At 41.2% G+C, this 121,896-nt stretch overlaps 2 protein-coding genes and 1 long non-coding RNA gene across 7 annotated transcripts in view; 1 reads left to right on the forward strand and 2 right to left on the reverse strand.

Moving 5' to 3' along the window:
* The window catches only part of ARSB (arylsulfatase B), a 168,000-nt gene extending 154,755 nt beyond the window's left edge, over positions 1–13,245 (reverse strand). Inside the window, exon 1 of the mRNA XM_059418124.1 lies at positions 12,517–13,245. Within this exon, the coding sequence (XP_059274107.1) occupies positions 12,517–12,834 (318 nt within the window). The 5' untranslated portion in view covers positions 12,835–13,245. The remainder of the gene's footprint in view (positions 1–12,516) is intronic.
* A 14,608-nt stretch (positions 13,246–27,853) lies between these two features.
* On the reverse strand, positions 27,854–93,956 carry DMGDH (dimethylglycine dehydrogenase). 2 transcript variants are annotated; one of them, XM_059418126.1, is made up of 16 exons: positions 93,850–93,956; positions 92,059–92,233; positions 84,101–84,199; positions 81,745–81,909; positions 78,239–78,443; positions 71,369–71,617; positions 69,390–69,588; positions 62,365–62,534; positions 61,384–61,537; positions 59,323–59,488; positions 58,710–58,840; positions 57,014–57,231; positions 54,985–55,142; positions 52,141–52,200; positions 36,061–36,195; positions 27,854–28,568 (listed from the first exon to the last, which is right to left on the reverse strand). In XM_059418126.1, the coding sequence occupies exons 2-16, from the start codon at positions 92,116–92,118 to the stop codon at positions 28,353–28,355; spliced, it is 2,385 nt and encodes a 794-aa protein (XP_059274109.1). In that variant the 5' UTR covers positions 92,119–92,233; positions 93,850–93,956; the 3' UTR covers positions 27,854–28,352. The 2 variants fall into 2 exon arrangements, with proteins under 2 accessions (XP_059274109.1, XP_059274108.1); XM_059418125.1 differs by lacking the exon at positions 93,850–93,956 and adding an exon at positions 93,141–93,245.
* Positions 93,370–118,381, forward strand: LOC132028759 (uncharacterized). 4 transcript variants are annotated; one of them, XR_009407536.1, is made up of 4 exons: positions 93,370–93,458; positions 98,837–98,962; positions 100,180–100,398; positions 101,209–102,190. It is a non-coding gene; the product is annotated as an uncharacterized LOC132028759 (long non-coding RNA). The 4 variants fall into 4 exon arrangements; XR_009407534.1 differs by having other exon boundaries at positions 101,986–102,188; XR_009407535.1 differs by having other exon boundaries at positions 100,201–100,398; positions 101,986–102,188.
* Positions 118,382–121,896: the final 3,515 nt, after the last annotated feature.

Raw genomic sequence — 121,896 nt, forward strand, 5'->3', positions numbered from 1 at the left:
CCTAGATTCAAAAGCTTTATAACATATACTAATTGGCAACGGTGCAGGATAAGGAAAGATAATATTGTAGGGAACCCAAGACCCAGTGGAGATAAATGCTATGCCCAGATTTCTTTAAACAGAAAGCTCATCCATCACACATACAGAATTAACTCTGATAGCTATAAAGCCCTGCCAAGGGATGCTGTGTGATTCGGTTTTCCTAGCCCATGGGCACCAAGCCAGGTGGTCAGCTGAAGCCTGTTTCTATTATCTACAATCATATGGAGCAGAGAATTTGTTCTTTTCAATTCCCGAGAATTTATGTGACAGAGCGTTTTTATGGCATTACTGGGGAAGCGGAAGCCAAACTCTGGATGGCAGCCAAAGACATGTTTTTAGTCTGTTCAAACACTATTTGAAGCAAGGAAGCTGTAATGTGTAGAGAAGCAGTAAACAGGCAAATGCTGAGCTGGTTCCAACCGAGCACTTTAGTTTAGCACAGAATTATAGATCCACACCACGCTTCGTGGGGCAGGATGATGACAGGGCACCAAGAGGAACCAATGAAAAAACAAGTGCCCTTTTGCAAACACAGCAGCCTCTATGACAATTCCATTCGAAACCCCCTCTTCAATGTTCAGAGAGCAGGTATGAATGGAGAAGATTATACAGCTAATAGTTCAGAGGAGCTGCTCTATACCGATCATGTGTGACCATCTCTTCTTCATTAAACCAAAGCCTCTTTCCAGAAATAGCTTCCTCTCTAAGATTTTACTGAACCGTCCAGGCTTTCCTGCACAAACGCATAAGGTCCACAGAGTCCGTGAAGGACCTGGCTTGTCTCTAGGTTCTTTCCATGAGATAACTGATGAGCACTCCTGTGTGTGTGGTTTTTTGCATATAAAATTTATCTGATCCTGTGAGTTATTCCAGCCTGTGTAAACATGGAAAATCCGATCACTGTCATCTCATGAACTGAAAAAGGAGAAAGCTCTTTCTCCTGGAGGGAGAAGGAAGGAGGGGGGCTCCCACCCTCAGAACCTCTTCCTATCCCCCCCTTAAGCAGTCCAGGCGGTCTGTTGATTGGCTATCTGCAGGATTTGGAAGCTCACAGCACCCACGTTGTTGCATCCCTCCTGCTACGGTCCTTTAAAATTCAGAAAAACAGGCAGCCCCACCCTCCGCTGTATACCCCAGGGGGCTGAGAGGGAAGCTTGGTGACCGAACACAATGGCAGATCGAGCTGGCGGCTGGCCAGGAGCATCAGAATCTCCAGCCTGCTTCTGAGTCGGTACACTACAGGTTTTAACCACGGTCAAGTACCACTCATGCCTGCAGCGTTTGGGGTTTGGGCCTGCAGCTGCCCCACAGAACAAATGGATAGTGGAGAGTCTGCACCCTCCCCCGCTTAAGCCTTCTGAAAAGCAGTCAGCTGCCCACGCTGTCGAAGCCAAGAGCTACAGAACACACATTATGTGTGTCGGGGGCCTGACTCTGCCATCTGGCCTGGTCCTCCAGAACCCCGGCTGCAGAGCTGGCTGGTGTCACTGACAGTTTTAAGGGTCTATTTATTTTGGTGTTGATTAGCAAAGAGTGTAGATCTCTGGTTAAACCCACAAAGGGATGCTGTTTGTAGAAAGAATAAACAAGGCAAGAACTGAATCGGTGCCTTCCTCTGTTTAAATTATAAATCCAACCCAAAGCCCGAAAGGCAAAGCTAGGAAAACAGGGAGGAAAAAAAATTTTTAGTAAAGTGATAGGACTAAAGAAACACAAACAAAGAGAGTTACCAGACAGTGACAGCTTATGTTCAGGGTGATTCTTGAAATAACAAACCCCAAAAATCAATTCGCAAGAAAACCCCATAAGTCAGTGGGTCCCACTCCACTCGGCCCCAAACTTATTTCTTTATTTCCGCATTTCCAATTATGCGGGAAGTAAGATATGTAAAACATGGAATTGTTTCTTTAAAATACTTTCAATGTTTGCCAAATATGGCTTCCAGATGCCCCTTGCCTTCTGGGAAAATGCTTCTTGGCTCTGGCCAGGCTTAAGAAAGATACAGTCTTCAGCAAAACAAAAGACCCATCAAAACAAGTCATCTTCGGGGCTCCCTGCATTAAAGCCCCCGTGTGTTTTAGGAGGGGGCTGTCTTAGTTGTCACTGTGGAGCTAATGCATCCTCTGTCCCTCCCTTATCAAAGCACAGGAACAGAAGCTAACAAATGCTTCTCTTCAGAGGTACCCATGGTACCCCGACTGTAGGCTCTTATTTCTGACTCCTTGGATGCCATTGGCAGACGGCCCCACGAACACTCCCAGTCTGTGACCTACCTCTCTCCCCAGTCACCCTGCCCACTTCTAGATCTTCACTCCTCTTTGCTCCACTTCTCGTCATAGAGCCCAGGGATAGACGACCAGGGACAGGAGTCCACGGTCCCCAGGAGAGGCAAACAGGTGGAGGGTTGATAAAGGATGGGCAGGCAGGCGCTGAGGACGCTAAAGAAAAGAAGCAGGGAGGTAAGAGCATCCTCGGGCAGAACCCATTCCTCTTTCTGTGCCAGTAGGCAATGCCCTATTCTGCCTGGAGCCATGGGTCTCAGCTGCTCACATTCTTAAAGCAAACTTGAAGCCGAAGTCAACAATTACTGACAATGCTGCTGACAGTCCCCTTCCTATATTTCCTGTCCAAGGTTCTATGTTAGGCGTGAGTGAAAAGCCCTGAAACGTCCTGTCCATTTATCAATGTGATTAAGAAAAATGTGACTTGGGTCCCTTAAGAATGAAACCTTGGAGTCATCTTTCATTGCTTCTATTCCCTGCGAAGGTTACAGAGTCTGGTGGAGCGGCCTCCTCCGTTCCCAAGGTGAGAATGTTCCCAGTTGAGGATCAAAGTTACTTTCCTTACTTTTTTCCTAGAAGGAAACGTTCCCACTAAGACCTACTGCTATTTTACCCTTTAATCTTTTTTGTTTCTTAAAAAGAACGCGGGGGCCCTAGAAATGGCATATCACCACACGCGGTGAAGACAGTGAGCTTGAACTCTCTCAGGAAATTCTCAGCTGTTAAAGTATTTAGCACATTCATTCATTTAGCTGTTCAGCACTGAGTGCTTCTCCAGGCCAGGGACAAGAAAGGCCGTCTACTGGACAAGTCAGACGTGAGAACAAACAACCATACTTACAATATGTACTAAGAATACAGAGCTATAATGAATATTAGGATTGATTAAGGTTAATTTGTAAGAATATAGAAATTTAGTATTTTCAAGTCTTCTTTTGAACTAAAAGCACTATACAAATTCTACTAAAAGCTGACGGATTTTTATTTATCTGACCACTCTGACAAACATCTTTATTACATACTTTTATTGGAATATATCTGACATATAACGTGGTGTAAATTTAAGGTGTACCACATTTACACATTCTGACATCATTGCCCTGTAGCAATATTTAGCTCATCTATCATGTTACATAATTATCCTTTCTTTTTAGTGGTTGGAATCATTTAGTTCTAGTTTCTTAGCAAACGTGATGATTGTAGTACAGTATTCTTGTCTGTAGTTGTTGACTATACTGTACATTAGATCTCTAGGTTTTATTTACTGCTTATTTCACATCTGTACCCTTAAACAACATCTGGCCTTTCCTCCCTCCCCGTGAAGGACTTTTAAATTAATACTTCAATCCTGAAATTTCAAACAAGGGGAAAGTGAACATAAAACCTATTTCATTATAGGCACAACATGCCTCCAAATGATACCAAGAGAGTAATAAACAGGGGCTCTGTACAGGAAGGAGGACTGAGGGCCAAGATGAAAAGATTTTTTTTTTAACGCATACCTCTATTTAAATCTCTTAAACGTAAAACTTTGAAAATATTTCCTAAAGACAATTTCAAAAATAAGCTTACTTAAAAAAAATAATAAATAAAGGTGGAGGGGGGTTAAAAAACTGAATTTTATTACATGAATAACATGTATCCAAGGAATGCCACATGGCAGTCATTGTGGTTTCTTAATGTGTATTTACTCAGAACACTGTTAGATGAGAAACGTTCTTAGAGTAGCCTTCAATGTAACATTACTATGAAAACCCAAACAAGTAAGCTGAAGTTTAATATCTTATCATGAGCAGGCAGTATGAGGACAGGGAGACCCTGCCTTCACCTCTGAGCTCCCAGCGTGCTTTTCATACCCTTCCCTGCTCAGTTCCAGCCAGAGACCTTATCCCCGTTCTCAGAGCTCACTGCTGCCACTGGGTCTGCACTGGGCTGTCCCTCCCACGGGTCTAAATTCTCTTTCCCTGGATCTCTGCACTTGATCTTAGCCAAAAGTTGGCTGACTCTTCATTCAGGCCTCTGCCCCTATCTTCTTGGAGATAATTCCCTGAGCCACTTAGCACTTTACCTACTTTATTTTCTTCTCTACATTTATCGCCAGGCCCTTTAAATCCACTTAGCTAACTCATTTGTTTATGTGTTTACTTCATCCCCCTCACCCCCTCTAGGTCTCTCCTTCCCCTCAGACTGCAAGCAACAGGAGATCCCCAGAGTACAGCACAATGCCCGGCAATAAAGAGCTGCTCAATAAATATTTGTTGAATGAAAGAATGAATGAATGCATTATACTTAGTGGTGACAGACTGAAAATCTTTCCTCCAAGATCAGAATAAGAAAAGGATGTCTACTCCTGCCACTTCTAATGAAGAGTGTACTGTAGGTTCTAGTTAGGGCAATTAGGTAATAAGCATCCAGAATGGAAAGCATCCAGATTGGAAAGGAAAAAACAAAACTATTTCTATTTGCAGATGACAGGGTCTTGTATATAGGAAATCCTAAAGCTATCTCTCTCTCTCTCTCACACACACACACACACACACACACACACACACTTTCAGAACTAGTAAGTTCAGCAAGGTTGCAGGATACAGATCAAATGTCAGGTACATTTCCATACACTAGCAATGAACAACTGAAAATGAAATTAAAAAAACAATTCCATTTATGACAATATCCAAAAGAGTAAAAACTTAGAACTAAACATAACCAAAGAATTGTAAGACTTGCATGCTGAAAACAACAAAACATTATTGGCAAGAAAGTAAAGAAGACCTAAATAAGTAGAAACATATCCCTTGCTCATAAATTAGAAGACTTACATTGTTAAGGTGGTAATATTCCCCCAAATGGATTTATAGATCAATGCAGTCCCTATCAAAATTTCACTGCATTTTTTACAGAAATGGACAAGGTGATCCAAAAATTCATATGGAAAAGAGAGGGGCCCAGAAGAGCCAAGTCAATCTTGAAAAAGAACAAAATTGGAGGACTCAGATTTTCTGATTCTGAGACCTACTACAAAGCTAGAGTAATCAGGATGGTGTCGTGGTGCCATAAGAATGAACATATAGATTGAGATAATAAAACTGTTAAGTCCAGAAATAAACCCACAGACCTATGGTCAACTGATTTGTGACAAGAGTGGGAAAAGCATTCAGTAGGGAAACAATTATCTTTTTAACATATGTCGCTGGGACAACTGGGCATCCACATGTATCCACATACCTCAAAAAAATACAAAAATTAACTAAAAACGCTTCAGAGACCTAAATGTAAGAGCTGAAACTACAAAACTTTTAGAAGAAAACATAGAGGTAAATCTTCATCATTTTAGTGGTTTCTTAGATATGCCACCAAGACCACAAACAGCCAAAGAAATTAAGTTGAACTATATCAAAATTTAAAACTGTTATACATAAAAGGACACGATCAAGAAAGTAAAAGAAAACCCACAGAGAAAATGTTTGCAAACCATGTATATGAAAAGAGTTTAATATCCAGAATACACAAAGAACTCCTACAACTTAACAATAAAAAGACAACCCAATTTAAAAATGACAAACAGATTTTCTCCCAAGAAATATACAAATGACAAATAAGACAAGAAAAGATGCTCAAGGCCATTAGGGAAATCCAAATCAAAGGCACAGGGAGATACCATTCCACAGCCACCACCATAACTAGAAAGCTATGATCAAAAAGATAGGAATGAGGGCTGGCAAAGATACGGAAAACCCGGAACCCACATACATTATTGTGGTGTGAATGGTGTACCTCCTTTGCAAACAGTTTGGCAGCTCCTCAAAAAATTAAACAGAGAGCTGCCATATGATCTAGCGCTCCACTCCTAGGTATATTCCATGGGAGGTGACCAAAAAAGAAATATGTTCACACAAAAACTTGTGCATGGACATTCGTAACAGCATTATTCACAACAGCCAAAAGACAATGTCCATCAACGTATAGATGGGTAAATAAAATGTTGGCATATCCATACAATAGAATATTATGTGGCCATAAAAAGGAATGGTACATGTCTTAATATGGATGAAAAGAGATCCACCTTATGATTCCATTTATATGAGGTCCAAAATAGGCATATCTATAAAGGCAGAAAGTGGATTAGTGATTACTGGAGGCTGGGGGAAGCGGGGAATGGGGGGTTGACTGCTAGCAGTTACGGGGTTTCTTTTTTGGAGTAATGGCAAGTTTTAGAATTAGTCAATGTTGATGACAGCACAACCTTGCAGATATGTGAAAAACTGATAGATTAGACACTTAAAATGGTGCATTTGATGGTATGTGAAATACAACTTAAAAAAAAAAAGTCGAGTATAAGAGGGGTGCCTGGCTGGCTCAGTCAGGGGAGCATATGACTCTTGACCTTAGGGTTGTGAGTTTGAACTCCATGCTGAGTATAGAGATTGCTTAAAAATATAATCTTTTTTAAAAATAGAGTAAAGGAAAATGGGCAATATCTTATGTTGCAGGTGGGAATGCCAATTCATAAAACCTATTGAAGAACAATTTTTTAGGATTTCTCAAAATTACAAATGCATCTACCCTTAAACCCAGAAAAAGTCCTTTTCTAACCTTTCTAAGAATTTATCCTACCGATATATTTAACCATGTATAAAAAGATATATAGTGAAGGCACTGACTTCAGCTTGGACATATCAAAAGACTGGAAACAATCTACACCTCCATCATGATGTGACTGGTTAAGCAAATTATAATATATCCATTTAACAAAACAGTATGCAGATCCATGTAACAAAACACTATACAGTCGTAAAAATCGAGACTGCTCTTTTATAACAACGTGGAATTATTTCAAATGTAAAATAAAACAAACACGTGAAGAGTGTGCTACCATCCACATAAAAAGAAAGGGAATGTTCACATATGTATTTGCTTGTATATACATAAAATACCTTTCGAAAGATATACACATACAATTCAGATAACACTGTTTGCCTCCAAAGATGGGGAACAGGATGCCTAAGGAACAAATCAGTGTGTGTATGTGCACATGCGTGTGCATAGGTGACGATTTCCAGTAATCTTTGAGTTTTCAAACCACTGTACTTTCTACTCAAAAAGATGAACAAAATATACATTTAAAGTATTTTTAAAATAAGTAATGAAGGAGTCATTAGGTTGTAGAGAGACCTGAATTCTAGTCCTGAATTTATCAATAACCATTTACTTCCTCTTCTGATCAGTCTCCCTCTTCCTCATTCCATCAAACTCTATGCATTTTTCACCAAAGTATGCAGGTTTAAAAAGGTTCATACATGAGGATTCTGAACTATTATATGTCTCAGTATAAAAGGCTGGGTTCAAGTTCCTATAGAAGCAAGTTCCAGCAGAACAAGCAGCACAACCTTGCAAGGCGCTTAGCTCTGAGCAGGAGTAATCTCTCTTCCCGCCAGTAGATGGGGTCAGTAGCTATGATCAGGTTCATTTGCCAAATTGGAAACCTGCTCTAAGGGACACAAGGACTTAGCCTCGAAGAACTGTTGAGCTAGAACGAGCCTGAGAGTTCAGCCCAGCTCCCGTATTTTACAGATGTGGAAAATGATGTCCACCTGGTCAGAGTGTGAAGACTGACATGGTGAATACTGGAATCCACATCTCATTATTCCCACCCAGTCCTCTTCATTAAATACTTTAATAAGCCAAAAGACTAAAACTCAGAATTTGGGAAAACTCAGTTCAATCAGGCTAGGCTTAGTTACCACTTTACACTTTTCTAAAGTTACAAGAAGGGGTGCCTGAGTGGCTCAGTTGTTAAGTATCTGCCTTCTGCTCAGGTCATGACTCTGGGGTCCTGGAACTGAGCCCCACATCAGGCTCCCTGCTTGGTGGGGAGCCTGCATCTCCCTCTCCCACTCTCCTGCCTGTGTTCCCTGTCTTGTTGTATTTCTCGCTGTCAAATAAATAAATAAAATATTTTAAAAAATAAAAAATAAAGTTACATGACTATGGAAGGATTGGTCTTTAAATATTCTATTAAAAGATGGTTAAGTTCACAGAACTATTACATAATTCTTTCAAGTACCTAATTTTGAAATAGTCAACAAATTTCCTCATTTTAGTGTCTAAATTTTGGCACAACCTGTGACTCATTCAGAAATAAAACCTCTCCCCCTATTTTCATTTTCCATTTAACATAGGTAACTCCTAACTTGAAACATGATGGATTAATTTTTTGTTGTTGAGATGTTTGGAAATGACCTAAACACCCCCAAATAATGGATTATTTAGTAAATCTGAAGCAGCTCTTGTGATATTTTTAATAATTCTGAGTGGGCAACACAGTGTGGTGGTTACAGAGCCACACGGCCTGGCTATGTCCTGGTCTACCACTTATTAGCCCTGTGACCTTGGGCAAACTTCTTGCCCTCTTCCAGCCTTGGTTTCCTTGTTATCAAATAGGGATAAAAGTAGTACCTATCTCATTGGGTTGCTGAGAAAAGTCAGTGAACTGAAGTGTAAAATGCTCAGAATGGTATCAGTCTATAGTGTCTGAGGACAATGAAGCCCCTTAGTTCTACCTGAAATGTTGGGTCCTTTAAAAAAGAATGCTTGCTTGCTAGCCTGAGGTAATTTGTAATTGGGTCTTCTGAACTCAGAATAAAACAGGGGGAAAAAGTCAAGTAAAATGTTCGGGGAGGCTAGCTTGCTACACTGAGCGGTCTCGGAGCTGTTTCAGAATACTTGGCTTCTATCCTTTCTTGGCTCCTTAACTACAGGATACTCTATGCTCATTTCTTCTCCAAGATGGAATGGTGGTGACTGGTGGAGAAGGACGTTAGGGGACAAAAGCAGCCAATTATAAGAACAAGTTTTATAAAGTCTGGTACTTCCCTGTTCTAGTCTGTAAGAAGGGAGGAAGTTAGAGAAATGAAAGGCTCTCCCATTCTTCTACAATTTGAGTTCAGTTCTCTTATTTCAGGGCATTGCAGAACTATTTGGAGTACACCCTGCTATTCTCTCCTTTCTTCTTTACTCAAATGCTCCTTTACTCCTACTAAGTGTCCAGGGTGAGATCTGCCTTTGAGCAGGGATTTCTGATTATACCTTGCAGTCAAGGCTAGACCTGGGGAAAGTACTTAGGTCTGCTGGTGAAGCCAGTCATCCTTTACCTCCATGGAAACCTGGGCAAGAGCTACTTCTCAGAGTCGTAGTAAAACTCTATCTTTTCTGTTTCTACAAGTCTTCAGATCAGTGTGGAAATTTTATCACAAATAAACCCTCCCTTCTCTTGATTTCTGGACAATGAGGCTAAGATTGATCGAGCGGCTACATGAACACAGATTGAGGAGGGCAAGGTTCAAGCATATCCTGTGACTTGCAGAGTAAGGGCTCAAAATATAATTGTTGAATAAACAATACGTGTATAAGAAGGTATGCTTGTGTTCTCAAACAGTCTCCTTTCATTGTATTTAATATAATAGCCATAATCACATCAGGGTCTTAAAATCATCAATCATACTCAGATTAAGCAAAAAGTACACAATTTTATAGGCCTGAGATGACTACTGGATACAGGAGGGGAACAAGACCCAATTTTACCATTTTCTAGCTATGTGATTCCTAACTTGTAATCAAACCTCTACAAGTTCATTTCCTCATCTATAAAAGGGGATTAAAAGTTACAACTACCTCATGGGCTATTTCAAGAATTCACTTTAAAAACAGTAAAGCACTGTGCAAATGTTCTCAATCTTCTTATTCATCTAACATATGTGCACGCTCTCTGTAAGTACATGTATCTCTGTTAACTAAAGAGACGTTTTTATTTTTATTTTTTTTAAAGATTTATTTATTTATTTATTTGACAGACAGAGATCACAAGTAGGCAGAGAAACAGGCAGAGAGAGAGGAAGGAGGAAGCAGACTCCCCATTGAGCAGAGAGCCCGATGTGGGGGGCTCGATCCCAGGACCCTGGGATCACAACCTGAGCCGAAGGCAGAGGCTTCAACCCACTGAGCCACCCAGGCGCCCCTAAAGAGATGTTTTTAAAGAAAAGCTTTTAGAGATAACGTGAGCTTTCACTTCTCATCTGTCCTATTGGCTAGTATCAAAAGAACAAGAAATAATAAGTGTTGGTGAGGATGTGGAGAAAAGGGAGCCCTCCTGCCCTGTTGATAGAAATATAAGTTGTACAGCCACTAGGGAAAACAGTACAGACATTCCTCAAAAAATTAAAAATAGAGCTATCGCATGACCTAGCAGTACCACTTCTGCATAGTTATCAGAAGAAAGGGGCAAACCAATCTGAGGAGATCTATACATCCCTATGTTCTCTGCAGAGCTTTTTTTTTTTTTTTACGATTTTTTTTTTCATTCGACACAGAGAGAGAGATAGCAAAACACGGAATACAAGCAGGGGGAGTGGGAGAGGGAGAAGCAGGCTTCCCGCTGAGCAGAAGCGCAATGCAACCCTCGATCCTAGGACCGTGGGATCATGGCCTGAATCAAAGGCAGATGCTCAAGGACTGAGCAACCCAGGCGCCCCTGCAGTACTCTTTATAATAGCCAAGACATGAAAGCAACCTAAGTGCCCATCCACAGATAAAAGATAAATTAGATATAATATACAGTAATACAAATTATATATAAATATATAAATGCAATATTATTCAGCCATAAAAAAGAATAAAACCCTACCATTGTCACAACACGGATGGAACCCAGAGTGTATAATGCAAAGTGAAGTCCGAGAAAGACAAATACCATATGATTTCACTTGTGTGTGGAATCTAAAAACCAAAGCAATGAACAAACAAAACAAGATTTTAGACACAGGCAACAGTTGGCTTCCAGAAGAGAGAGGGGTTGGGGGGCAGGTGAAAAGGGTGAAGAGGATTCAGAGGTACAAACTTCTAAATAAAAAAAAATAATAAGTCATGAAGATATAATATACAGCACTGGGAATATAGCCAATAATATTGTCCTAATTTTGTATGGTGATAATGACAGCTAGACTTAGTGTGGGGATCACTTCATAAAGTATAAAAATAGAAAATCACTATGATGCACACCAGAAGCCGACAGGATATTCTACACCAAATATACTTGAACCATAAGTAGGTAAGAAAGGTGCTCAGAAGCATCCAACGCAAGGTTAAATCAAAATCTCAGCAGCCCGGGGCGCCTGGGTGGCTCAGTGGGTTAAGCCGCTGCCTTCGGCTCAGGTCATGATCTCAGGGTCCTGGGATCGAGTCCCGCATCTGGCTCTCTGCTCAGCAGGAAGCCCGCTTCCTCCTCCTCTCTCTCTCTGCCTGTCTCTCTGCCTACCTGTGATCTCTCTCTGTCAAATAAATAAATAAAATCTTTAAAAAAAAAAAAAAATCTCAGCAGCCCAAGAAAAATCAGCCTCCTTAGGTGCACTGTGCCGAGGACTGGAAAAATGAATCTTTGGTTGGACAGCCCTAACCTAGGACCGCTGGGTTCGCAGGAGAGCAGAGTTCCACCCTCGGTGGGCATTCTCCCCCCCCCCTTTTTCTTAATTGATTTTATTTATTTATTTGACAGAGATCACAAGTAGGCAGAGAGGCAGGCAGAGAGAGAGAGGAAGGAAGCCGACTCCCTGCTGAGCAGAGAGCCGATGCGGGGCTAGATCTGGGATCATGACCTGAGCTGAAGGCTGAGGCTTTAACCCGCTAAACCACCCAGGCGCCCCCACTCTTCTCCCTTTATTCGATTCCCCCTCCCTCCGCTCCACTCCGGGTGCCGAGCCCCCTCCCTGTCCTCGGTGCGTAATCTAGACTCTCCGCAGAGGCCGCTCAGACCCTTCGGCCTACAACTTGCAGGCCCAGCAACTACCACTCCTCCTCGAAACCCTTTCACCCCGACCTTTAGAAAACGAAAGACAGAAAAAGCGCCGGAGGAGGTGGGGCTCGGGGGACTGCGGTCGCCTCCGGGCGAACATGCGCAGAGGCCGCGGCGGCCTGCGGGCCGGGGTGGGGCGGGGGGGAGCGGGGACCGCGCGGCCAGGGAAGGGGAGCAGCCGCCTGGGCTGACCCAGCTCGGGGAGCTGACCGCGCTAGCCGGCGCCCGCCCCGGCCTCCCGGCCCCACCTCCCAGAGGCTCGCGGGCCGCCGGGTCGAGCTGCGGCCGCGGGAGGGGCGGAGCGCGGCGCCGGCGGCGGGCTGGCGGGCCGCCGGGGGCGCTGCGTACCTGGTAGCGACCCGTGAGCAGCTGGCTCCGCGAAGGCGTGCACAGCGGCTGCGTGTAGTAGTTGTCCAGGAGCACCCCGCCGGCCGCCAGCGCGTCCAGGTGCGGCGTGCGGATGTTGGAGCCGTGGAAGCCCACGTCGTTCCAGCCCAGGTCGTCCGCCAGCACGAAGACGAGGTGCGGCGGCCGGCCGGCCCCGGCGCCTGCGCCCGGCGGGGCCGCCAGCTGGAGCAGCCACAGCAGCAACGGGAGGACGCCGGGGAAGAGCGGCCGCCGCGGGCTGGGGCCTCGGGGCAGGCTCGCCGCGCCGCGCCGGCCCATTCTTTGCCGCGTACGGTCCCCGCGCCTGTGGCTCCGGCAGCCCCCGGCGCCGCTTGCAGAATCAGGAACTGGGCGGCCGGGCCTGCCCCGCCCCCGCACGGGATCTCACCCCCGGCGGGCGGCGGGCTGTAGAGGCCTGGCCCCGGGGCCCCCGCCGCCTCTGACCGGGGCCCGGGCGCGTGTGGCGGGGGAGGAGCCAGTGGAGAAGCGCCCGGGGGCTCCCGCTCCCAGGCTCGGTGGAAGCTCGGCTGATGCTTATGAGAGCCAAGATTTCTTCTCTTTCCGGAGACGAACTTTGCAATGTAGCATCCTCAGAGGAGCAGATGTAGCCTTTTTAGTAACTCTTCTCCATTTACAAAGCATTTTCTTTAAATTTCGCCAACAAACTCGGCAGCTAGGAACTAGCTGTACCCTATCCCCCCCCCCCCCCCCCCCCCCCGCACCCCGGAGCCTAACTCAAACTCAAACTCACATCCTGAGCCGGGATATTTTAAAGGTCGTGGAGGAATCATTTCTGGCCAAAGAATTCATAGACTTGTGCAAGTGGGAGGTCGTTGGGGAGGCAGAACGCTAGGTGATGTTTGAGATGCATTTATGAATAGCATACGACCGTGAAGCCACTTCCTCCTCACTACCCAAAAGAGGGCCCAGTACACACGCCGATGGCCCAGTGCCCTTTTGAAGGTGCAGTTTCACTTAGACTGCCCTGAGGATTGGGGCGGGGGTGGGGGGAGGCTGTTGTGTGACCATTGAGTGGCTCATTAGAATGTTCAGGTATGAGCCTCTTCATGGCTGACTCCTCGACATTCAAGTAGTGAGCCAAAGAAGTATAGTATGTAATTTGCCTGAAATCATCTGAGGATGGAAGGGAAAGTCTCTTAACCGCATGCTCATTGAAGTGGCAAGTTAGCCTTATGACCAGTACATTCCCACCACCATCCAAAACTGTCTGCCTCTTCTGTGTCTTGAGATAGACTATAACTATTTACACTTATGGGAGCTGGTGGGTTAGGCACTCTATCCTTTCAGGTTATCTGAGTCTGATGCCATGGGAATTATTTCACAGCTTTATAAGTTGTGGGTAACTGGTACCGAGGGAAACTAATTCTTTTTTTTTTTAACATGTTTTCTTTAAATTTAATTAATTAACATATAATGTACTATTGGTTTCAGAGGTACAGGCCTGTGATTCATCAGTCTTATATATAATACCCAGTGCTTATTACATCACATTTCTTCCTTAATGTCCACCCAGTTACCCCATCCCTCCCTACTGCCCCCCCCCCCACCAGCAACCCTCAACTTGTTTCCTATGGTTGAGTCTCTTACGGTCTGTCTCCCTCTCTGGTTTTGTCTTATTTTTTCCTCTCTTCCCTTATGATCTTCTGTTTTGTTGCCCAAATTTCTCACATCAGGGAGATCATATGATAATTGTCTTTCTCTGATTGACTTACTTCACTTAGCATAATACCTTCTAGTTCCATCTACCTCATTGCAAATGGCAAAATTTCATATTTTTGATGGCTGCATAATATTCCTATGTGTGTATCTGTACCCCATCTTCTTTATCCATTCATCTGTCGATGGACATCTGGGCTCTTTCCATAGTTTGGCTATTGTGGACTTTGCTGCTATAAACATTGGGGTACCCGTGCCCCTTACATTTGTATCCTTGGGGTAAGCACCCAGTAGTGCAATATCTGGGTCATAGGGTAGCTCTATTTTCAACTTTTTGAGGAACCTCCATACTGTTTTCCAGAGTGGCTGCACCAGCTTGCATTCCCACCAATAGTACAGGAGGGTTCCCTTTTCTCCACATCCTTGCCAAAATCCTGTTGTTTCTTGATTTGTTAATTTTAGCCATTCTGACTGGTTTGAGGTGGTATCTTGTAGTTTTGACTTGTATTTCCCTGATGATGAGTGATGTTGAGCACTTTTTCATGTGTCTGCCTGCCATTTGGATATCTTTTTTGTAGAAATGTCTGTTCATGCCTTCTGGCCATTTCTTGATTGGATTCTTTGTTCTTTGGGTGTTGAGTTTAAGAAGTTCTTTGTAGATTTTGGATACTAGCCCTTTATCTTATATGTCATTTGCATATATCTTCTCCTATTCTGTCAATTGTGTTTTAGCTTTGTCAACTGTAGAAACTAATTCTTGTTTATACATACGCATCTGAATTCTCTCCAGTGGAGTGACAATCCCCAAGGCCAAGGAAACAAGTTTTGCCTTCACTTGCACATTTGTTTTAATATTCATGGTTTGATTCTTGGGTTGTCCTTTGAACTAGTTTTAACACCTTACCAGCTACCTCATTAACTGAATCAAATAAAATCTTTAACACATATTTGTTTTTATATTTGTACAAGGGTCATTTTATCTTTTTTAAAAAAATTATCCTTTAACATATAGAGTATTTTCCTTGTACATATAATTACTTTTCTTTTCATAAAGTGGATTAGTTAATGACATATCCAAGTTTAATCTCTAGTGGAATCAGTGGAATTTAGCAGGAAAAAAATGTAAAGTTAGCATTACTCTCAAAAGAATAATTTTGAAGAGCTGTTTGATTCTAATTAAGGCTTGAAAATTTCATTTGAAGACACCGTAAGAGAATGGATAAGGAAGATGTGGTCCACATATACTATGGGGTATTATGCCTCCATCAGAAAGGATGAATACCCAACTTTTGTATCAACATGGACAGGACTGGAAGAGATTATGCCGAGTGAAATAAGTCAAGCAGAGAGAATAAATTATCATATGGTTTCACTTATTTGTGGAGCATAACAAATAACATGGAGGACAAGGGGAGATGGAGAGGAGAAGGGAGTTGAGGGAAATTGGAAGGGGAGGTGAACCATGAGAGACTATGGACTCTGAAAAACAATCTGAGGGTTTTGAAGGGGTGGGGGGTGGGCGGTTGGGGGAGCCAGGTGGTGGGTATTAAGGAGGACACGTATTGCATGGAGCACTGGGTGTGGTGCAAAAACAGTGAATACTGTTAGGCTGAAAAGAAATTTAAAAAAAAAAAATAGAGTTCAAAGCAGAAAAATAAATAAATAAATAAATAAAGACATCATAAGAGATAATAAAAGCTTGAGAATTTTCTACTATGCCATTGCATGTCCTTTCTCTCCGTAACTGTTTCTCTCTACCCTTCCTGATAGAAATCAAATTGCCCAAACATGGCTGTTGATCTGCAGAAACAGTTCCTTCTTTGACCACCTCCTCCAAAACTAGCTATACTTACACTGAGACTTCCCATATTCTGCATTTTCAAACAAAAACCTATGCTAATTGTGCTCTGGAAATGTGCAAATGAATTAATTTAAAAGTTAATTTTATTTTTATGTCTCGAACACATGATATGCGGTACAGGCTAGTTATTATGAAGTCTCTCAGTTAGACTTTGATATTTCCTGAAGACTAGACTCAGGTAATGGGTTTGTGCAGAAGTATCATAAAAGTGATAGATCTACTTGAGGCTTCATATTAAGAAGGACATGATTTTGATTTATTATATGATCATTTTGTTAAAGCAGCCATTTCTTCACTATAAAGTTACTATTTTCCCCTTGTAACCAATCATATTTTATGGGGAGATAATTTGAAAATACGTTTATATTCTATTTTTCTAACACTTTTTAGCACTCACTGATGCTTCTTGCTTTGATCTATTATTACTAGATGGTTGCTGAATGGTGATTTTCTAATTCTATCACTCCTTCTATATTAATTAGTTGTCAAGTAGGAAAGAAGTTTGCCTTCTCTCCCATTAATTTGTTCACTTAAATTACTCTAAACTCATGGATTCTTGTTTTAATCAATGTGCTTTACTATAATTATTTTGATCCTCAAATTTCATTTGACCAGTGGGAGCCCCTTCAGTCTGGCTCTCTGTACCCGTTTGGCATATCCTTTTTTAAACTTTGAGCATTCCCCTACTTTTTGATACAACAAGGTATTCTAGGTTCATCTTGTAATTTTCCTCCCCCAACCCTGGAATTAACCATTTCTACAAGGAACCCTCCCTGATTGCTTTTTTTTTTTTTTTAAGATTTTATTTATTTATTTATTTGACAGATAGAGATCACAAGTAGGCAGAGAGGCAGGAAGAGAGAGTCAGAGGAGGAAGCAGGCTCCCCGATGAGCAGAGAGCCCGTGATGCGGGGCTCGATCCCAGGACCCTGAGATCACGATATGAGCCGAAGGCAGAGGCCTTAACCCACTGAGCCACCCAAGTGCCCTCCCTGATTGCTTTTAATGGAGGATGGCATCTAGAAATCAATATCTGTGCTATAGGTGTGCTCGTTGCTACTGGGCTGTCATTACTTCCAGGATCTCTCATCAGACAAAGATAGGAACTAGATGTATACATTCACGCAGACATAAGTATGTATATATAGTATATTGATGCATACAAATAGGTACAAAACCATAAGTTCATAGTGAATATCTCCAATTCTACTTTCCCCCTTTCCATACTATATGGGTAGTACCAATTTTCATTGTTACCAGCCATTAAAATTTCATACTTTTTAATTTTTGCCAATCTGATATGAGAAATGGTATCTCAGGATAGTTTTTGGTTTTGCCTTTTTTTTTTTTTTTTTAAGATTTTATGTATTTATTTGGCAGAGAGATAGAAAGTGCACAGATAGGCAGAGAGGCAGGCAGAGAGAGAGGGGGGAAGGGAAGCAGGCTCTCTGCTGAGCAGGGAGCTCGATGTGGGGCTGGATCCCAGGACCATGGGATCATGACCTGAGCCAAAGGCAGCTGCCTAACCGACTGAGCCACCCAAGAGCTCCTGGTTTTCCATTTCTCTTGTGAGTAAGGTTAAACATCTTTTGAGATGTGGAAGGGCCATTTTTATATCATCTTTGTGAATTGTGTCATACCAGTTGAAAATGACTGGTTTGAGTCTCTTCCCCCTCATTAAAAGTTCTTTATGGACTAGAGAAGTTATCTCTTTAACTGTGATATGTATCAGAAGTATTTTCTCCCAGTTTGTAAACTGTCAAATATTTTGTTATGGTGTTTTTTGATAAGCAAAGGTGATTTTTTTAACGTGCTCAAATCTATCAATTTTTTTCTTGCATCTGGATTTTTTGAGTCATGATTTGACTTTCCTTATGCCAAATTTAAAGTAAAATTCACCCACACTTTCTTCTAGTATGACTTCAGTTTTCATATTTAGGTCCTTGACTCATTGGCATTTATTTTTGTGGATGCTGTGGGATTTGAATCCAATTTTACCTTTTTCCAAATGGTTACCCAGTTCCTAACACCATTTGTAAAGAAAATAAAGAGGTCTACGCCCCACTGTTATGAGATACCATATTTATCATATGCTTAATTTTCTCATATACTTGAGTCTATTCTGGGGCTTTCAGTTCTATTCCACTGGCATGTCTATTGACTCAGGCACTGTAACTATTTCAGTTACAGAGGCTTTATAATATGTTTTAATGTATGATAGGAATAATGACCCCTCATAATTTAATATTTAGTGCTTTCCTGGTTATTCCTGCATGCTTATTTTGTCATATGAATTTTAACATCAACATGTCCAGTTCCATAAAAAAAAAAAAAAAAATTTGTTGGTGGGCTGCCTGGGTGGATCAGTCAGTTAAGTGTCTGCGTTCATGATCTCAGGGTCCTGGGACTGAATCCCACGTCAGGCTCCCTGCTCAGTGGGGAGCCTGCTTCTCCTTCTCCCTCTGCCTGCCACACCCCCTGCTTGTGCTCTCTCTCTCTTTCTCTCTGTGTGTCAAATAAATTAATAAAAATCCTGATTAAAAAAATGTTTTAAGGGGTGCCTGTGTGGCTTGGTGGTTTAAGCCTCTGCCTTCAGCTTGGGTCATGGTCTCGGGATCCTGGGATCGAGCCCCACATTGGGCTCTCTGCTCAGCGGGGAGCTTGCTTTCCTCTCTCTCTCTGCCTGCCTCTCTGCCTACCTGTGATCTCTCTCTCAAATAAATAAAATATTTTTTAAAAATGTTTTAAAAATTTTTGTTGGTATTTTTATTGGGCTTGCATTAAATGTATAAACTAATTTAGAGACAACTAAAGTCTTTGTAGTATTAAGTTGTCCTATCTAAAAACAAAGGTTATCTTCCATTTATTAAGTCTACTTTTGTGTCTTTAAGAAGTTTTAAAAATTTTCCTCAGATCAGTTTTGTGCTTGTCTTGTTAACTTTATTCCTAAATATTTTATCTTCTCTGTTGCTACTGGAAGGGGGCTTTCTTTATATCCTTTAACTGGTTATTATTTGTGGACATGAAGTTTACTGATTTCTGCATTATAATTTATATTTTGCCAAATACTGAATTATCTCACTCTTTGAGTTTGTTTAATTATTGATTTTTAAACGTTTTTCCCAGTACATAATCATATCGATAAAAACCATTTCAGTCAGTTAGGAGATGCAAATATTAGGACTGAAATAAAGTCAGCTCCCAACTCACTAGTGGGTATAAAAGTTAATTTGGGAGTAGGTAGAGTACTGGGAACGTGGGATATATTTTTTATATAGAAAGGATATTTTATAGGGATGCTTGAGTGGTTTAGTCAGTTAAGTATGGGCCTTTAGCTCAGGTCATGTTACTGGGGTGTTGGGATTGATCCCCACATCCAGCTCCCTGCTCAGTGGGGAAATCTGCTTCTCCCTCCCCTTCTCCCCCCTGCTCGTGCTCTTGTTCTGTCTCCCTCAAATTAATAAATTAAAAAATCTTTAAAAAAAGAAAGTATATCATACATAGCACTTGGTTTGCATCTAACCCATACAAAACCTATTTAACTCATAGTTAAAATCTCTTAACTCCTGAAGTCAAGAAGAAAAAGACCAACAATCCATTTTTAAATGGGCAAAATATTGGAACATAATAATAGTTTACAGGAAAGGAGATATAAGTTGTTATTAAATAAATGAATAGATGTTCAACCTCACCCAAGAGGAAAAATACAAATTGAACCTTCAATGATATACCACCGATACTAGTGATAACGCACTGCTTTTGGTATGGCATAAAGAAACAAACCATCTCACACATTAATTGCAGAGGTGAAATTTGGCATAATCTCTAAGGGAAACAATTTTGCTTATCTCTCAGAATGCACATAGGGGTGCCTGGGTGGCTCAGTGGGTTAAAGCCTCTGCCTTCGGCTCAGGCATGATCTCAGGGTCCTGGAATCGAGCCCCGCATCGGGCTCTCTGCTCAGCAGGGAGCCTGCTTCCCCCTCTCTCTCTGCCTGCCTCTCTGACTACTTGTGATCTCTGTCAAATAAATAAATAAAACCTTAAAAAAAAAAGAATGCACATACTCTTTAATCCAGCAATTCCCATTGTAGGAATTTATCCTTCAGATATATTCATTGGGAGAAACAGCATGTGCATGAAGATAATCATTTTAGTTTTAGTTTTATTAGAAAAAGGCAAATAATAGGGTCTGGCCAAATTAATTATGGAATACTAAGTAATCATTCAGAAGGATGATATGGAATAATCTCCAAAACATGGCATTACTTTTTAAAAGCTAGGCAAAAAACATTATGCTTGGTATACCTTAATTTGTTTAAAAATATATGTATGTATATATATATATATATATATATATATATTCATATATTTTCATGTTTTAAGAGAGAGACTCTAGTGCATTTATAGAGTATCTCAGGATACAGAAGGATACAGAAGAAATAATAATATTGATCGTCTCTGGGCAGATAGGTTGCAGACAAAAATAGGAGAGATACTGACTTTTCACCATATATCCTTTATGCATTGTAAATTTTTAACTTTATACATATATTATCTATTTCTAATAAAATTAATAATGGTAATACTGTTATTTACATTTAAACAAAAATTAAATTGCATTATGAGAATAGAGTGCTAAGACAAATATTCCCCAATGAACATGTTTGGAAAGCCCCAAGGCCATGCACTAAGATAATCACATTGATGCTCTTGCTGTGCCTCCTCATTTCTCCAGTTTGCAGACCCCCTGGTTCTTGGCACAGTGCTAACCAGCTAGAAGCTATGCTTAGAAGTTAGGATACCTGTGTTTCAATGCTTCTCCCAACCCATTTGGTTTTAGTGTCCTTGAATATGATAAATATTGCATACAAAGTCCAAAACACTATCTCTAAATGTTTAACCGTTGGGGTAGAGATAAGAATGACAAGAAGTCTTTCTTCAGATAGAGAACCTGAAATTCACTAACTAAATGTGGTAAATTATCGTTGGTGTTACTCATTGCCCCATTACCGCCCTGCATAGTGCAGAAGGAGATAGACTTGAACATCAGAAAGACTATCCCAACTTTGTTAATTTAGATGTCAGCTATTAAATTATTTTCACACACACACAAAAATTACTTTCACAATACATTTAATTTTGGAAACTGACCTAGGATGGATTTGTTTCTACCATATCTAACCGAGGTATAGAGTGTCTTCTGGAAAGTCTATGAGGTCATATACCAGACTTACAGGAGACCGTTCTTTTTTTTAAGATTGTATTTATTCATTCGACAGAGAAAGAGAGAGAGAGGGAGCACAAACAGGGGAGGGGCAGAGGGAGAGATAGAAGCAGGCTCCCCACTGACTAGGGAGCCAGATGTGGGGCTCAATCTCAGGACCCTGGGATCATGACCTGAGCCAAAGGCAGACGCTTAACCAACTGAGCCACCCAGGTGCCCCCAAATGATTGTTCTTAATGTTCTTTTACCTTCTTCTAGTCACCAATACTTAAATGCACAAGTTGTATTAACTATTACCAGTTCTATTATCACTGCATTAAGAATCATTAAGCACGTGGGAAGGTAACTATAAGAAGCATCTTGAGTTTATTGTTGGTTTTGTTTGGTGTGTTAATGCATGTGCATGTCTTGAGAGAAAAAGGGTCAGTTTTTAAAAATCTTTCTTTTAGCTCTAATATACTCCAGATTTCTGAAATTGATAGTCTAGATAAGAACAGTGATGGCCAACTCACAATGAAACTTCCTTGACCCCCTCTTCTTGTCCTCAAAACTGACTAGAGAGAGTAGAGAGTGGAAAACAGCACCATTCATTAAAAAAAAAAAAAAGATTTTGGCATAGCATTCTTTTGTGCATAAGTCAATGCACTAGGGGTGCTAGGCTGGCTCAGTCAGTAGAGCCTACAATTCTTGATCTCAGGATGTAGGTTTGAGCCCCATGTACAGAAATTACTTTATAGTAATTACATAGAAATTACTTTAAAATTTTTTAATCTTTTTAAAAAAAGTAAGATAGTGCACTGAGCATATATAGGTCAATGAATTCTCACAGAGTGAACACACCCATGTAATCACCACCAAGATCAAGAAACAGGATGTTGGTATTGCATTTTGTCTCATTTCTTCTTTCCTTTCCTTTACCTTTCACACAGTCCGAGCCTTAGTCTTTGCACAATATTTACTATATACAACTGAATTGCATTCACTTTTTCTGTACTGAACATTTTACACTGTATACCCATTTCTGAAGCAGTTCTAGACCAATACCTCGCAACCCCTTTGGCCAGGCCTGCACGAGCTATGATGGTGTTGTATGCCATTCATTGTCTATTGCTATGTGATCCATTTCATGATCTTCCTCTACTCTGTTCTGAATACAAGCTACATGTCGCAGACTCCCTTATCTGCTTGCTCCCACATAGGTTCAGCGAAAGGGGGCACTGGTGAGAGATTGGAATGTGGGAGGAAGAGAGAAGCCAGGGTGTGTCTTCCCTCCTTTAGGCTTTGGGTAGCATCGTCAACACCATGGTTCAGTCTCCTCTGTGGTTTCCAGTTCCTTCTGGCAGCCCCTTCCCAAATGGTCCTAGTGTTGGCTTGGCAGCCCCCATCCAGGCATTCCTTACTAGTTCTCCATGTTAAGTTCCCTCCTAGGAACTACCTGGCAAGTTGATCACATGGAGAGGCCACATGGAGGGAGACCAGCCCCAGCTGTTACAAGTCATCCTGTGGACCTGTCTGACAGGGGAGTGTAGAAGCCCTCTTGAATGACCAACCATTTTTTTTTTTTTTAAACCCGCCTCTTTTTATAGGACATAATTATTTTTGGGTAATAATCATGCGATAAAACAAATAATAACCAGAAAAGAAACACAAAGAATGAACACTTTATATTAAACTTTGCATCATGCCAGTAAAGGTAATAAGAAAAATAGAAATTAAGTAAATAGCATGGAAAAGGGACTAATGTTTTTAAGTTATATTATGTTTTTTTGAAAAAGGAAAGTATATCTACATATTGGCCTGTTGTAATAAAACAGTCTGTTGTCTGTAATAATAAAGTCACCTTTTCTGTTTTAAAGCTTTGCAGTGACTTCACTAAAATTAATCTTCTTCACATATTAATGTTAAATCAATAGTGTAGAGGATTTGTCCAGTTATTTTTGCACGTAGTTGACCGAAGAACATATTTTAAGCTTAATTTTCAAAAGTTAGTTTTTACATGAGCAACACATGTATAAAAAATTAGGAAAAAACTTTAACATAATAAATTTGGCAGAGATTCCTAGAAATCCTCTTTCACAACCAACTGTAGAAATTCCCGTATGGTCTTTGTTTCTTTGGGGACAAGTATAGTGGCTTTCAAATATCTCTGTAGTTGAAAATTTCCCACTAAAATATCTTCCTCAGAAAATGCGTCAGGGGCCCCTGGGTGGCTCAATTGGTCAAGTGTCTGCCTTCAGCTTCAGCTTCCATGGTCCTGGGATGGAGCCCATTTGTCACACTCCCTGCTGCTTGGTGGGGAGACTGCTTTCCCTCTCCCTCTACCCCTGCTCATGTTCTCTCTCTCTCTCTTTCAAATAAATAAAATGTTTTTTTTTTTAAATTTGTCATACAGGGGTGCCTGGGTGGCTCAGTGAGTTAAAGCCTCTGCCTTCGGCTCAGGTCACGATCTCAGGGTCCTGGGATCAAGCCCCACATCGGGCTCTCTGCTCGGCAGGGAGCTTGCTTCCTCCTCTCTCTCTCTCTCTCTCTCTCTCTCTGCCTGCCTCTCTGCCTATTTGTGATCTCTGTCAAATAAATAAATAAAATCTTAAAAAAAAAAAAGAAAGAAAGAAAGGCAAATTTACTTTAAAAAAACAAAAAGAACTTACTCTTGAAATGAATGCATACAGCTGAGTCTGTCAGTGGTTAAGTACTTACGGTATAACCAGAACTTCTCTAAAAATTTCTTAAAGATGTTTATTGACCTATTTGAGAGCAAGAAAGAGAGAGAGGGGGAGAACCAGTTGTGGGGGGGGCAGAGGGAGAAGCAGACTCCCTGCAGAGCAGGTAGTCCGACGTGGACTTGATCCCAGCACCCTGGGATCATGACCTGAGTCTAAGGCAGACGCTTAACTTACTGAGCCACCCAGGTGCCCAGGGCTTCTCTAAGTTAATTTCCATGTGGAACCCAATATTCAATAAGAGAAGCAATAAAGATGTGCTAATTTGAGGTAGATAGACGATCAAAACATCAACAATTGACAACAGAGGATTTAGACCAAAAAAGTGTTTTACAGGGAGGAGGATTTGACATAATGAAATAAAGAGAACTGAGATAATTAATGGCATCATTGAGCCTACCTCCAGACTTCTTACTATGTTATTTAATGAAATAAATAATTGCTTCAGCTGCTGTTAATAGGATGTTTTCTTATTTGCAGCCGAAAGCTTCCTGACTGCTACCCTCTGTTCCTTAGTAGGAGCTGCTCCGGGATGCTAAGAGTCTATGTTCACTGCCTCCAACGCTTTACCTCCTAGTCCTTTTTCAATACGGTCTACCTTCTTCCCTCACCAGTCCCCCAGAAAGAGCTCATGCCAGCAGCACCAATGACACTGTAGTCTAACCTCAGAGGCACTTATCAGCCTTTAATCTTACCTTTGGACGCAGTAGGCCTTCCTCTTCTCAAAATGTTTTCTCCCCTTGGCTTTCGTGACACCTCAGTTTGTAACGAAATACACACCTGTTTTTTCCCTTCAATGCTTGACCTCTCTGGTCTATAAATTCCACAAAGGCAGGGACCATGTCTGTTCACTGCTTTTCCAGTGCTTGGCCTGTTGGAAATACTCAATGAACACCTGTAGACTAACAAATATTTCAGTGAGGAAAGCAATCCCCCAGAGAACTTTGAATACAAGAAAGGCTTTAGCAGATGATCATGTAGTCTGTTCTTGGCTGGTGAAAGACCTTTTTTTTTTTTTTAACCACCTACTCCTGTGTTTCATAGCATGCGAATATTTCCAAAGTGTATACCTGGAGAAAATATAATTGTCATGTGTTTGCCTTTTACAATTCATAAAGTAGCTTCTATAAACTGAACTATTCTGGAGATTCATTAATGGCAACAAATAAGGTCTGATCATTTATACTTACATTTCATTTGTCAGTTCATTAGGAGAAGAGTTTGATTTGATTTTGGGCTCTTGGCTTTTATGAGACTTGGGCTAAAGGATGCTATTTGTACAGCTGAAACTTTCTTCCTCTCCCAGATGCTTTGTTTCCTTCTAATGCCAACCTTTTTGTGCAGTTCAAACATGCACAAAGTCCTCTCAGTAATATTCCAGAATCTGTTATTTAATGGGCCATATGGCATACTTAAATATGGGTTTCTCTGCCAGCTTCTCCATCAGTAGAAAAGGAGAAAAACATAGATTAACGGTGAACACCAGCAACCTAACAGCATCCATCCATGTTCTGGTGCTGTGCTGACTAGACAGTGGTTTTGCAGTTCTAAGAAGCTTTCCTAGCTCAAGGGAAGAAAGCACCCATCATTCACTATCACATTTTCGAGAACATTCTTTCCTAAGCCGTAGACACGGGCTTCTGCATATCAGTAAAAAGTACTTTCAAGCGTGCTGGTTGTTTGCTCTTCATGGCTGACCCTGATCCTGGGCCTGTTCCTGTGAGGCCTCTCTCGGGGCCTGGGCCACCCTCCAGCAGCTAACGGTTTTAGGGAGGCTCTTTTGGGTCGAGGTGTTGACTTAACAGCCAGCGGATAAGCCATTGGGAACTGAAAGCTTGAGAAACTGGTCTTTCTCTTGGGGCCTCTCCCCTTGTCAAGTGTTCTTGCTATACCAAAACTTCTCTTACACCTTTACTTCATCTTCTCAGCTTCAGCTTTCAGGGCTCATCAGTTTATTTTCCGATGTTTCACAATGTGACTTCCCATGGAAAGTCTGGCTATCTGGTCTCGTAGGTCGCTGGTCAGCCGATGCATTGGCTGAGGCCAAGCCTTGCAGCCAGGCCAGGTGCACCAGCTGGGAGGGCCCGGGATGCCAGGGTGACTTAACAGCACCAACCAACCATGAAAGGAGGAATGGGCACAACTTCTTAGGGAAATTAGGAAGCACATGTCTTTTACACTATGGGTAGGACTTCTTTAATATTCATCTAAATGTTCTAGGGTCTTTATTGATCTGTACTACTGCTATATTAACTGGAAGGCGTGAATGCAATGTTGTCCTTTCGTTATTGATTCCTGCACCAAAAAACTTGGAGTGTCTATGGTGCAGAAAAGGAATCCAGAGACGGTAAGTAGGTATCTTAATGGTTAAAGGACTACATAGAGGCAGAGAATAAGAAGTGGGATTTCCCAGGCAAAGGCTTTAAACAGCACCTAACACCAGAACTGAGATCATGGATATGGAGGGTTGTTTTTTTTAAAATTGGGTCTAACTAAAATTTAACATTAGTTTCAGGTGTACAAATAAATATTTGATATTCATATACACTATGAAATGATCCCACTAGTCTAGTTAACACCCATCACGATACAAAGTTACATTTTTTTCTTATGATGAGAACTCTTAAGATTTATTCTCTTAGCAACTTTGAAATATTCTGTACTATATTAACTATATTCACCATGATACATAGTATATCCCCAAAGCGTATTTATACCCAGAAGTTTGTACCTTCTGACCCCCTTCATCCATTCTGCCACCTACCAACAACCCTCCACTTTGGCAACTGCCAATTTGTGTTCTGTATCTGAGTTTTGTAATGTCTGTTCATTTTGTTTCTTAGATTCTGCACATATAAGTGAAATCATATGATATTTGTCTTTCTCTAATTTCACCTAGTAGAAGGCCCTCTAGTTCCACTCACATTATCACAAACGGCAAGATTTGTGAATTCGTGGTTTGTTTGTTTGTTTGTTTTCAGATAAATACCCAGAAATAGAATTGCTGGATCAAATGACAATTCTCTTTTTACTTCTTTGAAGAACTTTCATACTATTTTCCATAGTGACTGCACCAAGATAATATTCTTGACAATAGGAAATTATCAAGATTATTAAATTTTGTTACCAAGATTTCCCTCTTTTCTCATACAAAAAGCTATACTAATGAGAAATGAATGGCATATTGGAGTTCTAATATATGATTGCTTTGATCAAACATTTTAAAGGTATACTTGGCATCTTGGTAAAACTTATGAGAAATTTTAAAATTCTGTAGTTAGAATACATTTTATGTTTTACATTCAACTTTTATATCTAGGGAAGATTCCGTAAATGTTTAACAAATATTTATATAACAAATTATAAGTGATAAGTCACCTTTTACAAAAAAATTTTGATTTTTTCAGTCAACTAAATTCAATTCTGAAAAATTTATCAGAGAATTATTTCTAAATACATCCTTTTTCTTGCTGTACACAGTGCTAAGGGCAATCCTGTCAGCTCTTAAGCTCTTGTTTGACCTGCTTTGTCAAATGCTTTGTGAAAGGATATTCAGAAGGGTACATGTGATGTCAACTTTCATTAATTCTTTCCCAAAGAGAGGTGTTCAGTATTCAAACTGTGTTCTCCTGGCACAATCTATGTTTCAGCTTCATTTCAGAAGGTCTACAAGCACTGCTTCCTTTGGAAGACTGTTCTTTTTTGCAATTACTCTTCTAAAACAACCTTTGAAAGGACAATAATGATGTCCCATAATACTGTTTGCAGGGAACTCATTAAGAAAATAAGTATTTCTGAGAGTTGAATAAAAATGTATGTATCAATATTAAATTTTACTATTTTCATTGTAGATGTACAATAAAAAATTAAAACTATCCCTTGTTCAACCACTGTTTCCCAATGAAACAAATCCATCCAGAGTACCGCTTTTGCTTTTACGTAAAACAATTTGTTTTCAGGTACAAGAACCATAAGCATATATTCCCAAAATTATACAACATCCTCTAATTCAATTGTAAGAGTGATTGTATATTAGCGGACACTTAAATGTTTTGTTGAGTTTTACAAACAGCATAGGTTAATGAAAAAACACTCATTTCAAATGTTTTCATTTGAAAGAACAACATAAATCACTAATCCATTATTCTCTCTTGCTGAGGAAAAAATTGAGAAAGATTTTATTGAGATCATAAATCTAGATTTTGAAGATTTTGAAATGAATTCTTGGTTTCTTGTATTCCCCCAACAATCAGTTATGATGTTTGGCATAGTCATAGAGCTAACATAATTCAGTTGCCTGCCAAAGGTCTTTTTCAAATTTTGTCCTTTCCACCTTTCTTCTGAAGCCGGTTTCTGGTTGGTTCTGTCAATACCAAGGGTTCCTGTATGACACTTGCTGGGTAATTTTTGCCCAACAGTTCAACTTCCACCTGTTGTCCTACTTTACTTAGCTCTATAGGGACATAGGCAAATGCCAGACTCTTCTGGATGCTGTAACTGTAGCTTCCAGATGTCGTGTTGCCAACCACCTGAAAAACAAGACCCAGCAATCCTTACTTAGCACCTTGACCACAGCTTTGTGCTCCCTCCTCCAGATTAAACATTCAAAAATAGGTTCAACTAACAACCTAAAAGTCTTGAGGATTATTCTCTTTGGGGCTAACACGAGGAAGCAAACTTGACTTCTGAGAAGAGTAGGCTTGCAAATTGTGAAAAATAATTCTCAAAATACTTATCAACAGCCTCGAACTTCTCAGGTTTAAATCACACCTAGTTTTGTTTTTTTTTTTTTAAGATTTTATTTATTTATTTGACAGAGAGAGATCACAAGCAGGCAGAGAGGCAGACAGAGAGAGAGAGAGGAGGAAGCAAGCTCCCTGGTGAGCAGAGAGCCTGATGCGGGACTCCATCCCAGGACCCTGAGATCATGACCTGAGCCGAAGGCAGCGGCTTAACCCACTGAGCCACCCAGGTGCCCACACCTAGTTTTTTTTTTTAATAGTTGGCACTATTTTCCTCAGTTTCATGCCAAGAGATATGATAGGCGAAGACTTGAATGTTTCCATTTTAAACTTCAAAAAAATTCTCTTCCACCATCCAACTAGCATGGCAAAAGACACAAGGGAAGAACAATTCTAAAACTCCTAATGTAAATGTAGTCAACTGTTCCTCTTGGGACTGAGGAAATGGCTTGCCGAATGAAACTACTGATAAATCGATAGTTAATGTAAAGTGAACATTCTTTGAGTACATAGCATTTAGCAATTCTTGGTAATGCTAAGCACTTAATGTTAACTTTACCCTCTCTAGACCCACCACGTCCAAAACATTTTGGGGGACATTCTAGAGCATGAATGAGGTTTGGTTCCCACCCTCAGAATCTTCCAGCCTTGTTGAGGAATTAACACAGAGATAGAAGAAAACAGAACCGAGAAGCCAGGAAATAAACATCATCAAGCCAGGATTTGTTCTCCATTTGGAAGCTGGGTGGAATGAGGCTGGTGGAAAAGGGGGATGGAACTTTCCAGGATGAGCGGAGACAGGGAGTCAGGCGTGAGCAATTAGCCTTGCGGAGGATGAAATGGAATCACAGAGGACGGCAAACCAGGGAAAAACACTGAGCAAAGAAAAAAACCTAGGAGGTGAAAACAAAGGTGAAAACTCAGGCCTGTTTTAAAGATAAGAGGATAAGTCAAAACGAGATCTAAAGGAAAAGATGAAAGAGAAACAGTAAACTTAAAGAAAGAAAGGAAGAAAGAGGAAAGGGAAAAAAGGTGATAGAAAATGTCAGGTTAAAACACCACATTTAAAAATTGTAAAAGGAAGACAACAAAAGCAAAATATGATATATAGCCCCACTCAAAATGGCTTCTCCTGGCTACACAACATTGCACTAATCCGTACAGCCTGACTGTTTTGCATAGCAAGCCGCGTGTAGCTGGCGCTCAAAAATTCATGGGTGGGAATCAGCCTGGTGATCCTCCAGCTGCCTCAGCAAAGAGCCCACTACAATCAACAGTCTTATTACAGCATTTCTCATCTCTTAGATGCCAACACATTTATGACGTTAAATACAGACTCCTGGCTCTATAGCCCTAGTCTGTAATTATCTCACTGAAACCCCAAATCAGAAGCTCTCCATATCATTTCTGAGCTTATTATGGGGAGAATTGGTGGATTTTAAAGAAAATAAATGTATTCATTAGTAAAAGCTTCTCTGGCAAATTATTAACTGCTGAGGTACTGCTGAGAGAATGCATATGCTTTAAAATGGTTTTTCCTTTTCTCTTTAAGATTTTATTTGAGAAAGAGAAAGAGCAAGTACGTGTGCACATCAGCACTAGCAGGGGGAGGGGCAGAAGGAGAAGCAAGACTCCCTGCTGAGCAGGGAGCCCCACACCCAGCTCAATCCTGGGACTCCAAGTTCATGACCTGAACCAAAGGCAGACACTCAACGAACTGAGTGGTTCAGGTGCCCCTAAAATGATTTTTTTTTTCCTTTAAATCATTGTGAGTAATATAAGGCAGGGATTTGGGTCAGGAAGGTTGGAGTTTTAATCACAGCTTTTGGAAGACTTTCTTGGTAACCTTGGTTTCACTCCCCAGTCTGTAAACCTGAGGTCTGTGTTTAGAATCCTGGAGAGGTAACCGGATTTGCTTCGGCAAGTATCTTAAGAAAACAAGAAGAGGCCAAAGCAAGGCTCTTGGCTAAATCCCCTAATTCACTGGGTCAAAAAACCTTCCATCCCTTTTCAGAGATTGTGTGAACCACTTCCCCAGGCCTTCCCATCTCTTAAAATCCCAGCAGTGATTCATCTTACAGTTATCACTGCATGAGTAATGTAAAGAAATAGCATATTTATTGTACAAGTGCTATTTTTTTAAAAGATTTTATTTATTTGACCCAGAAAGAGATCACAGGTAGGCAGAGAGGCAGGCAGAAAGAGAGGAGGAAGCAGGCTCCCTGCTGAGCAGAGAGACTGATGCGGGGCTCAATCCCAGGACCTGGGGACCATGACTCGAGCAGAAGGCAGAGGCTTCAACCCACTGAGCTACCCAGGCGCCCACAAGTGCTATTTTTAATGTATTTATTGAATGTGTTGCTTTGTCCTAGATTACTTTCATGTTTCCTTTAATTTCTCTCTAATCCAATGCTGAGTAGCCTAGTATTTTAGAAGTCCAGCCTTTCCTTTTTATCTAAATTTCTAAGGGAAGGTTTCCCCTAGCAACAATTTTATTTCATTCTACCTTAAAATCTTCCAGATTCAATTAAATCCATTCTTCCTTTTTGCTCTGTGAATCACAAAAACAACCTGTACCCACCCTCTGCCTAGCAGGTTTTCATATTCTTTGCTAAACACTGGCTTTCCTTTTACCAAAGAAGCAGTCCTCATTCAGGTTTAGCCTTTTCTCATTCCTTTCTGTGAAAACTCAAGACCCTTCTGACTTAGGGGAGCTAACAGGGTAGACGGCCTTTGAAGGAGAGACTGTAATTTAAGTCGGAGGATGCATTCTATTTCTCTGTGTGTCCCTATGTGCTTTTGTTTTTAAATAATAAAAAAGACCACTTTTTCAACTCTCCAAACTTCATATCTACAAAATACCTTTTTTTTAATAACTATAAAATATTTTTAATCAAGCTTGATGAACAAAGTACATACAGCTATAGTCAAGATTCTTGTCAAAGTGAACCTGTGACTGGGGTGCCTGGCTGGCTCAGTGGGTAGAACATGCAACTCTTTCTTTTTTTTTTTTTTAAGATTTTATTTATTTATTTGACAGAGATCACAAGTAGGCAGAGAAGCAGGCAGAGAGAGGGGAAAGCAGGTTTCCTGCTGAGCAGAGAGCCTGACTTGGGGCTCCATCCCAGGACCCTGGGATCATGGCTTGAACCAAGGGCAGAGACTTTAACCCACTGAGTCACCCAGGCGCCCCAGAACATGCAACTCTTGATCTGGGGGTTGTAAGTTCAAGCTCCTTGCTGACTGCAGAGATTACTTAAGAATAAAATCTTTAAAAAATTTTTAATAAAAAAATTGCATGAACAAAATGAAACGAAAAAAATTGTCACTCACAAAAATGAGTGACAAGACTAATTCTTTTGGATGCCTTACAAATGGACTCTTCTAACGATTTTCAGAAAAATATTTAGTAATGGCAACAAAATTGGGAAGAAAAAAAAAAAACAGGATTACTTACTCGGAAGGACAACATTCATCCTAATGCATAAAGAATCTCATTTCTATACAAGTCTGTAGTTGCTGAAGAGGCAATTGCTTTAACCAGTTGCTAAGATTAGTGAAGTTACCTACATTAGTTGCCTACATCGTTTATAGAAAACACCTTCTTTATAACTCCCCAATGGGGCATCTGAGTGGTACAGTCAGTTAAGTATCTGACTCTTGATTTCTACTCAGTCAAGGTCATGGGGTCAGCCTCAGCATGGAGTCTGCTTGAGATTCTCTCTCTCCCTCTCCCTCTGCCCCTCCTGCTCATGCTGTCTCTCTCTCTCTCAAATAAATAAAATCTTGTAAAGAAAAGAAAGAAAGAAAACTTCCTGACAAACCTGCTTTTATAACAGAAGCCTTTTCATACCCACACTAATGCCTCAATTTTTAAAAATTAAGCCTTATTTAAAATCATAATCCCTCCCGGCATCACCGCCCATCTCTCAGCCGGACTCTCCTTTTCCTCCGGGCACTCAGCACCCCGGATGTGCCATTTAGTGAATATGTTCACCATCTAGCTCTCTCTGCCCTGGAATGTCAGATCGATGGAGGCCCAGAAGCTTGTCTGTTTTGTTCACTGCTGTATCTCTGGTGCCTAGCATTTGTTGAATAACAAATTTTTACCTTGTAAGTTTGCACCTTATCCCTGGCAGTAAAATATTTGCAAGAATAGAATACCAAATACCAAAGGTAGTACAAGTCCCCACAAAGTCAGGAAATAGAGCAAAGAGTATTTCCTATGTTTCCAGAGTATAAAGAGGATCCAGAAGATTCGTTGGCAAGGTGAGAAGACGACCCTACTGAATATCAAAGAGCAGACAAGCAGGTATCAGGAAATTCAAGGGCTATTTGTAAAGGCAACTACAGGGGCACCTGGGTGGCTCAGTTAATTAAGCCGCTGCCTTTGGCTCAGGTCATGATCCCAGGGTCCTGGGATTGAGTTCCACATCAGGCTCCTTGCTCAGTGGGGAGCCTGCTTCTCTCTCTGCCTCTGCCTGCTGCTCTGCCTGCTTGTGCTCTCTCTCTGACAAAGAAATAAATAAAATCTTTAAAAAAAGGCAACTACAACTGGGTTAACAGCTCCATAAGCAGATGGCATATAGGAGGAAAGATGAAAGATACATCAGGGAAACAGCACACTGATACAGAAAAGGAGATGAAATTCAATAATGGAACTCGGGTTTTCAGCTCGACCCTTCCCAGCTTTGAGCTATAGTTGATGTGTAATATTGTGTATGTTTAAAATACAAGTTTCCAGCCTTTTTAACTTGAATGTGGGTGTCAGGTTTATACTGTGTTCATCAGGGTGGTGTTGTGTGGTCGCACAGAACATGACAGCATAGGGGTGCCTGGGAGGCTCAGGCGGTTAAGTGTCAGACTCTTGATTTCAGCTCAGGTTGTGACTCGGGGTCTCAAGATTGAGCCCTGTGTCAGGCTCCACACTCAGTGGAAGTCTGCTTAGGAATTCTCTTTCCATCTGATCCTGCTGCCCCTCTGTCCCTTGGCTTGCACACACTCATTTACACTCACTCACTCTCTCTCTTAAAAAAAAAAAAAAAAAAAAAAAAAAAAAGGAACAAAACAGCATCATCTGTCATTCCACGGCCAAAACAGAAAGTCTGTGCAGGGGTTGGTGTGGACTGTATTAGAAAGCTGGCAAAGACCAGAGTGAAAAAACAAGAAACAGAAGAAAGAAGAAGTGGGGGGAAATTTGATGACTAGGGAAAAAATTAATTAGAGGCACGAAGAATCTAAGACATGAGAAAATGGAGGCCCAGAGAGGCTAAGATCAGGTCAAACGAAGTAGCTAGTTAATGGCAGAGGTGATTATCAGTGGCAATCCTGGGCAAAAGTGAAGTATGAGGAAAAGCTTATTATGAAAAGAGGTCTGAACCGGAAATTTAGAACAGAAAGGTGGAGGAGACAGTGAGGTAAGAGGCTCAAAGAGAACGAACTCAGCACAATTAAGGGTAAGATGTTTAAGAAACAGTTTGAGGGGGGCGCCTGGGTGGCTCAGTGGGTTAAGCCACTGCCTTCGGCTCAGGTCATGATCTCGGGGTCCTGGGATCGAGTCCCGCATCGGGCTCTATGCTCAGCAGGGAGCCTGCTTCCCTCTCTCTCTCTCTCTGCCTGCCTCTCCGACTACTTGTGATCTCTCTCTGTCAAATGGATGAATGGAATCTTTAAAAAAAAAAAAAAAAAGAAACAGTTTGAGGGCACCTGGGTGGTTCAGTGGGTTAAGCCTCTGCCTTCAGCTCAGGTCATCATCTCAGGGTCCTAGGATCGAGTCCCACATCAGGCCCTCTCTCTGCCTACTTGTGATCCCTCTCTCTGTCAAATAAATAAATATATTAAAAAAAAAAAAAAAAGAAACAGTTTGAAATCTGAAAAGAGTCTGCTGGCTTCAAAGGGTCTAACAACATGCCCTGCTTCTGGGATGTAGGACAACTGTGGCGCTCTGATCAAGTGCTGAAGAGAATTCAGTGAGACATGAGCAGAGACAGAGAGGAGAGCAAATCAGAGTATTCAGCATGGCTTAGAAGGAAGGATAAGGAATGCAAAGTCTAACTATACCCGGGTCAGAAATCAGTTCTGTCAATAACTAGCGGTGTAACCTCAAGCAAGTTACTTCACTTCTCTGAGCCCCAAAGCCTCATCTCTAAGATGGGGTGACCATACCTATCTGGGAGGCGTGTTCTAAAGATAAGTGAGTACGTAAAAAATATCCAGCACATAGTAGAAACTGTGTAGATGTTTGTTGTACATCAAACAATCCATGCCTCAGCCCATGTGACAAATTCTTTAGTAATCCAAAGACTGAGATTGGATGCCACTGGCTTTCTCCCACTCTGGTGCTCTTTTTGTCACTGAAGAGAAAAGGGAAATGAAAACAAGGATCAAGGAGGCTGCCATGCATGAGAAAAAACCCATGGAGCCAGATCTCTGAGTCTTTGGGTATTGGTCAAGCAGACCTTGGTCAATATGTAACAGCTGTTCTGATGAGCCTCAATGAACAAGTGCTCATCCCCTGGTCTAAGGGGAGAGTACCCCCCTGCCTGATCACCCCAGCCAAAACACAGCAAAATCATAAAACAAACGTGGCCTTACAAAGAGTTGCAAAAAGTCAAAGATATCAAGTTCTACTGGAAAATTATCTGGTCTTACTGAATACCAACAGACAGAATAAAATAACATTCCCAAACAGGAAGGCACATTTACTCTTTCTGAAGAGCTAACTGGTTCCTACCTTTCACTTTACTTTCTAGGGCTCTACCCTCTGTTGTCATGGAGATTTTCATTTGGTACTTTTTTTTCCCCTGCAAATGTGCTAAGGTTAGAATTACTTCCTTCTCCAAGACCCCAGAGAAGCTAATCCAGAATGCCAACATTTTTTTTTAAATAAAATCCATCTCTTGCATTCACAGATATGGACTTGGGGAGCAAGTAGATCATTGGAGCCTCTCAATTATACCTTCCTCCTTGTCCGTTGTATTTTAAGTGCTTTGTTTTATTTTCTTTAATCAAAGCAGAGAGAAGTTGATGTTTTTGAAAATGAGCCTTTTGTTTTTCTTTCAGTTAACAGACTTCTATTTCTTGAATGTCAGCTCAGAAATCAAAGTGTGTTACCCAACCAATAGACAAATAAATAACAACCCCCCCCCCAAAAAAAAACATACACAAAAACCCCACAAAAAACAACAACAAAAAAGCAACAAAACTCTAAAAGGAAACAGAGGCAAGGAGGGTTTCTGGTGTGAAAAACTGCAGTGGCCCCTGGCCACTCAGCACTCACCTTGCCATCATACCAGATGCTTTCATTTCCCTCCGGATCAACATCGTCCGTTGCCAAGGTGAGGCAGACCAGTCTCCGTTTCAGCCCCTTGGCTTTAATCTGTTTCAGTGCTTGCTTTCCTATGAAGTCTGCTGGCTGCAGGAATCCAAGATAATGATGATGAATGAGTGCTCAGACACTGTGACAAGGTTAGAGATGCAAGCATTTAAATTTGCCTTTGCGATTTTCTCGCCAATTACACATCAAATAAAAATACAGATTGGATCAAACGTCTAGACAAATATTTCTTAGTCGTCAAATGACAGTATCAGCCACATTCGCCTTCAGAATAGGTTAGACTTAAGGGTAATCACTTGTGATAACAATTTTACCAGAACCACCTAGGCAGAAAAACATAAGGCATGATATGGCGATGGTGGATTATGAAGGCGACCCTTGGATCTAATGGCTCTGGACAGCATTACTGGATGGGAGTGAGCAAAGAACCACTCAATTTCTACCCACAGTAAGCCTTTTTCAAGAAGGAAATTCGTCCATAAGAGACTCTTAATCTCACAAAACAAACTGAGGGTTGCCGGCAGGGAGAGGGGTAGGGAGAGGGTGGTTGGGTGATAGACACTGGGGAGGGTATGTGCTATGGTGAGTGCTGTGAAATGTGTAAGCCTGATGATTCACAGACCCCTGGGGCAGATAATACATTATATGTTAATAAAAATAATTTTAAAATAAATAAATTTTTTTAAATTAAGGGAAAAAAAAAAAGGAGGAAATTTGTGTTTTTGAAATGTGATGTCAAAACACCCCTGAATGTTGCACATTTTTTTTTCCTTCTTCAGAATAGAGGTCCAAGAAATGTGTCTACTGTTGCACTTCACTCAGTTCATTCAAGAGTGTACTGATTGCCCTACTGTGTGTGAGACATCATGCTAGGCCCTGTGTGGGTTACAAAGTTACATGTGGACACTTTGATCAAAGAGCTTATTCTCTAACACTACACTCGTCAACCTTGCTTTTCCTCCTTCTAGCCAACACTTGATGGATGATGTTCCTATTCCTCACATGTTCCCCCTGGGCACACTCAGGGTTACTGCGAATGCAACACAAGTGAGAGTGACATTGCTCTAGGGATAACCTTGAGTCCATGCTTATGTGTTAAAAAAAAAAAAAAGCAGGCCTCCTGCAAACTTCAGGACTTCTACATTTATTAGTCAGACACCTACAACAAACAGTTGAGTGAGGACTCCTCATGGAGACACTTTGCTAATGAAGGAGCAGTTCTACCTAACCAGCACGCCAAGGACATGGGGTAAGTGTGAGAAAGTAGTCAGAGGCCAAGAGCAGTCAGAGTGGAAGGAGGGAAGGCTGACCCCCCAGAGGGGCGTAGGCTAACGCTTCTCCATAAGGAAGCCAAACAAGCCTCTCTGATCTTACCCAGGGAATGGGGGATCTGTGATGTACAAATCACATCTCTATGAAGGAGATTTAATTAGAGGTTACAATGTGAGGGGGAAAATTCTCAAGAGTTCTCCTGAAAGAAGAAAGGAAATAACTTTAATTTCCCCATTGGCAGAAGAAGAAAGGAAACAGTATCTCGTGCCAAAAATGTCCTCTGTCACCAACATTTAGGGTTTATACAGCTCTTTCTGCACACAAAACATTTTGGGTTGGGCGCAGTAAGTGCCCTTAACCTCTCAGTGAAAGGGTAGGAGGGGGCCTCACATACCCTCTGCCTGACACCTCCCTGTTCACTCTTTTATGGTTCAGACCTTCTAGGCAAAGCCCACAATGAAATATGATTTCTACAGATATTGCTACTTTAAATTGCTGACCTTCACAGGAAACTGAAAGTTTCCATTGACTGAGGTTAAAATTATTGCAAAATCAAAGTCCGATGACCTCCCCCAGGGTAATCCAGATGGCGAGAACCAACTATAAGGTTGAATGAAGCCAGATAAAAATTCAAAGAGAGCTGGATGTGATGTATTTAAGACAGGACTTCTGGAGAAAAAACCAAAACCACCAGCCCACAGAAAAAGCCTGATTCATTTGAATTCATATCTAAGAAAAATTCATGATAACAGAGGTAACGAACTGTAACAGCATTCCAACAGGTCTCAAAGGTCAACTGGCTTCAAGCTTATGGTCCGTGCTTGCCGACTTAAGTCCCTTAGTCTGTAGCCAAATTAACTACTTTCTTGAGATCTGAAGAGCACTGGCCTTGAGAAGGGAAGGACCAAACTTCTCCAGAAGATAAGGCCCGACCACATCCATCAACAGCTGCCACTGAGGCCAACAAGTCTGTTCGGGGTCATGTCAATGTACAACTAACCTCCTGGGTACCAGCTTCCCATGTGGGTAGCCACTCACCCCCATCTACATTCCCCCTTTAAACCCTCAGCCTTCCCCTAGACAGGGAAGATGGTATTTGGGATATTAGTCTGCCATCTTCTCAGGTTGCCAGCTTCCTGAATAAAGTAGGCACCTTCCTTTCCCACCACCTCTTCTCTCTCCAGTGTTGACTTTCCAGTGGCAAGCAGCCAACTGAGTTTGGAACCAGTTCTAATAACAAAACCAAAATGCATTATAGTAAAAACGCTTCTAAATACAGAAAGAACTTCAAGAATAACAAATTTTTGCTATCTTTTTAAAAGACAACTTGCTATTGTGGATAAATGGTGATAAGTGGAGCTCTTTAGAATTCTTTTCTACCCAGGAATCAATGAAAAATGAAAAAAAAAAATTCTCACTCTTTGTGTGGAAAAGCATTTTACAACAATACTGAGTGGCCAGCGGGCTAGTTTCTGTGATTTGTGGAGTTCCAGGAGATCCTAAGTAGTTTCCTTATCTCCTGTAATGGAATCTGGATCTTTCCTGTTATAGAGTCATTCAGATCTTGAAGGTTTTAGGTCTTCCTGAGTCCCTATTAGAGAATTTTCTTTCAGTTATTTACTCAATTGTTGTTATATCCCTGCTGTATTCAGAAACTTGTTAGGCAGAAGGCATTGAGAGATAAATAGACTATGTTCTTATGCATAAGCTTCTAGGAGGCCCCTAAGGAGATGTGACTCCTTCCCTCCACATCACAACGTGCCCAGTCCTAAACCACTTAGGCCAATGTCTGCTACACCTGTGTCAAAAGTTGGCCACAACCAAAGCTTTCAGAAATGGGTCCCTTCATGGGGCACCGGATGGCACAGTTGGTTGAGTGTCCAACTCTTGACTTTGGCTTGGGTCATGATCTTGGGGTCATGAGATCAAACACCATGTTGGATTCCATGCTCTTCTCAGAGTCAGTCTGGGATTCTCTTTCTCTCTCTCTCTCTCTTTGCCCCTCCCCTCACCATACATGCACACTTGCTCGCTTGCTCTCTAATAAATAAACACATCTTAAAAAAAAAAAAAAAAGAAATAGATTCCTCCACAGGAACAAGCTTGACCACAATGGCATCATCAAACTCCCCCTGCCCATGAGTTAGCCATGAAGAAAACAGAAGACAACACACTTGTGTTTACTGAAGATGTCTAGAACAACAAGCGCCAGATTAAACAGGCTGTGAAGAAGTTCTAGGTCACTAATGTGACCAAGGTCAACATCTTGATCAGGTCTGATGGAGAAAAGAAGGCATATGTTCAACTGGCTCCTGACTATGATGCTTTGGATGTTGCCAACAAAATTAGGATCATCTAAACTGAGTCCAGCTAGCTAAATCCAAGTTTTTTCACCTTATTAAAAAAAAGGAAAGAAAGAAAGAAAGAAAAGAAATGGGTCCCTTTGGGATGCTAGACAAGAGCTACCTGGGCATGTGCGGTGGAGTGAGAGGAACCAGATATGCTAGAAGGGAGAGACAGCTAACTCCACCTTTGCCAAAAGCACAATTTAACCCAAGTCTAAGGTCAGTGAATCACAAGAAATAGGAAAAGTGGGGGAGGACCTCAGAGAACTTCCTTTAGAAGAGAGCAATTAATAAATTCAGGGAAAATAAATATTAAGTACTATTACAACCTTTATTAGGTACCTGCTGTGTGCCGGACATTCTGCTGAGGGAATGATGTTCACTGCACAGTACTTTTATACTACGAAAGAAGATTTGAAAACATTCTGAAGGTGACTATTGATGAAATCTGACATCTAGCTCTGCATATCTCTGAATTAGAAAGTCATCTGGTCAGCAATATTGCCCTCAGACATGAACAAAAACACACTTTAAATCTAATTAAAAGTAAGAAACACATACTTAAAACATCCCAGCTGCCCCTGGAGACCATTCTCCCTTCCCAAGCTAACCTTGCACCTGATCTGGAAAGACTTGAAGTGGGGCAATGCCATTTCATTCTCCTTTACTTGGTTTTTCTTCCAAGACTGTAGATTTTACTCTATTACATAGCTTTTAATTATGAACAAGAGAAAAAAATATGTCTGAAGTTAAATGCTGTGATTAAAATTGGTGCTATCAGGACGACCTGGGAATGGAAATATATTTAATGAGTCACTGTCAAATTAACTGTATAAATAGCTGTTAATATATTTGAGAAACATACATTTCTGGGGCACTGAGACTATAGCTCAAAAATAGTCTTGGCTCAAGTTTTTTAATTTATTGATTTTATAAAAGCAGTTAAGAGCCACTAAAATAGCCATCTGTAATATATTCTAAATATAATATCCACAAAGATGATAAATTAAGATTTTACATGAAATATAATTACTCAGCTTATTGGCTCTATTAAAAGCACTCATGGGGCACCTGGGTGGCTCAGTTGGTTGAGTCTCCAACTCTTGGCTTCAGCTCAGGTCATGATCTTGGCGTTGTGGGGTCGAGCCCCATGTTGGGCTCCCTGCTCATTGTGGGGGTCTGCCTGGGATTCTCCCTCTCTCTCTGCCCCTCCTCTTCCCCTCCCTCCCTCTCCCTCGCTCTTTAAATAAACAGAGAAATCTTGAGGGGAAAAAGGTACTCCTATTACCCCAAAGCACATGGAAATGAAACAAATTAAACCAGTATATTTGTGGTTGCGATTCTTAGGCCCATGGAGAGTTTCCCATGAATTTAACAGGAGTAGTGGTAAGAAGGTTCTGATATGGAGAGTCGTTTAGTGGGTTTTCACAGACCAGGAAAACTTAGTTCAGAACCTTTTCTATACCATATATTTGGAATCAAAACCTACCAGAAAATTCAAGGAAATTATCAGTTTCATTTAATTGTCCAAAATCCTTTTAACCTAAATACCAGAAGTTTCCAAAGAATAAATAAGACAATCAATGGAACATTCTGGATCCCAACAAGGCTCCCCTTAGAAACCAGGTATAGCACGAGTGGGAGAATCACGCTCCTGTGCTGACAGACAGGTATGGGGAGAGCTTGTTCCTGTAATACTTTACTGAAACATTTCTTATTTTTCATTTTTTCCTAAGATTTATTTTAGAGAGAGAGTGAGCCTGTGGGGTGGGGGCTAGTGGCAGAGGAAGAATGAAGATAGAATTTCAAGCAGACTCCCCACTGAGTGCAGAGCCTGACACGGGGCTCTGATCTAACAACCATGATCTAACAACCATGAGATCATGATCTGAGCCCAAATCAAGAGTCAGATGCTTAACTGACCGAGTCAACCAGGCGCCCTAAAACATTTCTTATTTTAAATGGGTTTCAGGGCTCATCATTTAAAAGCAGGCCTGATAGGAATGCTTCTGTAAAGCATGTGGCCATTACTAAGCTGCAGTCTATGTAAATCTTAACTTTCTTTAGTCAGTTGATGAACAACAGGTACATCCATGCTTATCCCACACTCACACTGATAAAGCCATACATGGGTTCATTCATTCAGGGGGTGAATCAAGTGACCCATCACCCCATCAAGATACAGCAAATTATCATTCATTTCATCTTTACGTCATTAGAATCACAGCTTTTAAGCAGGCAGGAAGCTCAATGGTCTTGCCTGGGGTGATGAAGTGAGTTCAGCACCAAACCTGGAACCCAGGCTTCTCAACTCTCCATTCGTTTTCCACTCTGCAGAGCTTAGTAACATTCCACATATGTTCATAATGACCACAATTTCAATATCTCTTTATTAGCAAAATGTTAGATTATTAGCATAGCAACTTAATTCTGTTATCGTTGGCTGAAAAACAATACTACCACCTACAGAGTGTTCATTCTCTGTTCTCGGCAATGTACAAGGAACAATTCATCTCCATTTTCTAACCAAAATTACTCAGCAGTTAAGCATTCTTTTTATTTCTTTTTAAAGATTTTATTTATTTGACAGACAGAGGTCACAAGTAGGCAGAGAGAGAGGAGGAAGCAGGCTCCCTGCTGAGCAGAGAGCCCAATGTGGGGCTCAATCCCAGGACCCTGGGATCATGACCTGAGCCAAAGGCAGAGGCTTAACCCACTGAGCCACTCAGAGGCCCTTAAGCATTCTTTAAAAAAAAAAAAAAAAAAAAGTCCTTAATGTAACTAGAAAAGCGACCCTCTTAACTAAAAGCATGTGACTCTTAATCTTGGGGTCATGGGTTCCAGACCCACACTAGGTATAGAGCTTGCTTACAAAAAAAATGTTTTAAATAAATAAATAAACATGGAATAGGGAAGGAAAGCAGTGAGAACAAAGTGAAATAAAAATTGAGCATTGGGCACCTGGGTGGCTCAGTGGGTTAAAGCCTCTGCCTTCAGCTCAGGTCATGATCCCAGGGTCTTGGGATCGAGCCCTACATCGGGCCCTCAGCTTGGCAGGGAGCCTGTTTCTCTTCCTCTCTCTCTGCTTGCCTCTCTGCCTACTTGTGATCTCTCTGTCAAATAAATAAATAAATAATCTTTAACAAACAAACAAAAAATAATGAAAGACTCAAGCCTTTCTACCAAAGACCAGGAACAATAACAATTCTATTTAACAGTTCAAAGTTCAACCAGAAGTACTAGTCAGTGAGATAACACAAGAAATAAAAAGGGCGTCTAAATTAGCAAAGACAAAGAAAAACTATTTGTATACAACATGACTATCCATGTAGAAAATATAATGGGATCAGGTGCCTGGGTGGCTCAGTGGGTTAAGCCTCTGCCTTTGGCTCAGGTCATGATCTCAGGGTCCTGGAATCAAGCCCCACATCAGGCTCTCTGCTCAGCAGGGAGCCTTCTTTCCCCCTTTCTCTGCCTGCCTCTCTGCCGAATTGTGATCTCTCTGTCAAACAAATAAATAAAATCTTTAAAAATACATATATAATGGGATCTACAAAAAATACAAAGAAGTACTAGAACCACTATCGAGTTTAGTGAAGTTGCAAAGTACAAGATCAATATACAAAATCCAATTGTTTTCTTTATACTCGCAGTAAGTTGAAAATTAAAATTACCATATAAAGAGTTACCAATATGAAATACTTAAGGATCAACCTATAAAAAGACATGCAACATCTGTAAACTACAAAATATTTTTGAAATTAAAAATTACTGAAGTAAATGGAGAGAGAGATCTTGTTCGTGAGTTGAAAGACTTGAATTGACCTACAGATGCAAAGCAATTCCAGGATTTTTTTTTATAAACTGACAAGCTGATTCTAAAATTCGTGGAAATTCAAAGGATCTCAGATAACAAAAACAACCTAAAAAGAACACAATTACAAGGCTATCAAAACCTGATTCCAGCTACAGTAATCAATACAAACATGTTGCTGGAAACAAGAAAAACCTATAATCTAATGAAAGAGTCCAGAAATAGTCCTCAACACATAGGGACAACTTTATATTTAACAACTTTATATTTGTGCCAAGTGAAAGAAGAAATTGTGCTGTATGCACACACTGGAAACTTACTTAGTATTAAAAGGAATTATTCATACATAAAATACCACAGATGAGTCTCAAACCAATTGTGCCGAGTGAAAGAAAGAAAGAAGGAAGGAAGTATATATTGTAGAATTCCATTTATATAAGACTCTAGAAAATGCGGGATGCCTGGGTGGCGCAGTTGGTTAAGCCGCTGCCTTCGGCTCGGGTCATGATCCCAGCGTCCTGGGATTGAGTCCTGCATCAGGCTCCTTACTCGGCAAGGAGCCTGCTTCCCTCTCCTCCTTCGCCTGTCTGCCACTCTGCCTGTTTGTGTGCTTTCTCTCTCTCTGACAAATAAATAAATAAATAAATAAAACTTAAAAAAAAAAAAAAAAAAAAGAAGACTCTAGAAAATGCAAAGTGGTGTGTTGTGACAAAAAGTTCCTTGGGGAGTAGGTGGGGTGTAGGGAGGGTTAGGAGGGAGGGACTGCAAAAAGGCCTGAAACAACTTCTGGGGATGAAGGATGGGTTCACCGCCCTCATCATGGTCAGGGTTTCACACGTGTGTACTTGTATTAAAACTTAGCAAATGGTGCTCTTTCAATACATCCATTGATTGCACTTTTAGTTAAGCTGTTAAAGTAAAAAAATAATTGAAATATAATAAAAGCAACCTAAAGAATTACTTGAATTTATTCCTAGATGTGGGTTTCCATAGATTTGCAGATTTTAAAGCAGGCAGCTGAACAGCGCATTTAAGCTTTTAGGATGGAAACAGAATATTATTTCCTACCAGAAGTTGGATGTATATAAGGATGCTGATTCAATGGCTGTTTGTTTAATATACTCTGACATGTTTCATGAATGATAAACTCCCTCTCAGCCTAGGTTTTATTTTCTTTTTTCTTTCCTTTGGTTTTTCCTTTATCATTTAGCTATGGAAATGGGTAGGAGAATAAGGATGGCTTAATTGAAATGTCACAATTCATATGGATATTGTACGGGGGTCTTCAACTACTCTTCTAGGTGGTACTTCATAGGTTTTTAGACTTATAAGGGAGCCCTCATTTTACAGACTAGCAGTCTCAGGAGCAAAATGAAATTAAGTGGCTTTCCCAAGGCCACACAGCTAGAATTTGGTGACTTTTTAAAAAAAACATTCATTTAGGGGCACCTGGGTGGCTCAGTGGGTTAAGCCTCTGCCTTCAGCTCAGGTCATGATCTCAGGGACCTGGGATCCAAGCCCCACATCAGGCTCTCTGCTTGGCAGGGAGCCTGCCTCCTCCCTCTCTCTCTCCTTGTCTTTCTGCCTACTGTAATTTCTGCCTGTCAAATAAATAAATAAAATCTTTAAAAAACAACAACAACAACAAAAAATTCATTTACTGCCCAATTAAAAAAACAAAACAAAACCAAACCACACATGCACAAGAAAAGAGAGCTAAATAGATTTGGGGCAGAATATATATGTGTGTGTGTTTGTGTGTGTATTTTTTTTTTGACAGAGAGAGAGAGATCACAAGTACGCAGAGACAGGCAGTGGAGGGAGGTGGGGAAGCAGGCTCCCTGCTGAGCAGAGAGTCTGAGGCGGGGCTTGATCCCAGGACCCTGAGATCATGACCTGAGCTGAAGGCAGAGGCTTAACCCACTGAGCCACCCAGGTGCCCCAGGGGCAGAATATATCACCCACACCCTAGCCAGAGCAGGTCACAGATTCACTAACTTCCAATTCAATCCAGATTCTACAGCCCCTTCCTCACCAATCCACTTGTCTTTCCGTTCTCCTTCTTACTGACAGGAGCACAGCAGGCATAAGGCTAAAGACCTAAGAGAGTGCTTGTCAATCTTTGTTGTGTAATAAAACCAAGAAACCCAGACCCTACCCCCAGAGTTAATCCAACTCGTTTGGGGTAGGTCAGTGTTCTCAACCTTGAGTGGGCATCAGAACCACTTGGAGGGCTTCTCAAAACAGGTTATTGGGCCCCAACCCCAGAGTTTCTGATTTGGGGATGGTACTCAAGAACCTGCATTTCTAACAAATCCCTAGGTAACACGGGTGCTGCCAGTCTGTGAACCACACTTGAGAACCACTGAAGGTAGAGCCATTTTTAAGAAGTTCTCCATGATGGTAATATACAGCCCTTTGAAAAGCATCAGTCTAACACAATCACTCTCAACCTTCTTTAAAATCACCTGGGGAATTAAAAACACAACCCAAAAAAAAACAAGAGACTTTTAAATTGATCTGGGTTGCAGCATGAAGCTCAGATTTTTTAAGCATTATATGATTAAAAAGACATACACCAAATGATTCTAAAGTACAGCCAAGGTGGAGAGTCCCTGAAAATTTTCTTTCTTTACTATGATACCTAAAAATTCCCCAAGGGACACCTGGGTGGCTCAGTTGTTTAAGCCACTGCCTTTGGCTCAGGTCATGATCCCGAAGTCTGGGTATCAAGTCTCACATTGGGCTTCCCCTGCTCTGCAGGGAGCCTGCTTCTCCCTCTCCCTCTGCCTGCCACTCCCCCTGCTTGTGCTCTCTGTCAAATAAGTAAAATCTTTAAAAACAAACAAAAACAAAAACAAGCAAAAAATTTCCCTAGAGGTACGTACTTAATACCATGCATGAGACATCCCTTTCTAACTTGTTTGTGAACAATGATTTATTTTCACTTTGATGTTTTAATAATGTTAACACTTATTGAATAGATAGAATGTAGTAAGCCTGGTGATGCTTTGCCTCTTTTTGTTTTGTTTTGTTTACCAGTTATGCTTTAAATAACTTTTTCCTCAAAGAGAAACCCTGTATTTTCTATGAACACTGTTTTCTATCTTGTGGTTATTGATGGAGGAAAAGATTCAAAGATTCATAGGTTCAAACCTATGAACCTATGAAAAGATTCATAGGTTCAAAGCCAATGTCCAGGAAAGAATTCTTGAGACGTCTTTGGTGCAAAAAGGTGGTTTTATGAAAGCACAGGGACAGGACCCATGGGCAGAAAGAGTGCACTGGGGTCATGAGGAGTGGCCCATTACTTACTTTCAAGTTGGGAGGGGGTTAGGGATAGCCTAAGTCTCTGAGGGATTTTGGAAGCAAGGTTTCCAGGACCTTGAAGAGGCAAGCTATTGTTGGGAAAAGGTCATTTATCACTGTTTAGTAAAAAGTCAGTCATGAGGGGTCCCGGGTGGCTCTGTGTGTTAGGCGTCTGCCTTTCTCTCAGGTCATGATCCCGGGGTCCTGGGATTGAGCCCTGAATCAAGCTCCTTGTTCATCTGGGAGCCTGTTTCTCCCTCTGCCTCTACCTGCCACTCCCCCTCCTTGTGCTCTTCTCTCTCTGTCAAATGAATAAATCAAATCTAAAAAAACAAAAAACAAAAACCCTCAGTCATAAGACTCTTCAGATGTGTATCAGTGGGTCATATGCTTGGGGATGATTGCCAACATGTATCTTGGTGGGTAGAGATAAAGGAAGCTTCCAAAGGAATTTTTATGTTAAAGTAGACTTACAGGGTCCCAAAGGAGGCTAAGATTGCCCTTTTGCCCTTAGCAAAAAATTAACTTTGAGGCAGCTGTGTCCCTAGAGAGAGGTCACTCTGCCTGTTTCAAGCACTTGTCAATGGGTCATGGGTGGTAAGGGAATTTAATAGTATTTCTTTTGCCTTTGTTTCCCACATCAGTTATCATCACTTTATTCCATTTCTACTGGTTAGAAGCCTATGATACGGTAAATGAGAAAAAGAAAGAAATTGGGGGTGGAGGAGATCTTTAAAAAATTCTAATCTTAAACGTGATATTTGTACTTCAATCTCAAGATTCTTCAGTCTGAATCTTGCCTGGGGTTCTCTCTAAATGAACAAAGATTCGGCACTTCCAAGAGGAAAATTCCAATACTACATATCATTCCATCCTAAGGCAGATGATTTTTGCTCATGGTTAATGCACTTTATTTCTAATTAAAAAAAAAAAACAAAAAAACACAAGAAAACAGAACCACTAATTTTTCCCAAGAAGTAGCTTCATTTGGAATTATAATACCAATAATAACGATGAGATAAGTTGTTTCAGGTAAAGGGATTTTAGTTGAGGAGATTTCAAAGTATCTATTTAATTCTTGCCTGTATCACCACCCGGGTGAACGGCTCCTTTTCAGGCTCTATGCTCACTGTCCACAAGATGGCACTGTTGCGTACCGCTACACGCCCTCGCTGGAGCCCAAAGATGGTTTCAGAATATTAACAATGCGTCCTACAGCTTTAGTTCCTGAAATACCATTTATTTAAAGCCTTGTGAGATCGGAGAGCCATCAGGAAGGAGTTAGGTCCTCAACCGTTAGACCTGCAGCCTCGCCAACTGTTAATAAATAGTACTTACTCATTGTTGACCAGGAAGGAGAGCACTGTGGGCTTGGCTGTGCAGGTCACACAACCCCACACCACTGGAAGGCTAGGGCCCAAACCACTCTCAAGAGTAAGGCTGGCAAGTACCATGCACTATCTTCCTTTGCCATCTAAGATTGCACAACACTCCATTTTTCTTTTCCTTACTCTCCTACCGGTTTTGACAAGAACACAGTTCTCTCTTAAGAGGCCTGGCAATGGCCCATTCCCTCAGCCACCTGTTTTCCTTCTGAGTGTGGTTAAAGGGGCTACTCTGATCCTACCATACAAAATCAGTTACAACAAACACATGATTGTGGGAGGCATCAATCAATAAAATGTAGAGCATGCATATTTTAGGATGATGTTGCCAGAAAAACATGGTTGGGCAATTATTCAAGGCTGATTGGCCCATGATGCGAAGGGACCTTGCTGGGGAAAGTGGTGGGTGAGAAAGCCTCACAGTGAGATCGGAGGTCACCTCACCTCTCTGTGCTTCTGTTTCCTCTCCCTCAAACCAGGTGGTACGCAGCCATCTCCCTGGGCCCTCCTAGCTCCCACAGCCTGCATCCTATGGTAATTTTCTTCCTATTATGGCTTATCAATTGTTGTGTAAATACCTAAGAGCCAAGCAAGGAACTCTACATGTTTGCTTCAAAGGGAAAGAAAAAGAGGTGCCTGGGTGACTCAGTCCATTAGGCGTCTTTGGCTCAGGTCTTGATCCTAGAGTCCTGGGACCAAATCCCAAGTCAGGCTCCCAACTCAGTGGGGAGTCTGTTTCTCCCTCTCTCTCTCTCTCTTCTGCTCTCTCTCTCTCTCACTCACTCTATCAAATAAATAAATATCTTTTTAAAAAAGGGTTTTAGGGGTGCCTGGGTGGCTTAATGGGTTAAGCCTCTGCCTTTGGCTCAGGTCATGATCTCGAGGTCCTGGGATTGAACCCCTCATCAGGCTCCCTGCTTAGCCGGGAGACTGCTTCCCCCTCTCTCTCTGCCTGCCTCTCTACCTACTTGTGATCTCTGTCTATCAAATAAATAAATAAAATCTTCTAAATAAAAATTTTTAAAAGGGTTTTAAACAATTATAAAATGCTGCTAAATTTTATTTTTATTGGTATATTATGGAAATATCAACATTCCTCTGTCTCAGCTACTGCTTCAGTTTTCATAAACCACCAAGTTTCCAAAGCAATTTGAATGGACATTATATATTCTTTATAATGTAGTATGAAGCCAGATTGGTAACATTTTTTAATTTACTTTCACATTTTTGTTTTTAGGCACAGAACATGAATTATGAAATTACAGTTTCGCTTACAATGTTAGTTTTCTAGAAACCTGCTTCATCTTAATGATTGCTGCAAAACAAAGATGAAGTTGTTGTGAAACCACCATATTGGATCTGGGCAACATGGATTCAAAGTAGTCATCAGTCCTGAAAATAGGCTAGCGTCGCTGAGACATCCACTCACTACCAGAGTCCACAAAACTGAAAGAGACTAGCTCAGTTAGGTCCAGGTCCTTGGGCTCCGTGGACCTGCACCCACTGAAAGCCTTAACAATGAACTCTGTGACACCAAAATGCAAAACCACAATTCAGAAATCATAAAAAGCATACCATAAACCAAAATCATTCTCTGTTAAACAGCTTAGTTGTGAGCTGGGCTTTGCTTATTGAAACAATTTAAAGGAACTAATAAATATACAATCCACACCTGCTTATAATCATAAAGGGGGTTTCAAAGACCCAATTTCAACACGAAGAGCTCATTTATCTGTGTCTTCTCCCCAAACAATAATACCCAAACACTGTGAAGCAAGAGGGTCAGTTATCTATTTACCTATCGGTGACCAACAACGGAACTTTAGTGCTTTCAAGAGTCGGGCCATTTTTATCCTTATTTTAAACTGCTAAACCAAGACTTCTGTTATCAGAAGGAGCAATCTGCTGCAAGGGCCCGCCCAAATTCCAAGCACCTGCTTTCTCTGGTCTGGAGGCAGATGGTACCTCATAAAAATAAAAGTCACAGGGAAAACGTACAGAAAGCTATTCCCTTTAAAACCCTTAAGGAGGTTCTCTTTCCTACAATCTAATACTATAAATATACATGTTTATGTTAATATCTTAGCTTAGAATTTGGGAACTTGAGGCAGGGGCATTAAAAAAAGTTTCCTTAGCCTGATTCATATGCATGTGTTCACATAGTTCCTTAGAATGGGAAAATGGCCTTTACGTTAGCTTATTAGCACCTCAACAGGACGGTTTATTTCTGGAATTTTAACAAGTATCCTACACAGCAGCAGCTGTTGTCCTCTCCTTCAATATTTGCACTAACTGCATCGCTGTTAAGTTCTTTTCCAGTAACTAAGCCACTACTCCGTGGGTGTCTGAGTCGGCTGGGGCTGCTATAACCAAGTATCACAAACGCGGCATCTTTAACTACAGGGAGTTATTTCTCACTGCTCTGGAGGCTAGGAAGTCAAAGATGGAGGCAGTTCAGCTCCCCTGTGAGTGTTCTCTTTCTGGTTTGCAGACAGCTGCCTTCTCCCCATGTCCTCACAATGTAGACGGAAAGCGAGCTCTGGTATCTTCTCATGAGAACCCTCATTCCATTGTGGAGACCCCACTCTCATGATCTCACCAGCACCTGATTACTTCCCAAAGGTCCCACCTCCAGACACAGTCACATGGGGATTAGGACTTCTTCCCATGAGTTTCGGAGGGACAGAACCATTCAGTTTGTAACAAAGTGATCACTTCCTTTATTAGCTTTGGACTTGTGTAGATGATCTAGGCGGTAATAAATCTGCTTTTCCACAATAATTATGTAAGATGGTGCTTCTCAAACCAGAATCCCCTGCAGGGAATCAAAACACGGGTTTCTTGGCCTGATCCCCAAAGATTCTGACATAGCAGGTCTGGGGTGAGATCTGAGAATCTGTATTTCTCACAAGCTCCCAGGTGATGCTGATGTTCTGTCTGAGGCCCACACTTGGAAAACTACTAATGTAAGGGTGTCTGGGTGGCCCAGTCCTTAAACGCCTGCCTTCTGCTCTGGTCATGAACCCAGGGTCCTGGGATCAAGCCTCACCTCCTCGGATTCCTGCTCAGCAGCGAGCCCGCTTCTCCCTCTGCCTTCCCCCTGCTTGTATTCTGTCTCTCTGTCAGATCAATAAATAAAATCTTTAAAAAAAAATACTAATGTAGGGATTCCCACCAGACCGTTAATATCAGTTATCATACTTGTATTGGCTTCTCGATAAATACCCATTTTCCACTGAACATATTTGAAATGTCGCACTTACATACAAAAGTGTCTAATAAGCAGATGGACAGATCTGCTAAGGGAGACTACTTTCTGCTGTGAGCACCCAGGGAGAGTGCATTAATGCTGTATGTTCGATGAGCTAACATGTGACTCCACAGATCACCGGGATTGACAAGAACGTCTCCTGACATCTTCTCCTTAGTAATTGTTATCCCAGAATTTAGAGTTGCTCTTTAAAGTTGCTGGATTCTGCTATCCTACATCTACGAGCACACTGTAATAGTTTGGACCGATCCGTAATTTTGACAAAAGCATAATTACAGGGGCACCTGGGTGGCTCAGCGGGTTAAAACCTCTGCCTTCGGCTCAGGCCATGATCCCAGGATCCTAGGATTGGCATCGGGCTTTCTGCTCAGCAGGGAGCCTGCTTTCTCCTCTCTCTCTCTCTGCCTGCCTCTCTGCCCACTTGTGATTTCTGTCTGTCAAATAAATAAATTAAAATCTTAAAAAAAAAAAAAGTGTAATACAAAGCCCTTGAGCAATGCTTAGTATTTATGCTCAAGCCATTTGTCCTATAACCACCCTTGCTTAAATTTTAAAGCATGGCTCTGTCACAAAACAGCCTCATAACTTTAAGATTTACTTCAAGAACACTTTGGAATGTAAACATACCTTGTTTAACTTTATAAAATATTCCAGTCCAGCTTCCAAGGGATTTGTATCACAGTTCATCTAAAAGAGAAGCACACATCTTTTTAAAAGATATTATTTTCAAGTAATCTCTACACCCAATGTGGGGCTTGAACTCACAACCCTGAGATCCAGAGTCACGTGTTTTACCAACCGAGCCAGCCAGGTGCCCCTGGAAACATGAATTTTCAATCTTAGATGAGTGAAAATCATTTCAGTAATATCACCTTCGTATGTCAGGTTTTTTTCAGTGAAGAGAAACGCTTTTGGATTTTGAACACAGATTCTGAAAGGAAAGTTATAGACTGGTCTTTAAAGTAATTTTTAATCTAAAGTTGAAATGTAGCTTGTCAGGAAATATTATCATTGGAATAGCATATTAGACCTTAAAATTCAGTTTGTTCCTGTGGCTCTTCTACTGATAAAAAATATCTGAGGGATATCACAACATGCTGGTCCTCCCCGAAATAAGACACTAATATGTTTTTATATAATAGTTATATATAGTTAGGTCTTGAAAAGCTATCAGGTAATTTACTTATCTTGCAATCAGCCAGGAATCAGGACACGCGGAGGAGAAAGCAGATGGTAGGAAAATGGCTTTGACAGAGTTCAAGAAAGAAAAAAGGAAACAAAGATTGAATATCTACCTTTTCATTTATGGTTGAATACCTGAATAATTACAATACAATACACTTTATTTTTTCAAAGGTTTTATGTATTTGAGAGAGAGTGAGTGAGAGAGAAAGAGAGAGCATGGGGGGGGAGGGGCAGAAGGTGAAGCAGACGGAGCAGAGAGCCCCTATGTGTGGCTCCATCCTGGGACTCCAGGATCATGACCTGAGCCTAAGGCAGACACTTAACCAAGTGAGCCACTGAGACATCCCTATAATACACTTTAAGTTGAAACTAAAGCCACTCTTTGAGACTAGACCTGAAGTTGTTGGATTTTGTTCGTTTTCTTATTGTTCTCTTTTGTACTAAGAAAACTGGTCGAAACTCCATAAAAAGTAGCCAAACTTTTTAAACAAGACAACACTGCACTCATATAAACAAGATGAGTAATATAAACTTGTTTTATATGATATAAAATTTGGTCTCTCATACATGCTAATCAATTTGAGCCACTCTAAACTTATTTTTCTGTCTGTTCAAAGTTTCAGAATTTCTCCAGAAAAAAATGAAAACAAAGCACAGAAGATTGCTGTGGTACCACCAGAGGGCGTACTGGCACTGCTGGGAAATCCGAGGGCTGTGGGAGGAAGAAACACTTGTCTCTGAGGGCTGGGGAAGAGCAAGGAGAGTGGAGAAATGGCTAATTCCAAAGATGGCATCTGCTGCTTCATTCCTTGAGGAATGTGGGGACAGAGCTGTCTCTGTCCCCTATGTCTCTCCCTGCAGCAACCTCATCGAAAGCCCCTGCTGTAGGCTGAGAATCCCCTAGTACAGTGCCTCTGCTGAAAGAAAGAAAGAAAGAAAGAAAGAAAGAAAGAAAGAAAGAAAAAAAAAAAAAAAAAAAGCAACTTGCCCCAAAGCCCTGGTTCTTTCAGTGGCTCCTGGAAGCTTCCTCTCCACCTCGAAGCCCACTTGCTTCTGCCCACAGTCTGGATGTCCCAAGGGCCCAGCTATGCCTTCCTTCAAACCTACCTTGTGCTCTTGTTAAATTCATCGTGTGCTAGGAACAGGAACTTTATCTAATAACTCTGATAACTTTATAGGATAAAGATAAGCTTCACTTTAGGGGTGTCTCAGTGGCTCAGTCGGCTAAGCGTCTGCCTTTGGCTCAGGTCATGATTTTGGGGGTCCTGGGATCAAGTCCCACACCAGGCTCCCTGCTCAGTGAGGAGTCTGCTTCTCACTCGTCCTCTGCCCCTCCTCATCCCCTGCTTGTGCTCTCTTTTTCTCTCTCAAGTAAATAAATAAAATCTTTTTTTAAAAAATAAGATAATCTTCATTTTACAGAGAAATAAACAGAGGCTCTGGAGGGTTAAGTCCACATAGCTAATACGTGACGGAGGATAAATTCAAACCCAAGAGACTGCACTCTGAAGTATATCCTTTACTACTATCCTTTATGTCACTTGTCAGGCCTCAAACTCAAGGAAACAACTTCTAAGGAGATATGAAAAAATTAAGAGGTCCCGAGATAGCCTACCATTGGAGATAAAACAGAACAGACTCCGAACCACAGTTGGGCTATTTCTGTGTAATCAGAACTAAGTCGTTTACTGTTTCTCAGTGTGATTGTGTATAGAATAGGATCATTTAGATACCCCCCAACTCCAAACCCCTTGCCCAAGAATCAACACTAAAAACTTCTTCGGGGAGAGTTGAGAAAGTAAAATAAATCATGCCCATGAAAACCCCACAGAAACCCTTAGTTCCCATTACCAACAGTGGAAGTAGATCACCAATTCTCTTCCTCAGAAACGCACCTTTTGGTGTCATTTCCCCAAAGGCACATAAGAAGAAAATGAGGGTGGGCAATGCAACAGAAGAAGAGGAAGAAAAGCACCCCTCAGGCACTGTGGGGGCAAGCAGGCCCCCTAGAGAAGCCGCAGCTCCACACGCAGTCAGAGATGGATGTTTAGGGCTCGCGGCCAAATGGGAGGAGGTAAAGCAGAATAAACAGTGTGTCATAATTCCACCAAACTTTCAGCTGGGAAATGAAGGAGAAAAACATCTTCCCTTAATTAAATAAAGTTATCTAGTAGCACATCGTTTCTGACATAACAGCCAGAGCCAGTGTTGATGCAATTAAAACTAGCCCTTACATCAAAGTCAGATACAATAAACAAAACTGTAACGAAGACCAGCATCTCAAACCTCTGACCCCCAGGCTCTGAAAGCCTTCTCCAGTCTTAAGACATTCATGGCGTATGTTCCGAAGTTATCGATTCCCTCCTCCTGGCCTGCGTTCATGATAACGTCATAAAGGGCTGCAGAGTCTTCTCGTCTGTGGTACAGCTCCCAACCCAGCTCACCTGAAACAAACCCACAAGTACCACACTCGAGTGAGGTCAATGATCACTCGGTCTGACGTGCATTAGCAAAAACACATAAATAAATGGAGTGTGTCCACTTATGTAATATAGATATGCTGGAGTTTTAAAAGATCAGCTCACCACAAAGTTGCAACAAACTCCCCCCTGCAAAAGCAGATGCCATATCACAGATGCATTTATGCCCCAGCCTGTCTCCCAGATAGACAGAGATATCAAGGACACCTCTTCTCATGACACAGAAAGCCGGTACTACAGGACTTAATCTGGACCCTTGACCTCAGCTTCATAATGTTAAGTGAGTAATTAGCACAGCAGAGTTTATCAAGATAAAGGGTTTGAGGTTTAGAAACCTCAACCCCCAGGGCGTGTGGGTGGCTCAGTCGGTTAAAGCGGCCGACTGTTGATTTCAGCTCAGGTCATGATCTCCCCGTCCTGGGATTGAGCCCCAGGTCAGGGTCTGTGCTCAAGGGGGAGTGGGAGTCTGCTTGTGGATTCTCTCTCCTTCTCCCTCTGCCCCTCCCCCTGCTTCTGCTCTCACGTGCTCTCTCTCAAATGAACCAATAAATTTTTATTGAAAGAAAGAGAGAGAGAAAAAGAGAAAGAAAAAGAAAGAAAGAAAGAAAAGGAAGGAACCTCAACCCCCAGCAGCTTGTCCCCAAATCACAAGGCTTTAAAATATAGGCAATCGACAATTATTCAAATGGTCTTCACTGTGGGAGAGCCATGAACCCTAGTGCCCCCCACACTCCTCTTCTTCCCACGTGGTCCGTTCATTTACCATGAGAGCTGGGCAAAACCCAAAGGAAATGAAACCCAACCCAAACAGTCAGTCTATTTTTTATTCTGCTTATGTCTGATGCTAGTCACTACTTTGCGAAGGTCAAGTGAAAGAAGGATGGGGAAAGTGGACCGTGGAAGCCCAGAGAAGAACTACATATAGCCTTTACACGTCCTGTATGTTCTGCTTGTTCCCCGGTGTTGAGGGCTGACGCTAATGTGTTTTTCCAGGATACCACCGGAACATGAGTAACGTGTAACTGAATGAAGGCCTGGGCACCAAGTACTGTGTGGTAGAACAGGGAGGGCCAGAGGAAGTTGAAAGTGAGCCCACAGCACCAATGGGGAACCGAAGAGCAATCATTCATTTCTATTTCAAAGACACACTATGCACAAGGTTAGGTGCTATAAGAAAACTTCCCTAAAAGAGCCTTAATGGTAATACTTGAGAGGTACTTGATACATTTAAGGTCTCTATAAGAGATTTTGTCTATGGGAAACCATCTGTTTTTTTTTTTTTTTTTTTAAGATTTTTAAGGTTTATTTATTTGACAGAGAGCGAGCACAAGCAGGAGGAGAGGGAGAAGCAAACTCACTGCTGAGCAGGGAGCCCAATGTGGGGCTCGATCCCAGGACCCTGGGATCATGACCTGACCCAAAGGCAGGTGCTGAACCTACAGAGCCCTCCAGATGCCCCACGGGAGACCATCTTGAATGTTCCTAGAAAGAGTCAGGTGACCTGAATATGCTGTCAACCCTTCCAATGATACTAACAGCTATCCTCTTCCAACTTTTTTATCTACCCTTCCAAATAATAAGATGTCATGGGATTGGAACAATGATTGGAAATCGGGGAAATGGCTCTCCCAGACTAGGAGTGAAAAGACTTATTATTTTAAGAGCTGGACAGGAGGAATCTTCCTCCACAGTCATACTGACAAAAGTCCGTGTGTGCGTGCCTGCCAGGGCATGTGTGTATGTGTAACGCACAGGCACATGTTCATTTGTGCTCACTTCTTTTACATTTTAGAGGCCTCCTCTGAAATTTTAGAGAATTATTTTCCAATTCTTACCAGTATAAGATATCCTAATAGCAGTGACAGGAATGTTTGAAACCTTTAAAGACTTGGTTTGAAGAAACTTGAAAACATCGTCACTAAGATCCTCAGCGGTCAGTTTCTGAAGAACCTTTCTTGCATGGGGCCCTGCAACACCAAGGACCCCAAGCTCATCGGTTATGTTTTTAATTTCAACATCATATCCACCGTTGACAGCCTCTTCTTCAATCCATCTGCATTTGAGTCACAAACTTTGTGTTAAATCTTGCTTGAATAATGCATCTTGGGAACATATTAATTCTCTGAAGACATGTTCTGTGTCTAGAATTACCAGGAAGTCCCCAGAGTGTCATTTCGTATAACAACCTAATTTTTTAAGTTGAGGAAACTGAGTCCCAGAGATGTTAAGTGACTCTCTTTAAACTACCCACTTATAAACTTGGGGATAATTTTTCACAGTACAGAAGGAGCCTTCAATTTAAGTAAGTTCTGCCACATAATTCTTTTAAATAGTGACAGCTCTATTGCATTTAAACTAATGATTCAATCTTCAAAGATTAATTTGAACCCCAATTTTCTCTAATACCTATACACAGAAGGCCCATTTGTGCTGCTAAAGGTTAATACTGTGCCTGCCACCAGACACATAATTGCTTTGACGATCAGAAGGAAACAATAAAAACTCCAAAGACTGGTTTCAATTTCTACGTCTTGATGAATTATTGGAACCCAGTTTTAGGGTTTGTTTATAATTTATTGAGAGTCCCTGGAGCTACATAAAATGATCATCTGGGTTTACACAAAGCTATGCTACTAAGATACATCTTGGGTTGGAGGGTATACTTTGCATCATTTTACAACCATAGTGAGAATCTCAGAATAAGACATCTATTAAACAATAGCATTTGAAATATTTTTGGAATACTAAAGACTAAGGTTTGATAGTAGACTAAATCATAGACCAAAGACTCACGTGAAGGATTGACGTGGCAAGTCAATGATTTAAATCTAGCTGTGGGCCAGAGAGCAGCAAGCATGAAGAAGGAGGAAGATAACCCAGGGAAGCCGCTTACTGAAGTGGACTGAACACGGGCATCAGGATCCAAAGGAACTGGTTTACACAAGTTACTCTAAGTCAGAATTCAGTTTTCTCATATGAAAATGGGAATAATATAGACCTTGCAGATATATCTATTAAGAGGATTAACTGAGATAATGTCTAAAGAGAGTTTTGACACTTGATGATGTCTAATAATTAGGAGTTAATATTTTTAGAACCAGCAAACCCTATGAAAGGATTCCCTTTTGGGGGGAAGAGTAGGGACAGGGTCCCTCACTTTGAATAGTTTCCTATAAAAGACATGAAATTTATTTGAAACAAAAAGGTTTAAGAATTAAAGTTGTACTTTCAGCTACCGGTAAAAGAAAAGCTCACTGCAAGGTTGAGTCAGTACACAATCCACATAAAATTTTCTTTTTATTTATTTATTTATTTATTTATTTATTTATTTATTTATTTGACAGAGATCACAAGTAGGCAGAGAGGCAGGCAGAGAGAGAGGAGGAAGCAGGTTCCCCGCCGAGCAGAGAGCCCGATGCGGGGCTCAATCCCAGGACTCTGAGATCATGACCCGAGCCGAAGGCAGCAGCTCAACCCACTGAGCCACCCAGGTGCCCCGACATAAAATTTTCTTATCAGGTGCGTACTTACCGAAGATCATGAAGTTCAGATCCAGAACCAGTTATTAGTAAAAACTCCCCAGGAGTTTGGTGAGAAACAGTCAACTCAGCATATACTCGACCTTTTGGTGTCAACATGTGACTTATATTCGTAAAACCCACCTACACAGAAAATTTAAAATTACCTCAGGATGCAAATGAAATCTTACATATCCTTTTAATACAACATGGAAATAAAAATGCAATTGTCAACAATGAAAAACATCTGAATCTTACCATTTATATCAATTGTGTGAACTATCTTTAAACCTAAACCCAAGATTAATTTTGAAGTTCTTAATTTCAATGATAATTATAACTATTTGTCATAAAAATTACACTGGAGTCAATTTTGCAATTCCCTGCTGACACAATTTAGCAAAGTCATAAGGTCCTTGGATGATAATTCATTCAACAAAATTTAAATTAGAAAATTAGCTAGAATATTCATGGTCGGTTGAAGAGCTCTAGCATTCATACAGAAATCATTAGGTGTTCTAAAATAACATACTAACTGGAAAAAAAAGAGAGAGAGAGAGAGAGAGAACAGAGAATTAAGAAGGCTAGAATCCTGACCCTCGAACCCATATAATAAGGTTATTTACCTTTGGGATGACATTTGCAAAGAGATGGTCCAACAATCGAACAGAGTCTTGGCCTTTGATGTTAAACTTGCCAAATGGTGACAGGTCAATAACCCCTACTTTTTGCATAACCTGTTTATACTCAAATCCCACAGGCTCAAACCAGTTTGTGCGACGAAAACTGGGCCTGAAACACAATGTTTGTCATAAAACAACTGTCATTCATTTAAAAAAATACAGAATATTTACTAAATGTATTAATCTAGAAAATCCCCTTCAGGGAAAAAAGTAAAACCTAACGTTCTGTTCCATGAATCATACATATATGGTAGAAACTGATATTTTTAAAGGTACTCTTCTATTCCTTTGACCCATTTTGGAGTGAATGACGTAGTATTAATTAAGTAGAGATTATGATAGGACATGCGGGCTCTCAGATCTGGAAGGAGGCACAGAAGTCTACCAGTCCTGTGGTTTTCGATCTTGGTTGCATATTAGAATCACGTGGGGAGCATGTAAAGAAAAATAACCTTTTTTTGGATATAATTAAATCAGAATAGGAGGGGGTAGAGCTATCGTCTCCAGTGCTTCTCAAACACTGACACTACTACAAATCACTTATACTTGTTAAAATGCAAATTCTAATGCAGCAGGTCTGGGGCAGGGTCCCACACTCTGCATTCTTAGTGGTGATGCTCATGCTGTTGGTCCACACCCAGAATAAGGACTTGGTTCAACATCTTCATTTTTTAGAGAAAAGGCATAAGGTGATTTCCAAGGCTTTTGCCTTAGTAAATGACAGAGCTTGTCTACTGACTGACGCAGGGTCCTTTCTACTTGACAGAGGTGACTTCTAATGTGGTATTTTAACCGCAGAACAAACAACTGTCTGCTAAATGAGTTTTCAGTCGTTTAATTATTAAAATAATAGAAAAAAACAGTCAGATCCAAAGAGCAAAGGTGAAGAATAGATCTGGCATTTACCTGAGTCATTTAGGAAAAACAGAACCAGTATTTTGCCCCCAGACATTCTAGACTGATTGTCAGCTGAGCCCAAACTCATTAATCAACACTGGGACTCTGCTATTCTTTATACCATTTAGATCTTGTCTTAAAGTAGACATTAAAATCTGCTTAAACACACAAAATGGAAAGTCCAAAAGAGAGAGAGAGAAATAACAATTTCTAGATTTGCTATTTGTTTTCTCTTGGTTTATGGATTCTTATGAGAAAAAATATATAATCACTACTAATCCCAAATGACAATGGCATGTAATCCAAGTGCAACTATGGCAACAACTTTAGAGGAATTCAGAGAATTGTTTTAGTAATGTGCTCTATACTTTATCTTAATGTAAAATGCTAAGTAAATGATCTTTCCCCCTAATTTATCAATGGTACACATAATTTGCATGACTCACTGCGCACACACTAGAAAGTTGTTGCTATGAGCTCTTCCTTGATCAACAGAAAATCCATATTGACATACTATTTCCATTCAACGGGATTTGACCAGGCCTCCTAAACCAGGACACATCTTTAGGAGCCAACTAAAGCCAGGTGGGGATGTGGAGGGGATGGGGAAGTTTCCTCTGAGCTTCTGGAAATGCCAAGTAGACACTTCACTTCAGCTGGCTGCAGGACTCTGGAGGCCACAGGGGTCCTAGATGCAAGCCAGTGTCACATGGCATAGACTAATGCCTTCACTGCCGAAAATAACTTTTTTTTTTTAAAAAGATTTTATTTATTTATTTATTTTGACAGATGGAGATCACAAGTAGGCAGAGAGGCAGGCAGAGAGAGAGAGGAGGAAGCAGGCCCCCCGCTGAGCAGAGAGCCCGATGTGGGGCTCGATCCCAAGACCCTGGGATCATGACCTGAGCCGAAGGCAGAGGCTTAACCCACTGAGCCACCCAGGTGCCCACAGAAAATAACTTTTGTAGGAAAAGGCTCCATGCTCTTGGGAATGGGGTGAAGTGACTTGGAGTGGGGGGCGGGGGTGTTTTTCTTATGTCCCTCCATTCCATATCCAAAATTCCATTCTACATTCAGAGCCTCAGTCAGGTTACATCATTCACTTACCTGTACTGAGTGTCCTGACCCGGTCTGTAGAACCAATGTGGCTGCTCCCAGCCTGCATGGAAACCCATGGAACACTTAGACTCCAGGGTTTTATAAAGCCCGTTGACTCGATGAGTTGGCCTCCCAGCAAATCGTTCTTCTTTAGGATAACCAACTGAAAAAGGAAAACTAGTACCTAAATAGCATATAACCAAAATTATAAACAACTTTGAAGGCATTCAAAAAATAGAAAACACAGTTCTTAACTCCCAGAAGTATATATATATATAGATATAGATATAGATATAGATATCTAGATATAGATAGAGGTATCTATATCTATAGATATAGATATAGATATAGATAGAGGTATCTATCTATATCTATATCATCTTATGTAAAAGATAGTAATTTCACTTCTTGTGGTGACCATTTCACAATGTATACAAATGTTAAAATGCTGTTGTACGCCTTAAACTAACATAATATTGTATGTCAACTATACTGTAATTTTAAGAAATTATGTTAAAGGGTACCTGGGTGGCTCGGTCAGCTAAGCGACTGACTCTTGGTTTCAGCTCAGGTCGTAATCTCAGGGTCCTGAGATAGAGCCCCAGTTCGGGCTCTGGGCTCAACACAGAGTCTGTTTGGGACTCTCTCTCTCCATCTCCCTCTCCCCTGTCCCCTGACTCACTTGTTCTCTCTCTCTCAAATAAATAAATAAATCTTTTTAAAAATCTTGTGTAAAAAAAGCCAAACTATCATTTATATAACTATCCAAGGATAGTGTAAAAGGAGACTTAGACCTTAAAATCACTGATACACTCTGATGTTAAAGATACACGTTCTCATAGATTCCTTGTTGTGTTTTAAAGGCACAGTGCTTATTAGAATCCTTACCTACTCCTACCACAGTGCACAAAATAGCAAGCAGCTCAAATCAGAGGCACTGCAAGTCAATTCGGAATACACTTTGTAGATAACTGTGAATTTGCACTTTACCAATATTGTTGAATCCATATGACTCTCTTGCTTTGGCCTCAGTGTACTGAGTTGTCGTCCATTTGCCATAGCGATTAGGATCCAATTCTATCAGATCAAACGGCGGTTCTCCGTGCAGGATCCAGTCACTGAGATACTTCCCCACCCCGCCAGCATGGATTATGCCATATCTTTCAAAATACAGAGATAAATACACCGTTACTAAAATATGTCATCTTCAAATAATGAAACATGTCCAATTATTTTACAGATCCCACAAGTTGGAGTGTTTTGTGCTATTCAGAACACTCGACAACATAATGAAATCTTTTTTCTCAAAAAAAAAAAAAATGTTTAGGCATTTAAATTAAAGGGACCTGACTGTATAGCTCGTTTGTTTCCATAGTTTCAAGAGATGCATACATGCAAAATACCCTACAGCTCTAGGGAAGAGGCTCACTTTAGGAAAATGGGGGAAAGGAAACAAAGAGGAAGACTCAGTTATGATCTCCTCAGCGCCCATCCCCACCCCTGCCAGGAGCTAGGAGTATCTTGGAATGTTAGGAAGCTTGCTGGAGAAACTGTACACTGCAGAGGGGCACAAGCATCTCTTCTCAGACTCAATTTACCTCTGTGCAGATACCTGAACCTTGATCTCAGAAACATTCACAGGAAGACGCACTCACCCAGGGGCTTGTGGGGAGGGGAGGGAAAGGACCACTGTCCCTTGTGTTTTGCAACAAATGGGTCACTTGGTGGCAAAGGTTGGCTTGTTTGCTATTTCTATATGATGATGCTTTAAAACCAAGAACTTGACTGTGGTGGATAATTTGATCTCAGATGAAGGAATCACAGTTTCACACTGGCTGCATGTAGTTCTACCAACTCATGCTAGTCATGAAGGACTTTCCTGTAGGTCTGTCTGTGGTTTAGGTCAGGAGAAGCATCTGAGTAACTGGATGAGCAGAAAGTCATTGGGGATGGGGTGTGGACCAAGAAAAGGAGCTACAGGGGCAGACCTCAAAATACCAGAAATTCCAGCATCCCAAATGGATTCTGACAGCCAGAATCACTCTGAGAGTTTGGGAGGACCTTAGCAAAAGACTATAAATGTTAACTAACTTTTCCCACAAGATACCAGTTTGGTTATTTTATTAAAAAATGAATGACTGGAGTGCCTGGGTGGCTCAGTTGGTTTAAGCATCTGCCTTCGTCTCAGGTCATGATCCCAGGGTCCTGGGATCAAGCCCCACATCGGGCTCTCTGCTCAATGGGCGGCCTGCTTCTCCCTCTTCACGGCTTGTGTTCTTTTATGCTCGCTCTCTCTCTCTCTCAAATAAATAAAACCTTTAAAAAACAAAAAAGAAGAAAAAAAAAAAGAAAAAAACCCCCCAAAACAAAAAAGAATGACTAAAGTTGTTACAAGGATATTCCTCAGAGAGAATGAAGAGGCAACGATTTATACTTCTTTGAATCATTTTAAAAAGTGACATGGGTCATCACAATCATCCATAAAAATTTTCACTAAGTTTCAAGAAGGTAATAAAAATGTTTAAACATGCTTAAAATTCACCCATCCAGGTGCATGGACGATATACAAAAGCCGTCATTTTTGAGAGCTAGAGATATCGTTTATAGGGCCTGAAATTGTGTAGTTTTATTAACATTCATTGAGTGACTGCTCTTTGCCAGGCATTGCTTCCATCTAACATGTACAAGCTGATTTATTCTTTAACACTTTTATTTCACCAACAGGAAGACCAGCCCCCACACAGGGGTTCAGTAAGGTCAACCTTTCATAAAGAGCAGATTCAGGATCCACACTCACTCATCTGACCCCAGTGTACACTCTCTATTACTGGACTTTACTCCTTCGATTGTTCTCAATTTTTTTTTTCCATCCAAGACACACGTGACAGACAGTATTCACATTCTTGACAGACACTTTGGGCCAAGCCAGGGCTGTGTCATGGTTTCCTTTGGTCTCACTTCTACACCATTATGTTCCCTCTCTTTTAACAATGTCTATGAGCTAACAAGTAGTGCAGAGTGCTGTTCACTGGGGATAATCCCGAATCAAGTCTAATTCGTTTTCAGAAAGTAAACCCTTGACAAACTTCAGCTCTCCAACCATTAACAAGTTATATGTAAAATGCCACACAACTGAGTGTTCCAAAACGATTATTGGGAGCCCCTGGCTTAGTAGCTAAACATAAGCATGGAGTAAGAGAGACCTGGGTATGGTTTTTCTTCTGCCAGTATTAGCTGTGTGATCTCGGGCAAATTCCGTAACTATCCTGAGCTTTAGTCTTCTTTTGCACATGCTTTCTTTATGGTGCTGGTGTTCACAGACATGGCGTTGAAAAGCACATAACAGGCAAGCAATACATGATGGCTGTTAGGTCCTTGTATAACCAACAACTGATTATGCCTGTGCCCAGCTGGTAAGATTTTCATGAGGAACTAATGTGTGAAGGGGATGTGGAAGGGAACTTGATGGGGAAAGGAGAGGTGGGTTCTTCCATTGCTGGCATTAAGCTGTGGCGCCTGCTTCTTCTAGATGGCCCAGCTCCTGTGCTTTTTGAGTGTTTGTGTCTGCTCTGTGCAATAGCTCTGTTACACTGTCACATGTAACATCGTATAGCACTCCCCCCTCCTTTAATTTGCTGTTTGTAATCTGTGCTATGCCAAGAAAACTGGATTCAACTCAATATAATCCATTCAACATTTGGGGGGGCATGGCATCAGTCACCTTGAAACAGAAAACCTTGTTAGAATTGTGACAAAACAAAAGTAAAACAGCCTTGACTGAGGGTGATCTGTGAATAAGGTTAAAAAAAAAACAACAACTGGCATATATGTAGACAGTTTGCAAATTCTCCAAATTCTCTGGAATCGTTGTATGAGAATAACAGACAACACTGAAATGTGGATCCATGAGCCCCTCTCCAGACCATGGAGTCAGAATCTATAGGAGTAATGTCTGGGAATCTGTTTGCTTTCATTGGTTTTCTGATTTCAACACAACTTCATGGGTTCTCCTGACAAACAGGAATTTCACAGATAGGATGTAAAGGAGGATGAATTATGTGCCAGAGACTAATCACAAGGTAGAGATTCTATTTTAACATGCCAGTCGGATGATTCTGTGGCTCAGCCAGGTTCTGGCCTCCAGAACCATGGAATGATCAAAAGATGTAAGCCAGAAGGGACAGCCAAGGTGAGCATTCTATGTTACATGAGAAATATCTTAGCAATCTCAACTTGTAGATAACAAGAAGTCCTTTTGGTTTAGACTAAATCTGTCAAAGAGAGTGAGGTACTTTGCCTGTCCCCCATCTATCATCTTCCCTATCCACCTCCCAATGTCTACAATCTGGGAAAATTACCCAGAACAATCAGAGCAGGAATGCAACATCAGCCCCATGCAATTAGATACAACTTCTAGATAATCAGTAACTGGTGTTCTAAAGAAAGCAACTTCCTAATTTCCTTGGCAAGTAGTAATAGATGCTCCATTAAAGTACAAATATAATAAGGCCAGGGATACTGTCTGCTTGCTCAGAGCATGGCTTATGGCCAATGATCCACAAGTAGTTGTTGACTAAATCAATAATTTTATGAGTCAATTGCAGGATTAAAAAGAATAAAGATTTAGGAATAAATTTAGCAAGAGAAGTATAAAACTTATACTCTGAAAACCATAAAGCATTGCTGAAAGAAATTTTAAAAGACCTAAATAAATGGAAAGGCACCTCATGTCCATGAATTGGACTTAATATTGTTATGGCAATACTCCCCAAGTTGATCTACAGATTCAGTGCAATACCTAAGAAAATCCTAGGTGGCTTCTTTGCAAAAATTGACACACTGATCCTAAAAATTATATAAAAATTTAAGGGACCCAGAACAGCCAACACAATCTTGAAAAACAACAATGATTCACACTTCCCAACTTCAGAACTTACTACAAAGCTACAGTAACTAAAACAGTGTGGTACTGGCAGAACCTATAGATGGACAAGAATTGGGAGTCCAGAAATGAACCCATATATATATGTGAATTGACTTTTGACAAGGATGTCATGGTATCATAGAAAATAAATATTTGGGTCGCCTGGGTGGCTCAGTTGGTTAAGCAGCTGCCTTCGGCTCAGGTCATGATCCCAGCATCCTGGGATCGAGTCCCACATCGGGCTCCTTGCTCCGCAGGGAGCCTGCTTCTCCCTCTGACTCTGCCTTCCACTCTGTCTGCCTGTGCTCGCTCTCGCTCGCTCTCTCTATGACAAATAAATAAATAAAATCTTTGAAGAATGTGAGTTTCCTTATAAAAAAAAAGAAAATAAATATTTGATTTTTGTCCCTATTTCCTGGCACAGAACTTCTAATAACCTCTGGAATTCATAGTATGCTAAGGAGATGGCTCAATATGAGGTGAGAGGTACTTGAGGGACTAAATAGCTTTAGGATAGGGCCTAGTCACAAGAAGTCAATCATCAAAGAAAAAAAAAGTCAATCATCAATGGTCAATGATTTAATCAATTACTCTTATGTAATGAAACCTCCATAAAAACCCCTAAATGACAGAGTTCAAAGAGTTTTCAGGTTGGTGAACCTACTAATGTGCTCCAAAGGTGGTATGCCAGAGAGGGCATGAAAACTCTGTGCCATATCCCCCCACCCTGACCTCACCCCATGTATCTCTTCTACTGGCTGTTACTGAGTTGTATCCTTTATAACAAATGGGTGAAAGAAAGTATTTTCCTGATTTCTGTGAGTCATTCCAGTGAGTTATCAAACCTGAAAAGGGACTTGTAGGAAATCCCACATTATGGTCAGTCATTCAGAAGAATAGACGATCCCTGGAACTTGCAACTGGTGTCTAAAGTGGAGACAGTTTTGTGGGACTGAGTCCTTAACCAGTGGGATCTGCACTAACCCTGGAAGTTAGTATCAGAATTGAATTGAATTGCTGGATACTCAGTTGGTGTAAGAGACTTAGAAAATTGGATGTCGGTGTCAGAGTGGTGTTAGGAAAAAAGATATCACAGAAGCCAATGCAATTGAACACGGAAAGAACAGTCTTTTCAATAAATGGTGCTGGGATAACTGGCTATGCACAAAAGAATGAGGTTGGACCCCTACCTCACACCACATACAAAAATTAACTCAAAATTGTTCAAATATTTAAGAGTAGAAGTTAAAACTATAAAACTCTTAGAAGAAAACATAGGTATGAATCTTTATGAACTTGGATTAGAAAATGGTTTCTTATAAATGACACCAGAACTACATGCTAAAAAAGAAAAAAAATACACAATCTAGACTTCAACAAAATTTAAAACTTTCGTGCTTCAGTGGACACCATCAAGAAAGTGAAAAGACAACTCAAAGAATGAGAAAAAAACTTGCAAATCATGTATCTGATAAAGGTCTTGTATCTAGAATATGTAAAGAACTCCCACAACTTAACAATAAAAAGACAAATAATATTTTAAAAGATTTGCTTATTCATTTGAGAGAGCATGTGCATGAGGGTAGGGAGAGGGAGGGGGAGAGAGAGCCCCATGAAGGCTCAGTCTCATGACCCTGAGATAATGACCCCCAAAACCAAGAGCCAGATGCTTAACAGACTGCACCATGCAGGCACTCCGACAAACAATGTTTTTTTAAAATGGGCAAAGGATATGAACAGGCATTCCTCCAAAGAAGATATGAAAGTAACATACTTGAGAAACAGTCCTACATGCACATGCCTGCATATGGATGCTATAGGTGATCACCTAAACCCTCAGTTAGTTTATGCCCTCTAGCCCTATACCTTCAACTGGTTTTTGCCCTCTAGATGTCCCACAGATGTAAACTTAGCACTTCAAACCCAAACTCTCAAAAATGAAACTCATTATTTTTCTGGTTTCTCTCTCCCCATGGCTCTAGCATCCAACCAGGGGTAAAGGTCGAGTTAGATAGTTTGCCATCATTCGCTATTTTTTTTCTCTTCCTCAAGACCTACTGCAATCAATCATCAAATCCAAGTAAGTTTGTCTCCCATTTCTCTCTTCAGACCACAGTTTCTCTACTGTACTGGCAGGACCACATGCTGACCAGCCCTATGCCTCTGGATGGACCTCACTGCCTTGCTTTCAGCTGTAACCCATTGCCTACCATGAGGCCTGGGACAGAGCTACCAATCATTAATATTAGCTGAATAAATGGCCAAATAAAATAGGGAAGAAAAATAGAATATTAGAAGCTCCAATATCATGGTAAAGTGGGTTTGACATTAATATTCACCAGATTAATGGGACAAATATTAAAGATGAAACATCAAATGGGTAATGGAATTGTAAGTAGTAAGCAACCTGAGGAATCATAAAGAAGTAAATTATGTTGAACACATATGAATTATGGTGAAAAATGCATCAGATACATTATTCATTTGATATTGTGAATTATGTTTGTCACATTGTGTTATGAAAACATCCTTGTAAAATTGGGGTAAATTGACCAATCTGAACATATACAGCATGAAAAGAGACATGAATCATGGAAATGGCAGGAAATATGCAAAGAGAAGTTTACAGGAAATAATTGCCCTTCTGTATGATAAGCTTTAAAACCTATACCAGTGATTAAACCATTAATAATCCATAGTAATTATTTTAAAATTCAAATATTTTATTCTTCAGGGCGCCTGGGAGGCTCAATCAGTTAAGCATCTGCCTTTGGCTCAGGTCATGAGCTCAGGGTCCTAGGATCAAGCCCTGCATCAGGCTCGCTGCTCAGAGGGGAGTCTGCTTCTCCTTCTCTCTCTGCCCTTCCCCCATTTGTGCTCTCTCTCTCTCTCAAATAAATAAATAAAATCTTAAAAAAAAATTTGTTCCTCATACCTCAATGGTCATGAAAGGAAAACTCTCTGCCCCACCGCTACTTTCCATTTTAGCCTGAGATTAGGTGACAAGACTTATCTAAAATACTTGACTCCATTTAAAAAAGAAAAAAAAATTGACTCTGTAATAAATGTTGAATCAAATGGAGATACTCACCCAAAGCCTATAGCCACCCAGTAGTTTCTGAGCCCCTGATGGGGCCCCACCATAGGCAGAATGTCAGGAGAATAGGTGATAGGGCCATTGACGATATTGATGATGTCAGCCTTTTTCAAGACTGGAACCATTTCCATGGCAGCTTCAACGTGTTCCATGATTCGGTCAAGATCAGACTCAAAAAGCTCCTTTCCAAACCCTGCAAGAGACATACCATTGTGGTCAGGATGCCACAGCTGCCCTGATATGTACTCTAAAGTGACCTAAATCTGAATCAGCTAACATGTAAAGATGGTCTTTAGGAAGGTAATTCCTTTTTTTTTTTTAAGTCTAAACTTAATATTCACTATCAACAGACAGGTACCCAGCACAATACCAAGAACAATAATGTTATTTTTGTTGAAACAATAAAAATCATGAAAGTCAACCTTTTTCATTAATAATACATTTAACTCTAGGTATATTAACAATTTTCAACATTTAATCCAACCATAATTTAAAAAAAAAAAAAACAATTACTGGTTTCTCAAGACAGAGCTTTTATTCTTCAATTAGCCTATGTCTATTCTATCCTCCCAGGAAAGGGCAAATGCAAGCTTACAAAGTCATGTCAGGACATGGGGGATAAACAGAAAACTACTCCAGGATCGAGGATAAAGGATTCCAGATGCCTTTCAGGTCTCAGCAGAGAAGGAAGGGCAGGGAGGCCTCCTTCCTCAAGCCTGCTCCCCCAAGTATCCCAGAGCTAGAATTCCGAGAAAAGAGTTAGGGTCTTGGAACACAATTTTTTTCTCAGTCCTCAAAGGTACTGTGATTGAAGGCAGGGCCGCACATGAGCTGGGGACTGGTGACTTTCCCATACAGCAGCCAGCCAGCTTGTTCCTCCCGCTACCTACGCACTGGGTCGGCTGCATGGAGGGCCGCAGACCACTAGGCTGGGACCAGGATGTGCATGCACCCAGGGCCAGCTGACACCCTGGCTCTCCCTCCAGGTGGATTTGTTCAACATTTATCTGGAAGTGAGGCTGCCAGCATGAGGGAAGAGCAGAAAGGAAGGCTCTCAAGTAGCGATCAGCCCTCCCTCTGCGATCAGGAGCTATTCCACACAGGCCCAAACATGCAGAGGCCACACAACAAGACAAAAGCCTTCAGCTAGCTGGAGCTGGCCGAACTTCTGTAGAAGGCAACTAAGTGACCATCTGTTGTAACATGGGCATAGGCGTACTGAGAAGTAGAAGAGAGGTTCATCCCCTATCCCAAGGCAATTATAATTCTAGAAGTACAATTTCCTCCATTTCTTTATACTCCTTATTTCAGTGTCCCAGTGACATTTTAGCACTTTCTATAGATTGTTTTAATTGCTTACATCCTTACGTAACCTCCATCTTTAATCTAGCTCTGTAGACACGTTTCATGAAAACACAAACAGGTCCACCTCCCTTACAGAACTTGAGAGAGAAACTACAGTTCCTCCTTCGGTGGCATAGGGCTCTTTTAAGCCATTTATGCAGTAGGGGAAGGCTTCAGTTTGCAGGCCAGTCTATCCCGCTCTGTGACGCACTCTGAGGCTTTCATTCTTAGCAGCGTGGAAATCCTGTCTCTGATACCCACCATGTTTCCAGCAGTCAAAACATGACCATTTGGAAACTCGACCAAATAGGTAGGGGATTGAGGAAAAAGGGGAAGACAGGAGGCCGACGTAGGCAGGCAAAAATGACCTGAAGACTTCCAAACCATGGGGAGATATGTTTCTTCAGTTTCTCCATCACCAACAGCCTCTTTTCTCTTTCCTTACTTCCTGCTGTGATAGTTCCAAGGGACGTGAGAACAGAGCTTACCACAAACCATGCACCTCCAAAGTCCCAGGTATCTGGTAGTCTCATATCATGATGTCATCTGATTCTCCAGCCAGCCCCCAGCCACAGAGAAGACAAAACCTATATCCCTGACCTGCACCCGCTTGCGTTTATGGAACCCACCTGGAGGGACTCCATTGGTGACCCACGCATCCTGCACTTTCATTTTCTCCTGACTCTCGTATGGACCAAACAGAAGCCCATCCCTTTCCTGTCGGAGATAATAGGAGCCTTCCAGGTCACGGAGCACCGGCAGTTCTCGTTTCAAAGCTTTCACTTCTGGTATGGTCGATGTAACAACATATTGATGCTGGACCGGAATGAGAGGATGTTCTAGTCCCACCATCTTACCTACTTCACGAGCCCAAAATCCTTAAAGAAAAAATATCATTTAAAAATGTTAACCCATATGTAAGCATACCACCTCTGACATTAATATGGCAATTTATTTTTAAATAAAATATTTAGAAGACTTTAGTACGCATGACAAAGTCAAAGGAATGTCATAACGATTTCAAATGTTTTGTCATTGCAAAACTAAGTGGGGGAAGAGAAGACAGTATTCTACCCTGCCCCAGTGTTTTAAAGTTATCTATCATCTAAGAGTTTACTCAAAAGAAAAAAAAAAAAAGATTTTGCCCATAAGCAGAGGCAGTCAGGCAAACAGCAACAAAAACGAATTTATTTGAAGGGGAACATAAACAACCCAATTATATAAAATGTACAAATGTTGATCAGAAAGACAGTAATGGACTGACCCTGTTCCTGAAAGAGCGCTGATTAGGTGATAAGGGGCCCAGTGTGATCAACATAATAATTATGCATAAGAAAGCCCTGAAAGTCAGTCCCCCCCCCATCCTCCAGGCCCTCCTCTCCCCAAGTTACTGATACCTAAGGTTCTACAAATACAGAATTGTGGTCTTAACTTAAAATTTGAAAACGTATATACTTTGGGAGAGAGCGCACAGTAAGTTTTATCTGTTATTGTACAAGTTTAGTTAGAATACATTTGTAAGATCCTTTCCTGCAAAGGGCATGAAGGAACCAGGAGTCCAGAGTAGGGAGGGATGAGGAGCCACAGAAAAACAGAAAGGGCTCCTAGGTGGGCAGGACTTCCCGTATGAGAGTGTACCTCACTTTCCAGTGTGTGTTGGATTGTCTTACCCATGGGGATGAATGGTATTTTTACTTTGTAAAAGAAGGAATGAAATTGTGGCTCAAAGTACCCTTGATTCTGTATACAGATATGGAACTAAAGTCCAGAGAAGGAAAGAGACATGCCCAAGGTCCCACCGGGAGACTCTGGAATTGTCGCACTTTACTGGTTTTCTTGCAATGAAAAGACTTTATTTTAAAAATCTAAGACAAAAAAAAAAAAAAAAATCGAAGACAGCTTTATTTACGTAAAGGTATTTCAGAATCTAGAATGATTCTAGAGCAGGGAAGTGGTGTCACCTGACCCATTAGTGGATTATTTGGGCAGAAGAGGTTCTAGTTGCTTGTTCACTTCATAATAATTTTGAGTAATTGTTCAAATGATCATAAGAGAATCTTATTCAGGTTATTTCTTTAGAGGATGCACTCTTAATTTTTAACCATTTCTGCTTCTGTTTTTTTTTTTTTAGGCATCTAATAATGAGTTCTGGAGGCTCTATCATTATGAGATTCAGGGCTAGATACAGAATTATCAATTATGAATCAGTCTGGGAACCCAGACTATGTACTCTCTGTGTCCAAACTTATTTCTTTTTTTTTAATTTTTTAAAAATGATTTTATTTATTTATTTGAGAGAGAGAGAGAGAGCAAGCACGAGAGGAGAGAGATCAGCCGGAGAAGCAGACTCCCTGCTGAGCAGGGAGTCTGATATGGGACTTGATCCCAGGACTCCAGGATCATGACCTGAGCCGAAGGCAGTCGCTTTAACCAACTGAGCCATCCAGGTGCCCCTCCAAACTTATTTCTATTTAACTATCTAAACATCATCCTTGTGTCCTGTTGTTTTGTTCTGGCCTAATGGCTAAATTGGCCTTACTTGTTTAATAGCCCCATAAATGGATGCCTATTTGCAAACCAAAAATCATACCTGTGGGCATTAGAGTCTCTTATTGGTCTTTGAATAATTTACAGATTTAATTTATTTTTATCAGAGGGAAGATGTGAATTTCCAATGTCAGGACTTTGCAGGAAAATACAGGAAAGCCATATATCCTAGTTATATGCAACTCTAGCAGATTTAAAATATGAAAAAAACCTAAAATATTTAGCCTGGCAATTAAAACTACTACAGTATCCTCAATACACTTGTTTCAATTAAAAACATAAATTGAAGAAAATAAATTCTGTCCTAGTCAAACATATTTATGAACTTCTGAGTCTAATTGCTTGCTTATTAATGCACTTGATCATTAAAATACAGTGAAACAAACACATAGGTATTCTAGAGTTCTATGATTTTGAACTCTATCACAAGCTCTATGCTGTTTTACCCTATAGTGGTGCTGTTTGTTGGTATTTTCTTCCTCTCTTTGTCATGAAAATTAACCTAAACCTGGCAGGATTACACTTCAACTCTTGCTACATCATCCACCCACCAAGTTCAGAGGTAAGAGAGACAAATAAGGAAGAATCACTAAAATCGACCATTTCAACCTGAGAAACAATTGAAGGGTCAATAACAATGTTATTGGAAATCTCTTCCATTTTTTTAAAAAAATGCAATGATTAATAGAAATGGACTTCAAACAAAGAGCGAAGTTTCACAGACAAGTTTACTTTTGTAAGATCGTTTATGCAGTGATGATAATGGTTTATACAGTGACATTCTTTGATGCAAGAGTATCAGGCAAAATTAAGCAATTCTTTTTTGACTGAACCCTGGGCTTCATGTTGGCATGATCCAATCATATTTCTGATTTACCATGTTAGGAAAATTCTTAAGTAAAGCTTACAAGTTATCTCAGGCTTAATGAGTCCATTAGAAATGAAGTAAAGAGAAACATTCTTCACCACACAGAGGAAAGGCTTACATCATAACAAATTGTTTCTGTTCATGCCCCTGAGCTACACATTAGGTAGGTAGAATGAAGCAAGTTTTAAAAGCTTCAGGTAGCAAAGACAGGATAATCGACTTCATCCCGAGATGCTAGGAATGTGTGAAACTGTTTTTCAGCTCTGCTTGCTCAAGAATAATGTTACTACATTCTCTTTCCTGTAGGAACATCTACGTAGTAGTGTTTCTCTAAAGTTTTGTTGTTGTTTGTTTGTTTGTTTGTTTTTTAGACCGTCTGAAGCAGAACCCACAGCACCTGGAGCATTTATTTAAAATACAGCTCTGAATCCCCACTCAGACCACTTCAGTTAGATTTCTTCTCAAGTCTGGGAAATGGCCTCTGGTGATTCTTACACCTGTTATCTTGAGAACCAAATGTACCGGCATAACGGGTGCTGTATGACCACACAGCAAGTGAAAGGAGGTGGGTAATCTTAAAGCCTGTACCTAGAGGTCATAGTAACTGATGCTAGTCTTCCCGGAATGGGGGGCGGGTTGGGAGGGAGGTGGCACGGATAAGGCTTTCAAAGAAATACCTAGAATCATAATTATTACACTTAATTTTTTTTATTGCTTACTATGTGGTATTGATTCTGTTCTGTAAGCTCTACGTTATTAGTTCATTTACTGATCATAACAACTTTTTGAGATGGGCACTATTATCTCCATTTTACAAAGGAGCAATCTGCTCAGTCACAGGGTTGGGAATACATGTGTTTCTGGGCCAGAGAATCCCACTGCCCTAGACTGTCGTGGAGACACATCAGCAAACAGACCTATTTTTTACTTTTAGACTTCCCTTTTCATGAATATCCTGAAGATTCAGCTGCCTTCTGTTATGACTTCATATAAAGAAACGCCTAGCAGACTATGGTTCAATTGAGTAGATAATAGTGGTATTTATATCTTTTCCAAGTCTATATCCTGGTTACTCTAATTAGATTTCAGAGCTGGCCTGAAGGCCTTGCTTGAATTTGTGAAACATCCTGGTCTCACTGAGTAACTCTGGGATACATTTCATCAGCCATGCCTTCTCAAATCATGTTAGCACAATGCCTTCCGTGGATGGTTGTTTTATTCATAAAATTGAATCTCCTTTAGCTTCAATTGTAGAAGCAGGCATGCCCAAACTTCTGCCCTCAGTTACTGAGACTTACCTTTTGGGGAGATTTTATACTTTAAATAAACTTTTTTTTGAAAACAGACCTCAAATAATTAAATACACACCTTTCTATACCTTCCATGGATGACAAATATGCAATCAGTTAGATTTCCTCCAGTAACTCCTACCCAGTGGAAGAGAAGAGATGGAGGAAGAAACGAAAAAAACAAGATTATGGGCCAGAGATATGATCTGAATGAAATAAAGAATTGAAAATGGAGACAGCATGGTTCTTCACACAGTTTTCAAGAAGGAGCTGCCTATAGGATGCCTGGGTGGCTCAGTGGGTTAAGCCTCTACCTTTGGCTCAGTTCATGGTCCCAGGGTCCTGGGATTGAGTCCCACTGAGTCTCTGCTCAGTGGGGAGCCTGCTTCCCCCTCTCCCTATGCACCTCCTCCAGCTTGTACTCTGTCACTCAGTTTCTGTCTCTCAAATAAATAAAATCCTTTTTTTTTTTTTTTTTTTTAAAAGAAGGAGCTGCCTGGATTACCAAGAACAGAGGATGGGAAAGGACATAGATGTGGCTGGATAAAAAGTTTCAGGAGCAAAAGACAAAGAAGGACATCCGGGAGAACAATCCCAGGAATTCGGTTTCGTGTAGTGGTAAACACAGGGCTATACCGTCAACCTAATCTCCAGGGTTTGTTTTCCTCCTGCCATTGCCTCCCCTCCCCCAATCACACCACCAGATTTCACAGCTGCATGGAAAACTTCATCTGGACACTCACTGTTTAGGTGAGATCTCCTTGAGAATTTTTCTGTCTTTACCTTCAGTGATTCCTTATTCCTCACAGTAAAGAAAAAATTTATTACAGCAGTAATGAATTACGTAAACCTAAGCTTACTATTTTCAGAAAATGATAAATAAATGAGTTAAATAACTTCTTCTATGTGATTTTTCAAAGTATCAGTTGGGAGTGGTTGCCTGACGCACTATGGTGACAGAAATGGGGGCACATGCCCAAGTGCATCTCAAATGAGTGCAGTGATCAATTTGTGATGTCTGCCCTGGTGTGGGTATGGAGGTCAGAGTGTGTTTGTTTAGTTTGCTTAGTTTGCTATCACTCTAGAAAAGGTCCAGTGTTTTTAGGGACTAAATCTGTGAGACCATAAAGTTGCAAGATTAGAAAGAGTCCTTACTAAATGGGGAAAAAAAAGATGAATTATATCATTATCTTAGATCTTCTAACAGAATTTAGATCAATGGTCCCTAAGGAAGGTAGTGGGGGGGAGTCTCAGGGATTGGGGGTGAGGGGTGAGGCTCAAAAACAAAGCAATGTTTTATGCCTTTGCTGTTATTTTTTAGTCAAGTCCTTTAACATTATTTTGAATTTCAAATGATATTGAAAAAAACCTGAGATTTCTATGCTTTTCGAATGGGGGGCATGGATTAGGATAATTCAGAAATACTATTTTAAACTCTTAAATATTGAAGACATGACTTTTCTGGAACCACTAAATGTTTTGTTAAAAAAAATTACATCAATCAAAAATCACTAATTTAGAGGAAAGAACTTAAGGGTCCATGTTTCTGACCTGTCTTCATGGACATATCATTTCACTTGATAAATAATGATTGTTTTCATTTTATAATTTAAACAATGACTCAAAGAGCAGACCACAAGAAAATCAGTTATTGCCCCCTGCTTACTTTGGGTTTTAAATTAACCACTCTGAACTACAGGTAAATACAAATTATTAGCCCAGTTTAGACTGCATAAGCATTTTCATTTGCACAAGAACTCACTTTTATATGTGTGACAGTTGGAAATGACATCACAGGTAAATGACCTGTTAGAAAGTGTATTAACTCAGGAGTCAAAAACCCAGGTCCAAGTCCTGGCTCCAACATTAACTATGTCACTTTGCCAAGTAACATGACCTTTCTGGACCTTGGTCTCCACAGTGGAAAATGAGTGACTTGTTATCTCAAATATCCCTTTTGACTATACTACTCTGAGCCTAAGTTGTAACAAAGAAAAAAAAATATATATATATACACACACACATACATATTTGTATATATATACACACACTCATATGTACATATATATATACGTGTGTGTATATATATATATGAGAAATATATTTAATAATGTTCTGAAAGGAAAAAGGTTAAATATTTTTTAAAGACTTATTTATTTATTTATTTGAGAGAGAGAGCACACATGGATGAGAGAGAGCATGAGTAGTGTGAGGGGCAGAGGGAGAAGCAGATTCCCTACTAAGCAGAGAGCCTGATGCAGGGCTTGATCCCAGGGCCCTGAGATCATGACCCGAACCAGAGGCAGCTGCTTAACCAACTGAGCCACCCAGGCACCCTGATTAACATTTCTAATTAGGTTGACTGGAGTCAACCTAATCAGAAATGGGTGAGAGAGAACACAAATGATTAACTCTGCCCCCAAAAGCAAACTGAGAACAAAAAGGATGTTCACAAATTTCCACACTAGACTTTGATTATTAGTGTAAATAAAGAGCGAACACAGAAGAGAAAAAGCAGTATAATTAACAAAACATGATCTGCAGTAGAAGAAAACAGGGTGACGAGAACACCAACTTTCCATGCGTTACCAAGGGCAGAGTGGTATCACACGCCAAAAGCAAAGTGATGGAGGCAGGGCTTTGTAGCTTAGAAACAGACAAAATGTCCATCTCGGGAACATTACAGTATTGCCCAACAATGTGCATAGTGTAAAACTTTACTCTGGTCACATGTCTGGCCACTTGAAAGAACCCATTAATTTAAGATATATATATATATTATATATGACGCTTACCTGCAGCATTCACAACTCTATTCGCTCTCATAGATCCCTGTGGCGTTTCAACATCCCATGTTCCATCAGACCTGGGTTTCAGAGAAGTCACCGGGGCGGGATATTTTAGAAGGGCACCATATTTCCTAGCCCCAGCAGCTAGGGCCATAGTTAGAGAGTAAGGATCAATATGACCATCTCCAGGATTATACAGTCCAGCTAAAACCTAAATTAATCATAAAAGAGTCAATACTGAACAAAAACTTACCCATTATTCAGTGTAACTGTATCCTGCCAGGAAATGTTTAGTAAAACTGGACTTTAAAAGGGCATCATGGCATCAGATTGATCAGTCTGTCCTTCCTTTTCCTTTATCAAAGCTCAGGCAGGGGCAAGACTCACACTGAGTGTTAAGTAGACACGCTCTTTGAGAGAGGCTTGCAACTGTCTCCAACATCCATTCTCTCCCCTGCCCCCCACAGTAATGGAAATTGAATGTTTATTTAGAAACACAGCCACCGAGAACAATTTCCAATAGTTGGCAGTTACTAGTTCCAGCTGGTAGCTAGAAGTATTACTAAGTTTTGGTCAGTGAAATACAAATGAAAGTGTCATGTGGCAGCTTTCATGAATCATTTTTTTAGAAAACACTGGCATGGGGCACCTAGGTGGCTCAGTCAGTTAATTGTCTGACTCTTGATCTCAACTGAGGTGTTGATCTCAGTAAGGGTCTTGAGTTCAAGCCACGAGTTGGACTCCACAATGGGCATGAAGCCTACTTAAACAAACAAACAAACAAACAAAAAAAACCAAAACCACTACCATATGCCCTTTGTCCCTTCTTTGTCCTTCCTCCTTCCTATTGTCTGGAATGCAGAACATGATGGCTAAAGCTCTAGCTGATGCCATCTTGGACTAAAAACAGAAGAGACACACCCTAGGAATGACAGAGCAATGATCTAGAAGACAACTGGGCTCCTGAAATCTTCATGGAAAATAGCCACCGTTCAAATCCTGGACTGCCTAAATGAAAGAGAAACTTCTGTCGTGTTTAAGCATTACCATTTTAGTTTCTGACATTTGCAATCAGTCTGATACTAATTGGTCAATTATTTATATTTCATTGTTCAATACTATTAACAACTTCACATGTTAAATGCATATAGGTGTCAGGAAAATGTATACTTGACTTAGTCATTCAACAACTAATGCTTGAATATCTATGTTGCGGTAGGCCATCAGGCTAGGTACCATGGGGAAACAAAGAAGAATGACAGTCTGATGAACCAAGTTGATAGAGGAACACTGTACAGTATTATATTTAGGTCTCATTCATTTCAGTAGAAATCTACTAAGTACCCAATACGATCAAAGAGCTTTTGTCAACTGTCTTCTGCATCTATTGAAATGATCATGTGTTTTTGTGCTGTATTCTATTAATGTGACACATTACACTGATTGATTTTCAAGTGTTACTTTTTAAAGATTTTATTTATTTATCAGAGACAGAGAGACAGAGAGAGCACAAGCTGGGGGAGGGGCAGGCAGAGAGAGAAGCAGACTCTATGCTGAGCAGGGAGCCGATGTAGGACTCGATCCCAGGACCCTGGGATCATGACCTGAGTGGAAGCCAGATGCTTCACCCACTGAGTCACCCAGGTGTCCCAGATTTTCAGAAGTTAAATCAACCCTGAATCCCTGGCACAAATTCCACCTGATCATACTGCATTATTCTTTTTATATATTGCTAAATTCGGTTTGCTAGTTAAGGATTTTTGCACCAATATTCACATAATTCACCTGCCTTTCTTTTCTTGTGATGTCTTTGTCTGGTTTTGGTATCAGGGCAATACTGGCCTCTTAGAATCAGTTGGGGAAATGTTCTCTTCTATTTTTGGAAAAGTTTATGAAGGATTAGTATTAATTCTTCTTTAAATGTCTGGTAGAATTTACCACTGAAGCCGTCTGGGCCCAGTCTTTTCTTTGTAGGCAGCTTTTGATTACTAATCCAATCTCTTTTTAGAGTTTTAGTCCAAGAGACTTATTTTGATTTTAATGGAATTCATATTACTGTAGACTTCCAAATGTCACGTTGGTGTTTTATAATGGATATGTCTCACTGCAGTAATCCCATTATCTATTTGATTTGGCACCCTGCCCCCAGATGCAGAGAATACTCTTCCCACATGTTTCCATTGCCTAATACCTTTGAGAAAACTCTGTGAGGGTGGGGACTTCCAGTAAAGCATTCCAACAGTAACATATAAACAGATAATATGCATAACCTTACAGTGATGCAATTTCCATGCAGACAGTGCAACTCAGTCTGTCACCACACTGTCATCACACAAAACTACAGACAAGAGAATGCCTATACATCTAAACGTCTATAGGCTCCCGAGGGCAAACAGCCCCTCACCCAGATCAATGATACAAAGTGCCACCCCAGTTCAGTTCAGGTCCTGCTGTAGTCTCTAAGGAGGACCATACGCTCCTCCTTCTCTCACCAGCCCCACCTGGTGGTAAACTTGAATAGCGTGCACAATGGAGACAGAACCTGGCTTCAGGTCTCTGCTCTTTCTAGCCGGATGAGCCTGAGTCCATTAGGTAAATGATCTTTTTTTTTTTTTAAGATTTTATTTATTTATTTGACAGACAGAGATCACAAGTAGCCAGAGAGGGAGGCAGAGAGAGAAGAAGGGAAGCAGGCCCCCTGCTGAGCAGAAAGCCCGATGTGGGACTCGATCCCAGGACCCTGAGATCATGACCTGAGCTGAGGGCAGTGGCTCAACCCACTGAGCCACCCAGGCGCCCCTTAGGCAAATGATCTTAACTGCAATTTCCTGTGCAGTAATAATATATATTGTATAACATTATTGTGAAAATTAAGTAAAATTATGCATATAAAGGGCCTAGCATAGTAGCTGGTATGTAAATCTATGCTGCAGTATTGTATAGTGTTAGTCATGCTTGTTATCCAAATGGGATTATTGCTTAGCCAAAAAAAAAAAAAAAAAAAGCCACTAAATTCCCAAGTGGATTTTCTCAGCCAAGTTTGGTTAAAACCAGATCAATACCTGACATAGAGCTTGTTGGGAGTACAGTTAAGACCTTGGTAATATTTGTGAAGCAACATAGGATGGCACTTCTAAGTTTGATTTTGTAAAAAGTTTTAATAAGACAGCCTGTCAAATGCATATTTATCATACCAGATAATTATTCTCTCTGCGGTTCTCAAACAGAAGTTTATGTATGGAAACCCTGAGATCTGGGGAACGCAGTAATAGAAAGGTAATAAAAATGCCTCCTCGGTTGTCACAGGTGGAAAACTAATAAATTTTTTCATTATGCTTTTATATTTCATTTAGCATACATAATAGCTCACCTATTACATACCCAGATTCCAGTGTTTATCATCTGATTTTGCCATTCCAAATCTGTGCGCAAAGCTTTTCTACCTTTAATAAACTTCTCAAAGTAAATTTTTATAATCCTAATTCAAGTCAACAAATGGTGAAAATAAATACCTTATTCATGTTGAGTAAAGGGAACATCTCTTGAATTTTTTCAGGCCCAATAATATACTGTTCTGTTGCATGCCAGCCAGTCCGAGTCATCTGATATTTAAATTCATCGACCCTTACGGGAGTTGTGGCAATTCTGATACTACCTGGCTGATGGAATCCCACCACCTGTGACAAACATGGCAATAGAAACACATAAGTAAATCGTTATTTGGCATTCAAACATGGTTCCTCTGCAGCACAATAAAAATGCGAGCATACATTGGGCGCCTGGGTGGCTCAGTGGGTTAAGCCGCTGCCTTCGGCTCAGGTCACAATCTCAGGGTCCTGAGATCAAGTCCCGCATCGGGCTCTCTGCTCAACAGGGAGCCTGCTTCCTCCTCTTTCTTTCTCTGTCTACTTGTGATCTCTCTCTGTCAAATAAATACATAAAATCTTTAAAAAAAAATGCGAGCATACAAAAAAGAGATTTACCCTATGGTGCAAGAGATAACTATGTAAAATCTTTGTGTCTTACAAGAAGACATTCACGCAGCAACTACTTACTCACTGGCTCCTCTGTGTCCGACCCTATGGTAAGCCCCAGAGATGCTGCTGTGAACAGGAGGCAAAGAGCCTGCAGGCAAGGCGCTTACAGTCTGCGGGTGAAAGGCAGACAGCTGAAAGCATAATTACAATAACATGGGATAGTGTTCATGGAAGAGGAAAAGAAAACCCTGTGAAAACGAGAAAGACAAAGGATCTAAGGAAAGATTATGCTGAGTGAAATAAGACAAGCAGAGAGAGTCAAGTATCATATGGTTTCACTTACTTGTGGAACATAAGGGATAACATGGAAAACACTGGGAGATGGAGAGGAGAAGTGAGATGGTGGAAATCGGAGGGGGAGACAAACCACGAGAGACTGTGGACTCCGAGAAACAAACTGAGGGTTTTGGAGGGGTCTGGGGTGGGGGGTTAGGTGAGCTGGTGGTGGGTATTTTGAAGGGCACGTATTGCACTGAGCACTAGGTGCGGTCCATAAACAATGAATTTTGGAACACTGAAAAGAAATAAAATTAAATTAAAAACAAAAGGAATATAAAGAATCAGAATGTTGCAGTGATGAGCTAAGCATGAATGGAAACACACATTTATTTGACATTCGATGAAGTCCTTCAGTTGGCCAAGCACTCAGCTGGGCGTTGGGTTACAGAGATCAAAGATGGATTCCTTGCCCTCAAGTTTCTCATAGTCCCTAGGAAGACCAAACAGTAAAGCAACTACCACAACAGAGAAAGAGAGAGAGAGATTGATTTGTGATTTGTGTTATAGGGTGCCTGGAAGCCTCAGTCAGTTCAGCATCTGCCTTTGGCTCAGGTCATGATCCCAGGGTCCTGGGATAGAGTCTCTCTGCTCTCTCTTTGCTCAGCTGAGAGGCTCCTTCTCCCTCTCCTTCTACCTGCTGCTCCCCTGCTTGTGAGCTCACTCTCTTTCTGTCAAATAAATAAATAAAATCTTTAAAAAATATATATATTGTTAGAACCAAAAGATGTTGCCTCAGCTGGCCGGACTGGTGGATGTGGAAAGTCAAGGACAGCTTCTCAAGGGGGATGACCTTGGGGAAGGGTGGAGAGTGAATACTGAGATGGGATCTGAGAAGATGTCGTTTCAGGCTGAGAGCCCAGCACATTTCAAAAATATATGTAATTAAGAATAGCTGAAGCCTATGAACATAGCAAAGAGTGGCAAAAGAAAATGCCGGAAAGCAGGCAGGCCTCAGCTGATAAAGATTCTCCTCCTTTGGCCTTTGGCCTACAAGCTGTGGGGAGCCATTTGATAGTTTCAGGCAAGGAAAATAACATGAAAAATTTAAGTAAGTTCCTATCTTAGCCTACAGATAGTTTTTGCCAGCCACTTTATTTTAAGAGCTCTAATAAGTATGAGAAGAGATAAAAATAAAAGGGAAGGGCTTTTAGTGGAGTACTTTTCAAAACTGTGTGACAATCTGGCAGGCATTGCCTTCGGCTCCTTTGTAATCCAGTTGCTGAAACGCTCCGATTTCTTAGTTTCTAGATATAGTAACTGACTAAAGATATTTTTGAAAGCTTCTTTGTATGATTTCCTCATTTAAAAAAAAAAAATCAAGAAGAGTGGTTAACTACATGGGAAATGTACTTCAGAAAATTAAATGGATAGTAAAGCACACTTGGGATTCTTACCGGAAACACCCATCAGATTTCTCTACCATGTGAAACATTTCACATGCCATTAATGTCACTACACACAGCTTTAATGACGGTATGTCCAACTTCTTCAGAAATCCTACGTATTTCTGAGAAATCGACCTAAAAGACAATTTCAAGTTACATGCATTTACCTGTCCAGTTTCTTCTTCCAATTTCTCATAAAGTTTGATGCTATCATAATGTATCTTCTTCAAGTTTATGCCAGGATGAAAGTAAGTTGTTAAACCTGCCTTGAAAGAGGAAAGGAAAGAAAATACTAAATAAACAAAATAATAATAACATTCTCTAAAATGTTTTATTTGAGTAGACTGACATACAGTGTTACACCAGTTTCATGTGTAACATAGGGATTCAACAACTCGACACTATGCTATGTTCATCACAAGTGTAGCTCCCATCTGTCACCATATAACACGATTACAATACCACTGACTATATTCCCTATGCAGTACCTTTTACCCCACCTCTTATTCCATAATCTGGAAGCTTCTATCTCTCACTTTCTTTTATCCCTTTTTCCTATCCCCCCCGCCCTCCACTCCACTCCTTTCTGGAAACCAACAGTTTGTTTTGTGTATTTATGAATCTGTTTCTTCTTTTTGTTTGTTTATTCATTTTTTTCTAGATTCTACATTAAGTGAAACCATATGTCATCTGTCTTTCTCCATCTGACTTACTTCACTTAGTATAATACCCTCCAGGTCCATTCACATTGACAGAAATGAAGATTTCATCCCTTTTTATGGCTGCTTAATATTCCGCTGTATAAAAGATTTTTTTAAAAGATTTTAAAAAGATAAAAAGATTTTATAAAAGATTTCAGCTGTGTAAAAGATCTTTATCCTTTTATCTGGGTTGCTTCCAAAACTGGGCTATTGCAAATAATGCTGTTTTCTATTGTGGCTGCACCAATTTACACTCCCTCCAACAGTGCACAAGGGTTCTTTTTCATCAACATCCTTGCCAACAACATTCTCTACGTTTAAGTAGTTTATCTGTTAAGCAGGACTTTATTACTGGCAAGAAACCAGGAGGCGCCAGCCATTCTTTTGGGATCAGAACACATCAGTTCCAGCTTGAGCAGAGCTGGGCATAAGACTCATGGGCAATTTGAACCATGTAGGTAATGGGAAGTCAGGCAATGAACATATATGGCAAGTCCCCAAAAGTTACTAAGGAAAGAATGTTCATAGGTTCATAAAGGGGATGATTTAGACGAGAAGTTCAGGGATGTATGCTGTTAGGAAGAATATGTGGGGAGGGGTGGCATACAGTATGGACCCAAACCAACAAATCCTGTGTTCCCATAAGGAGGAGGAGCATGGACCAGCAAAATTTTACTTGACCCAATCCCCACCAATCTCTTAAATGGAATAGCCCTCCTGTTCTCTTTCCTGAAATTTCCAAAATTCAAGAATTGGAAAATTCCTGAGAATGAGAGCCTGGCTAGTTGGTGAAGAGATTTTTGTTGAAGCTTAACCTGTCTGATGAACACATAGATTGTACCCCACAAATATTTGCTGAATAAACACTTATGAATTACTCTCACAAAAAAAATATCTAAATAGTAGCATGCCAAAAACCCCTTTTATTAACTCTGGCAGATGCAATGTAGTATCCAAAAAAAGAATTCTAAGCAATTCTATGAAGCAGCTTCTCTAAATTAAGTATCTGGGGCCCCATTTTGTTTTTTGTTTTTTTTTTTCCTTTTTGTGGTACATAAACAATGAATCTTGGAACATGGAGCCCCATTTTATAGCTAATTTATCCTAGAAAGCTCATCAGAACACAATCTGTTCCAAATAAAATCTGTTTGGGAGGATTTATAAGGTTCTTCTATGATAGTGGTAAATATTTGGTTCTCCCAAACTCAAAAGCACTCCATTTGAAGTTCCTCAGTGTCATCCTTTACGGATCAGAACCCTAGGGCTTCTGTCAGGTACTTGTTCAAGCATTTAGACACATGCACAGCTTTTTTTTTTTTTTTAGAAAAACCCTGACAGGGCTTAGAAGGAAGTGTGGGTCAGGCTCTTTCACTTTCAAATATCCCACTCTCCTTAGTATCAGTGTGCATATGAGCTTTTCTAGATCAATAATGGAGAATCCCTAGCCTTCAGGTGTCTGCTAGGCATGTCTTCCATATATCTCTCATCAGTTAGGAAAAAAATGATATTCACAAGCCCTGGTGTAGGGTTCCATTCACCATTTACTCAAGATCCTCTGAGATTAACTTAGAATAAATCAGACCACCAGAAAATTGTCTATCTACACTATATCAATCCTCTTCCCTTCCCCAGAAAGCTATTTTAATAGAATTATGAATTAATCATCTTTTTAATTAAGTTTTTAAATTTTTTTATAAACATATAATGTATTTTTATCCCCGGGGTACAGGTCTGTGAATCACCAGGTTTACACACTTCACAGCACTCACCATAGCACACACCCTCCCCAATGGCCATAACCCCACCACCCTCTCCCGACCCCCTTCTCCCCAGCAACCCTCAGTTTGTTTTGTGAGATTAAGAGTCTCTTATGGTTTGTCTCCCTCCCAATCCCATCTTGTTTCATTTATGAATTAATAATCTTTTATCTGAAAAAGTCACATGGGTTTGTTTTTGTAAAATTGTTATTTAAGACATTTAGCCCAATGAACTCTGTTTAGGGAACACTGTGTTTCTATTCTGGGATTCAGAAAGAATATAGTAAATAGAAATTTTGAAGGGGAAAACATTGTGTTTTTTTAAGATTCATTTATTTGAGAGAAAGAAAGCACAAGTTGGGGAGGGGCTGAGGGAGGGGGAGAAGCCGCTCCCTGCTGAGCCGGGAGCCATGCAGGAGTGGATCCCAGGACCCTGAGATCATGACCTGAGCTGAAATCAGACGCTTAACTGACTGTGCCACCCAGGTTCCCTGAACGCACTGTTCTTATCCTTCAAGATTTTATAGCTTGACTGAAGTCGTGAAACTTTCATATATGAAACAATGAAATCAAGAGCATAGGATTAAATGCCAAAGCATTTCAAGAAAGACATAAGAACCAAGAGAAAAGCCTCAGACTCTTGTTAAGCCTCCAACTCTTGATTTCTGCTCAGGTCAGGATCTCAGGATCATGGGATTGAGCCTCAAGTCAGGCTCCACACTCAGTGTGATATCTTCTTTCTCTTGCTCTCTCTCTCTCACTCACTCTGACCCTCTCCAACCTCTAAAATAATTAAATAAATCTTAAAAAAAAAAAAAGAGAGAGAGAGAGAGAAGATACTAGAATGGTCACAAGTCTATAGGGAGAACAGGAAAGGGCCTACCTTTGATTTGAGGAAACAAAATTATTAAAAATCATTAAGAACTATAACTCTTTGAATGAAATTAGAATTATGAGTTCTTATTGATTAAACAAATAAATAAATACTCTGACAGGAAGAAGAAAAAGTTCTTCCTTACAGTAGGCTAACAATGAATGAGTAGTAAAGGAATGATGGCATTTGAGAAATCATCAATTATCTCTAAAGCTAGTGATGATCTTTCTCTAATAAGCCTGCCCCCTCTTTCACGAGCCTCTACAACCTCAAAAAAGCCCAGTGACTGACCTCAAGCCATTACATAAGCCAGGCGGTCCAGACACACACATGGATAAAAAAATTTAAACACACCCACTAAAATATGTGGATTTCCTTGTTCTCACATGACATATGAATAGTATTATTATTTGTTTTTTTTTAAGTTTTGTTTTTGTTTTTGTTTTTGACAGAGAGAAAGAACATACAAGCACGGGGAGCAGGAGAAGCAGGCTCCCCATTGAGCAGGGAGCCTGATGCCAGGCTCAATCCTCAGACCCTGAGATCATGACCTGAGCTGAAGACAGATGCTTAATGACTGAGCCACCCAGGCACCCCGTATTACTATTTGTAACAGAAATCATAAAACATACAAAAACAACATGAAATGAGTTAAATATTTTAAATAATTTTATTGTTTATTGTGTAGAAAAGCTTATGAATTTTTAAAATTTACTTATGTAAAAAAGCTTTTGTGCTTTTGAAGTTTATTACATAGAATTATAAAACAACTTAAATTATTATACTATATAATTAAATATAAATGAAATTAAATATATAATATAGATATATAATGCTATATTATATATATTATATAGAATTATGTAAAGTTTATTATATAGAATAGCTTGAATAGTCAACTGATTTATTAAACTTTTACCAAAGCTATGTGAATAATGTGCTTTATTACTGAAATATATATAGGGTTAGCCTTGGTAAAGCAGCAACTTGAAGGCTTAATCCCAGTTTCTTTTATTTTGAAACTGAATGGCTATGCTAGCTGGGTAAGCTAGCTATGAATGATACAAAGGTCTGAGCAGAAAAAGGGCACTTTCTTGGCTGTACTCTGTGCATCGTGACCCCACCTCTTCCCCCCCATCATCACCTACACAAACGTTTCTGTTGAAACTTGACTGACTAGTCACCTTTCATGCACTCTTGTCCAGCAGTTGTTTTATGAGCTAATTGGAAGTCACCGCATTTTTATATTTTAAATATATGGGTACAAGTCCCACTGAAACTCATCATTTGGAAAAATCTTAGATGTGTTGAAAAATTTATCTCTTGTATATATATATGAGATTTTTCTAGATACATATCATTTTGGCCAGAAAAATCTAATAATGATGCCAACATTTCAAAACATCTCTTTTCAAAATGCTCTCTTCCCAAAAGGACTATTTTGCAGAAAGCAGTTATTTCTCACTTAAAATATCATCTTTACTTTGAAAGGACAGCTTGCATTCTTTTTTTTTTTTTTTTTTTAATGTTTATCTGGAAATGACTGGCAGCCATTTTCATCACTACAAAGGTCACTAGATTTAGGACACTTGTCTTTTTGTAAAAGAAAAATTTGGGGGGCACCTGAGTGGCTCAGTGGGTTAAAGCCTCTGCCTTCAGCTCAGGTCATGATCCCAAGGTCCTGGGATCAAGCCCCACATCGGGCTCTCTGCTCAGCAGGGAGCCTGCTTCTCCTCCCAACCCCCCCCACCCCCTCTCTCTGCCTGCTTCTCTGCCTACTTGTGATCTCTCTACTCTCTGCCAAATAAATAAATAAAATCTTTAAAAAAAAAAAGAAAGAAAAATTTTGTTTCACAACCCTTTAAATTATTGTATGAGATGTGGTACAACACTTTCAAGTTCATTCCCTCTCCCTTTCATCACAAATTGTATTATTTAAAGCCCTGTTTCCATTCAATTCATCACAACAGTGATTCTCTATAGCACCTGATCCACATTATGTCATGTAGACTAAAGAAAAACAAAGTACAGGAGTGCCTCCTTTGTGGTGCCGACCTTGGAATCATACCCAGTATGTCACCCGCATCACAAGTGAAGGCTATTTGTAAAGACCAGTAAAGCTTAATTTCTTTGTTACATTTTTAGATGAAAATGAACAGAAAGTTCTAGTATTGTCTCCCTCCACCCCGAATGGATCACTGTGCATCTTTAGATCTTCAGTCCTTAGTTCTCCAGAATATTCACTTCGTCACCATCCCCAGGGACTTTCTCTCCTGGGCGCCCCATGCTCCAGAGCTGCTTCTCCCTCCATCCTCTCCCCTTTCCCTCCATCCTACATGAAATGTTCTAAATTGGTAGTCGTGGCACCTGCTGACAAAGCAGTCTTGTTAAAATACAGCAAAGCCTCAGGATTTGGGGATTTGTGACTCCATTTTTAATATTCATTTTGCAAGCTGTGCCTTCCTCCATAAGTATTTGATTCCTGCACTTTACAGATACGTTTAACCTTGAGCATGTGTCATGTTTCAGTGATGCTGCCTGGATTTTTGTAATCTGCCCCTTTAGCTGGCTCCCCAGCCTTCCACATTCCCAAATCTGCTCCAAATACTTCTACTTCTCTGCGTTAAAAATTCCGAATATGTGGAACTTCTTCATGTTGCTTTTTCCTTTATCCCCAGGGGGTCAAATAATCTGGCTCCTGATGCCTGAGTCCATGTTGAGCTCACACTGCCCGGGTCTCTTTTTTGTAAACTGTAGAGCATAAAGTAGGAGCATGCCTTTCCCACTCACTCTGGTATCTCTCTGGTTAAGGAGAAATTATTCTGCACAGTTAACATTTAACAAGAAGCTATCATCTTAAGAACTTTGCCCACGTCTCCTGAAAAAACTCAGGTTAGGAGTATGTTGCTTTTTTGAGTGTTCGTTCACAGGCTGTCTAAGAAGTAATAATGCAGGGAGTCCAATAATCTATTGTAAAACATGGGCCACATCAAATCAAACAAATATAAATGATAAATCTGTAATTAAAATACTGAAATACATGCCCTCCTTAACCATCCAGAAGTCTTAAAAGGGTGTAAGCCTCTCTCTCAGAATATCTCCATTTGCCTCAATTTCCCCCTGCCTACATGCCCTTACCTGGACAGCCTCACCACACCCTTGCTCACTTCTTCCCGGTCTGTGCTGAGGCATCACCTCCTCGAAGTAGCGTCCTGACTCCTCCATTCCATTGTCCTTCATCCCCTTACCCCACCTTCCTCTTCTTCATGGCACTGATTACTCTCAAGCATTGCTTGTGTGTTCTCTGTCTGCCACACAGAATGTGGCTCTGCGGGTGCAGGCATTCATTTTTCCCTGTTGGGTCCTCATCTCCTAGAATAGGACTGGCCTGAACCCAATACAGGCTCTCAGCGACTAATGTTGAAAGAATGAGCAAATGGCCACTAAGGAGAAGTTACAGGAGAGCCACAGGAGAAATGCAGGCTTCCTCCGGTATGACAATATGAAGTCACCTCGAAAAGTCTAGTTCAGGGAGGGGGGTAGAGCCAGGAGTGTTGGAGAGACCCTTCTCTGCAGGTAGGAGGAAGTGAGCTGAGGGACAAGAGCCAGTGTGCCTGCAAAGGCTCTGAAAGAGCACTGAGGGAGAACCAGGTGCCTGCACCTCCTGCTCAGACTGAAGGATGAGGGGATTGGAGGGAAAGGAGACAGGGGGAGAGGAGCTGGGCTTGGCACGACTTTTCCAGAAGTCTCCATCCATGAGTCTCCATCCACTATGCGATCACTGGGATGCTGGACCCAACTGGGCCTAAATCTGAGCTGCGCTCTCCCCTAATCTCAGCACGAGACAGGCAGCCCTTTCAGTACTTGACAACCCCCAAACCTAGAGCGGGTCCGAGATTCAAGAGTCCCCAAAGAGCAGGGTTCCCTCTTGTCTCAGCAGAGGAAAACTAGAGACACAAAGGGATGATGAGCCATAGCTAACACTGCTCAACCCTTTCTCCAAAAGAGATTTGTACTGACAGTCACCAAAACTTCCTCTCCCATCCTTAGCTGACTTCAGAAATCATTGGGATGACATACTGGTATGAGAGAAGTGTCAATCACTTCCTTTACCTGAGCAACTTTCCATTTCAGCCCAATTACTGTGTAGCACAGGAACAATTATGTATATCATTAAATACTTCCGGTTGCCTGGGCTATGTGTCTATTTAGACAACACTTTTGAAAACAATGTTGCATGTTCCCAGCCCTCATAGTTCTCAACTTCATGAAGCCAAGCTGCCGACTCGCAGTGTGGAATTAAAATCATACATAAAAGCAAAAGGACCACGAAACCCAGGTGAGGGGAGTTTAGGGAAAGGTCTCCTGCTATGTTTGAGATCAGGCAGCCAGGATCTTTCCACACAAAAGCTAACACTTGCTAAACATTTACCATGTGTTTAATAACTTTACACATATTAACTCAACCTTCGTCACAACCCTTTTGGGTAGGTGCTGTCGATGGCCCCTTTCTGCCCGGCAGGAATGGAAGCTTAAGTAACAGGTCCCAAGTCAGCTGGGTAGAAAATGGCGGAGCCAGGGTTGAATCCAGAAACCACATGTCCAAGAAAAAGACATTAAAAATATTGATCATGCCCTGGAAGTACACCAACTAAATTGTAATTGCACCTTCCAACACGACTGAAAGGAAACGTGCTCCACAGAGTCGAAGTGGGGAGTTCTAAGGGGGAAGAAGAGTGATTGCCCTGGTACACGGTTCAGTGCCTGGGATGGTTTCGAGGTGCTTTTCTTACTGCGTGCCAGGTAGATCCAGCTGTGAGCTCGGATTTTTCCAGGAGGACCACATCTTTCATCCCCGCTTTGGCGAGATGATAAGCCAGACTCACACCAACGCAGCCGCCTCCAATGATCACAGTTTCTGCTCTGTCTTTCCATCTTGTTTCTGCAGATAAGGGTGGGTTCTCCTCTCTGGAAGACAATTTTTTTAAATGGTAGTTTTCCCAGGCAGTCGTAGCTATAGTTTACTGACTCATGTGTTCCTCCTGGTTTCTCTAATATCTTAACAGTGCCTGGGAGGTTGGCATAGTGCTGCTTTAATCATTTAGGACATCTAAATCCTGACTGATGCAACCTGGTTCCGGGAAGGAAGAGGAGGCATGTGAGCCCCATTCCGTATAATTCTGGTCCATTGAAACTAACAGAACTAAAGAATTGAATGTGACTTTTTTTTTTTTTTTAATTTCCAAAGGATCTAGAGAATAATTTTTCTCAGTCTACTTAAAGAACACACTTATAATCATTTTATTCCATGAAAACCCCTAATCAACGTGATGATTAGCTTCTATTAAACCTTGGATCTCTTCCTCCACCCACTGTGTTCCAGGCTGAAGAGACAAGTGGAGTAAAATGTTACTTTCTCACTTAATTTCCTCACTGCTCATGTTCTTCTCTCATTTTATAATTATTGGTCAGTGGTTCAATATATGTATTTGCATGACTTTCTTCCTAGCTGGATCGTGAACTTCTCCAAGACACACTGTGAAAAGCAAGGTGTAATTAAGGAGAAGGGGAATATATATATACACCCCTGTTTGCTTATACACAGAGGATGGGGGGGTGGGATTCAGAGGACACTGTTAACAGCTGACTAGGGGAAAAGATGGGGGTAGGAGTGGCTTCGCACTGGGAACCCTTGAATACGATTTCACTTTGTATGTGGGTGCATGTAAAAGAAAACAGAGAAATCTAGAAGAAATCCAAACACCCACTTCTTGGACGCCAAAGCGCCCCTGACCCTGCACACTGCCTCAGGCCCTCGCTCCCACCCTGCAGCCACCCAGCCTCGGGCCTCGGCACTCGCCGGGCCTCCACTCACCCTTGGCGGCCGCAGGCTAAGCGCGGGCGGCCGGGGGAGCCCCGCAGCGGGAGGCTCTGCAGCCGGAGGCCCCGCAGCCGCTGTGCGCCCGAGCGGAGCATGGCGAGGCCAGGGAGGCCGAGGCCGAGGGCGCGGGCACCAGCTCCGAGGCCAGCCGGTCAGCCGAAACCCTGGGGCGGCGGGGCCGGCCGCTCCGCTGAGAGGGAGAACCCTCCCCCGGGGCGAGGGGCGGGCTCCAGGGCTGGCGCGCTCTCCCGGACTCGGCGCCCTCACAGTCGCGGCGCGATGGCACCGGCCGGAGTCCCCGGGGCCAAAAAGGTGAGTTTCCGGGCGTCGGCGAGGTATGCAGCCCCGCGGAGCACAGGGCTCTCGGTGCCTGAAGTTCAAACCCCACCTCAGCTCTTGGCTGGGAACTTAGACGGCTCCGCGCCTGGGTTTCCGCGATCGCCAGTTACCGGGGGTGACAATACCACCTTGGCGACAGGATTAGATAACAATTTCAGGTAGCATTTATGGAGCCCTAACCCGGCGCCCCATGCTGCTTTACGCAAATTATCTCGTTTTCACGATTATTCCCATTTTTCAGATGAGGAAACTGAGGCCCAGAGAGTCAGGCAACTAGCTCAAGGTCACCCCATTCTACTCCACGGTTAAGTGTGGGGGGCAGGGGGAGGTGAAGTCCAGTTTTGGATTCAGGGGCCATGCTTACATTTTCTATCCTCAGCCCACCAACACCGTCAGGTCTTCTTCTGGTCAACTGGCCCCAGAGCTCGGTTCCCTCATGTTTTGGGAAGGGTGGTGGCCTGGCCCTGCAAGCGAGGGGCTGGCCTGAAACCAGTCCCGGTTGCAGACCCCCCCATACCCGAGGCTGCAGAGAGAGGATGTGGGGGGGGCGCAGGTAGGTGGGTGTAAGTAAGGTGGTTTGGAGGGGCTCGGCCTCCTCTGACTCCTCTGATGAGTCACATGGGTCTTCCTGGCCCCTTCTCCAGGCTTCATTCCCCATCTGCTCACCAACTGTGAGCCTCATTCCCACCCCACCCCGCCCCACCGCGCCCTACCCCGCCCTGCTTCTCTGCTGGGTGTGTGCTTGTTGAGGAGAAGGGATGACAAAACAAAATTAAGAAAGGCATGAACTTGGACGCAGGACATCTCCAGGATCCCTCAAAGCAACCCACCTGTGCCCCAAAATTCAGTGAGGGTGGGGAAGGGAGCAGCTATATAGGCGTGGAAATGTGAATCACTAATCTATTTATAATAAAAAGTTAGAAATAACCAAGAAGCCCAACCACGGTGGGCTCCCTAAATAAAGGTGCATCCACTTACCAACTTATTGGGCAGCCAATTAAGAAGCTAAGTATGGGAACAAGCAAACTGCTTTGGCAATGTTACCTTATGAAAGGAGTTACACTTTGTCATGGACTGATCTCAACTACCTAAAAATATTTATATATGCAGTGCAAGGAAGGAAATAATAATGGTGATAATTACATAAGATATGCAACATGGGTTTAACAATTAATGAAAAAATCTTTGGATATGTTTTTCTGATTATGAAAGTAAAATATGGGCATTGAAGAAAATGAGCTTAATAAAAAGATAAAGACATTGTGCTGATTTCTTCCTCTAAATTTTCTGTAATACTGTGCTCACCTTGAGCTCATTTTTAAAAAAAGATTTTTAAAATATATTGTCCCTGTCCAATTTCTTCCCAGCCCCTGCTCTTGTAACACCAAGAGTATCATATGATAACCCATCTAATGTGTACCCAAGAGTTAAAATGTTAGTGGAAATCACCTAATATCACCTCTCCTGTCAGCTAACAGGTACATCTTAAGAATTCATTTGATTGCCACAGGGGACAGGGGCAGGGGGAGGTGAAGAGTAGCCTCATTAATCCCCAAGAGCAGTCCTAATGGCTGCTTCAGGCAGAATGGATGCCTGGTAGCCTCCCGCCAGAGGGTGAAGTTGGTCTGCTCTTCTGTGTGTGAACAGAGGCACCCGGGAGCCAGACCTTAAATCCAGAAGTCTAGAGACTGAGGTCTGCAAAAACGAAGAAGAAATGCTTCTCGGAGCTCACTGTCAGCTCTGAGGCAGAGTCACTGCCAAAATGAAAGACAGAATGGAATGAAAATAGAAATGTACTGAAAGTAAATTTACAGTGATCTGTGTTTTCCACAGTCCTCTGTCATACTAGTGCTGTCTTTAGATCCTCCTGGTGTAGTAATTAATTGAGGTGGTAAATAGAGTAGTGAAGGAGAAACTAAAAGATGCTCTGAATTCAAATCTTGATGATGTGGTTATTTTACTAATGGCTGTTTAAAAAATGGGCAAAATTTGAAATTTTGGACAAATATCTAGGTAACAGATCAAAATGCCTTGACTTGTTATCACGAGGATACAATAAAAATAAGCCCTGTCATTTTCTTAAAACCTTAGCTAATTTTCTGTTCTAGAGTGCTATTTTTTCCCCTCTTCAGGACCAGACTTGCAGCACTTATGAAACAAGAGACATTTTCAAAAGTCTTCCCTGTCTGCTAACTCTTGGCACAGTTTATGAAGGGCCTACTCTTGGTGAGCTGCCGTATGCGGTGGTAGGAAGAGAGACCAATGAGATCTGTCACCTGAGCCGCAAGCATTTTATTTATTTATTTTTTCAATTTATTTTCAGAAAAACAGTATTCATTATTTTTTCACCACACCCAGTGCTCCATGCAATCCGTGCCCTCTATAATACCCACCACCTGGTACCCCAACCTCCCACACCCCCACCACTTCAAACCCCTCAGATTGTTTTTCAGAGTCCATAGTCTCTCATGACTCACCCCAAAGATATAGATGTCGTGAAAAGAAGGGCCATCTGTACCCCAAGTTTATAGCAGCAATGGCCACAGTCGCCAAACTATGGAAAGAACCAAGATGCCCTTCAACGGACGAATGGATAAGGAAGATGTGGTCCATATACACTATGGAGTATTATGCCTCCATCAGAAAGGATGACTACCCAACTTTTGTAGCAACATTGATGGGACTGGAAGAGATTAAGCTGAGTGAAATAAGTCAAGCAGAGAGAGTCAATTATCATATGGTTTCACTTATTTGTGGAAAATAACAAATAGCGTGGAGGACAAGGGGTGTTAGAGGAGAAGCATTTTAAAGCCAAACAGAGGAGACGGGAAGGTAATCAGATCGTGCAATACAGGTGATAGATGCAGGAATGGAGGGTGTTTGGCCTTAGGCAGAACAAAGCAGGAAGGAGGCAATCCCAGATGAGAGTAGGTCAGGCGGGGTTTCACTCTGTAGCAACGGAAGATATGCCGGAGTGGGCTGGAGTGAGATGGAGGCCATTTCAACAATGTAGGGGCAGTGAGGACGGGAGGAGGCTTCACTTCTAAGAAGTGTTAAATAGATACACTTGTCATAACCCTGGGACAGACTGGATGTGGGAGGTGAGATACTATCCTGTAACACCCAGATTGTATGGCAGTGTTTTTCTCCTTCTAGGACTAAATTTGATTCTTAACATGGTTAACTTAACTGAAGTGTTAGATTTTTCAAGACAACATTTTATGCAAACGACTCTGCTTCTGATTCTCGCTTCCATAGTCCTCTGCAGAATTTATTTATCACGCGAGTTGTGAGGTCTTTTTGACACCCTGGCTTTCCCCCAAGGTGGCCAGACATTGGGTTTCTTAAGGGCAGGGACCTCATCTTATTCCAAAGTGTATTATCCTATCCCTCTTGCCTGGAACTGCACCTGGCAGGTGGAAAGGTCTCGGCAGAGTTTAAAGTTGAAGTCCTTTTTATGTTTCAAAAGTTCATAATCAAAAGTGTGAAGTGCATTTTATAGAGGGAAGAGAGAAAGAGGTAAGAGTCATAATAAATCTTAACATTTCTTCCACATTCATCTAAAATTCATTTTTAGATATGAAGTATGGAAAAAGTACCCAGAGTCGGGAGCCTCTCTGTCAAAACAGTGTCTTTGGCTAACACAGTTAACACAGCTGGTCTCCATCCCACTTCCAAACTCCATTCCAAAATGGAGATGCCGTGGATAAGGTGGCCTCAACTACAAGCCTTGCTAATGTACCTTCTGGGACTGCAGACTGGTTAGAAGAAGCAACTAGATGCTTTTCTCCCCCACTCATGCATTGCTCTGTGTCCAACCGTACACTGGCTGAAATGAACTGGCCTTGATTTTCAATAAAAGGTTGTATCTTGAGATGCCTGGGTGGCTCAGTCTTTAAGAGTCTACCTTCGGCTCAGGTCATGATCCCAGGGTCCTGGAATCGAGCCCTGCATCAGGCTCCCTGCTCAGCGGGGAATCTGCTTTTCCCTCTGCCTGCCACTCCTCCTATTTGTGTTCTCTTTTTTTCTCTCTCTCTCTCTGACAAATAAATAAATTAAAAATCTTTAAAAATTAAAAAAAGAAAAACTCTACCTTACACTAAGGCAGTCTACACAAGAGGAATGGGGATGGCCATGGGGTGTTTGTAGTGTTTATATAAGATGGTCAGCAAAGCCCTCCCTGAAAAGATGATCCTTGATCAAAGTCCTGAAGGAAGTGAGAGGGTGACCCATGCAGGTATCTGGGGGAGTCACCCTTTAGACAATGGAAACTGTAAGGTCTGGGAGAATTGCTCTGGATACAAGTATGGCTGGGCCCAACAGAGAAGTGGGAGTAGAAAGAGGCTAGATGAGGAATTTAGAAGATCCAAAGTCTACTTGTTGACATGCTTAGCTCTGTGACCTTGGACAAGTCACTTAGCCTCTCTGAATGTCTGTTTCCTCATTTATAAAATGGGAATAAAAACCATCTGCCTTGCCTAGCTCATAAAGTTGTCCAGAGTACCAAATAAAAACATGTATGTAAACATGCTGGAAAATGTAGGGCATTGTTATGAAACTATGTGTCCCTTAGGATTGTGTGTAGTGGTTACACAAAAAAGAGACTATTTTTTCCACCTAACATGAGGTCTTTGAATCCTTGGTTGCTGCAGCTAGCTACTCAAACACACACACACACACACACACACACACACACACACACACACTCCTGCTAGTTACACCAGCTTTTAGTCAGCTTCCAATGGGATGGGTAAAAGATGACTGATACTCCTCCAGGACTTATGGTAACATTCCAAATAGGAAGGAGAAGGAAAAATGCCCAGATTTTTAGAAGGGAGTGCCCCTCTACATCAGGAAAGCAAAACTTTTCAGAAATCTTTAACTGACTTCCACCTATGTCTCACTGGCCAGCACCGTGTCAAATGGCCACCCCTAGAAGCAAGGGAGCCCAAGGATTTGTTTTAAGTTAGGGATATTTGTCTCCCCAAATGAAATACATTAACAGAGAAGAGGAGAGAAAATATATATTAATTAGGCAACTATCACTGCCTGCCACAAACATGTTGAAAAACCAAACTAATTATCATAGAATCAGCACTTTCACTGTAACTTGACTCAGATTAAATGTTATTTGAGAAAAACTATTCACAGCACTTTGCACAAAACGAATATCTGGAGTGTCCAAGAAATATAATATACTCAATCTTTCTGAAATATTATTAGACATTGAGGATTTTAACAGAACTGGAGCTGTAAGAAAACAGTACCACTTTTCCTAAAATTGGAGACTGCTTTTAGGAGAGAAAAAAAAAAGGTGTGTATCCTAAGTGACTTTTCTTTCTTTCCATCAGGGTATTTTGGAACGTCTGGGTAGTGGAGAGGTTGTAGTTGGAGGTGACAGCTTTCTCATAACTCTGGAGAAGAGGGGCTACGTGAAGGCTGGACTCTGGAAGTAGCCGCAGACCATCCTGACACAGGTCAGTGGAGGCATCCCCCAAGACAGTGTTTAATTCAGAGGGTGAGAGTTTGTTTAAATCTGACTGAGAGAAGATAAATAAATAATTCTGAGTATTGTCTAAGGGCCGTTTCACTTGCCAGAGTTGCTAAGACGTCGAGACAGTGACAGTACATGGGCTGAAGCATATAGAAGAAAACGACCTCTCCCTTTTCCAGTGCCCCCCTCCACACACACACTAGCATCTTCAGGTAAAAGGAATGCTAAAATACACACCTTAATATTTGTTCCATGAATATCCACGCTGTGGATATTCAAGAGTTTCCTTTACAAATTGAAACTGCTATTGCTTCACATTAATGCCTCTGGCTAATTTGTGTCTTGTACTGTAACAGTGTGTTTGGTAAAGATGATTAAAGGTAACCACCAGATTAACACAGCATAGATAGTAGACATTTGGGTTTTGTTGGGGGAGAGGGGTGTGAAGAGACCAACACAGTTTCACCTCATCCCCTGAGCTAGGAAAAAAACAAAACAGTAGGAGTTGGAGGTAAAAACTGTGATAGGATTGGCGAGTAACATCAAACTGGAGCTTTGATTCTATTTTTACTCTTCTTTGAGAGCAGTCCCCTAAACTAAAGTGGAAAATAAAGCGAAAGAATGAAATGGTTGCAAGCTGGGAATGGGTCTTTTGATTTGCTCTGATCATATTCATATATGCATCATGTATCTGAGAAACCTGGGATCCTGTCTTGATGCTTCCACTCACCAGTTGTGTGACTGCACAAGTCATTTGACTTTTCCAAGGGTAAATTTCTGTTTTGTTTTTTTTTTTTAAAGAGTCATTCATTATTTTTGAGCAAGAGTGTGAGTGGGGGGAGGAGCAGAGGGAGAAGGACAAGCAGACTCCGCGCTGAGCGTGGAGCCCAATGCGGGGCTCAATCTCATGACTTCCAGATCATGACCTGAGCCAAAATCCAGAGTTGGTTGCTCAACTGAAGGAGCCACTCAGCACCCCCAGGCTTAGATTTTTGACCCATGATACAGGAGGGTATGACAGGAGCTAGCTGTGGAGTCTCCTGAGTTAACCAGCATAAAAAGCCCAACACATCATACCCACTGCGCAATTTTATTGTTTCATCAGACACTCAGAGTTATATGGTAGGACCAAGTTTTGTTTCTCTGGAGCTTAGCACCAAGATTTCATCTGGCCCACAGAGAACTTGTTCTTAATTTTAGAAGATCTTTTTGCTCAACCAGAAAGAAAGTGTTGAAATAGCAAGGATGAGGACTGAGGTTGGGAAGAAATGAAGAGAAAGGAGGGATGTCCTGACAGCCCAATGGAAGCTCTCTGACCGCGTCTCCCCGGCTGCCTGACACTGAATCAGTTTGGTGGGGGCACCACCGACACACACCTTGTCCGCCATGAGAATTTCCTCATAGAAGGATTTCCTGACTGTAAGTAGACTAGCCACATCCTCCACAACACAGGCGAATGAATAAACCCTCTGTAGACCAAAAGACCAAGGGGTAATTGGTCACCCAGACCTTAATGTCTGCCTATGGCTACACCAGACCATTGAGGCCCATGGACAGGACAATATGAGGCCACTCCAAACAGTCCCAATTTAGTATTGACTCTGCCATTTCCTGCCCTTGAACTCGACTGACCTCAAACTGCAATTTTTTAGAACTAGGTTTGAAATTGTGTGTGATTGAAAGAGATTATGAGTACGTAAGCTGCATTTGCTGCACATGATAGCTCCTATGAATTGTATCTCCTTAATTTTAATTTCAAAAACTACTTTGTAGTTTGTCAACTTCACATGGAATTCTTGAGAGCTGGACCAAGTGTCATGCAGACTTTCAGTTTTCTGCCAGTGAGGACAATCTAGAGAGCAAGATAAACTGTCATTTTTGTGGGGGTGGGGATAGGGGGTGGGAGGAGGGTAGGGTTTAGTGCCAGGGATCATCTGTAATAAAAATAACCTCTTGAGGGTAAGGTATGGAACTGACCTGATATGTTACTATACTTATAACAAACTCCACATAAAATGTTTATTAAGAAATTATTATGAGAATGAGTATGTACTTCATAAATGAGCTTTTCTCTGCATCTTTAGCTGGGGAGGAGGGGAAGATAGGACCGGGAAGGAATAAGCCATTGGAAGGACATGGTGATTCTGTGCTATTTTTCTATAGAGAAAACACTTCTAGGTGCCCTTTTCACCTTATTTAACCATCTTCTCTTCTAACTTGTCCATCTAGAAATAGGGTGGTCCTTGGGAACACAGCACTGGCCTGGGAATGAGAAGAATTGGGTTTGATGCCCAAGTTTGCCACCTGCTGGGCATGTGACTTTGGCAGGACACTTGGCTGCTCAGAGCACTGGTCTTCTCTGTGCAAAATGGAGATCATTTATGCTTAAATGCACAAGGTTACTGAGAAAACTAGAGCAGGGGAAGAACGTGGAGGTACTGTGTGATACTGTGTACATGTAAAGTGTTCATACTTGTCAATGCTCATGCCCATTTACTCAGTCAACCAACCAACATTTATTGAGTACCTGTTATAGTCCAATCTCTGTGCTCAAAACAAAGATGAAAGAAAGCCACGGAGCCTGTTCGAAAGTGGCTCACGGTCCAGTGAGAGAGGCAAACACAAACATTTACTAAAATGCCATGTGGTGAGTACATTAATGGAAATACAAGCTCACTGGTAGGAAAGGAGAAGGTCCCTAACTCTGCTGGTCTTCTCAGATTGCAGGGTTTTTAAATTTAATTTTATTTCAATTCAATTAACATAGAGTGTATTATTAATTTCAGAGGTAGAGTTCAGTGATTCATCAGTTGCATATAACAGCGAATGCTCATCCCATCACATGCCTTCCTTAATGTCCATCACCCAGTCACCCCATCCCCCTCAAACTGCAGTTTAAACCATGACTGGGATTCGTCTGACTTGCTCATTGCCCCCTTTGTTATCTATTACATTTACCGTGATAATGCCAGGCTCACCATCCAAACTCTTGCTCTCTGACCTCAGTGGGAAGATGTGAACGCTGGTGCCTGTGACCTTGTCGGGGAAGTGGCTGGCAAAGGTGATGCTTTAATAGCAGAGGGATCTGCCAGACATCCAGTGTGCAGACACCACAAGGATGAAGTTAGAGTTAAAAAACCATAAGTGACTCTTAATCTCACGAAACAAACTGAGTGTTGCTGGGGGTCGGGGGGTCGGGAGAGGAGGGTGGGGTTATGGACACTGGGGAGGGTATGCACTATGGTGAGTGCTGTGAAGTGTGTAAACCTGGCGATTCACAGACCTGTACCCCTGGGGATAAAAATACATTATATGTTAATAAGAAAATAAAAAATTTAAAAAAAACAAAACAACTCTCTCGACTCCAGCTAGAGGTTTTTACAAAGAAAAAAGCAGACTTCTTGATTGCAGGGGTAAGCCTAGTATTTTAGGGAGAGGAGTCACCCTCTTCTGACAAATCCCACTACATAGTCTCCACGTTTCATGAGGGTATTGGATTGCTTTGTGCCCTCATTTCCTCAGGGTACAGGGTCAAAGGTTTATGTACATGCATTGCTGTCAAGGCAAACATCTCTCACTTGCATGCTGGGTTTTAGTGAAGTCCAAGGGCAGACCCAGAAGAGGCCCAGCCATAGCCTTGGTTTTCTTTGGATGGTTGTAGCAGGTGACTCAAAGGGGACCCTACAATGCTGGGTGAGAAGGGAACAGTGCTTCAGGGAACAACCTCTCCTGTGGGAGAGGCAGAGCTGGATGGAGCTGTGCAGGGGTGAAGGCTGTGAGTGAGCAAAGCTTAGGAGGTAGGTGGCTAGTCAGGCCCATGAGGCCCCGCTAGTAATACTCAGTACCAGCAAGTTTCCTTGCCCTCCTTTGTCCATGCTGTGCTCACTCCCATCCCTCTGCTTTCACTCAAGCTATAACACATGAGGGATATTTTGAAGAAGGAAAGAGAATTCGTCATTGATTGGACATGAAGGCCCAGAACATTCTTTTTCTTCCCTTTCTAAAAATGAAAAAGCCCTCATTCCCCATTTCCCATCTTTGCAACCACCTGGAGTCGAGCTCTCAGCCCAAGTCTCTAGCCCCCAACAAGGCCAATAATCTCCCAGCTGCTGTTTCCCTTATCACTCTCTGAATCTGTTGAAAAGCTTGTTGCTTCACCAACCTTCCCAAGGCTCAGGGCCACCCAATCCTGGCAGACGCACTTGGCAACAATCACCTGCACAGATGGGCACAAACTCCACCTGATAGGTTCTCCAGATGGATGGGAACACAAGTTCATTTTGTTAAGAACCTCTCTGTGGACTCTCTCTGCCATTCCTCACACATTGCTTCTGCAGAATCTAAGTCAAGAAGACTTAGATTTTTGCTGGCTTTTTTCCACTTACTTAAGGTCAGCTTTTCAACTGTGGCCTTAAGGGCATTCCTGGGAAGACCCCTACAAATGACCTGGGTTGACCAGACAAGGTGTCCTGTCCACCCTCGACAAACTCAGCAGCTATTCCTCCCTGCTCTGTGCCACAGCGGTCTCACTGGGGAAAATCCCATCTAAAGAGAAGTGAATATAAAATCACTTTGAAGTAGAAAGTATAATAAACTATTCATTATTTTTCAGAGATTACCCCAGCTCCATAAAGAGAAGTATAAAATTTATTAGTAAGGGGCACCTGGGTGCTCAGTCGGTTAAGTGCCCCAATCAGTTTCAGCTTGGGTTGTGATCTCAGAGTTGTGAGATCCAGCCCCACAATGGGCTGTGCCCTCAGTGGGGAGAGCACAGTCTAGGATTCATTCTCTCTCTCTCTCACCCTCTACCTCTTCCCCTCTCTCTCTCAAATAAAGAAATCTTAAATAATAATAATAATAATATTATTTCTAAAATGTTCATTCCTGGGGCACCTGGGTGGTTCAGTAGGTAAGTGTCTGCCTTCGGCTCAAGTCATGATCCCAGGGTCCTGGGATCCAGTCCTGCATCCAGCTTCCTGCTCAGTGGGGAGCTCCCTGTCCCACTGCCCCTCCCATACCACTCGTGTTCTCGCTTGCTCTGCTCTCCCTCTCAGATAAATAGAAGATGGTAAAAAAAAAAAAAAAAAACCAAACCAACAAACCTTAGTTCCTTCAAAATTATGATTTTAAATACTCAATTACGTCAAAAACCTTTGTGTTGTTTTTCTGTTTCTTTCTGTAACAAGTCTTCATCTTGCTGAATCAATGATCTCTGAATGCGATTCCAGGACGCTGGGATCATGACCTGAACCGAAGGCAGACGCTTAACAAATGAGCTACCCAGGTGCCCTGTCCTCATGTTTTCTTATTCTGAGAACATGGAAAAGGCTATAATGAACAGTAATGGTACAGTCTAATGAAAAGAGACAGAGTAAGACCAAAAACAGTTGATGTTAATGAAAAAAATGAGATAATATGAAGTTCATCATTACTTAAAAAGATTTTATGTATTTATTTATTCGTCAGAGAGAGAGGGAGAGAGAGCACAAGCAGGGGGAACAGCAGGCAGAGGAAGAAGCAGGCTCCCCGATGAGCAGGGAGCCCAATGTGAGATTCAATCCCAGGACTCTGGGATCATGACCTGAGCCAAGGGCAGCTGCTTAACAGAATGAGCCACGCAGACATCCCAATCATGTTTTAACTTTAAAAGATGCCCATCAGAGCGCCTACAATGTGAATGTAGGAACAGTGACAGACATGCTGTGATCATTGTGTTGCAGAACTAGAGCCCAGAGTTGGAACCAGATGGGATATTAAAAAATATGCCAAAGAGGCCTACAACCTAGAGGTCTGGTACATTTCTGGCCCCAGGCAGGGGATTTCTGGCCCCAGCTTCAGAAAAACATGGCAGCTGGAGAAGTAGCCTTAATATGCACATCAAACCCTGGGTTTGAGCCAGGTAGGAATTGTTTAATTAAGATCACTCTTTTTCTCTAACCTCATTTTATTTATTGGTAGAAACACTATGCATGCAATAAATATTCAAAAAGTATAGAGTGTATAAGATTAAAACTAATGGCTGTCCCTCTCCTGACACCATTCCAATTCCCAGAGTTAATGACCTGTTTGCTACTTGTGTTTTGAAGTCTTATACCTAATGTCTGGTTTTACCATTTTAAGCTGTAATTACTGCTAACCCTTTACAAAGCCTCAAGCATTTAAATCATGTAACATTCCCCCTTTTCTCCCTGTTCTACTTTTCCCAATTTTGATTACATTTTTACTTCTTCTGTTACATTATCTTTATAAGTTTTGAATTTTCTGTTTAACTTCTCATTTCTTTAATCCATTGATGTAAAGCAACATCTCTTACTTACACTCTGTAAAATAAGAATCAGCTCTTTCCACTCCTCTCTACTCTTCCTCCCTCATCTACCTCTTGGCCTTTTTTTTTTTAATTTATTTGAGAGAGAGCATGAAAGGCGAGAAGGTCAGAGAGAGAAGCAGACTCCCCATAGAGCTGGGAGCCCGATGTGGAACTCGATCCTGGGACTCCAGGATTGTGACCTGAGCTGAAGGCAGTTGCCTAACCAACTGAGCCACCCAGGCACCCCTATCTCTTGGCTTCTTTAAGTTATGCCATTATTCTTAAATTTTCAAGGTTTAGAGCCATTGTGTTCTGCTCTATAAATATAATTAAGTCTTTCAAGCTTTATAGATTTATAAAAAAAAGTAAAGCTAGTAAATAAAATTTACAATATTATTATGATTATCATATTAAACAAACAGGATTCATGAAATATAATAATCAGAAGGCAACTTTCTTTTTGTCTTCCTCTGTCTCTTTAAACCTGCCCATTGGGTGAAGTCTATCCTCTCTCCCTATCTGAAAATACTGACATGCTTTAGGACTTCACTGGGTCCATGTTGGGCAAGAGAAAGCTCCATGACCACTTTATTTAGCAAACATAGTCTTATTTCAGGAATTAAAAGTGTTCAGTTCCAGGGACACCTGTGTAGCTCAGTCAGTTAAGCATCTGATTCTTGATCTCAGCCCAGGTTTTGACCTCAGGGTTGTGAGTTCAAGCCCTGCATTGGGCTGTCCACACTGGGCATGGAGGCTGATTTAAAAAAAAAGTTCAGTTCCCTGTAAAATCAAAATCTGGAACACATGACACTTGTATTTTCTCTGGTTTTCCAGCAGTTGTCTTCAAAAGGCAGGCAACTAGGGAAGGCCAAGCCAACCTGAATCCAAAGCGACAGGAAGATAGACCCCGGGGGGAGGGGCCGGCTCCCGGCAAACGGCGGAGCAACAGGAGCACAAAATCAGGACTTTTAAAAGTCTGTTCTGCTGAGGGACATCACTCCAGAGGCTAAACCGGGTGAAGCCCACGCCGGGTCAGCGTGGCCTCAGGTCCCGCAGGGTCACAGAAGGATCAGGGGTGTCTGAGTGTCGCAGAGTTTGCGGGTATTGGAACAGGAAAGCCGGCTACAGAGACAGAGCCGACAGTAAGCTCACAGCTCGGTGTTACCTTGAACCAGTCGTAGGCTCGGTGAGCTCGGAGCGCGGCCAGAGGTCAGGCAGACGGGAGTAACTGGGCGCTGTTCTCTGAGGGCGCACTGAGGAGTGGGGCTCCAGGCTTTTGGCTCCTCCTGGCCAGAGACCAGGAGGCCGCCATTTGTATTCCCATCCTCCGGAACTCTACAGAAAGCGCTCAGGGAACAAAAGCTCCTGAAAGCAAACCCGAGTGGATTACTCAGCCTGGCCCCTGGTAAGGGCGGTGCAATTCCGCCTGGGGCAGACACTTGAGAATCACTACACCAGGCCCCTCCCCCAGAAGATCAACAAGAAATCCAGCCAAGACCAAGTTCACCTACCAAGGAGTGCGGTTTCAATACCAAGGAGAGTCTCAGAATTCCAGAGGAGGAGAAAGCAAAGCACGGAACTCATGGCTTTCTCCCTGTGATTTTTTTAGTCTTGCAGTTAATTCAATTTTTTTCTTTTTCTTTTTTTTCTCTTCTTCTGCTGAAAATTTTTTTTAACTTTTACCCTTTTCTTTTTTAACGTTTTTTAACTAGTTTATCTAATATATATACTTTTTCTTTTTTATATTTTTCTTTATTCATTTTCTTTTTTTAAATTCTTTTTTGTTTCTTTTTTTTCTTTCTTTCTTTTTGAACCTCTTTTTATCCCCTCTCTCCCTGCTCACGACTTGGGATCTCTTCTGCTTTGGTTAAAGCATATTTTCCTGGGGTTGTTGCCACCCTTTTAGTATTTTACTTGCTCCTTCATATACTCTTATCTGGACAAAATGACAAGGCGGGAAAATTCACCACAAAAAAAAAGAACAAGAGGCAGTACCGAAGGCTAGGGACCTAATCAATACAGACATTGGTAATATGTCAGATCTAGAGTTCAGAATGACAATTCTCAAGGTTCTAGCCGGGCTCAAAAAAGGCATGGAAGATATTAGAGAAACCCTCTCGGGAGATATAAAAACCCTTTCTGGAGAAATAAAAGAATTAAAATCTAACCAAGTTGAAATCAAAAAAGCTATTAATGAGGTGCAATAAAAAATGGAGGCTCTCACTGCTAGGATAAATGAGGCAGAAGAAAGAATTAGTGATATAGAAGACCAAATGACAGAGAATAAAGAAGCTGAGCAAAAGAGGGACAAACAGCTACTGGACCACGAAGGGAGAATTCGAGAGATAAGTGACACCATAAGACAAAACAACATTAGAATAATTGGGATTCCATAAGAAGAAGAAAGAGAGGGGGAGCAGAAGGTATACTAGAGAGAATTATTGGGGAGAATTTCCCCAATATGGCAAAGGGAACAAGCATCAAAATTCAGGAGGTTCAGAGAACACCCCTCAAAATCAATAAGAATAGGCCCACACCCCATCACCTAATAGTAAAATTTACAAGTCTCAGTGACAAAGAGAAAATCCTGAAAGCAGCCCGGGAAAAGAAGTCTGTAACATACAATGGTAAAAATATTAGATTGGCAGCTGACTTATCCACAGAGACCTGGCAGGCCAGAAAGAGCTGGCATGATATTTTCAGAGCACTAAATGAGAAAAACATGCAGCCAAGAATACTATATCCAGCTAGGCTATCATTGAAAATAGAAGGAGAGATTAAAAGCTTCCAGGACAAACAAAAACTGAAAGAATTTGCAAACACCAAACCAGCTCTACAGGAAATATTGAAAGGGGTCCTCTAAGCAAAGAGAGAGCCTACAAGTGGTAGATCAGTAAGGAACAGAGACAATATACAGTAACAATCACCTTACAGGCAATACAATGGCACTAAATTCATATCTCTCAATAGTTACCCTGAATATTAATGGGCTAAATGCCCCAATCAAAAGACACAGGGTATCAGAATGGATAAAAAAACAAAACCCATCTATATGTTGCCTCCAAGAAACTCATTTTAAGCCCGAAGACACCTCCAGATTTAAAGTGAGGGGGTGGAAAAGAATTTACCATGCTAATGGACATCAGAAGAAAGCAGGAGTGGCAATCCTTATATCAGATCAATTAGATTTTAAGCCAAAGACTATAATAAGATATGAGGAAGGACACTATATCATACTCAAAGGGTCTGTCTAACAAGAAGATCTAACAATTTTAAATATCTATGCCCCCAATGTGGGAGCAGCCAAATATATAAACCAATTAATAACAAAATCAAAGAAACACATCAACAATAATACAATAATACTAGAGGACTTTAACACTCCCCTCACTGAAATGGACAGATCATCCAAGCAAAAGATCAGCAAGGAAATAAAGGCCTTAAACGACACACTGGACCAGATGGACATCACAGATATATTCAGAACATTTCATCCCAAAGCAACAGAATACACATTCTTCTCTAGTGCACATGGAACATTCTCCAGAATAGATCACATCCTCAGTCCTAAATCAGGACTCAACCGGTATCAAAAGATTGGGATCATTCCCTGCATATTTTCAGACCACAATGCTCTGAAGCTAGAACTCAACCACAAGAGGAAGTTTGGAAAGAACCCAAATACATGGAGACTAAACAGCATCCTTCTAAAGAATGAAGGGGTCAACCGGGAAATTAAAGAAGAATTGAAAAAAATCATGGAAACAAATGATAATGAAAATACAATGGTTCAAAATCTGTGGGACACAACAAAGGCAGTCCTGAGAGGAAAATATATAGCGGTACAAGCCTTTCTCAAGAAACAAGAAAGGTCTCAGGTACACAACCTAACCCTACACCTAAAGGAGCTGGAGAAAGAACAAGAAAGAAACCCTAAGCCCAGCAGGAGAAGAGAAATCATAAAGATCAGAGCAGAAATCAATGAAATAGAAACCAAAAAAACAATAGAACAAATCAACGAAACTAGGAGCTGGTTCTTTGAAAGAATTAATAAAATTGATAAACCCCTGGCCCGACTTATCAAAAAGAAAAGAGAAAGGACCCAAATAAATAAAATCATGAATGAAAGAGGAGAGATCACAACTAACACCAAAGAAATACAAACTATTATAAGAACATACTATGAGCAACTCTACGGCAATAAATTTGACAATCTGGAAGAAATGGATGCATTCCTAGAAACATATAAACTACCACAACTGAACCAGGAAGAAATAGAAAGCCTGAACAGACCCATAACCAGTAAGGAGATTGAAACAGTCATTAAAAATCTCCAAACAAACAAAAGCCCAGGGCCAGACGGCTTCCCGGGGGAATTCTACCAAACATTTAAAGAAGAACTAATTCCTATTCTCCTGAAACTGTTCCAAAAAATAGAAATGGAAGGAAAACTTCCAAACTCATTTTATGAGGCCAGCATCACCTTGATCCCAAAACCAGACAAGGATCCCACCAAAAAAGAGAGCTATAGACCAATATCCTTGATGAACACAGATGCGAAAATACTCAACAAAATACTAGCCAATAGGATTCAACAGTACATTAAAAAGATTATTCACCACGACCAAGTGGGATTTATTCCAGGGCTGCAAGGTTGGTTCAACATCCGCAAATCAGTCAATGTGATACAACACATCAATAAAAGTAAGAACAAGAACCATATGATACTCTCAATAGATGCTGAAAAAGCATTTGACAAAGTACAGCATCCCTTCCTGATCAAAACTCTTCAAAGTGTAGGGATAGAGGGCACATACCTCAATATCATCAAAGCCATCTATGAAAAACCCACCGCAAATATCATTCTCAATGGAGAAAAACTGAAAGCTTTTCCGCTAAGGTCAGGAACACGGCAGGGATGTCCATTATCACCACTGCTATTCAACATCGTACTAGAGGTCCTAGCCTCAGCAATCAGACAACAAAAGGAAATTAAAGGCATCCAAATCGGCAAAGAAGAAGTCAAATTATCACTCTTCGCAGATGATATGATACTATATGTGGAAAACCCAAAAGACTCCACTCCAAAACTGCTAGAACTTATACAGGAATTCAGTAAAGTGTCAGGATATAAAATCAATGCACAGAAATCAGTTGCATTTCTCTACACCAACAGCAAGACAGAAGAAAGAGATATTAAGGAGTCAATCCCATTTACAATTGCATCCAAAACCATAAGATACCTAGGAATAAACCTAACCAAAGAGACACAGAATCTATACTCAGAAAACTATAAAGTACTCATGAAAGAAATTGAGGAAGACACAAAGAAATGGAAAAATGTTCCATGCTCCTGGATTGGAAGAATAAATATTGTGAAAATGTCTATGCTACCTAAAGCAATCTACACATTTAATGCAATTCCTATCAAAGTACCATCCATCTTTTTCAAAGAAATGGAACAAATAATGCTAAAATTTATATGGAACCAGAAAAGACCTCGAATAGCCAAAGGGATATTGAAAAAGAAAGCCAACGTTGGTGGCATCACAATTCTGGACTTCAAGCTCTATTACAAAGCTGTCATCATCAAGACAGCATGGTACTGGCACAAAAAAGACACATAGACCAATGGAACAGAATAGAGAGCCCAGAAATAGACCCTCAACTCTATGGTCAACTAATCTTCGACAAAGCAGGAAAGAATGTCCAATGGAAAAAAGACAGCCTCTTCAATAAATGGTGTTGGGAAAATTGGACAGCCACATGCAGAAAAATGAAATTGGACCATTTCCTTACACCACACACGAAAATAGACTCAAAATGGATGAAGGACCTCAATGTGCGAAAGGAATCCATTAAAATCCTTGAGGAGAACACAGGCAGCAACCTTTTCGACCTCAGCCGCAGCAACATCTTCCTAGGAACATCGCCAAAGGCAAGGGAAGCAATGGCAAAAATGAACTATTGGGATTTCATCAAGATCAAAAGCTTTTGCACAGCAAAGGAAACAGTTAAAATCAAAAGACAACTGACAGAATGGGAGAAGATATTTGCAAACGACATATCAGATAAAGGACTAGTGTCCAAAATCTATAAAGAACTTAGCAAACTCAACACCCAAAGAACAAATAATCCAATCAAGAAATGGGCAGAGGACATGAACAGACATTTCTGCAAAGAAGACATTCAGATGGCCAACAGACACATGAAAAAGTGCTCCATATCACTCGGCATCAGGGAAATACAAAACCACAATGAGATATCACCTCACACCAGTCAGAATGGCTAAAATCAACAAGTCAGGAAATGACAGATGCTGGCGAGGATGCGGAGAAAGGGGAACCCTCCTACACTGTTGGTGGGAATGCAAGCTGGTACAAGCACTCTGGAAAACAGCATGGAGGTTCCTCAAAATGTTGAAAATAGAACTCCCCTATGACCCAGCAATTGCACTACTGGGTATTTACCCTAAAGATACAAACATAGTGATCCGAAGGGGCACGTGCACCCGAATGTTTATAGCAGCAATGTCCACAATAGCCAAACTATGGAAAGAACCTAGATGTCCATCAACAGATGAATGGATAAAGAAGATGTGGTATATATACAAAATGGAATACTATGCAGCCATCAAAAGAAATGAAATCTTGCCATTTGCGACAACGTGGATGGAACTAGAGAGTATTATGCTTAGCGAAATAAGTCAAGCGGAGAAAGACAACTATCATATGATCTCCCTGATATGAGGAAGTGGAGATACAACATGGGGGGGTTAAGGGGGTAGGGTACGAATAAATGAAACAAGATGGGATTGGGAGGGAGACAAACCATAAGTGACTCTTAACCTCACAAAACAAACTGAGGGTTGCTGGGGGGAGAAGGATTGGGAGAAGGGGGGTGGGGTTATGGACATTGGGGAGGGTGTGTGCTATGGTGAGTGCTGTGAAGTGTGTAAACCTGGCAATTCACATACCTGTACCCTGGGGGTTAAAAATATATTATATGTTTATAAAAAACTAAAAATTAAAAAAAAATAGAAAAGAAAAAAAAATTTGAAAGTAGGTGTCATGCTTCCCTATACTCTACCTCATTTCCCTCAACCAAAGATATAGACTTCTAAGATGTGCCTTGCCATACTAGCACTGTGAATTGGACAATTAACTTTTCCACCTTCATTTTCTCATCTCTTAAATGAGGATAACAACAGAACCGTCCTCATTGGATTACTATGAGGATTAAGTGAAATAACAAGATACTTAGGAAGAGTGTCTGGCATATAGTAGGCATTCAGTGTACATAATATAGTGTAATACCATTAAGTGACTTGGTTCCCATTCCCTGTACCCTCACGATGACTCTCCTCTGACCACATTCCAGCACCAAAGTCTCTCCTTAAGTTTATTTATTTTTTTAAAAGATTTTTATTTATTTATTTGACATAGAAATCACAAGTAGGCAGAGAGGCAGACAGAGAGAGAAGGGGAAGCAGGCTCGCTGCTGAGCAGAGAGCCCAATGTAGGGCTCGATCCCAGGACCCTGACATCATGACCTGAGCCAAAGGCAGAGGCTTTAACCCACTGAGCCACCCAGGAGCCCCTCTCCTTAAGTTTAGTACTCGGTCCTGAACTCCACACTCCAGGAGTGGATGCTCGTACAACAGCTTGATAGATGAAATAAATGAATAAATCTTAATTATATATGAAAGTCATTGTTTTCTACATAAACTTTACAAGTATTTTGAGAGTATAGTGGAAGTAAAGATTTCTTACAGTTTCAGCATAATGACTAAGTAGCTACGGAAAAAATTAACAAGAAATGTACAAGAGGTGTTGAAGGGAATTTGAGGGTGCTACTGTAGGAAACAGATTAAGATGAATACATCTACACATGCTTATGAAGATAAAGACACAATCTTGTAAAATGCTAAGTTATTCTAGATTGATTAATAATTATCATATAATCCCAGTGAAAAATATCATCAGGATTGAGGGAAAATAAACATGCAAACTCTTGGGTTCATATCAGGAGAAAAACCATAGGGTTTATGGAAAAATTAGAAAAACCGAGGTAGTCAGGAAGGTGTAGCCTTGCCAAAAAAATCACTATATATAACATAGCTGGAGCGATTAAAGCCACTGGATATGTGCATTAAAAAAAAAAAAAGAAGAAGAAAAGAAAGAAAGATCAATATAAGTTAATGTATGATAAAGGGGATTTCAGGTCAGTGAAGAAAAACTGGACTGTTTAATAATGGACAATCATATGGAAAGAAAAAGGTAGATCTCTTAAAACAAGTTCAAGGTTGATCAAAGTTTGATTTTAAACATAAATGCATGAAAGAATAGTCATTAAAGAAAAGAAACATCAGTTTTACCATGCAAAAAAATTTAAATGTCTGCACAAAACTCAAAATCCTCTAAACAAAGGTAAAGTCAAAGGGGAATGTGTACAGGGTTAGTAACTACTGTTCCAGGAGGGGATCTTGAGCCGTCTTAGTTCAATTCTCTTCCCTTCTGTGCAGATATTATGAAGGTGGGGCTCATCTCTGAGACCGGGATTCAGAGTTCTAGTCCACCCAATTTTCTTGGGCTTCCAGGTGTTAGGAGAAGGAGCTGTATGCAACTGGGGACCAAGTAAAACCTTGGAGTAAGCACCAGGAGCATCACCATTCTTCAACAATCACTATTCCACTGTAAGCTATGATGCTGGGAGTCAGCAGTGCCAGGAAGCACAGTGCACCCAGTAGAGATGATGTGAGCTTCCAGGCACTGCCAGAGACTTCAGGCAGCTTCTGGGCATGGACACATTCATTATCCCTTAACATGGTACTTGCTAGGCGCTCCTTGCCTCTTCCTTTCCCAGGCAGCAGGTCTTTTCCCTTTTGTGGCAACTTCTGGGGATCATTTCCCAGCTCCTGCACCCTGCACATGGGCATCATACTGCCTTCTCTCCATTTCCCTCAATTCCCACAGTCTTTTAAGGTCTTCAGAGAAAGCGTCTTTTCCTCTCACTGTATGAGTTACAATAGGATGTTAGACCAAAATTAACAGAAAAATGAAGTCCACTTTCCTAAAAGGCACTTTTATTGGAGGCGGGGGAAATATTTGCCTTAGAGCTTTGTAGTTAGGGAAAAGGGAGGGATAACAGATTTACAGATTAAAGCAATCTGAATGCTAATATCCTACTACAAATACCACACCTTTCAGAAACTAAGAGACTTTCCTTACCCTATAGATTAGGAAATATATTTCCTTAATCTATGTAGGGTCAGAAAAGATACACAACACATTAAAATTAGATAAGTACATGTCAAAACAATGAAGTATCTTTTTTCACCTATCGTTGATAAAAATGAAAAAACTAGGGCACCTGGGTGGCTCAGTGGGTTAAGCTGCTGCCTTCGGCTCAGGTCATGATCTCAGGGTCCTGGGATCGAGTCCCACATCGGGCTCTCTGCTCAGCAGGGAGCCTGCTTCCTCCTCTCTCTCTCCGCCTGCCTCTCTGCCTACTTGTGATCTCTCTCTGTCAAATAAATAAATAAAATCTTTAAAAAAAAATATGGGTAGTCATGACTTTTTCAATAAAATCAATTAGTTTCAAAGTTTATAACAAGATTGCTAATTGCAAGAGGAAAAAATCATCAGATCATGAGTTCCCTGTCATGACACAGTATTAGAAACACTGCATCATCAATAATATATACAGCCAAACATACCTGAGTGGAATCTAATCCAGTTTAGAGGAAATACAAGTGATATAGGCATAAGGTAAACAACACCACAAGGAAGCAATCAGGAGAATCATATATTCAATAGGAGAGCTGGTCTGGTCTATTCCACAGGTCAGTACCTTGGGATTGCTCATCTATATATAAGAAACCAATGCAGGGCACCTGGGTGGCTCAGTTGGTTGAGCTTCTGACTCTTGGTCTTGGCTCTGGTCGTGATCCTGTGATCTCCGGTCATGAGATCGAGCCCTGCCTCCAGTCCCATCAGATGCTCCATGCCCAGTGAGGAGTCTGCTTGTCCCTCTCCCTCCGTCTACTTGCTCTCTCTCTCTCTCTCTCTCAAATAAGTAAATAAAATAAAATAAAAAGGGAGAGAGAGAGAGAAAGAAAGAAAGAAAGGGAGGGAGGGAGGAAGGAAGGAAGGAAGGAAGGAGAAAGGAGAAGGAAGGAAGGAGAAATCAACACAATCCTAGATTGGATCCTAGTTTTGATAAATCTGCCATAAAAGACCTTTTGGGTACAGACTGGGACTATTTGGCTACAGACTGGGTATTAAGGAATCAGAATTAATTTTGACTGCATAGGAAAATGTCCTCCCTTTACAGAGATGCATATGAATTTTTTAATGCACACTGAAATGTTAAATTCCTGTTTAAAATTTACCTTAAATATTTTCAACATAGAAAAATGAGGGTTTTCTTAAAGAGCAAAATTCCTACAGGTTCTGATTTGGTAGGGCAAATTAAGAATGAGGTAATTGTCAAAATTAAGACTGCCCAGTGAAATGAAGAATGACTGGCTTGAACCGGCTCTTTCCAGTTCTGCAGCAGATGTTTACTGTACCCGGGAGTTACCTAGAAGAGTCGATGGCCCCCCTGATAAACCCTGCTTGCGCTGCGAGTAGAATCAACAGTGCACGCCCACCGAATAGCTGTAAGGGATGGAAGACACGTGAGGCATCTAAGGGGCGAAGTTCAGCTGGAAAAACAATTCCTTTCACCCGCAGCACAGACCAGATTTGATTCCCTTCTGCAAAACCGTAAGCAGAGTTAAGCAACTCATTTTGGCTGTACAGTCAGCTGCCTTGGAGACCAGCACACACTTTGTCTAATCAATAATACAAATGCTGGAGAGAATTTCAGGAGGCTACATTTTCTCCGGCCATCAGAGTTATTTTCTTAAAGAGTCCTTAGCAAAGGAGATGGGGCGTGCTGAGATGCCTTGCCGACACTCTGCGCCACCTGCACTTCCATTCTGTTACTTAGAGAGGAAAGGAGAGAAAGGGAAAGAGAAGTCGTACTCTTCATGATAGAGACCCAGATGAGCTGGCCTCTTCAAAACAGAAAAATGGAAGAAGCGTCTTTCCAGTTGATGGTGATGACCTACTCTGAGGGTTCTGTGCTCTCATAACAATTATATCCACTCTCGAGGGTACATGATATGATGAGCGTTGGGTGTTATACTCAACTAATGAGTCATTGAACATTACAGCAAAAACTAATGATGTCCCAAACCTTGGCTAAATGAATTTAAATTAAAAAAAATTATATCCACTCTCAATCACTGACTCATCCATTCATTACCCAAATAACATGCACTTAGTGCTTGGCCTGTGTTAGTCACGGCACCCTTCCTGTAGTACCCAATATTTATCATAAAAAAGTACAATACAGTGTCAGTACTCCCTGGATCATTCCTGTTTATTCGCCTGTCCCTATTTGAGGGGACAGAGGAAATATCTTGTTAATTGTTAGAGTCCCAGGGCCTGGCACGTTGTAGGACTCAAAAAGATGCTGAATGAATGAATGAACATCCAAACCAGAGTCGGGTCCAGGGTTACAAAGACGCATCCACCACTGTCTTACGCTGCCTTGTTGAATTCTCTAACCAAAAATTTGGAAGAACAAGTACATCATGTATGACAGAACAGCATTAGCTCGTGCTGACTCAAAGGAGCTGAAGTTGGAGAGATGGGTGGGAGTAAACAGGGGCATCAGTAAATGGAATGGCAGGCTGTGCAAGCAGAACGACTAAACGAGCAGCCCGAGGAAGGTCCAGGCTGCAAGAGTTGAGGGAAGGATTAGGATAGAGGAGGGGGCTCTGACTCAGGGTCATTAGCGATGGAAAAAGTACACACTGAGAAATGCATCAGTGCCACTTAAAATGCAGAAACCATGTTAAAGTCTAAAAACAGGGAAGCTAACAAAGCCACATTAATTTTCTCTAAAAGATGAGTTCAGGACACTATGTTCAAACCACTCTCGGTAGCAGCAAAATTGGTAAATTATACTTTTCTGATTAGGAGATTAAGAAATACTGGTCCCCTGTTCACGGAAGCTGGGCTTCTTTCCATGCTAAAGAAGCCTTACAAGTTGCTATGGTGAACATATATATCTACATATTCTGATTTTATGGGCAATATATACCTCCTCTACACTCCCACTAAAAATGCTTCTTTCTTTTACCTACTTGCTCATTCATTCATTCGTTCCTTGTATTCAACAAATATTTATTAAGACTCTGATGAGCCAAGCTCTGTTCTAGGTGCTGGGACTATACAGGGTGACCAACTGGACTGGTGTGCCCAGGAGAAACCTAGTTTTAGCACTGAGAATCCTCTGTGCTAGGAAAGCCCTCTCTCCTGGGCTGATGTTGGTCATCCCAGAGCCCACAGAGTTGAGATTTTAGGGACAGAGGGCCCTAGGAAGCCCTTGCTAAAGATTATTTTGAAGAAAAGCCCTGGAGTAGATAATAATGGCCACACAGATTTCTTGGAAAAGAGCTGTCCAGAAAGGGCAAAGCCAGAGATGCCCTGCTGGCCCCATGAGCACAAGAAGCAGCTAAGAAGCTAGGATTGCTGAGGACACAGTGCAAGGTGTTGGGCTGGCAGAAAGGGCTACTTAAGATGGCGAAAGTTCCCGCCACAAAACCTGAACTTGGACAGGAGAACAAAGGCCCAAGATGGTGAAAGTGCCCACCACAAGACCTGAGCTCGGACAGGAGAGCAAAAGCCCAAGCAGGAATCTGAGACGCTCCTGCTCCAGGTTCCCATGGACCAATGGGACCCTGACAAGCAGGAATCTGAGACCCCTGCCCTGGGCTCCAGTGGACCAATGGGATCCCGACGAGCAGGCGAAATATCCAAATAAGGGAAACTTCCAAAAGACCCCTGAGCTTCCTCCGAGACCCCTTAAAAGCCCCCTCCTCCCTGCCTTGGGTATGACTTCCGCCACTCTGCTTTCCAGAGTCTCGGAACCTCGCCCGAGGGTGTGCACTTCCTTCCAGTGCAACTTTCCTGGCTCCCCTTCTCCTGAGCCCTGAAACTTCGCTGGAGAGTGTTTTTAATAAATCTTGCCTTGCACCCACTTTGCCTGGTGTTGTGTTTATCTCGCCGGAAAAAAAAACTTTACACGAGGTGAGGCAAAGGAGATGAGATCCGAGAGACAAGGGCAGATGGATTATGTGAGGACATGTCAGTCCTAGCAAGGATTTCAGCTTTCTCTGAGTGGTAGGAGAGGGCACAGGAGAGTTTTGACCTAGGAAGGGACAGGATCATTTTGGCTGCTGTGTTAAGAATAAGCCATAGAAGGGAAACAAGAGGACAGGGAGGTGTAGTATTTAAATTGTCCTTTTATTATTATTATTTTTAGTAATCTCTATACCCAACAGCGGCAGGGGTGGGGGAGGGGGGCGGGAGGTGTAGGGGGCTTGAACTCACAACCTTGAGATTAGATCAAGAGTTGGCTCTTTTGACTGAGCCAGGCAGGTGCCCCTTAAATTATCTTCTTGGAAAGTTCTAGTCCTTCTCAGCTGTGCCCAACGAAACTGATGAAAAGATTATGTTCCTTTTATCTCTCTTTTTAAAGATTTTATTTATTCATTTGAGAAAGAGTGAGAGCATGAGCAGGGGAGAGGGGCAGAGAAAGAGGGATAAGCAGACTCCCTCAGCAGGGAGTCTGATGTGGGGCTTGATCGGAGGACTCCAAGATCGTGACCTAAGCAGAAGTCAGATGCTTAATCAACTGAGCCACCCAGGTGCCCCCAGATTTATCTTTTCAAAAAAAGGAGGAGTCTACTCTTTCATGGTTCAGTTATGACTGCTGATCCTTAAATTTTTTAATAAAAGAGAAACAGTTTCAACCATGAAGATTATAAATGGTGTCATCTAAATCACAACTCTCACATAACATGAACATACTGTCGCAGAATGGTGTTATGGATGTGTTGTCTGGGGGCACCTGGGTGGCTCAGTCAGTTAATAAGCGTCTGCCTTTGGCTCAGGTCATGATCCCAGGGTCCTGGGATCAAGCCCCACATCGGGCTCCCTCTGAGCAGGGGGCCTGCTTCTCCCCCCGCCCCTCTTCCTGCTTGTGCTCTCTCTCTGACAAAATGAATAAATAAAGTCTTTCTTAAAAAGTAAAAATAAGGGCGCCTAGGTGGCTCAGTGGGTTAAGCCTCTGTCTTCAGCTCAGGTCATGATCCCAGGGTCCTTGGATTGAGCCCCGCATCAGGATCTCTGCTCAGCAAGGGGCCTGCTTCCCCCTCTCTCTCTGCCTGTCTCTCTGCCTACTTGTGATCTCTGTCTGTCAAATAAATAAATAAAATCTTTAAAAAAAAAAAGTAAAAATAGATTTTCCAAAATTTTAATAACAGTTAATATCTGATTTTAAAAAAAGATCTGATTTAAAATATGTATATTTAACAATTAGGCCTGCTCAAGTTATTTTTCAAGACTTTTCCTGCACATTGAATACTGAACTAGAAATATAACATCTTAGAGCCCAAGGAAAGTAGCTCTCCTACGTCACCCCCATTATTGCTGCTGAGAGGACACAGAGGCCCAGGGAAGTTTAGTGATTTGCTCAAGGGGTCTCTGCTGAAAAGAAATCATGTCGAAAGTCCAAATAGTTTCCTCATTTTTTCAAGAATCCTTTTTCAGAGCCTCCCACAATACAGTGGGGAAGCAGAATGCTTTGCTCAAAAGGGCCCACCCCCAAGCTCCCTGCAACACCCAGCCAGAGAGCTACTCCAGCTTGCTGTGCTCTCCTGTGGAGATTTATGCCTGCCCCCTCCGGAGCATGCTGTGTCCCAAAGTCTCAGACATGAAGAATGAGACAAATAAAACCAATTTCCACAGAGGCCATAATGTAGAAAATATTGCTTCTTTTCCCCTGCTAAATCAAACAATTGAGCCTGCTTCCCCTATAAATCCTCTCCCCCTCATTGTGGCATCATGGCACTCATGTGACAAATGTTTATTGGAGACCTACTTTGTGTCAGGCATTCTACTCAGCAGTGGCCTGCATTTATTAGCATCGATGCTTTAGGATTAATTTGGGATGGATGGAAACTTACTCCATCTAATAAAAGTCTCTTCTTTAAAATGTGGTAGAAAAACCCATAGCTGTCTACATTGTAAAACACCACACAGTTGTTAAGTTAAAAAAAAAAAAATGATAGCCTTTGGAAAACATGTTCTGACTTCTAAAAACATTTTAAGGAGCAGAAGAGAACACTTTAAGGTGGGTACAATGAAGAAAATAAATTTAATTCATTAATTAGCTAACTAACATAACTAAAGTCACCCAGGTGCGTTCTATATCTTTATAAGCATCAGCACTGGACGATGGGAGAGGAGGACTAACTGGGGAGAGCAGGAAGAGCCTGGGTCATCCAAAGGACCAGTTAAAATTTTATTACTTGGTACTTACCCTATGCAGGACAAACTACTTTTTATGGTGATGTGACCAAATGTTGGAGATTGGGTTGAGACAGTGAAAAAAGGAGACTAGGTAAAGAATAGGAGAGCCGGGTTCAAGTTCCAGTGGCTCCAACTTGATATCTGTGATCTTTACAAGTCACTAAGTCACTCTAAGGCCCAACATCTTAAAAACAAACCAAAGAGTCAGAGAAAAAGGTAAACAATGGAATGGGAGAAAATACTTATAAATTATGTAACTGGTTAAGGGTTAATATCCAGAATACATAAAGAACTCCTTATAGAGTTTAAAGAATTCAAAAACAACAACAAAAAACAACTGGACAAAGGATTTGATTAGAGATTTCTCCACAGGAGATATACAAACGGCCAAGGAGCATATGGGAAGAGGCTCAACATCACTAATTATTAGGGAAATGCAAATCAAAACTACAATGAGGTATCACTCACACCCATTAGAAATAACAAGTATTGACAAGGATGTGGTGAAACTGAAACATCTGAACACTATTGGTGGGAATGTAAAATGGTACAGCCATTGTAAAAAACAGTATAGTTGTTCCTCAGGATGCCTGGTGGCTCAGTTGTTTAAGTGTCTGCCTTTGGCTCAGGTCATGATGGCAGCGTCTGGGTCAAATCCCACATGAGGCTCCCTGCTCAGAGAGGAGCCTGCTTCTCCCTCTGCCTGCCACTCCCCCAGCTTGTGCGCTCGCTCTCTGACAAATAAATAAATAAAATCTTAAAAAAAAAAAAAAAAAAAGGAAAACAGTATAGTGGCTCCTTACAAAATTAAAAATAGAATTATCAAATGAGTCCACTCAGGAAATATACATAAGAAATGCAAAACCAAGGACTCAAGCAGGTACTTGTATACCCATGTTCATACAGCATTATTCACAATATCCAAGAAGCAGAACTAATCCAAATAAAAACGAACAGGTGGATAGATAAACAAAAATGGTATATATAGACAATGGAATACTATTAAGCCTTTAAAAGGAAGAGAATTCTGACATACGCTATAACATGAATGAACCTTGAAGACATTATGCTACATGAAATAAGCCAGTCAGAAAAGGATAAATACTGTATGATTCCTCTTATATGGGGTACCCAGGGTAGTCAAATTCAAAGAGACAGAAAGAATAGCGGGTGCCAGGA

Source organism: Mustela nigripes, chromosome 12 (assembly GCF_022355385.1).
Source record: "Mustela nigripes isolate SB6536 chromosome 12, MUSNIG.SB6536, whole genome shotgun sequence".
In the NCBI taxonomy this organism is placed as follows: domain Eukaryota; kingdom Metazoa; phylum Chordata; class Mammalia; order Carnivora; family Mustelidae; genus Mustela; species Mustela nigripes.

Coding starts and splice junctions, on each gene's coding strand:
- DMGDH (XM_059418125.1), bottom strand. CDS start 93,241: ATGCTCCGCTCGGGCGCACAGCGGCTGCGGGGCCTCCGGCTGCAGAGC. Junction 71,618..78,238: donor TAGAGTTGTGAATGCTGCAG/GTAAGCGTCATA, acceptor TTTTTCTTTAAG/GATTTTGGGCTCGTGAAGTA. Junction 58,841..59,322: donor TTGCAAATGTCATCCCAAAG/GTAAATAACCTT, acceptor TTTTCTGTGTAG/GTGGGTTTTACGAATATAAG.